General features: G+C 43.5%; 1 protein-coding gene and 1 non-coding gene across 2 annotated transcripts; both read right to left on the bottom strand.

The window, feature by feature from the left end:
- Positions 1-34,140: 34,140 nt before the first annotated feature.
- On the bottom strand, positions 34,141-34,212 carry TRNAA-UGC. The gene has a single exon. It is a non-coding gene; the product is annotated as a tRNA-Ala (tRNA).
- Positions 34,213-49,972: 15,760 nt separating this feature from the next.
- On the bottom strand, positions 49,973-81,142 carry TACR3 (tachykinin receptor 3). Its single transcript, XM_033160957.1, is given in 9 exon segments — positions 49,973-50,172; positions 50,319-50,470; positions 50,473-50,520; positions 50,523-50,633; positions 50,636-50,673; positions 54,115-54,311; positions 69,238-69,388; positions 70,563-70,751; positions 80,262-81,142. Coding segments are annotated over 8 exon segments (1,326 nt in total). The 5' UTR covers positions 80,744-81,142; the 3' UTR covers positions 49,973-50,172; positions 50,319-50,360.
- Positions 81,143-139,862: the final 58,720 nt, after the last annotated feature.

Here is a 139,862-nt window from a genome sequence, read left to right as displayed (position 1 = left end):
CCTCTAGCATTTATCCAATGGAAATAGGGACATCCTAAGGAAAAGTTGGACATTCCGGGATCAAATCAGAAACTGGGACATCAGGGATGTCCCTAGAAAATAGGGACACTTGGAGGGTCTGCAAGCAGGCCTCCTATTTGTTGAGAGGTGACATTGGGGGGAAGACTGCCAAGGAAGAAACAGATCCAGCTTCCAAGGAGTGCACTGCAGCTGTTGATACCACTGCAGAAGCAGCAGTTGGTGAGGCATTCCTTGGAATCGAGATCTGCTGTTCCTGTGGATCCTGCCACCTGAGGCAGTCACCTCACCTTGCCTCATGGGTGGTCCTGCCCTGGTGCGATGACCCTCAACATAAGGACCATGCACTGTCTGACAGAGGGCTCAGAGATGGATGAGGCCCTTGGGCAGGCATAGGCAAACTCGGCCCTCCAGATGTTTTGGAACTACAACTCCCATCATCCCTAGCTAAAAGAACCAGTGGTCAGGGATGATGGGAATTGTAGTCCCAAAACATCTGGAGGGCCAAGTTTGCCTATGCCTGCCCTTGGGGAAAGAGTTGCCAGGACCAGGGTAGCCTTCCAGCAGCCACATGACAGAGGCGGGTGGGGCCAGAGGCAAAAGTGGGTGGAACAATGAATGTCAAATTTACCTTTGTACAGTAGGCTAGTTTCTGCACACCTTAACACCCCACTTTCTATCCTCCATCCAGACAAGCGTTGTCAGAGTTCAATGCCACACTTCAGTCAGGCAAAAACACTTTGGGTGTGAAGCAGGGCCAATGAAGTGTATGGCCTGGGAAGAATCCAAAGGACCAGATATAGAGACCTGGATGCCCTCATTTAGCTGCTGGGCCTGAGTTTTCCCACCTTTGCACTAAACAGAACTTCTGAAATGCAACTTCTGGAATTGCTGATGTGTATCAAAGGCTAATGTCACAGGATAGCTTGATTTTGGTACTGTGGATAATACTTCACCCTTTGCTAAAGAATGAACTTTGTTCATTCATTTCAAGATGAGGGAGGAGGGAGGAAAATTCACACAGTTGGAGGGAGAGGGAGCACACATACATTCCTCAGGCTGACTCCTGATTTGCAAATGGTATGTTTGGACCTCTAGCACAGCTAGCCCTGTCAGTTCCTAAAAATGGATAAACTGTCCAGAGAACAAAGGTGTGCTTGGGAGTCCAAGACAGTCTTTGCATAGGTCAAAGATTCCAAGAAGACACCAAGCCAAACACCAACACCGAAGCTCTGCTGGCACAATAGACTTCTGTGCACACAGCAGAACTTCGTTTCCCGCCCTGGGCACCTTCAGACCTCTGCATACCCTCAAAATCAGCTCCAGAGGGTTAGGGGATGCTCCTGTGAAGATTTTGGGGGGTGTATAGAGGGATGAGACCAAACACAAGTTCCATTATGCCATGGAACTTCACACAAACAGATTGGATACAACCCACAGGCGTCCCCTCCATTTTAGAAGCTTCCATTGAGTTTTGGAGGGGGGAAATTAGACCATACCGCTGTCAGAGCACCTCACGGTGGAGCTTATTTATTTTCTCATGTTAAGCTTGCTGGTTTCCCCACAGAGTTCTGATTGGGCATTGTGAAAGCAGGATGCTGGACTAGATGGGTTATTGGCCTGATCCAGTAGGCTATTGTTATGTTGTTATGTTCTTATGCTGGGGAGGTTTCGCATGTCAGAATATTTGCAGAGAAAATGTGCTGATTTTGGTGTTAATGATATCAAATGTCATGCTGTCACTGAAATAACTGAGCTCCCTGAAGGCTTCAGACAGCTGTCTCTTTATGAATTGCAGTGCTCTTTAAAAGTCCCTAAAATTACAAATTTTAATGCGGCTCTGTTCTTTTTTCTTTTTAAAAAAATTGTAACATCCTTTGGCAGGTTAATTAAAGGTCTGTTCTCGTATTCAGAGACATACTGCTGTATAATCCACAATATACATATACATATTGATGAACAGAACATCAGTTCCTGCTTGCTCCATTCTAATTTATTTATTTTCAAAGGCCCTAATCACTGGCAGCTTAATTACATTTGAGCTGAATTGGAAATAAATGGTTCCGTTCTGTAGGAGAGAGATGTCATTCATAGACAGGGAATGGAGCAACTCCCTTTATGAGGAAAGGCTGCAGCGTTTGGGACTTCCAAGTTTAAAGGAAAGGCAAGTCAAAGGAGGTATGATAGAAATGTCTGAAATTAGGCAGGGCAAGGAGAAATTGGATAGATGAAAATCTGCTTCTCTCATAACACTAGAACTCATGAGCATCCAATGAAGTGGATGTTAAACTATGGAACTTCCTTCCACAGGAGGAAGTTCAGAGGTCAGGTAAGTGCCTCTGCCTCGCCATGCTACTCGCATTTTCAGAGTAGTTCCCTTTATATGTCTTTGCTGCTGGGGTTTCCCTGTGGGAAGCAGCAGCTACAATGATGCCATTTAATGGGAAACAAGTATCACAGATAAGTATCACCCATGGCTCGCTCTTTCAGTGAAAGACATCATAGAAAAGTCATCAATGGCAAAGGAATATATTTCCCTAGGAAATGATATACAATGAAATGAAAAGGATGTTTAAAACAACATTTTTTAAAAAGACAAACAAACCCCAGAAGCCTTTCTCTTGGGAACTATAGGGATAGTGTTGTAACCCGGAATAGATATATAATCTCACCTTTGCTTTATTCTGTATGCTTATATCTGATCAATGCTTGCAATATATTTGAGTAACATTTATGGATTAAGACTGTGCCTTGTAAGGAATGCTTCTTACAAAGAGTTTGTGGGTTACCGCTGAGCCAAGCAGAAATATCTAGCTAGGCAGATTGACCGCAGAAGAGATAAATTATGTCATGGGTCCTATGTCCCCAAGTGAGTCAGGATGTTGGAGGAAACAGGATGTCTGCAGAATGTTCTGGGTGCCTGAGATACATATATAGAGTTTTACCAAATGACATAATGAGATCTATATGCTTACCAAGCTGAAAGAATGACCCAACGAAAGGAGAGTTCACAGGGGCAGAAGGTTGTTACAAGAAAGCAGAAGTGAATCTCCTTGTCTCAGCTAACTAGGGTGAAGTTCAGAGAGTCTTCTGGGGACAAGAGGGTTGGATTTCTGGGTTGCTGTCATACACTCATTGGCTTGATGCTTAATGCAAGGCATGAATATGTAACGTTTGAAGGATCTATAAAAACCTTTGGATACCTGTGATTGATGTCCAGTCTTTTGGACTGGACCCTATTGCTCAGCAATAAAAACGCTTACTCTTGATTTCTCCTGAATCCAGTGTTTGGCATTTATTTTAAGAACTAAGGTTCCCGGAACGATATAACAATAGAACTACCTAAATTGTATAGAAACTATTCATGTTTAGCGACTACAGCGACAAGAATGCTACTTGCCCAGAAATGGAAAGAAGAAGTCCTGCCAAAGGAAGAATGGGTACAAAAACTTATGGAATATGCAGAAATGGAGAAACTTACCGGGAGAATAAGAAATCAAGATAACAAACTTTTTTTAAAAAAAAAGAAAAGAATGGAAATTGTTTATTGAATATTTACAGATAAATTGGAAACAGATAAAAGCACTGGCAGGATTAATTGGGGTAACCTGCAGTTACATAAGAGTATATATTTAAAGAAGATAAATAAATGAGTAAGTTAAGTTAATTTGGACATGCAGAAGATATTAAAAATAAATTTAAGGAACCGCAGAAAGAGGGGGAAGGAAGTCAAGTTTTGAAATGTCAAAATGATTGTAAAATCAGTGAAATGTATATATCTGAAAAGTATAATTTGAAAAAAAATGGCAAAGGAATTTAACACTGCGCCATTTGTATACGTGGGTCAGTTGCCTATGGACCTCCTGCTTTGTGAAGCTAGGCTGGCTCCCTCTATGATTCAACAACATTTCAAATTTCACAATGGTCAGTCAGCCTAGGACTTCCCTGTCATCCCTCCATAGTTTCCCCAAAATTCCAACTCTTGGTTTATATTATAATTACTCTGTGCTTTCACACCTTCTTTTGGGAGGTTTCACACAGGCTTTTGGGAACTGGCTGCTTTTAATCAAAGGGCTGGTGGCTGTGCTGTTTTTTTAAAAATTGTAATTATGGGTATGTTTTAAACAGATTTTTATATGCACATAGTTTTAATGTTTACTTGTTTTTTAATGGATGGTTCCCCCCCCCATGTTTTTAGCGATTCTCATTTTTATCCGTAAGCTGCCTTGAGTCCTGTTAGGCAAAAAGATGGGAAACTAATACTACCATAATACTAAATTAACTTACAGAGCTTATTTCCAGACAAGGGCAGGCAGTTTTCACATAAGCCTGAGCCTTGGCACATCATCATTTTTAAAAAAGCAATTAACCTGTTCCATTATATGCCTACCTACCTACCTATCTCCAGAGTCTGACATACACATTCAGTTATCCCTATTCATCAGTCCCAAAAGCATGTATGGCTAAAATAAAAAGGAAAGCATACATATTTTGTTTCCAGAGGCTTTGGTTTTTGCTCTTTGTTTGAATAAAGGCATATTCCTAACATGGAGTGGTATTATGGTTCTCTAAAACATGGTGTACTCTTAATCCAGTTCAAGTTTATCCATTGTTGGAGAATGCTTTGCTCTGGAAATTGGATTTGAGAAACAAAGAAATCCAGCCCATGAGTGCTATATTTAGTATGATCTAATTAAATCGCAATATATGAAGGTCAGGTTGTCCCCCCCATTTTTTATTTGCAGACGAGTAAACTAGTGCTCCAATTTAATGAAAGTTTTCTGCAAAAAGAAGCTTCCATCTTTCTGTCCCTTTCTCAGGGCATGTTACAATTTCTTTCTGATATTAGTTACAGGTAGGTAGCCATGTTGGTCTGCCGTAGTTGAAACAAAATAAAAAGTTCCTTCCAGTAGCACCTTAGAGACCAACTCTATCATCCAATCACCCATTCCCACCACTCTTCTGAGTAATACCCCTCCCCACCCTCTCACTATATTTAAGGATCTGGTGACTTCTGTTTCAGTGTATGTGAAGAAGTGTGCATGCACACAAAAGCTCATACCAAGAACAAACTTAGTTGGTCTCTAAGGTGCTACTGGAAGGAATTTTTTTTTGTTTTTGTTTCTAATATTGGTGGAGGTTGGGTTGAACTTACCTTGTCATTGCAGGGTGGTCACATCACGGGGGATAGGTCTACTCACAGTTTTTGAATACAAATTCTTTTCTCATAAACTGATGGAGAAGGGTTGGCAAGGGGAAGGAGAATGTTTTGGCACAGCAACAAATAAAAGTAAGCTTGTGTAGGAGAGATAAGGAAAAGAGATTCATGGAAGGTTCCCCCAACTCCCAGAGCAGATTTTGGGAGGGTATGAGGGTCACATGGGGGTGATGAGGAGAAGTTTCATGGTGCAAGTGTAAATCTTTGTGCTGATGGAATGAGTTAGCTGGGTATTGGCTTCAATTAACTATTTTGATGTAATATTTTGCAAATGTTGGGATTACTCTGAGCCAGCTAATACCCCTTTCTTGTTTTTTTCAGTGGGCTCATTTTGGTTACAATTCTGTTGACACTCACTACTTGCATTTATGATTAGATGGAGTGTTAGATATATATCTTTTATAAGGATAAATTAGCACGGCGGATCGAGATGCCCAAGTACAGGAGCTGCTCACATTACTGTGGTTATTCTCAATTTCCACACCAAGAGACAGGGAATGTATTTTAATTAAAAGTGACGCAGATATTGAACCTTGTATAATATGAAAAATTGACCCTTGCACAGTACGAAACTTATCACCAGGAGAATATGACTGAGCATGAGAGTGCATCATGATTTCATATCTCAAATTACACGGTTATTCCCTCTGGGGACAAAATGGCTCCCCACCCCCACCCCAAATCTGTAGCAAGGCTAGCATACTTGATAACCGGCATTGATCGCCGAGATAATGGAAATGGGGCATGCATGAAATACACTACCGATGCATTCATCTAAATTCATAAACAGTCTTCAAATGCCAATAGCCAGTTTCTAAAGAACAACCTCATTAGCTTAGTAAAACTAAGGAGACACAACAATTTCCTGCCACTCGCTTGCTATGCTGCAAATTGCATTCAAAACACAGTATTTGTGGATGGAACAAAGTTTGTTTTTTTAAAAAATCCCACTAAGCAAAAGATCAAGGTTAGCCAAAATTGTGAGGATAAATGTGACTTTAGCTTTAAGGGCACTACCCATATCTAGTTTAGGAGGTTGGGCGCAAGCAGGAGTCAAGCAGAGTGGAAAGAAGTTTGTTTTTTTTAAATTAAAAAACCCAGACACAAACACACCAATGACAGCTGCACAATTTCTGCAGGTGTAGACAGTCTATTGCAGGGGTCAGCAAACTTTTTCAGCAGGGGTCCGGTCCACTGTCCCTTAGACCTTGTGGGTGGCCGGACTATATTTTTTTTTTTGGGGGGGGGAAATGAACGAATTCCTATGTCCCACAAGTAACCCAGAGATGCATTTTAAATAAAAGGACACATTCTACTCATGTAAAAACACGCTGATTCTTGGACCATCCATGGGCCGGATTTAGAAGTCGATTGGGCGATTTGCCTACCCGTGGTCTATTGTACACTGCCTTTTAAGCTGCTTGAAGCTAACCAGGGTTTCCAACTTGACCAAGGCTTGAAACTGCCTAAGATGGAATGTGGCTGGTTTCAACCAGCTTAGAGTCAGCACAGATGTAACTCTTAGCCATGGTTAAAGGCACTAAGATGGGAGAATTTGCTTGTTGGAAAAAAGGGCTGTAGGAAGGGAGCATTCAGTCCCACAATCTATTACTAACATGAATTAGAGACCAGGGTTGAAATATCTGCAATATTTTAATAGTAACCCTAGTAGGAATGGGAAAACCTGTCTGCTTTGGTCTCTCTAAGTTTCTCATTTTCCCAATCTTAAATTTGGTTTTCTGTCAGCTTGTGATTTCTGTTATGTATTGAAGTTCTCACCCTAGGCCACTAGGGGTGCTGTGTATATAGTTTCACTCTGCCCAGTGGCTGCAGTTCTCACTCAGGTCCACAACATGCAAATGAAGGATTGAGAGTGCCGTTCACGGATTGGGTAGCTAGAGAGAGTTGTTACTGTTGCATGTTACTGAGGACTGTATAATCAGGCTGGCTGAGCCCTTCAGTTCAGTTCTGTTCCAGCCTGAGAATAAAGAGAGCTGCTTGGAGAATCACTGTGTCGTCTGCTATGTCCACCCACTACTTAATAATTTCTTTTAAAAAAAATAAAAAAGTGCTCATGAAAATTCATCATCGTTTTAGTACGCATGTCTAATACACCGACTTTTATGAAGCTTCCCCTAATATAATGCATTCTTGCATATTATTCTTATGAAGGTATACAATTTTACGAACACTTCCACGTAATATACACATCTTTGTACACATCGGTTGCAGAACTGCGTCACGAAATGTGGGGAAGAATATTCATGTTTTGTTTCAGGAAGTGCAAATTAGGGAGTTTTGCATGAAAACGCGAAGCAAAGCAAACTCCTCCTCGGAAGGGAGGGAACAATATGTGGTTCCAGTGCCTTACTCTAGATTAGCTCGATTGACATTAAGCTTCCTAAACAATTATGTGTTCTACCTTCCCTGTGAATTTTAATTCTGGCAGCTCTGCTGGGTGCTAATAATCTTGAAAGATGCCATAAATAACACTGTCATTCATCAGCTCGTCCCATCATTCCACTTCAAGCTTACTTGCTGTGAACTATACCCATCAATTTAATTTGCCACATAGGCACAGTCATTGAACAGCCACAGAGAACCACCTCTTGGCTTCCATTTGCAAGCAGGAGGTATTTTCATACTGTTGTTAAAACTTACTTCCATATACATTAACCTCTGGGCAGGAAATTTATTTGAGACATCTCTTGTTTGTTTCTAAATCTTATTAGGTATATCAGCAAAGCATGCCAATTAGACTCTTAGTGGCAATACGGACATACATATATATTGGACAATTGCATTATATAATTTAGAATACTGCAACCGAAGTAATGAGATATTTTGCCTGTTAATGCTGGCAATTCTTATGTAGCATGCGATTATGTCTGTGACATGCGCAGAGAGAATCACATTTTTTCTTCTTCTTCTTCTTCTTCTTCTTCTTCTTCTTCTTCTTCTTCTTCTTCTTCTTCTTCTTCTTCTTCTTCTTCTTCATTACTGTTTTCAGAATTTGTATACTGCCCTTCATCCAAAGATCACAGCATAGAAATACAAAATGAGAACACAAAATACATAATAAAACACAACCAAGAAACAAACCATTTTAACCCACAAACACATTTTAAAGGCCATAGAATGCTAATATGTGGTTGATTCGGCCTTTTACTTTAGTTTGAGGCTGAAGCAATAAAACTTTTATCCAAGGTATCGCAATAATACACAGTCATGGCAGATACACAAAGGGCTGGAGATGTTTTCAGGGTCTGGCTGCAGAAAAAACCACCCGGCAGAATAGAAGAGTGGCTTTTCCATTATGAAAATGCCTGAAATTATTATGTGCAATACAAACATTAGAAGCGCCACAAGTCTCTGTCCTAAGCTGTACAGGGTGACAGGAACCTCAGGCCCAGAAGCGAAATATGGCCCTCAGAACTCTCATCAGGCAACCCTCCTCTCACTAGGCAACGCCCCTTACTGACGCTGCCCCATGCTTGCAGGGGCGGAGGAAGGAGGGTGGTGGGGGCAGTCTGCCCTGGGTGTCATCACTGAGGGGGGTGACATTCGGCGTGCCGCCCGCCCGTGACTCCCAAGCCCACCCTGAGCCGGTGGGGGAAGGGGCGGAGCTGCGCCACCTTCCCGGCGGCCTTCCCCCCTTCGTTTTGACAGCTCAGGGGAGGCTTGGGAGTCACGGGTGGGTGGCGCGCTGTCGCCCCCTGCTCCCAGGCTGTTTCCTGGGGTGGGGAACCTCCCCTGAGCTGTCAAAAGGAAGAGGGAAGGGAGGAAGGCTGCTGGCAAAGCGGCATGGCTCCCTCCCCCACCCACCCAGGAAGCAGCCCGCCATGGGTTGCTCACCCCCTGGGATGCTCACCCCGCTCCCATGGCCTTGCCCCCTGGGTGCACAGCATGTACGCCGCTCTGGGTGCTGGAGCAGCTAGCTCCGCCTCTGCATGCTTGAGTGCTATTGCTTGGCTGAAATGTGCTCTTGAACTGTGATAATGGCTCTTACTTGCTTTGATGAAGAGCTGTTTGAGTGTGTGTGTGTATATATATGTGTGCATAGACAGGAACCTTTCGCACCTGCATGCCTGGAATGCGTTTGTACAAAGGTCAGTTTCACATTTCCTGCTTTGCCTACTTTTGTTTCTGGCCCCATCCACTTTACTTGCAAGGTTGCCCACAAGGGAATATGAGTGGAAAAAAAGGTTCCCCATTCCTGCTATGCTGGCTGCAAGATAAATGAGCAGCACCTGCACCTAGTCTGCTTAAACTAGGATTATCTCACCAAGCATTCCACTGAATCAACATTGACCTTATTGTATATATATATATATATATATATATATATATATATATATATATATATATATATATTTAAAAAGTGCAAAGAAGTGAATAAGCAGCACTACTGCATGGTTCTGTGGTCCTAGCAAACGATTACCCTCTGTGCCATCTGGAGATGTTCCTGCCAAGAACGATCAGCCTAACAGTGTTCCAGTCTGAATAAAAGATAGCAGATGAATCAAATCTTGAAAGTCTGATGCATTGGGCATCTGCTTCATTCCAGTGCCACAGGCTCAGTTAGGGAGCCTAGCTCACTCCTCTGTTCAGCCTTAGTTGTCCACTAAAGAACACTCTTCTTTCCCATCATAGAGTTTTCTAGGAAATGAAAGGTTTCCCTATGTGCAGCTGTAAATCAGGCTCATTTATCTGGCTGCAAAATTCTGGCCCAGTGTCTCTGCACCACAATTGCCAAAGCTGGCCTTGGTACTGCACAATGACGATCAATCATAGCAGCTCAGAGAGGAAAAACAGGATTAATTATAGGACAGATATTCTGTTATTATAATTCCAGTTCAAACGGCCTGGTTCGATCAATTCCCCATTCATCAGAAAGCCAACAGCTGCAGGGAATTTGTGCCATCTTCCTTCCAGGAGGAGCTGCATTACAAAATGCCTGCTGTTCTATAGGTGGCTGGCAAAGGTGGCTGCTACCGTCTATTTTTGGAGTTATTTATAGAATATTTGGGGGAAGCTAAATACTCCCTCGGCCAGTAACACGAGATGAGCGCCGCAACCCCAGAGTCAGACACGACTGGACCTAATGGCCAGGGGTCCCTTTACCTTTACCTTAAATTACCTTTAACAAGTAAATAGAGACCTCTAGGATCAGAGACTTGAAAGGGACATGTTTTGTAGATGATGACAGCGATTCCACGTGATTTAGAATTGCCTGGGGCACATAGGTATTCTTCAATCCATTTCCACTTGCATCTGTTAGATGCCTGTGACTTTCTATAATAAAACCACATTAGGAGTGTATCTCTTAAGGAGCGCTGCCACACGAGCCCATTTAACAGCAGGTCCCAATCCTTAAACATTGAAAGAGAAAGCTGACCCTATCTCTAGAGTCTCATTTGCAGTTACTGCTACATCCAACCATTTTGTAGCCAGCTTCTTCAAGGTAGGGTCAAGGGGCTTCGGAACATTGGCCCTATTGGTTATTAAAACTTGTCTGAGCTGTCACAGTTGCTGAGCTAGATCATCAGTGCCAGACGCTTCTAATTGATCCCTGCCATTTCCCCCCTTTAGTTTTAGCAGACTGTACATTATGATGACCTTGTCAGCTTATTCAGAGCTGTCAGATAGATTATTGCTTTCATACAGATAAGAAAATGACTTACGCTTCAGATCTCACTGCAAGATGTCCCACATGATGTGAACTGTTTTAATGTAGAATTATACGCATTTAGCAACCCTGCAGTGCTATAAAAGTCCCTTGGATCACAGCTGACCAGGAAAGAGCAGCCATTTTGGTTGCCAGAGAGCCACACCACCCTTGTCTTCCCTTTTAATGTGACTGATGCGCCTCCGAGGCTCTTTGGAATTAGGTGAATCTTTTTTAGAAGTGGGAGATAGCAGACTCAGCCATGGAGCTCACTGGGTGACCTTTGGTTAGCCATTGCCTTCTTGCCTAAACTACCTCATAGAGTTTTAGTGGGGATGAATTGGCAAAGGGGAAAGCCAATATGCCAGTATGGCATATTGAGCTCATTGGAGAAAAATGGTGGGATATGAATGCACTAAAAACAAACAAACAAACAAACTCTGTATTATGAAACTCATAATATGTTACTTTATCTGATAAGCTGTCCCTGGTCATAACAAACAAATCGTCATTGTAAGAAAAAGGTTGATCAAGTGCAGGGCAAAGTAATAATAGTCCTGACTGTCCCACTGCCTTTCTGTGGACCACCTGAAGGAAGCTTGCAGGCCACTTTTGGGAACCTCTGCTGTGTATCAGTAGGTCCGTTCACCCCTCCTCAGATGGGCGGCTTTGCGGGCAGCTTTGCGGGTGGGCCTAGGGCCTCCTCTGTGAACCGCCCTATTGCAGGCCAGATCATCCTCCTGCCACCAAATTGGCCAACAGTGGCAGGAAGTTAAGGGCTTTCCACTGGGCACAGGGCCAACTAACCAATAGCGGCACTTAGCCACTATTGTTATTTGCACCTTAGGGACCCACCTAAAGGTGGTTACGGGGCCTCGACATGCAATTCACAGTGAGTCTGGCTTCATGTCTGAACAGCCAGGGGATCTACTATTGTGTACTGAAAACCTCTGATGGATTGATGCCATCAGATTGGTGACACAATAGTAATTTTGTATTGTGAAGAGCTTGTTATTTTAATAGGTTTTTTGTGTTTCTTTTTGTTTTAAAAAAACAACTCTTTTTCCTTATTGTTGCTTGTAATAAAAGTTTTTTGTGGGTGATAAAGATGAGCCTCATTATATAAAATGACATGCTTGGGTCCAAAGTAATCATGCATCCAGTGAGTGATGAATAATAGCACAGCTCCATCTTCGGCTTAACATGTGCTGCATTTGAGTTGATACAGCAGCCACAAAATTACTCATGTGCAAAATTAATCTGTGGAAAAGATGGCAAATGCTGGCATTCTTAAAAGCGATAGCCTAAGTTTTATAACTTGTTTACTGGGCTGCTGTGATTTAGTGCCCATAGCATGTGACTTATCATTGTGCTTAACATTAATTAACCATTGTGTTTTTTGGAGGAATAAACTATTCAGTATACAGCAACTTTCGCAGTTTTCTATTACTTGTCCCCCCAGTTCCACTTATTCATTTGTGAAGTCAGTTATTGGCTCTATCTGCTTCCCTCCAGAAAGATAAATACGTTCTTTTTACAGCATTGTGTAAGTGTGGGTATGCTCACCTGCCACCCATGAGCTGATTTGCTTGTTATTTATGTAATGTTACAAAATATATGCCAGGCTAACCCCCCAAGAAAGCATTGCAAGATGTATTTTTTCCAATCATAAACTTAGAAAAACAGATAACAAAGCTGTGCAAAAATTCCTCTAGTTTACAAAGATGACAATCTGTTATTTTAGGGGAAGATCTCTTTTGCATACAGAAGGTACCAGGTTCCTCCAGTTACAGCCTGGAAAGACTCCTATCTGAAAACTCTGCAAAACATAGGAAGCTGCCTTATCCTGAGTCAGGGCTACCTTTGAAGGTGACCTGGAAACTACAACTAATCCAGAATGCGGCAGCTAGACTGGAGACTGGGAGCGGCCGCCAAGACCATATAACACCGGTCCTGGCTCCCAGTATGTTTCTGAGCACAATTCAAAGTGTTGGTGCTGATCTTTAAAGCTCTAAATGGCCTTAGCCCAGTATAGCTGAAGGAGCGTCTCCACCCCCATCGTTCAGCCTGGATGCTGAGGTCCATCTCCGAGGGCCTTCTGGCGGTTCCCTCTGTTATGTCGTGGGTTCTGGTAGCAATAAGTCCAGCAACACTTCTTAGTGAACAGCTCTTTATTGTAAGGATAGGACAAGACTGGGGGTATAGGGGGTAGGGAAAGCTCTATTTATAGACACATTGGGACAGAGGGAAAAGATACATTTTAGCGGGAACCAATAATATTCAAACTTTCCGGCGGGACCCAATCAGGCTGTGGATTGTGATTGTACTCTTTAAATTGACCAATAACATTACTTTACCCGGCTGACAGAATATCTTATTTAATACACAACACCCTCACAGCAAGAAGTGAAGCTACAGGGAACCAGGCAGAGGGCCTTCTCGGTAGTGGCGCCCGCCCTGTGGAATGCCGCCCCCATCACATGTCAAGGAAATAAACAACTATCTGGCTTTTAGAAGACATCTGAAGGCAGCCCTGTTTAGGGAAGTTTTTAATGTTTGATGTTTTATTGTGTTTTTAATATCCTGTGGGAAGCCTCCCAGAGTGGCTGGGGAAACCCAGCCAGATAGGCGGGGTATAAACAAACAAACAAACAAACAAACAAACAAACAAATAAATATTATTATTATTATTATTACCACCACTAGTCAACCTAGCTTAATATTGTCTATACTGACTGGCAGCAGCTCTCCAGGGTTCCTCTCTCAGCCTTACCTGAATATGGCAGGGATTGAACTCAGGAGCTTTTGTATGCAAGGCAAATGGTCTACCACTGAGCTCTAGCCCTTCCTGCTACTTGTCAGTGTAAGATGTAAGGCGAGCCTGCTGGATCAGGCCAATGGCCCATCTAATCCAGCACCCTGTTCTCACGGTGGCATGAACAGATAATAATAATAATAATAATAATAATAATAATAATAATAAGAATAGTAATATTTTATTTATACCCTGCCCTTCCCGGCCAGGGAAGGGCTGAGGGCGGCTAACACCGAATATAAATTGCAATAAAACGTAATAGGAAAAAAAACCCACCAGTTAATTAAAACACGGCTTAAAAAGCAGCTTAAAATGCAGCCTCGTTTTAGTAGTAGCCCATAAATCAAGACCATAAAGGGAGGAAACACCAGATATTCACCCGAGCCAGCTATCCATGCTGGTCCTACATGGGCCAGCAAAACAGCCAAGGGAAAATTTATATACCAAATCCCATATAAGGGGGCAGAGTGAGTCCAAGCCAAAGGCCAGGCGGAACAGCTCCATCTTGCAGGCCCTGTGGAAAGAAGTCAAATCCTGCAGGGCCCTGGTCTCTTGTGACAGAGTGTTCCACCAAGTCGGGGCCAGTGCTGAAAAGACGCTGGCCCTAGTTGAGACCAATCTAACCTCCTTGAGGCTCGGGGCCTCCAAAGCGTTGTTATTTATGGACCTTAAGGGTCCATTATGGACCGTAAGCAAGCAGAATCTGAGGACAAGATCACTCTCCCCTCCTGCGGTTTCCAACTGTAGCAATACTGTAGCTGGACCAAGGTATAAGGTCACTTTCTATATCTGCTCCCATCCCTCACATCATGCCCCATTTGACATGTTTTGTATCATAGTACCATGAGGATGCAGCGGTTAGGGAACAGACTTCTCAAGCCACTGATTCTTATGTTGCGGAGCTCAAAACATCTCATGGCTCAAGGGACTTTTCGTTCAGCCTTGTGCATAAGAACCATCCAAAAAATAAATGTTAAGAATTAGGTTTAATCAAAGAATTGGCAAACATACAGCAGTAAATATATACAGGCTCAGTAATCACACTTGATATTTGCTTTTGAGTTTAAGCCCAAAACACTCCTTTACTCACTGGCTGCAGTTTAGTCCTGGCCTATGCACCTGATTTTTAAAATTCACCTTTTATTCATTTTGTTTTTAATAGTACTTTCATAGTGCTTCTACAGCTCAGTTCTGTAATTGTTTACTCACAAGCAAGACTCACAAGCTAAATGGGACTGACCTGCTAATGCATGATACTTTGACTGCAGCTGTAGGGACAATTTTATGGCATTTAAAATGTTCCCAGTGCTTTGTATTAAGTAGGCTAGTGGGTGGACATAGCAGACGACACAGTGATTCTCCAAGCAGCTCTCTTTATTCTCAGACTGGAACAGAACTGGACTGAAGGTCTCAGCCAGCCTGCTTATATAGTACTCAGTAACATGCAACAGTAACAACTCTCTAGCTACCCAATCCGTGAACGGCACTCTCAATCCTTCATTTGCATGTTGTGGACCTGAGTGAGAACTGCAGTCACGGTGGGCAGAGTGAAACAACACCCCTAGTGGCTTAGGGTGAGAACTTCAATACATAACACCTTGCATATACCGTCCTAGAACAATTGTGTAAAGTAATGCAGTAGCATTATCTCCATTTTGCAGACAGAAAACTAAGGGCACAGAGACAATAATGGTTCAACTGAGGCTACCTAGTGAGTACATGGTATATTTCAGGCTTTCTCAAACTCGGCCCTCCAGATGTTTTGGGCCTACAACTCCCATGTTTCCTAGCTAGCAGGACCAGTGGTCAGGGATGATGGGAATTGTAGTCTCAAAACATTTGGAGGGCTGAGTTTGAGGAAGCTTGGTATATTTGAATGGGGGAGGGGTTGCCTAAGGTCACAATATTAGCAACAGTTCTCATATATCAGGCATGGCCAAACTTGGCCCTCCAGCTGTTTTGGGACTACAATTCCCATCATCCCTGACTACTGGTCCTGTAAGCTAGGGATGATGGGAGTTGTAGTCCCAAAACAGCTGGAAGGCCAAGTTTGGCCATGCCTGTCATATATCTTAAGAAGGGTCATATTTCTGTGGTATTGCATCTGCTTTGCATGCAGAAGGTCCAATAATGAGAATAGATAATTGCCAGATATCAAGTAGCAATAAGTGTTAAATACAAAATAATGTCAGATGCAAAATACTGAGAGATATTTGCCCTCAGGAATCTCACCAGGCCACACCTAGTGAGGTGTGTGTGTGTGTGTGTGGGGTCACTCTGGATTATATCCCAGGTCCCTTCCAATTCTTGGGATCCCTGTATCTTTGAGGGTAGAATGCATTGTCAAACCAGTTTATTTGGCTTGCTAGTTAAGTACCACAATTTAGCATAACCAAATAAGTTGCTCTTGAATGAGCTGGAAAGAAGGCTGCACACTGGAGACACAGACACATGTCCTGCTTTGTGCTTCTCTGTCCTGGACTATGTTCAGCGTGTATATATTCGTAAATAAAACCATATTTCCTAAAGACACCACAGTCTCCACTCTCATGCTAAGAAAACCAAACCTTGGAACCCCTGGAGGAGATTGGGTGGCATGTAATAATATCCCATAACTGAGTCTGTGAACTGCTATCAAATAGAAGAGATAAAAACATAAAGTATCACTGGAAAAAAACTGTAAGAGCTGCTGTTTCGCATCAGACCAAAGGCCTATTCCGTTTACTAGGCTGTTTCAAAGAGTGCCTAGCTTTGTGTTGGATACTGACACTGAAGAGATTTGATAGATATTTAACCTATTTACTGATAACAGAGGATTTAGAGAGGCAAATTAAGATAATTTGTTGAAAACAAAACATAGCCATCAGCTTAATGGCACATTTCTAGATGTCCCAATTTTCAACACACTGGTAGTTTTATGTTTGCAAAGAACAGATAATGGTATTCTGATTTTTGAAACAACAAAGGGTTCTATGATGGAAACATAAATAATAATAGTAATAAACTGAACATGGGCAAGAAATGAGATTCCCATCAGATAAGCGAACATTATTTAGGAAAGAAAATCCTCAAAGAATACTCACACCAAGATCAATGTGGTGTCAACATTACAATTGCACCGTGTTAGCCTGATAGACATAGTGACTGATGTTTTTAATTTTAAACATAAAAATCTGAAGTTCTTTGTCGTTTTTCCACACGGATACTGTATGTGTGTGTGCACTTGACATTTATTTTCCATTGGCCAACTTGAAAACATGACTACAATGTGGAATTTGGTGAGATTAATTTCTTCAACTGATTTTTATCAGTACACCATGACTTACCTAGTTGTCTTGTAATATTAATTAGCAAATGGCCATAGAAGACCGAGGAATGCCACTCTTTTAAAAGAAAGGGAGGGAGGGAAGTGTAGATTTACCTAACTGCAGTGTCAGTTTAAGTAATTAAAACGTCTTTCTTGCTTCCTCTGTACAAATTATCCTAATTTGACTTCTCCCACTGCAATGTTCTTTCTTTTGAATTTTAAGTTGGGGTATCATGAAAGACAGATGAACAGTGAGGGCAAAATTATTGCTGACAAAGTTTCAGCTTGCTACACTTTTAAGTGATCGCTTATCCATGGCTATTTGATGTACCTTTGGGGACAATTACCGGTAATTTGCTGATGAAGAATTATTCATTGAAACAGTTCATTATCCCGGAAATACTGTTCTGTCTGCTGCTGTACTCGGAGCACCCTATTGCAACGTCCGGAGCACCCATCATCTCACGTTTGTAGGATATTGACTGTGGAAAAGCATTTTGCCTCAATTTCAATGATCTTTGACAGTGACTTACCACGCCTACCATTCCTATTCATGGAACATTTATTTGATTCTTATTAATTTGTGACTCCATGCACATATTATACGTCTTCTGTTTATGAATTTTGAAACAGTATAGTGTTATAAAAATATTGTCAGTATATTATTAGCCAACGTGTTGCTTGTTGCTGTTCAAAGTTTCATTTCAGCCAAGGGTCAGACAAGAGGCCTGCAGCATCAAGCCAAAGGCCCCTTTAGTCCAGCCAGCATCCTTTTCTCACAGTGGCCAGCCAGATGCCTATGGGAAGTCTGTAAGCAGGACCAGAAAGCAATAGCACCAGGGAACAGGAAGCGCCACCTTGTCCTGCCACCACCATACCTGTTGCCAGCACTGTTTTATCACCTGCCCTGCTGCCTCTGCCACTGGCAGAGAAGTGGTGCCGGTATCATCCATTTTGGGTGAGAAATTGTGCAATGTCTTTCATGCTCTGCAAGATCTTCTGTGATTTGGGCTGAAATTGGCACTGATACAGGCGCTGCTTCTGTGCCATTGGTGTTGGCGCAGGTGGGGTGCCCATGTGGCTGCTGCCTTGGGGGCTTCTGCTGCCCAAGGCAGCCGCCTCAGTCTGCCTAATAGCAGAGCTGGCTCTGAATAGCACTCTCCATCACTTGCCATTCCCAGCAAACTGATATTGTTACCATTTACCTTTATTCATCTCTTACTACCTTAAATATCTCAAAGCAACATACAAATACAAAGATTTAAAACAACATCAACAGAATAAAACAATGTTATTTACTAAAAGTGTTCATTATTATAAAAAGATGAATTTACCCCACCTCTGATAGTGGTGGTAAAAAGGTAAAGGGACCCCTGACCATTAGGTCCAGTCGCGTCCGACTCTGGGGTTGTGGTGCTCACCTTGTGTTACTGGCCGAGGGAACCAGCGTACAGCTTCCCAGTCATGTGGCCAGCATGACTAAGCTGCTTCTGGCGAACCAGAGCAGTGCACGGAAATGCCGTTTACCTTCCTGCCAGAGCGGTACCTATTTATCTACATGCACTTTGACGTGCTTTCGAACTGCTAGGTGGGCAGGAGCTGGGACCGAGCAACGGGAGCTCACCCCGTCATGGGGATTCGAACCGCCGACCTTCTGATCGGCAAGCCCTAGGCTCTGTGGTTTAACCCACAGCGCCACCCGCATCCCTGATAGTGGTGGTAGAACTGGTTAGTAGCTCTTGATAGCCGTATCTTCCAGGAATGTTTCCAACCTTGCTTTAAAGCCATTTTGTACTTGGATACATTACATTCTTTGATTTGAACTGTTTGTCATTTGCATCTGGCACTGGTTGGTAGGTCTTGAAGTTTTAGTCAACAACAACAACAACAACAACAACAACAACAACAACAACAACAACAACGTAGATCCAACAAGGCTGAAGTCTGCTGGCCCTGAACCTTACTGCACTCATGGAACATAAAAGTCCAAAGAATTACCACTGAGTACTTCTTCACATGCAGAGATTACACTGCGTTGGACTCTGTATTGTGAGAAAAGGTGGTAGAAAAATACAGGGAAGAGACAGGACAGCACTGATTTCATTGTTGTGTCACATGTGAGTTCTCTGCAGAAAATGAGATAAAGGATGGCGATGCCATTCTAAACATCTGGTGCGGAAAGAGCCTTCATGTTCTCCAACAATAACCCAGCAGATCTAAATTAATTTTGTATCGTATCAGACAGGGACTGCCCATTCCTATTCTTAATTCCTGGGATGGGCAACAAATTTATTGCCCACATGAGGTCTGCATCATTTGCTCCAGAGAATAACCTCCGTTAAACTTCCATCTATATCTACCTGATGCCCAGAGAGAACACAATGTATTTACTTTCTCGCTCATTTCAGTTTTATTACGTTATCGATTCTACCCAGCTCATTCCTCCAGGTTATTTCACACCTGGAGAAACCAATGGTGAATTTCGACGTATCCGCCTCCTTTTCATTTTCTGCTTATTGTATTGTGTAAATGTATGACAGACCCCCCCCCCCCTAATCCTGGTGCTTTCCAAATGTTTTGGCTCACAGCTTCCAGCAGCCTGGACGAGCCTGGCTATGCTGGCTGGGGTGATGGGTATTGTAGTTCAAAACTCTTGCCGTGCATCAAGTTGGAGAAAGCTAATCTAGGAATGCAGCCTCTGCTGTTCTTAGAAAGGGATTGAAGCACAGCTAGTTTTAAAAAAGTCCTTTTCTGCAGAGGGGGAAAGGGGACAAGTTTGGTTTGATTGTTTGTACAGAATAAGATTATTTTTCTCAGAGCAGTTCCGCCCAAACTTGCAGTTGGGAAGAAAGTTCCTATGTTTCTGGTAATCTCCACCCCATCCCCCAATGACAGCCAGTGTGGTGGAGTAGATAGAGTGCCAGACTTGCACTTGGGAGACTAGGGTTCAAATCCCTAGTGGTCCACGAAGGGGAAAATAGCAAATCCCCACTTGGGCCTTGAAGCAAGTTACTGCCTCTCAGGAGAGAGCCATGAGATCCTTGGAGGGGAAAAAAGTGGGATGTAAATGCAATAAATAAGCAATAAATAATATCTGGCATTAGAGAAAATGTTGGCTGCAATCAATCTAGACCAGAGCTGGGGAACTGGGTATCCCCTCACCCATGAAAAAATAAACAACTGTATGCCTAGCGGTTGCTATGTGTGTGTACAGGCCCCCCAAGTGTCCCTATTTTCCAGGGACACTCCCTGATTTACAGAAGCCATCCCGGTTTCTGATTTGGTCCTGGAATGTCCTGCTTTTCCTTAGGATGTCCCTATATTCATTGAAAGTTTTCCAATGTTTCAAGTTTCATTATGTTTTTATATATGAAGCCACCCAGAGTGGCTTTGGCAATCCAGGTATCGGAACTCTCCATGAACACCTCCCTTGTTCTCTTATAATTCTGATGGCACCCACCTGAGAGGTGCTGGAAGTGAGTTCCAGTGAGTTCTGGCTGGGAAAAAAGCCATGATTGGTGTTATGTACTGAGCTGAATCCTAGAACAATAGGATCCAGAATGCAGCAGTCTGATTGGTCTGCAGGAGCCACCCAATCCAGCTCCAGGTGGAAGTGAATCAGTGACCTGATTGGCCTGCAAGAGCAGCCAATCAGGCTCTTGGAGGAAGTGAAACCACAACCTGATTGGCCTACAGGACTCAGCCCTGATTTAGCCAATCACATGGGGCTCATTGTGTAAATAATGTATATAGAGCAGACATTTTGGGGAAAGATTCATTCATTGCTACTATGAGATGAATAAAGAGCATGATATTCACACTTGACTCCAAGTATATTTCAATTATTATAATGGAAACGGATGTCCCTATTTTTGCTGGAGAAATGTTGGAGGGTTTGCACCCAATGCCATTATCCACTCCTAGAAGCTGAGAGTTGCAATGTGTTGAGCAACTTTGATATATACATTACTTTGTATATATCAAAGCTGGAGCAACTTCAGCCTGTTTATTTATTTATTTACTCAATTAATACTCAGCCTTCAACCCAAAAGAGTTTCAATGCAGCTCATGATGCTGTTTTGATTTATGGTACCTTTCTAAATAATAAAAAAACCAGTTCAATTGAAAAACCAAGGCTGAGAGCAAACACCAGAATCCAGTAATAAAACAGCAGCAAAACAACAATGAACCCCCTTCCCAAAACAAGTAGCCAGCTACTAAAAGCAGATAGGAGCAAATGTGTTTTTTAAATCTCCATGCAGGGCTCAAGAAGGAAAGAAATCATATGAGCTACCCATGGAAGAGCCTAAATGAGATAAGCCAGTTTTAGTAATTTACCAAATGCATGTATGCAAACAACAGTGACAGCAAAAACCTTGGGTGGTCTCTGACAAAGTCATACTCAGAGCAAATCCATTGAAATAAATGGGTTCCATGACTATTAACTTAAGCCCATGGATTTCAGTGGGTCTACTCTGAGTATGACTAGCATCGGATTCTCCTGCATGTCTACAGAGCCACAAGGGGAAACTACAGAACCACAAGGGTAGTGCTGTTCTATTAATTGGACTTATCCCTATTACTCCAGTGGAAAAATTGAGTAATGAGGGGACATGTATATCATCTGAAGTTCCCAGGGAAGTTCACACCACCCACCACCCAAAGAGATCTACTAGCACCAGAAGTTGGGCAATGGCACTTCTTCACTCTCTCCTATTTCTGTAGACCTGCCACACACCCTAAATCAGTTCTGGGTTCCACTCTCCAGCCCTCCAGAGCAGATTTATGGGATGCACAGGAGGTATGTGGGGAGAGGAGAGCGTGGGGAAGTTCTGCTGTGTAGTGAAAACTCCTTGTGGTAGCGAAGCTGGACATTGCCCAGACTTGTTTTTCCTGGGTTATACACACATGAAAATGATAACCAAAACTTGAGTTTAATGCAAACTTTGGTCACCCAGATGAATTCTAATTGTTTTCCGTGTTGGGCTGTAAGAATCCAAACCAAGAACTGAACTTAGCTCTCTTTTCTCAGTCTCTTTATCAGTCTGCTTGTGTGTGAAATAAAGTAGCTAGACAATTTAGAATTAGTGTATTAGAAGACAAATTGTAGTTTGGGAAATGAACTGAGAGGAACCACACGGCTTGACATTTCTGATGGGAACACCATCCAGCCCATTGTGGAACAGGCCCCTGGAAGCATCCACCATTGACAAGTCCAATTAAACTGATGTTGGGAGTCACTTAAGCATTTCAAGAAGATCCCTTATGGTCGCCTCTACATTTGGAAGGGCTATTTGCAGAAAAATAGGAAGTCCATTAGCTTGTGACACCAGACTGATAGAAAATGGAAAGGTGGAGAAATTGCTTCAGTGACACTTTGATTGCTTCATGAGAAAACTTTTACCCAAGGTGGTGTGAAACCCAGCCATTGGAACCCATTGCCAGTAATTATTTCCCTGTGCAACTGAAGTGAGGTTTTAATATTCACATTCCAATATTTCTCATTTGCCATAGTAGTTACAGTACACTACTAACTCCACCCACTCAACAAGACGAATTGCAGCCGTAAGGAATAGATGACAAACCAAGAAATAAGATTGTTTTTCTATCTGTTCGGCATAACAATGCACTCTAAAAACAATAACTTGGAGTTCTTCAAGGAATTGTCTAAAATGTATACAAGCATTAAATCTCCAGAAATTAAACTTCCAGAAGCTGGCAGCAAACCTATTTCATGAAGCAACGTTTGCTGCTGCTTTACTGCAGAGAATTAGGGGTGCAACCCTATACCCAGTTACCTGGGAGTTCCATTGAATCCAATGGGACTTGGTCCTCAGTAGACCATATAGATAGGATTGCACCACTGGGGGTTGCATTTGAAACATGGAGATAGGTATTAGTCAGCGTGGATATACAGCGCTGGTCGCCGGCACATAGTCTTACACAGAAGTAGTGCTCAGAAGAAGTTCTGTGTGCACCCTACCTCTTGAATTAAGCCCTATAGCCAGGCATGGATTGATTCTGGAAAATATTATTTCTGTGAACACAGTATAGGTTCTCCCGAGGTGCTTGGGATTAGATTGGATTGTCACAATTTCTCCATATTGGATACTATACTGTACATTGCTGCCAATGAGAGGGTTTTTGTTGTTGTTGTTGTAATGATAGCTATTTTTTGAATTCCTCCTCTCTGTATTTTATGTTTTTCAGAGCAGCTGTGGGGAGAAAAGAAGGGTCACTCCTGATATTGGATCAAGTGCCACATAGAGCTGCACATGGGTCTTGTGATCTACCCTGTGGCCCCAGGATTGGGCTGATTCACCCTGTGCTGCCACGGGGTCCAGCCCCCGCCCCTGGAGATGTCCCTGAATCAAGGGTTGAGGGTTTTTTAAGGGTTTTCAAAAACACCGTTTTAACATAACAGTTAAAATAGGGTTTAAAAATATGGTTGGTCGGGGGTGCACCATCACTGTGCAGGATTCGATCCTCCTGCTTAACAGGGCACTGGTGTGTATACACCGGGGGAAGAGGAGCTGGAGTCTGACTTGGGAGAGGGGCTCAGTGATTTGTGGGGAGCTATTCCAGCCAGGAGGCGAGAGTCAGAGGCAAGGAAAGCTCCAGAGCTGGAGGGTGGAGCACAGGATGGGTTGGAAGAAGAGGAGGAGGAGGCAAGTCAGGCAAGTGAAGGGCCAGGTGCTTCCCCTACCCTCTCCTGCACTACTGTCTCACAAAACCAGGAGGAAATTGAAAAGGGATGAGCAAAGGAAGTTGCCATGCAGCCGATGTCTCTGGCTGTGTTGTGCAGCCCATTGGGGGGAGGGGGCATGAGGAAGTGATCCCCCTGCCCTGTTGCTGCAACTGCTTCTTAGAGTGTGGACCTTGGAATAGCTACCCAGACGCCACATTGGTGCATGTAGCTATCCAGAGCTGTAGAATTGACTGTAATTATTATCTTTGACAATAAAGAGTTGCCATGCGCATTTCTTTGGCTGGGAATCACCCTTGACAGCACCCCTCACTTTATCCTGTGAAGATGAATCATAGAATCATAGAGTTGGAAGAGACCACAAGGGCCATCCAGTCCAACCCCCTGCCAAGCAGGAAACACCATCAAAGCATACCTGACAGGTGGCTGTCAAGCCTCCGCTTAAAGACCTCCAAAGAAGGAGACTCCACCACACTCCTTGGTAGTAAATTCCACTGTCGAACAGCTCTTACTGTCAGGAAGTTCTTCCTAATGTTTAGGTGGAATCTTCTTTCTTGTAGTTTGAATCCATTGCCCCGTGTCTGCTTCTCTGGAGCAGCAGAAAACAACCTTTCGCCCTCCTCTATATGACATCCTTTTATATATTTGAACATGGCTATCATATCACCCCTTAACCTTCTCTTCTCCAGGCTAAACATACCCAGCTCCCTAAGCCATTACTCATAAGGCATCGTTTCCAGGCCTTTGACCATTTTGGTTGCCCTCCTCTGGACACGTTCCAGCTTGTCAGTATCCTTCTTGAACTGTGGTGCCCAGAGCTGGACTCAGTATTCCAGGTGAGGTCTCAGTAGGTTTTTCCTTTTTTGTGCTTTCACCTTTTTCTTGCTTATGCTTGCCTCTCCTTCCCGCCTGTTGTCCCACAGCCTGACAGCCCCAGTTGGATCTGGCCCACAGCGATCTGACCCACAGCGATGCAGGGCTGTCTCAACCCAACTTGAACAAGGCCTGGATCCCACCGAATAGGCCCAATCGGGCTTGGAATTCAGGTCTCAGTCAAATCTGGTGCATAGCCCTGTTTAAGGCCCTTACTGACTCCTGAATCTTCCCGTATCAAGTGTTTTATTAGCATAAAATAAAATCAGCATCCAATTCATGACAGTATATATTGTTGTAGATGAAAGCTTAGGTGAAATATGAATCAGTTTTAGGTGTGTGGCAGATGTAGATGGTTCCTAACTGCAGAGAACTTCATAGGAATGCTTATACAGTAATGACCTTTCCCTACTGAGTAACCTCTACTTCAGTGAAACAAACTTCAATGTCTTTGACTTTGCATGAGTTTCAAATAAAGGGGATTAAAGTTTACCCAGCTGAATTCTCAAGTAGGCATTGCTTCTCATTAATGATTCTATATCCCACAGGAGTGTGTGTGTTTGTGCAGAGGGAGGGTTTGCTGAGGAAAGCTTCCCAGTGGATTGTGTCCCATCTCTTTAGGGTATGAAGGGCTGTTAACCAATGGAAAAATTAAATGGGGTGGGGCATAGCTAATGGTGGGTGGAGCTAGAGCCAATTGTAGGCGGAGCAAAGTCAGTGCTGGTGTTTGTAACACTAAAAAATTGTGTAGGGTTTTCTCTTTCTGTGCCACCCTGTACCATTTTCTCCCCTACCCCCAGCACCCACCATCTCTGCAGGCCACAGGAAATTAGTCTGAGGTTCCCAACCTGAGCTTTAGGGTATGTGTTTAGCACCGCAGGCTTGGAACTCAAACAATGTTTTCACTTTTGGTTGTGTAGCAAGGCACTGATAAAGAATTGTCCAGCCAAGTAGCCTGCAAACAATACAGGGCTTTAGAAGTTGAATCACACAGAGAAACAACCCTGTGTTATTAATGAAGATTTGTATCAAATGATAATCATTTTCACCTGGGGGGGCACTTTTGCAATATGTGGAAAGATGCAATTATTGAACTGGTACCCAGAGATGGGGGAGGAGGAAGGAGTGGAAGGAGAATGAGAGAACAGATAGATTGGAAAACAGTAATTTCAGCTGCACTTGGAGTTAAAGGCAAGGAAACAAAGCAAACTTTCTCAAACTGCTTGATGCAATTCATTTCCTCTTTGCCAGGAATGGAAACCTAATGTTTGTTTGCAATAGTCACTTCAGAACGAGGCTAGACAGTAATTTCTTTCAGGTGTGTGTGTGTGTGTGTGTTTATGTTTTTTATGCTCATTTCTTGGATCAGGTCCAATTAAATTTCAGAGAAAAAAATGTGGGTTCGGTATGGTTGTCTGTAATCCATATCAACATTTAAATCCCATACTGGTTTTTTTTTTTTAATGTTGAAAAGAAATTTTTCGAAAGATGCACTATGAAATAACCTGTGCTCTCCAGATGCTGTGGGACTCTAATTCCCATTTGCCTCAACCAAGATGGCCAATGGTGAAGGATGATGGGAACTGTAGTTCAGCAACATCTGAAGGCCGTGGTCTATCCACCCCTGATACAGAATAATAGTTATGAGGTTGTGGGACAGGTAGAATTCCAAAGGAGCAGAGGCATAGTAGACTGTTACTTTGTTTTATTCAGAATAGATCCATTGAAATTAAGGGACCTAAGTTAGCAATGTCCATTAATTTCAGTGGGTCTCTTCTGAGTATGAATGATGCTGGATACAACTTGATCTCCCTCACCTCTTCTGATATGGGTTGGGGTAGGGAGATTGAGTGCTTGCCAAGAAAAGGGTGTGTTGTGTTTTATGGTATTTTCAAACAGCTGGAGGACTTTATAGCATTAGAAGTAGAAATGGTGTGTGTGTGTGATTCCATTTGCAATGTGCAATTTTTGAAAGATGATGTATGCCAAAACACAGCCATGCTTTGAAATTTGCACTACTCTGAATTTTCCAATGCCATTCTCCAGCCAAGTAAAGTGTTCAAAAATGCACATATTAAGGTAAAGTGTGCATAAATAAGAATGCATTAGCGAAAACAGTATTAGGAATGCATGATATTTGGAGAAATGTAAATATTAGGGGAAATATGCTTTGCAAAAATGTGTATATTAGGATAAATTTGCACTAAAATGCTGATGTATTTTCATGAAGATGTTTGTGTGTGCATGTTTATCTCAAACTGATGGAAAATATGGAGAACTGAACTTAAGATTGGAAAAACAAGGAACAGAAAAACTGACAAATTCACCTATCCCTATCTTCATGCTAGCAATTCTCTGGTTGGTCATGTCACTGCTACTTACTGTGAGAACCAATGGTCTGACTCAGTATAAGGCATCTTCCAATGTTCCTATAAGGCAATATGTTAGTTGAGAAGCAGCAGTGAGGTTGGTGTGGTCCAAACATATCAACAGAGTCAATACGGCTGTCAGGTTCGGTAGTCTCTCCCACACAAGACGCGACCTCTGACAGTTTTATTACTTAGATTTATTCAGTAATTATCGGGCTCAGCAGTCTGAGCTTCATTAACTCATTCGTCACTCTCTGAGTCAGTTGCCAGATCTAGCTTCTTCTGGTGGAAACACGACACCTTCCACCCTCTCCCCCTCCCTTTCCTTCTTTGGTGCTTTTCTGCTAACTGACTTAAACACCTGCTTTTTGGGGAGTCAGGTCCCGCTCCCTCTTCTTCTACATCTTGTTCTCTCTGTTCTGTGTAACTTTCAGAACTGCTAGGCTGCATTCCTGAGCAAGATAAGTCCCTCTCACTCTCACTGTGTGAAGGCACCAGATTTCCTTTGCTCTCTGGTTCTTCTCCCTCCCCTTCGCATTCTTCGCTGCCTATCAGCTCTGGTTCTTCCCCCTCCCTTTCAGAATCCCCGCAGCCTGTCAGAAAGGGGACGCCTCTGACATCACCACTCCTGTTGGCGTGTTTGCACCATGCCAGCCTCCCCAGTGCCTCCTCCCCCTAACTCCCGTAAACAGCAGTGATGTGACCAACTGGAGGTCAGGTGAGGGGCACCATCACACCATGCCACCAGCTACTGAAGATGTACCCCCTCTTTTAGAAATGTGTTCATTTAACCGTTATTATAATTGGTCAACGAAGCTCTAAAGAAAATTCACTTCGTATCATAATATTACACAAACAAATGTAAAGGAACGTAAAATTACAGTGGGTGGAATTCACAATACAGTGGTACCTCGGGTTAAGAACTTAATTTGTTCTGGAGGTCCGTTCTTAACCTGAAACTGTTCTTAACCTGAAGCACCACTTTAGCTAATGGGACCTCCTGCCGCCACTGCACGCCAGAGCACAATTTCTGTTCTTATCCTAAAGCAAAGTTTCTGGGTTAGTGGAGTATGTAACCTGAAGCGTATGTAACCTGAGGTACCACTGTAGTGCTTAGGAGAGTGTTCCATTAGCATTTCTGCTCGCCTGGCAGAATGACCCCCCTTTCTTCCCTCTCATGCACTGTTCTCATGGTTCTCCCAACCCCACAGAGTGGATTTAGGGGAGGCACTTGGCAGGGAAGCAGGGTGGGGGTGGGGGAAAGCCCCACTGCATTATTGGGAGTCCTTGTGTCTCCACGGACGGAACTAGGTGGGTGAATTTGGCCCCATATTTCTTCTAAAAAAAATACGCAAACCCTACTTGAATTTGTGTTTGTTGGAGGGTAACTATTTTCCTGACAATATATGTTTTATAAAGGGCAATTAATTTTCCTACAATTTGTTTCCATAGTCATTTGCTATTCTTGCTCTTAAATAAGATTTTTTTTTTTTTGGCCATTATTGCCAAATCCCAAACTTTATTTCCAGCCACCTCTGCTGGAAGTTCTCTACACAGAAGGCAGGGGCAGGTTGAGTAGAGGCTCTGGCGAAGCTTTGTCAGAGAATCATTGCTGAAGCAGGAAGCGCTTGATCACCTTTGTCTCAAAACATTGACTCAGACTGTATTTTACCAAAATAACCTTCCAGGTGTGAAAAAAATATTTTCTGTTCTGCCCTTGCACAGGCATTAAGATTGCCTTATTGGCCAACCCGTGAAGGATTATTTGGGGTCCCGACCTCTGATTAGTCATTCCTCATTTTCATTTTATTTCCACGAAGTTCTCATGAAAGCCATTGTTAAGTTCATTAAAAACAGAGTTCCGTTTATACAGGTTAACTTTTAAGAGGGCTGTTCATGGAAGAGGCCTAATGGGATCAATCCAGAGATTATAAAATTACATTTATCCACCTGCTTGTATAGTTAATGAGATGCCCTTCCACGTTCCCCTTTCCCAGAACCAGTCCTGGCCCAAGGTATTCCCCACAAAGACCTTATCAACTCCTTTCCGCTTCCTCTGAAGAGACTGACAATTAAGATAATAGCGTAATCAAAGCAAGGTAAAGAAAATTGCTGTAAAACTAGATGCCAGCAGTTTTTTTTTTGGGAGGAGAAAGAAGGATTTGCTTTAATAAAAGATAAGGGACATTCCAGGGCAGGTCTTGGGGTGAAAGGGCAGTGCATTAGTGATTTAATAGAAAGGAATATAAATATTGATAAAAAAATTAAATGGCTATTGTAGAGACAGAGGCAAGTTCAAGCAGACCGTTCAGATTTAATTCAAGCCAAGCAGTAAAACTGCTTAGATTTCAACAAGCTGATCTGAGCAGAATATTAATATTTCATGTTAAGCTGAATGAGGCAACCTTTGCCTATTGAATTTTTCACTTTCAGGCAGATAGTCAAAGTCAGAGAAAGCCTGCCATAAGAAAGAAAAGGTTATCCCTGGGTTGTAAATTATGCTAGAGCTCACCAAGGGGTCCAGTCTGGTTCATGAGACCAAAGGCGCACCCACCTGTCAATCAGTTGGTGGCAACAGCTGATGGGCAGGGGCTAGGATTCAATTCTGTGTTGGCTGCACCCGCCAGTTTCCCACATGACTTAGGCCACATGACATGCTCAGCTCCCCCTTCCAACACCTCACTTGTGCTCCCTGCCTCATAAGAGCACAAGAAACACCTATCTGGATAAGGCCAAAGGTGTCTCCAGCACAGCACCCTGTTCTCACAGTGGCCAACGTCCAGTGCCGGTGCCAGGCTATTTTGCACCCTAGGCAAGGCTAGCTACTTGCACCTCCTGCGAAAAATGGCTTACTTCAATGTTCAAATGCAGATGTTTTGTAAAAAAAAAGAAAGAAAGAAAAGCGCAAAACATGAAACTTTTAGATCCGTTTTAAATTTCAAGAATAAGTAACACAACCATCTTTGATTATCTTTCTCAAATACAAAAGAAGCTGCTTTAGCACACAAATCATTACGAATAATCTTATGGATGGTGAGGTTAAAATTTAAGTCTCTTAAATTTTCAATTTTGGCCATGTCAAGATCTCACTTTGTGTGCCTTTTCCTTTGCAAATATACTAAACTTATACTAATGCCTCTCCAAGGTTGGTACTGTGTCCATCTAAGGTCTGCACCCCAGGCAGCTGCCTAGTTGGCCTAATGATAGCATTGGGAAGACAAGCAGGTGGTGGAATGAGGAGGGCAGACTAGGATTGGTGGGTCAGTGCCCTGCCCCATTTGCTCCAATAGACCAGCCTCCACTGCCTAAGTTAGTCAACATCTCCAATTAGCTGAATCATTTTGGAATCTTTTGGTTTACTACCAGCATGGCAACTGTTCTTGTGACTAACCAGGCCAAAGAATGGCTGGCTAGAAGGACAAGTGTGCCACAAACCAGGCAGGTCCTCATGAATGTTCCACTGCAAACGTCCACAGCATTCATCCCTGACTGTCCTCCAGGCAATTCAATGTGGTTTTCTTCAGTTTAGCACTATGTGTTGTTTTTTTTTTTTTCAAAGTCCAAAATGTCAAAGCTTGTTCTTAGTGCAAGGTTTTCCTCAGGCTAACACCACCCTTTCAGCTATCACAGGGTCAAAGCATAACAGTCTCTCACTGGTTCCCCCTCTCCCAAGTCCACCATTCACAGGAAACATGCATCAGATTCACATTCCACTTGTGGCGTCTCTTTCCGCACATTTCCAGTGGCTGAATGAGAACAAAGAAGAGAAACTCTTGTTTTATTTTGCTTCAGTAAGATCCTGAGAACTGATTGGCACTGATGGGAAATAAGGAAACCAGGACTGCTTCTCTAAATCAGGGACACCCCTGGGAAATAGGGACACTTGGAAGGTCTGCTGGTGTGGGGTCTCAGAGGATTTATGGGCACCAAGGAGAGTCCCCAAAGGCCCCACTGATCCTATGGGTGTCACAGGGTCTAGACTATTTTGGAGGTCACTTCCAATTCCATGATTATATGAATGCGAAAACTAGCAGTGTCTTGAAGAGGTGGTAAAGAAGAATGTTGATTCTTACAGAGAGGTGTAGCTGACTCCATCCTGTGGCACTCCCCCAGTCTTGCCACCCTGCTTAATTTTGAAATGAAACCGTTTCTTTAATCTCCAGAATTGTTCCAAGGGAATCATCCCCGCATTTCATCCTTCCAATGATTAGAAACCAATGCCTGATCTCTAACCCTTAATGAATTCATGGACTGTTTCTACTCCATTCTTCTCTTTTAATGTAAATAGTAGTGCAGTGAAAGCCACACAGCAGACGTCAAGGGCTGCTTATTATTTGTGCCTGTCTGCATTGCCTTTAGGTCTGTCTCCTGTTTAATGAGTTTGACTTGTTGAGCTCTGGGCAAGATTGTCAGTGGTTGTGAGTCGGGATAAACAGGCAGAAAATGAAAAATTTGAAGGATTCATTTTTCAAGCTCTTTAAAAAAAAAATTGGCGGGGGGAGGGGAGAGATAATCCAGTCTCCCAGATCTGGCTGCATTAAGAGCTTTAAGCCTCTTAGACTCATTCATGATTCATGAGCCTGAACTTCTGATGTGATAAGTTGGTGCCATTTCAAACTCTCTTCTGCATCTGTCTATTTTCAGGGCAGCCCTGCCTAATAGGAGCCACCTTATCAGAAATGGAGCTATGTGTCGCACGTACCTATATTTTTCCCCAGGGAAAAACATTTTCTCTGCCTGAGGCTGAGAAGCTGACCAGGCTGACTGTTGAATCTTGTTTTGACAGTACAACACCCTCCACTGCACCTGAGATAGCAGGTTAGCCTAGAGCAGGCATGGCCAAACTTGGCCCTCCAGCTGTTTTGGGACTAGAACTCCCATCATCCCTAGCTAACAGGACCAGTGGTCAGGGATGATGGGAATTGTAGTCCCAAAACAGCTGGAGGGCCAAGTTTGGCCATGCTTGGCCTAGAGGAAGCAGAGCAGCTCACATGACACACACACAACTCTGCCCTCCAACAGCTTGTGATGGCTTCCCATTCCCCAGCATCTGCTGTCCAAAGTGGAAGCTTCAGTCCACCAAAGGGTAGGACCGGCCCCAGTTCTTCTCTCTGTCGGTGTTTAATAGCTCCACGCAGGGGTGGCTTGTCCCATTTTTCTGCCTGAGGCCAAAATGGAAAGGTTCTGCCCCGGTGCCACCACTCCACTGAAGGTTCTGAGGTTGTGTGGTGGCAGAAACTAGTGAGATCTTGCAAGAGTTCGCCAGACGTTGCTGCAGCATGACAACGGCGGTGATGGCAGGGGTGGGTGGGGTGGCTGTGGGGTGCTGGCCTGTGGGATTCTGCTGTCCATGACAGTCCACCTCATGGAATGACCCTGGCTTCACTTGTTCTTTTTGAGACACCCTGGGCTTCTGTAGATCCTTGAAACCTATTTGTTTATTATTTGTTATACCTATTTATTGAATTTATAACCAGGGCAGCACATATAAACACACTTTCTCTAATCCAGTGATTTTTAGAGTTGTCAGGATCTTAGGGGTAACTCTGACAAGTGGAGTTATTTTCGCAAGAGCAGTATCATTATTGACCAGCTTCTTGGCTGGTGTCCTCTAAGCCTTCTGTGACCGTCTACGTGGAGCCATAGGCATGGTGAGAACCAGCTCAACGGAGTCAGTTCAGGAAAAGGTCACTGAGAGTTAATTGAAGACTTCCATACACACTGCCCAGACTTGCTCCCTGGGGAGGTCACTTCAGGAGCTGTGATTCTTCAGTGGAGGTGCACTGCATTGTCTTCCTCTTCCTCTTCCTCTTCTTCTTCTTCTTCTTCCTCTTCCTCCTCCGCCTCTTCTTTAAAAAAAATATTTATGATTTTCAGTTATATGCATTTCAATAGTTTTACAATCATTCTAACATTTCAAAGTTCAACTTCCTTCCCCCTCTTTCTGTGGTTCCTTAAATTTATTTTTTATATTTCCTGCATATTCCAAATTAATTTAACTTATTCATTTATTCATCTACATTAAATATATACAGTCGTACCTCGTGTTACAAACGCTGCGTGTTGCGTTTGTTATGGGTGACGAATGCGCCGAACCTGGAAGTACCGGAACGGGTTACTTCCAGGTTTGGTGGTTCGCGCATGCGGAATTGTGCAAAATAATGTCATGTGCATGCGCAGAAGTGCCAAATTGTGTCGTGCACATGCGCAGACCCGGCGCTTCAAGTTGCGGACCTTTCAGGTTACGAACGGGGCTCCGGGACGGATCCCGTTCGTAACCAGAGGTACCACTGTACTCTTATAAAACTGCAGGTTATTCCTGCCAATGTTCTTATCTGTTTATAGTCTGTTTGTAAATATTCAATAAACCATTTCCATTCTTTTATTTAAAAGTTTGTTATCTTGATTTCTTATTTTTTCCGGTAAGTTTTCCCATTTCTGCATATTCCATAAGTTTTTGCTATCCATTTTTCTTTTGTCGGGACTTCTTCTTCTTCTTTCCATTTTTTGGGGCAAATAGCATTCTTGCCGCTGTAGTCGCATACATGAATAAATTTCTATACAGTTTGGGTAGCTCTGGCCCTATAATTCCCGAAAGGGACTGCGCATTGTCTTCTGAGACAGATGGATGCTAACAAAATTTATATGAAGTAGTCTTTTAAACATTGTGGCAAGTATGTTGAGAAGGAGCACAGCCTTGCTGTTCCATCCGATGTTTAGTGGATGCTGTTTGCTCTGTATGCAAGGTTATAGACTTTTATTCTGAAGTAAATATATTTAGGACTGGAATGCAATACTTTCTGTTCCACTCAGATCTGGAGCCTTCTCTTACCATCATCACCACTATATTGCCTGGTATGCAAGGAATGAGAATGCATATGCCACTTCCAAACTCACAGTAAGATCAACAAGCCCATCAACTGTTCCTGCCTCAGCCATACTTGCACGTATTTGCTTGGGGACAAAGAACTGCGAGCAGAAGGGAAGGTTATTACTAGAGTTGTTCTGGAAAAAGTGTCAGAGTTCATGGAAAAGGGTGTTGACAAGCTTATGTGTGTATCACAGGAACTTACAAAGCTGCCTCACACATTGGTCCATCTAGCTCAGAACTACCTACACTGACTGGTAGCAGCTTTCCAGGGCTTCAGATTTCTCCCAGCCCTACCTGGAGTTGCCAGGGATTGAACCTGGGACCTTCTGCATGCAAAGCAGATGCTCTACCACTGAGCTACAGCCCTTCCCCAAAGTCGTATTTTACAGTAAGCTTGGCAATAGCCTCAGTGACAGCAAGCAAAGTTAATCTGCTTCATTTCAGTTCAGGCTGTTTGTCCCAGTATTATCTGTTCCTGAAGTGGCTCCCTAAGACTTGGGCAAATGTCTTTTCCATTGCGTGCCAAGATCCCCTGACCCCTCAGTTCCCAGAGAGCAATTAACCAGGCAGGACAACAGCATATATTTTTAGAGTAAAAGAGACCACAACTTTTATTGGTTACAGATGTGAACGGTTTAGCATAGGCATTGGGGGAAGCCACATTATTCCATTCCAGCCTGCCTTCTGGGAGTGCATCTAAGGGCAAACTCAACTTGAGATCCCCTCTGAGGGATCCCTGCCAGAGGAGTGCTATGTTCCTGGGCATTGGATAGAAGCCACTCCTCCCGGATTCTTTTAACATGATACCCTTACCCAAGGAGGGGCAGGCACATGGGCATACTCAGGGGGGGCAGGGGGGCAGCTGCCCCCCGAAGCAAAAAAAAATTAAATGGTTATCGGCAGCCGAAAAGGAAAAAAAAAGCTCAAGACTGGTCTTTCTCCCCTTTCCAAAATCTCAATAACAATTGAGCTCTTCCGCTCTTGCCAAGGAACAGTTGGCCTCTCTCTCTCTCTCTCTCTCTCTCTCTCTCTGTGTGTGTGTGTGTGTGTGTGTTGCGACGGCTGTTTCCCCCTCCTTCTGACAAAGAGCTGGTGTGCCTATCAGAGACCGGATCCTAGTCTGCACCCTGCTTGGTCAAATGGGGATGCAGGCTGAGACTTGGGCAGTGTCAGGGGGCGAATTCATCGTTGCCGGGATTCATCGTTGCAAGGGAGCTTGGCAGACTGAGTTCCCTTGCATGGTGAGTAGTTCCTTTGCAAGGACTGAGGATCCTAGGAAACTGAGTTTTTCAGCCATTTGGGGCTTTCTGTTTGGGGGGGAAAGTTTTTCTGTTTTTTGAAGCTGTTTTTTTTAAAGCTGTTTTTGTTTTTGAACCTGAACGACCATGGCTCCCCCCCCCCCGTTTTGATCCTGGGTACGCCCCTGGGCAGGCAGAGGCTACAACCTCCTTTTCAGCCCAGCCAAGGCTTACCCAATGCCTAACCTCACAAAGTTGTGATGCTTGCTATGAGGTAGGTGAAAACCAAATGGCTGGTGTCAGTTTGCCAAGTGGAAATATTCCTGCCCGGCCCTGAATACAGCAGCCAAAAATGTCCATAGTCGTAGCATAAGTAAAAGCAATTAATTTAAGGGAGTGAGGGAGATCTGGTGAAAAAATGGGTGGTTGAGGGGGAGAGCCATGTGGGGCCACAATTTATTCCCCTGGAAGTGGGCCTGGCTGGTGCTCATTGGCCAGCCAGGTCCACCCCCTAGCTAATGCCCCTGCGTTACCTGCCGGTGCTGGCCAATCACCAGCAAGCAGCCCCACCCTGACCCAGCCAGCTGCCAGATCACATGGTTATGGCTATCATCTGGCCACAACGCTACTCATCTTTGAATGTGACTGGACTTAGCTTTTAACTGCAGATGCCAAGGATTGAAACCTGCCTCTTTTGCATTGCAAATCTTGTGATCTACTGCTAAGCAAAGGTCCTTCCTCAAACCTGCTATACTTCATACATAAACATATACCAAATGACTTGGTGTCTGCATGATATTTTGCATACTAACAATGGCTCATTGATTGATTCAACTCTCTCTGAAATTACGGAAGAGAAAGGGGGAAAAATACTAGTCAACAATAGCCACAAATGCAAAGCTTATTATTAGGAGGGCATGATTCATTCACTTCTACATACTTAGGCAAACTTTGAAGTTTCCAAGTTCTAAAGGTAAGCTAAAAATAGACACAATGCATATTGAGACAACATAAAGGAATTTGATGGTACATTCTGTGCAAGATGTTGTGCTTCATGTTCATGAAGTACAGATATGTTCTTGTTCTTTGGAAATAGTTGTTTTTACATTCGTACTCCACCCAAGGAGCTCAGTGTGGTGTAAACACTTCCTCTCCCCTCTGTTTATCCTCACAACAACCCAATGTAGCAGATGAGAGGCATTGTAAACCTGATTTGGTGAGCTGATGGAGTGGGTGTAGGTGATTTGGAGGAGAGACGCAGGATATGGGCAAAGGATGAAACATCTTCTTGGTTCTCTCTTCTGATCGCTCAACCCCAAAGCTGCTTCCCCTTGGGTATAGCAGGCTTGGGTGGTTTGTTACACAGGCTTATGTGTAGTAGAAGCATTCAACATTTCCCAATTCCCATTCCCCAAATGCTGGAGGGCGTTTGCATGAGGTGGAGGTATCCTTCTGAAATGCACAGTTCAGTTCTGCTGCCAGCAGGAGAGCTCATCCATCACAAGAGGAGCCCCGCTGGTGAGGAGCATTGCAGTGCACCGTCCCACACAGTAGGAGGGCAGATCAGTGGAGACGCTGAAAATTGAGTCTTCTGAAGCTGTGGGAGGGACAGAGCTGGGCCAGCATTCTGAATCCTGAGCCAGACTTGCTGCCCTCAAAAGACAGCATCGGGTCCCATCTGGGCCTCTTTGCTGCACCATCTTGGTACATTTTCTCCTGCTCCCTGGACAGAAAGAGCAGTGGCTAAATTGCTCCATCAAGTCCCCTTGTTGCCAGACAAGCATTTGCAGCCTTGGTCCTTATGCTTCTGGCTGTTTTAAATTAGGTGAGATTAATGTCACGGAGAACCTGTTTTTGAGATTCCGCCACTGGGATCTCCTGTGCTGTGATATTATTTCCCTCTATGTACTTTTCTTGGTTCTTATCAGCACCTAAGATGTAGGTCAGCTTATGTTGGACTAGATCTCCCACGGATGGCAGCCAACAGATTGAGATTGAATCATGACAAGAAAGAAGTACTGTTTTTTGGGGACAGGAGGCGGGCAGGTGTGGGGGACTTCCTGGTCCTGAATAGGGTAACTGTGCCTCTGAAGGACCAGGTGCGCAGCCTGGGAGTCATTTTGGACTCACAGCTGTCCATGGAGGCGCAGGTTAATTCTGTATCCAGAGCAGCTGTCTACCAGCTCTATCTGGTACGCAGGCTGAGACCCTACCTGCCCGTGGACTATCTTGCCAGAGTGGTGCATGCCCTGGTTATCTCCCACTTGGACTACTGCAATGCGCTCTACTTGGGGCTACCTTTGAAGGTGACCTGGAAACTGCAACTAATCCAGAATGCGGCAGCTAGACTGGGAGTGGCTGCCGAGACCACATAACACTGGTCTTGAAAAGACCTACATTGGCTCCCAGTACGTTTCCGGGCACAATTCAAAGTGTTGGTGCTGACCTTTAAAGCCCTAAATGGCCTCAGCCCAGTATACCTGAAGGAGCGTCTCAACCCCCATCATTCTGCCCGGACACTGAGGTCCAGCTCTGAGGGCCTTCTGGCGGTTCCCTCACTGTAAGAAGTGAGGTTACAGGGAACCAGGCAGAGGGCTTCTCGGTAGTGGCGCCTGCCCTGTGGAACGCCCTCTCATCAGATGTCAAAGAAATAAACAACTATCAGACTTTTAGAAGACACCTGAAGGCAGCCCTGTTTAGGGAAGCTTTTAATATTTGATGAATCATTGTATTTTAATATTCTGCTGGAAGCCGCCCAGAGCAGCTGGGGAAACCCAGCCAGATGGGCAGGGTATAAATAAATTATATAAATAATAATAATAATAATAATAATAATAATAATAATAATAATTACAACTCCACAGGTGCAACAGCTTACTTAATGGCCAGCTTTCCTGGATCACTGCAGACCAAGGTCTGTGGCTGTAAGTTGTGAGGTAAACTTGTTTGTGGCTGCTTCTGTTGTGACAAATCACACAATTCCCTTAAAAAGAACAAAACAGAACCAATTTTAAAATCAATCCCCATTGTTGTTCTTTAAGGCTTGGTTTGCTGCTGGTTTTGTTTTGAAAGGTGTCTAAATCATCCACTCTGCCCACCGGATCTTGTTTTTATGGCTTACAGGTCAGCTGAAATGTCAAGCAATCAAGCTGTTTGAGAAGAGAGGGATTGAGAGCAGATATTAAGGATTTATTTATTTTCCCAGCCTCCTTTCAGTCATTTCCAGGCTGTTTCTCTGTTAAGAAGCCAGCTGTGGTCATGTTTGGTGAAACGGAGAAACCGTTCATCTATATTAGAGTTTCCGATACCAAACGTCCCTTAAAATAACAACAACACAAACCTCCACCGCCAGTGATGGGGCAGAGTTAGCAGGGTCAACCCCTCCCATGGGGAATTTCCACATTATGATAATGACTGAACAGGGTATTTGCATCTATGGAATATGGTAGTGTGCTTTGCACTAATATTTCAGAATATTGATATGTATTTAAATCATTTTGAATGGGTTCCTTGCTTTTTTAACACTAGATTCAAGCAGATAAGTAATAAACATACAAAGAGTGAATGGGTCCCCACCCCCCCCCCTTTTTTTTTTTTACTTTAGCTACAGAAATCTCTCATAAATCAAGTAGGCAAGTCTCAGGATGCAGTGTTATTGTTTTCCCTCACTCGCAAGGACTTAATGTGCTGGTGCAAGCACTTTGAAAGATCAGGATGTGGGAATTATCCTGCCTGATGCCCTGAGATTTCACATTCTCTCCCCCACTCTCCTTTCTCTCACTTCCCCTAGAGAAAGCATTTGCTAGGGAGGAATCTAATGCAATAACCTCCAAGGATAATAATGTTCTTCTTCTTCTTCTTCATAATTGATAACAAAATATTACCTGTTTATTTAATGTATTCTTCACATTGCTGGCAATATTAATTTGTATATGTATAATTTAGCTAAAAACAGTGGCATCTAGTGAGATTAATTATTGGCCATTTTAAAGTCTATAAACTTTTGATTATTCTGTATAGATGGTATATGAAGAAATGGGTGGAAAATTGGGAGCCTGGAGGGACTGACTGGAGTAGAGTAGTTAAGCCCTTGGAGTTGTTCAGAGCCTCATACGCTGTCCTTTATTGTGTCCTTAATTGTGCCCTGTGGCCACAGTTGTGTTCCCTAAAAAGCCAGTGTGATACATACATACATACATACATCATATAACAATTTATGTGTATGCCGCCTTTCCATAGTTAAAACGATGCCCAAGGCAGCTTACAAAAAACAACACATAACTACAAACATAAAAATTAGTCTTGAGCAATAAATAAAACATCAAAAAGTACTTGAAAAAATTGAACAATTTCCAATAAATCATAATAAGTACTAAAAGCAAAGAAACAAAAATAATAATATCAGTAACAGCACACATAAAAACCCCAGTAAAATCTCCTAAACAATATCCCAGCCCAAGTGTCTCAGCTTTTGTAGCTGAAGTCATTCGGGGTGCCAGCCTCACAGGCCAGGTGGGAAATGTCTGCAAGGCAGGGAGCAGGTATAGTGGTCTGCGCATCAGACAAGGACCTGGGAGGTCAGAGGTTCTTGTGTCCACTTCGCAATGAAACTCACTACAAGACCTTGGACCAGTCACTGCCTCTCAGCTTAATCTACCTCACAGGGTTGTTGTGGGGAGGGGGAGAGCTGTTTACGCCACCTTGAGGTCCTTGGAGGAAAAGGATGGATTTAACTGCAACAATAAATCAAAATAAAATAAAAATGTTCTGTTGTGCAAAAGGAATCTATCCACATTTCTGTTGCTGCTCAAGGGGAATGTAAACCTCTTTCTATTTCTTTCACACCGTTTCTGGAGAAGCGGGATTTGTCATTTCCACACCGATGGTTCACTGAGCTTTTAACAGGGACTGCTCACACTAAAATGAATACATATGCTAAACTTAGCCTTTAAACAGAACATTTCTTAATGTGCTGCTGCTAGATAACACCAAGTCAACATGGTTCCCCTTCTAGTTGACATTAGAGATTGACGAATCCGTCAACTTTGGCTTCTCTCGGCTTCTCATATTTCCAGTCTTAAATTCAGTTCTACAAATTACTCCATCAGTGAGTGAATCTGTTTTAAGTCCTCATGAAGAGCCATTCTTGAACAAAGGAGCTTATCGGGAAGATGGCAATGTTAAGCTACTGAATTAGAATTCATTATGTGGCTGCTGTTCACAATCCCTGCGCTTATGTGTATACACACCTCTGCAACCCAGGATAAGACTTCATGCATCTGCTTGCAGTCTACAAAAAAACTTATGCCATATAAGTGTGCTGGTCTTTAAGATGCCACAAGATTCTTTGTTGTTCTGTGTACAAGAGGGGAATTTAGTCAAAGGCAGTTACATTTGAAATCGGCATCTGCCAAGGAAAGCATAACAGAATTACTCTTGAGAAATGATGACTTAGCTGAAGGTACCCAGTAAGCCTTCTGACAGAACTGGGATTTGAACCTGTGCTTCCCAACTCCATGGCTGGATTTAGGAGTGGGGAACTGAAATTGTCTAGGGTACCAGGCAGTGGGGTGGGATGGGGTGGGGTATGGAGATGCTTGTTGCAGGCTGGGCTGCTTACTCTAAAATCCACTGAGCAGCTGAAGCAAATTGTACCAACAGTTCAATTCTCCACACGTGCACATCAGTTTTCCTTTTTTTTTAAAGATAGCCCTTATGGAAATTCACAGGTATTGTTTGTGTAGATTATCCTAATTACTTTTTCCCTCCCTCCCTTCTTTCTTTCTTATTTGGTGTTAGGGGAAGGTAGCATCTCTGGTGTGGGACACATCATGCTCCTTCTGGCATAAGTTGTCCACCTTTGGTTCCTCCGCCGCCCCACCACTCAGCTCTCACCTGTGGCTCCTAGAAGCTGCCAGCATGCGATATGGCCACACCCTAGGAGTGGATTCAACTGGCTGCTAAACCAGGTAAGGGTAGCCGATGGATCTCAAACCCTTGGTGACTTAGGGACTTTCCTTGCATTGAAGACAGGCTCCAGTAGATTGAGTGGACGAGACCAATGTTCAAGAAGGCAGTTTCTGCATGTGCAGAAGCCCATCAACCTGGGAAGGTAGCCCATCTAGGAGAAGGAAAACTCTGACCCGAAGCTCAGCTGCCTTGTGGGATATCTTCGGGAGAAGAAAAGGCAAAGGAGTAAGACCTACACAAATCCAAAGTCCCTAAGACGGTTGGATGGAGCCTTGTATGCCTTCCTCTCCGGCACTCCTGCAGCCAAGCTGGTGCCAAATGGATTGCTTTCGTTTCCTTTGGACCACATCAGCGACCTCCAAACAAACTGTCCGGCCTTGTGCCCCAGGGAAGTCACTTCATTGACTTCACCCGCACAGATGCACTCCATTCTCTCTTGAGACAGATGGATACCAGCAACAACCTTTTTCCCTAGACTCAAGTCAGCTTGCATAAATTTTAAAAAGATGGATAAAATACAGAAAGCTAAAAGTATATAAAAGAGAATCATTTAAAAAATAACCAGACTTTAATTAAAACAATATGAAAAACAGATCTATTAAAGTACAGATAATTAAAACCATAAGATACATTTGGATGTGATTTTGCTTGAAGCACACATTTCTGCAAAGCACATTTACTCTAATATAATATATTTTAATGCATTTTCACTGATAAATGCATTTTTGTGCTAGGGTTGCCATATTTCAAAAAAGTGAAAATCCAAACACAAAATTTGTTGAGCTATTTTTAAGGAAATTCACAAAGATTTGAAGGATAGCTGCATTTTGTTTTCATGGTTTTCTTTAATTATTATTAAAGGAATTGCAAATCAGGGCAGGTTTGCCTTTAAGTGCGAAGTGAATGAAACTTCTCCTCCATCCATGCCTGCAAGTCTATGCGCCTCTTACTTGGGACTAAGCTTCACTGAGCTTAATATTCCATGATCAGTCACAGGCTGGTGCGGTATGTGAAACAATAAACACTCTACAATTATATTGATTACACAAGTCAGCATGGAAATGTCATGGAATTACCCTGAAATCAGAGTGCAAGTGAAGAGCCCAGGTCCCCAGAGGGAAGATTTCCAGATGAAGATATTCCTGATTCTGTGCCTAATGAATGTCGGCAAAATGGATATGGTTTCGTATACTAGGAGGCGAGAGGCCGTGAGAGGAAAGTCTGCCTGTATCCTTTATAGTCTCTTTTTATTTTTAAAGGGTGTTTTCTCAGCTGCCTTTCACATTTAGAAAAGCAGACCTAGAGGAGGCAATCCCTGAGCAACCCCTGGATGCAGATGAATAATTCACGGTCTAAATAAATGCATAAATAATATATTTCTATCACCTAGCTATGCAATAATCAAATACTAACTGCACCACAGCAGTGGAATACAAAGCATGATTGCTCCAAACCTTGAAATCCAGAACATGAAGACTATGTACAGATGTATTTCAGAAACATGCCAGATGCGTTTGGACTTATAAAGTCTTCTTCAGTGGCGCATAGTTCAAGGACGTTCTCTTGTGTGTGGTCTCACAGAATCAAGTCATATAATATGTTACTTCAGATTCACCGTTGAGAAAAATGGCATTCTGCTTTGTAGACAATATCCAAGCCCAATGTCTCTTAGTCTTCACTTTTCTCAAAGGAGGGATGCTCCGTGCCACTCTCATATTTGGAACAGCAAATCCTGTTTGCCCACTGATGTAGCTCACTGCATATTGTCCAAAGAGATTAGCTGCTCTACCTTGCGAAAAACCCCAGACCACAAGAAGTTATATTTAGGAGGCCTCAACAATCGAGCCAGCCTGATTTTAGCCAGCCAGCTGCACACAGTCTTCAGGCAATTTCAGCTTCTTCAGCCACCTCTCCTGCAAAAAAATAACACCATCCAGATATATTCGACACACAGCTTGCTGTATCGTTATGCTGCGAAGGGTACCAAAGGGTGCTATGATGCATTTATATCAAAAGTCCAGGACTGACAGATTTTTGTCAAGGAAGCAAAGGTTACCTGCTGAGGTCTGACCCTTAGGCAAGCCCAAATAATCAAGATGAAGCTCAGCTTGACAACCTAACTGCAGAAAGTGCACGTTGGGTAAATTTCTTGCAGCATAAAATTTACTGAATGTGAACATGCTATGGGGAAATAATGATATTTCCAGATACAAAACCATGTTCCTTTCAGTACACAGATAACATAATATTCTTATCAGAAATGTTCTGCCTCTAAGGAAGAAGAAAACTCCTTGGCAAAGCATTGATCATCTGGAGGAGTCATTAACCTGCCCCTTGGGATCATCAGATCATAGGGCACCTCTGCATCCACCAATGTATTCTATGGTTTTTTTTGTGTTTTTTTTTTTTGGTAGTTTTGTCGCCAATCCTGTGCAAAATTCATGAAGGATCCCATGCCTTGAATCAATGTTTTTGTGGTGCTCACAAGTACTGAAGCTATTATTTTCATTGTGTGGTCTACCATCGCAAGCTTTAATTTGATGATATTTCCTCCCAGGGAGGACTCCATATAAAATCAGGGCTTTTTTCCAGCGGGAACTAACCGTAATTCAGTTCTGGCACCTCTCATGTAAGTTCCAGCACCTCTCAGTGGGCACCATTGCCATTCTAATAGAACGAGGGAGGGTGTTTATGATGAATTCTGGCACCACTTTTTCTAGAAAAATAGCACTGTGTAAATCATGCAGATTCAGAGGATCCCCCTTTCAATTTATTGTGTCCAAATCCTTTGGAAGAGCAAAGTGTACCAGCTCAGCCTGCTCTTCAAGTGCTAAAGGTGGATGGGCATCTTCAAGCATCTGCTCTCCTTTCTTGTTGTTGTTGTTGTTGTTCAGTCGTTCAGTCATGTCCAACTCTTCGTGACCCCATGGACCGAGCACGCCAGCACCCCACCTCCACTTGCCCTCCCGCAGTTTGGCCAAAACTCATGCCAGTCACTTCAAGAACACTGTCCAAGACACCAAAAGGAGAACACTCTCCTTTCCTTACAGTTTTGCTATCTTTAACTGTATAACCAAAGTTCCCGTAGTTGATTTTTGGGCTTGTTTCAACATGTTGATGCTTACCCATGTAGCCTTGTGCAGTCCCAGAAAACACTTTAGGATCCCTCCTGCCCCTTTAACATAATCAGTTCCATCTGCTACAGAAGTAACATCACTAGCGGGATAGAGCAGGGCATGACAGTACTGGCTTCTATTCATGGGTTGTATATGTCTCAAAGAAACCTGTGTCAATCAGAGACTGCCAGTTCTTTAGAAGATAATATTAGACTTTCCCATTCAGAAAAGGATTTGGATTGGAGTACAGTAGCTGGATCTGTAGTTGGATTGGAGTTCATACACACCGTACAAAGAATGCTGGGAGCTGTAGTTTTATCCCTTACAGAGCTAGCAGTTCCTAGCTCTCTTAACAAACTACAGTTCCCAGTCATGGTGCCTTCAGTGCGCTTTAAATGTATGATGTATACACAGCCAAGATGTTAAATGTTCTTGTCTGAGCACATCACTGGCAGCTGTGCCTTTTCTGTGGGCTTTCCTGTGGTGCTCACCTCCTCAGAAGTGTGGATCCTGCCTGGGGATTGTGCAAAAAGTAATTCCTGCTCAGTGGTGTGTTCTCACCAGGCCACCTCCATCAGAGCATCCTTGCTGTGTGAACCTATATGTACCCCAGAGACACTGTTTCATTCTTACTGTAAAAATATTTTCCGGAAAGCTTCAAATAGAAATTGATCGCTCTCCTTTCTCGTGTTGCAAACCTGGTTTTTTTTGTTTTTGTTTTAAATCAGACTATCCCTACACGGGCTTCACAGTGGCAAGGACTTCATTTCCTAGTGTGCAGATTGATGATTCTACAGTATTGTGACATTTCATTGAGTCAGTAATTATGGAAATTACTCCTAATGAAGTGTAAAAAGAAGCTGACAATTGCCATGGGGGTGGAGGAAATATACCTCCAAAGTCTATCTTTGATTTGTTGAACAAAGCAGCAGAGAGTGGCCTTTGAAGTAAAAGGCAGGGCTGATTTGAGTTCCCCTGTAACCTTTCCAACCTGTGTTATGAGTAACTTGAATTGACCTATGAATTCCCTGCTCTTCAGGTACATTCAAGCTGCTTTACTGTTTGTTTCTCAGTGCTAAATGGATTCTCCAGGGTCATAAAAGGACGCAAGCTCTGACCATTAACTACCTAAGGATGATGGCCTAGGATCAGGAGTGTGGAATTTTTTGGACTCTGGGGGCCAAATCTTTATCTGGCCCCCAGCTGACTGTCAGGGTCTTGGGAACTGCAGAGCAAAGGGCACTGCACAGTCTTACATAACCTGGCAATTTTCCACATGTTGCCCGGATCTCAGCTCCCATCATCCTTGACCATTGGCCATGCTATCTTGGGATGATGGGAATTGGAGTCCAAAACTCTGGGAGGGCACAAGCCGGGTTGGAGGAAATGTGTACTACACATTCATAGTGTTTAAATAAAATGTACTAGGACACCACCACCCTTTCATGTTTTGGGGAAATGGGCTGTTCTAGCTGTTCTTAGACAAGTGGTATAAATAATGGACTGGATCCAAAGCAAATTAGTCATTACTTGTATCCTATTAAGATCAATGTGAAAAGTTAGTCATGACTAACAGAGGCCCTTGAAATCAAAGAAACATGCTTGTGACTACTTGCCCTTTGATCCAACCCAATATTCTTGTGATGCAAAAAGCATAGTTTGCTTCTCAGTGACTACAGTATTAGCACCAGGCATGAAGAGCTACCACATTTGGAAAACCTTGGCACAATCCAAATTGAGTTTAACCCCTTTTCTCACTTTTAAGTCTACTCACAGCCTTGCCTCTTCTTATCTATTTTCTCTGCTTTCACTCTAATCTTAAAAACTTAATCTCCTACTAGACTCCACTGCTGTATTCTATGGTGATGTCAGGGGTAAGGGGTTGGTGGGGTTGGTTGGTGTTGTGGAACTGGCCTCATGACAGCAGCATCTGTGCCTCTTACCAGGATGGTCTGGGGTGGGTGGGGCAAAGAGCAGGCACATTGGCATAGCCAACCCACTGCCCCATCAGCTAATCCTGCTGTCTTCGCGCTCCTTCATGGGCTCTTATAGAAGAAGAAGAAGAAGAGTTTGGATTTGATATCCCGCTTTATCACTACCCGAAGGAGGCTCAAAGCAGCTAACATTCTCCTTTCCCCTTCCTCCCCACAACAAACACTCTGTGGGGTGAGTGGGGCTGAGAGACTTCAAAGAATGTGGACTAGCCCAAGGTCACCCAGCAGCTGCATGTGGAGGCGCGGATACGCAACCCGTTCCCCAGATTACGAGTCTACCGCTCATAGACTACCCCTCTGTGAGTTCTTCTTGATATTCATTGTTGACTAACTTGATACTTTTACCAATTCGTGGTGATGATTATGGTTCTCATTTTTAACTTTTCCGTTTCCGTTTCTGTAAGCTGAAGCCACAAAAGTGTCTGCTTTCTTCCCCTGCATCCCTGTTCTTGGTCAGGTGGGCCTTCCAGAATCACATGGGATTTGACACCCGGAGGCTTCAGAGAAGGGCAAGATTGGTAGAAATCAGTGCTTCTATCTGGGGACCCCACGCTTCACACTTTGCCCTTGCATAGCTAGTGACAATCTTTTCCCTTTCCACTTTTATTTGACCTTTTTTTTTTTAAGAGTGTGAGCTTATGAACAGGGATGAATTCATTTCATTCCCGCACAGAGTTTAATATATTTTAGGCACTTCAATAAACCATGGCAATGAATCCAGGTAAAGTAATACCATTTAAATTCCCAGTGATTTCTGGAGCAGAGTTTTAAACTTGTCAGTGGGACCTAACACGTCCTTAAAGTTGGCTGAATGGTGTCCCGAGGCCCTCCCCATCTTAACTGTGCATCTCTATAGCAATTAGCAACTGAACAGCAGAACACTGGTAAGTGACTTTCATGGTTACCATGACATCTAGCATTACAGATCTCTCCAAAGCAAAGCAGGGACATTCTTCTAATAAATTCCAGCATGCAGCAGAAACACAAGGTGTTGATTCTGTAATATTTCAGCAGCAAGAAAATATTTTCAAACACAGGTTTCGTTTTCTCTCCCTACTTTTTTACATTTGATCACGTGCCATTGCACATTTGTAAAGACATATACTTTACAAAATATTACAATATTAAACCTGTACAGACAAAACTGGTTTGAACTGAGTGAAGAAAAAAAATGTCCTTGCAATGTACTGTACATTCCATTTTTTTGTACAATCTTCACAGTTCCTTCTAATGTAGTGTTCCTTGGACACTGAGCACTGTTATGGGACTGTTTCCATCAACCTCCATGTTCTGTTCAGGAGTGAACCAAAGATGGGCTGGGCTGAAATGAAGGACTCTTTCTTGATTTTGTACAGTCCTGTGGTTGATTCTCTATGCTTGGCCTTCTTGCCAGGTCTTGAGGTCATGAGGATCCCAAAAGCTTATTGATTGGCTCTCCAGGGAGCTAGGTTGCAATAACAGTAGAAAGGTGAAATGATTGTTTAAACAAAGGATACCAGATGATATTTTTTTTCCACCTAAAAACCCCTGCATTGAACTCTGGAGACAAGCTTCCTCCATCACCAGAAATTGTATAGACCAGGTGGAACAATAGCATCTGCAGGCAAGGCAGCATGACTCAATATTCGACTTCCATTTCACTAGTCCCCTCATTTTGAGAAGGTTCCTCCTTTGAGGTCAACTATGACTGCATTTCATTTCCTTAGCAATTGTCCCTTTACATGTCACATATTATACAATCTCAAAATCAACCTGAGCATTTGGGTAATCATTTATCTCCGGTATGAAAACTCTTGGAAAAAGGTTTCTGTGACATTAAATTATGAGGTATGGAATTGAGGTGAATTATTCATTTTCTTGCATCATCCTGGCTTGGATGGGGCTATGAAGTTACCGACTGATAAATCCTGGATTTTTTTCAGCAAAAGTCACAGCCTAATAATAATAATAATAACAGCTTATTATTTCTAGCCCACCCATCTGGCTGGGTTTCCCCAGCCACTCTTAGCTGTCATACAACACATTAATTGCATGCAGAACATTGCATCTTCAATTTACAATAACTCCAAGAAGGTTGGATAAGACCACTGCCTGAAGTTCTGGAGAACCACTGCCAGCCAGTGTAATTCAGAGGTGGGAAACCCAGGGGTTAATGTGGCCCTACAGGCATCTCTGCCTTGCCTTCAGGACTCACTCTAGGCCATGAAAGCTCCCCTAGAAACATCCCCCTTTTTAGGCCATGCCCCTCAGCAACTCTGTCCTGCACCCTTCTTTGGCAGGCGCCTTCTGTGCAACTTTTAAACACCTGCTGAATACTCTTCTGTTCCACTGGGCCTATGCAGGCAATTAAGAGTGTACCCCCCCACTTAATGTATATTATGGGTAAGATTAAGTAATATAGCATACCCTCCAACATTTCTCTGATGAAAATAGGGACACCCCATTCCATAATGATAATTTTTACTATTTATGACCCACACATCTTACTGAGTTGCCTCAGCCATTCTGGGCAGATTCCAAATATATAAATAACGTAATAAAATATTAAACATTAAAAAACCTTCCCTATATGGGATTGCCTTCAGATGGCTCAAGGGTCAGATAACTCCATTCCCTCCAACATCCTCCAATGAAAATAGGGACACCCTAAGGAAAAGTGGGATATTCCAGGATCAAATCAGAAACCGGGACGGCTTCTCTAAATCAGGGACATCCCTGGAAATAGGGACACTTGGAGGGTTTTGATATAGTAGCTTTCTACGATTAAAAAACCTCACAAACCACCATGGAAGGGTGGCTGGGAAGTCAATGGATATGAGTGTTGTTTAAAAGAATTCGTAAATTCTGAAACTTAATAAAAAGGTTCACTTTTAATGGTTTTATTGTTTGATTTATGTTTTTATATTGTTGTAAACACTGTGATATATCCTTATGATACAGTGGCATCTAAATATTAAATAAATAAATAAATAATAAATAAATAAATAAATAAATACTGTAGTGCTTTTGCCCAGCTGGAATTATCTTGCTTGTCTGGTTAGAGAGATATGCATATGTAAATGTGCATGTAGAAGCCTCTGACTTCTGTATGAAATGAAGCTTGGTCCGTCCTTCCACCCTTCCTTCCTTCCACTGTAGCAAATGGGACTGATGTAGGATGTCATTATTTTAGTTGTGCTTTTTATTTTGAATCACATCGTACAGTTGCTGGACTTGTTACACTGTTCCCCACTCTGTCAAGAGGAATGGTGGCATAGAAATAAAATTAATCAGCATTGGCATCAATGTCATTATCTGAAGTAGGGAGTAGGTGATGAGGTAGGAACCCGCTAGCCCTATACAGAAGCCCTTCTCTTGAAAGGTTAGCTGTCTCCCAGCTACATAGTGAAGTCTAGATCCATCCAACAATGCTAGGTGGAAGATTAGCAAAATCTGCTTCTCGAACAATTTTAACCATTTTTTTTTAAAAAAAGTTCTCGCCCATCAAATTGAATAGTAAAACTGAACCAAATGCTGGTAGAGGTTTTGTGCCATTGTAAATGGTAGCATTTACAAGTCAGCAAGTTAGAGAAGAGCCACCTGTTGCCTTAATTGCAAATTAAATATCTGCATGTCACACGGATTGGAACCAGATGAACTGGATTGGAACCAAAACAAGGTAGTTGCACTTTTAGCTCTCATTGAAATCAGTGGGACTTAAGTTAGCTATGACTAACTTCTCACATGGATTTCAGTGGAATCCAATTTGCTCCGGATTCAGCCCATATTTTTTTTTTTAAAAAAAAACCAAACGTTCCATTTTACATTTTACAATATGGCACTGTGCCATTAGACTGATGTAAACAGGTATCATGTCAGCATTGTATTTTCCAAAGCACAGAGACAAGTTGAGCTCAAGAAGGCTTATGATGACAACATATTTATGCACACACACATGCAATCAGTGCTCGGGATCTGTAGCTTAGTTGCCTTCCAGAAGTTTGGATGTTTAGTTCTAAGGCAGGCATGGCCAACTTGGCCCTCCAGAAGTTTTGGGACTACAATTCCCATCATCCCTGACCACTGGTCCTGTTAGCTAGGGATGATGGGAATTGTAGTCCCAAAACATCTGGAGGGCCAAGTTTGGCCATGCCTGTTCTAAGTAACATAGCATTGTCCTATGAGCAATACTCCTTTCTCCCACATCCACCTAAGACTTTAGGAGTACTCGTCCACCGATGTATATGGGGAGTTGATGTAACTCGATGCTGTTGACATGGCTTTGGAGCTCCTATGTGAGCAACCATTGAAGCTGGGTTCCTGTGAAGAGCTCTTTTCTTGCGGCTAGACTTGGTGGTTTCTCCATCGCTGGGGTCAACACCACCGACATGCTGGATTCCATTCTGGAAACTGTGTACAGGCTACTTTGCCTGGTAGGGTGGAACCTGGTCGTCTTGAGTTCCAGTTCATCATAACTAGATACTTCGATGAAGGACACCACTGGAAAGCTCTCTTGAAACCAGCTCTGAACCTGAAAGCAAAGAAACCCAGTCACCCCGCCATGTATTTGCACTGCAGGAGATATCAAACAGCATAATGTTGCAAGCTTAGGCGCCTAAATCGTGGGGAGAGGTGGAGGCATTTCAACATGTAGTACAGTTACTATGGCGGAAAATGTGATCAGGCTTGTGGGACGAAGGGGGAATGGAAAAAGGGGAACAAGCAGCACAAAGGGACGTATTAGGGAACAAGGAAGTGTTTAACTGAGAAGGCACTCTTCAATGGATGGTGTTTACATGTCACATGCACACTCATAAATGGGAGTTAAACATCTAGGGACCTGTTAGCATATTTGAGAAATGAACATGACATGCGCAGGACATCTGGGGTGTACTTGTGGAAGACATCTAGAGTGCCAGACACTAAGGAAAAGATGGAAATTAGGTGAACCAATTAGATACTGAAGTGTCTATCATTAGCTTTTAAGGAACCCCAGTGTCTTAAGAACTGTATAAATATGAGGTACGTGTGATCTCTTGGACTTGGTCTCCTGCCCTTGTGCTGGACAGGAGAGCATAGGATCCCTGGCTGGCAGTCACCTCCACAGGTCAACTGTTTTTGATTAGTCTGTCACCACAGAAAAGTCTTCAAGAAACAATTCTGTGAAGCTAACCAATGAGTTTCTTAGCTTCAAGCTTTTAACTTGATTATTCAATTTACTTCTAAATTGCCTGTTTCCTGGTATAAACTTGCAATAAGCTTTAATAAATTCAATTTCTTTGGATGCATGCCAGGGCTCCAGGTGTCTGTCTGCCTAGTTATGTGACCTGGACCCTGTGATCATCATCTGAGACCCTTCTTCGCGTACCTCCTCCACAGGAGGTCTAGAAAGTGGCAAAACAAGGACAGGCCTTTTCTGTGGTGGCTTTCCACTTGTGGAATGCTCTTCCTAGGGAAGCTCGCCTGGATCTTCATTATATATCTTTAAGTGCCAGGCAAAAACATTATTTTCCTTCCAAGCTAATTAAACAATCTATAGCCTTTTAAGCGGAGGTATTGTTTTTGTTTGTTGTTACGGTATGCTTTTGGTGCTTTTATATTGTAAACCACCCTGTGATTTTTGCATGAAGTCCAGCTACAATCAGGTTAGCTTCTCCCCTGCAATAAAGGCTTAAGTCAGTTATCTGTAAAGACGTGCTGATAAAAGTCAAAGGATTATAAACTGTGTATGTTTGATTCTATGTTTACAGATGTAGGCAATAACAGAAGCTCTGGGCAGGGACAAACGCATTATTTTCTGTATTAATAATGCCATTCATATGTTTTGAGACTGAAACAAGTTGAGAAATATAGTTTAGCTGAAGTGTTCCTATAGCCACCAGAGGCAAAATGCTTTGTTTGAGTTCAAGCAGGTGAATCAAAGTCAGATGAGAATTAAAAAGCAGACCAGTGGCTAACAGATGAATCGAAAAGCATAGTTCACATTTAAGGTTGAAGGGAGCAGAAAGTAAATTATGTTTTCTGCTACTTCATTTTGCATTCCAAGTTCAACATCTACATATCTTGCGATCCATTGCATCTTGCATAATATCGCAGGGGTGAGGGAAGCCGTGTTAGTCTGCTACAGTAAACACAAGGCGGAATCTTGTAGCACCATATTGATGAACAGATTATTGTGGCATATGCTTGTAAATCTGTTAGTCTTTAAGGTGTAATCAGGCTCAGTCATGAAGGGTTGCTAATTAAAAAAACAATTCAATCCATTCCTCATTGGCATTTAACAGTATGACTAAAGCAAAATGTGCTATCATGCCATTAAAAACTCATGGCAGGCAGGAAGTCAACTGGTGAAGTCAATTTGTTTGTAACATTTATATATTCTACGTCAAAGGAGCATTTCAGCTTCATAACAAGCCTATGAAGTAGATCAGAGTAGAAGATACATTTCACAGTTGAAGACAAATTTGAATTTTGATTTCTCAAGTTAATACCCATCACTCCCTGCCGCACTGCAGTGGATAGATAGCATTTTAGGTGTCATGTTGAGCAAATCTGCTGAATTTCCAAGTGTCAGATGTGCAGGTTCCCCCCAAAAAGATGGCAATGCCACTCCATGTCTGAGGATTCAGCTATACAGCTGCAAATAAAATGTTTTAAGTGTGTTTTAAGTGCAATATGCAATGTGACGCTAGACGGCAATGGTGAGCTGTATGGAAAATTCAATGTATTTTAAAAAATGCTTACAAAAAGCATTTTCAGAACAGTTTTTATATGTGTGTAGATTCCACCTGAGTTCTATGAAATACAGGTGAAACTCGAAAAATTAGAATATCGTGGAAAAGTCCATTTATGTAAGCATTTGTTTTCATTAGCTACTGGAGTTTAATATATGAGATAGACTCATGACATGCAAAGTGAGATATGTCAATCCTTTGTTTGTTATAATTGTGATGATTATGGCATACAGCTGATGAAAACCCCAAAGTTGAAATTGTTAATTTGGGGTTCTCATCAGCTGTACGCCATAATCATCACAATTATAACAAATAAAGGCTCGACATATCTCACTTTGCATGTCATGAGTATATCTCATATATTAGTTTCACCTTTTAAGTTGAATTACTGAAATAAATGACCCTTTCCACAATATTCTAATTTTTCGAGTTTCACCTGTAGGCATGCAGTTCCTACTCATTATGTAGACAGAAGGGAAGTGGTGATAGTGTGAAACAACATGAATCAGATTCTGTCTAGCAAATTCAAAGCTACTTTATCATTCAGTGGGCTCTAGTGGAATCTCCTCCCTAGAATGTACTGTATCAGGCAGAAAGAAGACTCAAGAAACCAAGGTCATCATGTGCTCTACTTTGCAGAGGCCTGCCCTCTGTTTGAAGGAGTCTTATGCTTGAAATATAAAGTACCGCAAGATTCAAGGAAAAGTAGGAGGATATCTTGATTTGAAAATGTGAATAAGTGAAATGAAAATTCCCACAATTGTCCAACAGGTTATTCCTAAATTACAGCCTCAAACGTCAAAGGCCTGGAAACAATGCCTTATGAGGAACAGCTTAGGGAGCTGGGTATGTTTAGCCTGGAGAAGAGAAGGTTAAGGGGTGATATGATAGCCATGTTCAAATATATAAAAGGATGTCATATAGAGGAGGGTGAAAGGTTGTTTTCTGCTGCTCCAGAGAAGTGGACATGGAGCAATGGATTCAAACTACAGTACAAGAAAGAAGATTCCACCTAAACATTAGGAAGAACTTCCTGACAGTGAGAGCTGTTCGGCAGTGGAATTTGCTACCAAGGAGTGTGGTGGAGTCTCCTTCTTTGGAGGTCTTTAAGCAGAGGCTTGACAGCCATCTGTCAGGAATGCTTTGATGGTGTTTCCTGCTTAGCAGGGGGTTGGACTGGATGGCCCTTGTGGTCTCTTCCAACTCTATGATTCTATGGAATTCTGAAGCATTCTTACCGTTTATTGAGGCAACAGTAGATGATCGGGTTGTACATGGTGGAGCTCATAGCAAGCCAGAAGGTGGCTAAGTAGACTTGCTGAATGTATTTCCAGCGGCCCAAGTTCTCATAGATGCCAGTAGCTATAAAATAAATGTGGTATGGCAACCAGCAGACTGCAAATGTCAGGACGACAACAATCATCATTTTAACCACCTGCAGAAAAGGAGAGGAGTTTTGGAAAATTGTACGGACGTGAATGTCTTTTAATCATGGAATTTTATTTTTTAAATAGAACTAAAATACAGGGAACACACACAGACACACACACGATACAAGAACACTAAAACAAAAAAAGAAACTCACTAATAATAGAATAATCCTGCCCATCTGACTGGGTTGCCCATAGTATATCATGTTTGTGGGATAACAACACACAAATGATAGCATATATGTCTTATTATATGACATGTGCATCATATTCAGAGATAGATAGATAGATAGGTAGAGAGATAGGCACCTGTACTAAATTGGAATTTGATCAGAAACTTCCATGTAGGAAATAGGCAGAAACCACAATGTAATAATCTCTTTGACATAAAAGCTCCTGAACGTCTTTTATTCTATGCAATACCAGATTATTAATGTTGGCCATTTGCAGCTGTTAGAATGTGAGATAAATCTATCAACATTCTGGACATATGGATGATAATGGGAAGAGGCAAAGCAGAGTACTAAGCAGGGACAAACATGTGCCAACATCACCCCCCTCCCCGCCAGCACAGAGCCTTCCAGTAGGGAACCAGGCCAAAGGATAGAGACTGAATTAGTTTTCATCAAGTTACTGTCCCTGCAAGGCTTAGTGTGAGCACAGCTGTTTTTCTGCAGGGCACCTTCTCCCTGGTGTGGCAAACATTGTTTTTTGAGAAGGGAGTTGCCCACACAGAACTTACATCTGAATCTCAAGGTGCTTGATTTAGTGACCTCTGTGATTTAGAAAAAGCAACTATCTGTATTTGGGTTTGCTGAAGAGTTTGGATTTGATATCCCGCTTTTCACTACCCGAAGGAGTCTCAAAGCGGCTAACATTCTCCTTTCCCTTCCTCCCCCACAACAAACACTCTGTGAGGTGAGTGGGGCTGAGAGACTTCAGAGAAGTGTGACTAGCCCAAGGTCACCCAGCAGCTGCATGTGGAGGAGTGGAGACACGAACCCAGTTCCCCAGATTACGAGTCTACTGCTCTTAACCACTACACCACACTGGCTCTGCTGAATGGCTTGTGACGCTTCTATGATTCACGGACCACAAATACATAATGAATACCACCTTCCACTTCCCCCATTACTTGATCTTCATTGTGCTGTTGTGTGTGGTTTAGTTTTATTTTTTATTTTTAAGTGTGTTGTCTAGCCACTTTAGGGGTCAGCAGGTCAAAAAGCCAGCGACTGTATGAACGGATAAAACAGAGGACTTGACACATGAAGCGATGAAGTGGACCCTCTTGAGAATGGTCAGATAGGGAACACTTAACTTCATTCATTTCCCTCTACTTCAAAGTAATAACCGTAAACAGAATATGGAATTCCTTGCCCAGAGGCTCTCAGTAGAGCACAAAGGGTAGAACAGAAAGAAAAAGTCTAGGTTGTGCATTAAACAAGAATGAAAGATTAAATACTCTTTGAATGAAGAGAAAACCACAAATGCAGAGATTTAGCAATGGGCATCCTCAGGAAAGAACAGCGACCTTTTCCTTTTTGCCTTTGGCGGAATTGCGGAATTGGTGAAGCTGACCGGAAAAATCTGAAACCAGCGCGATCAAGCATTCCAAAAAGACTGGAGTAAATTTATACAATATTTGACGGAACATTGCAAGCAATTAACAACACTAGAAGGGTTGTAAGAAGACTTGTAAAGACAATTGGAAATACCTTTTTATATTTATTCTAAAAAATTATGACATTTGGAATGACTGTAATGTAAATTGGAAAATGTATAAATGCTTTGATATAATATTAACTTTGAAAACCATGAGGTAGGAGGGAGGGGAGTACTTAGCTCTTAAGAGCAAAAGAGATAAAGTGAAAATGAAGATGTGTTTAAATATTATAAAATGGAAATTTAATTAAAAAAATATTATTAAAAAAAGTTATGACTGTAGCTCCACGGTAAGAGCATCTGCCTTGGGGTGGAAGGTCCCAGGCTTAATCCACAGCATATCCAGGTAAGACTGGGTATGTGCTTTATGTGGGACCCCAAAAGTTGCTGCCAGTCAGTGTAGACAATACTTAGCTAAATAGAGCAACCTTTTGATTTGGTATAAGGCAGCTCCCTATTTCAGTGTTAATTTGTTTTGCTGCCCCAGCTTCTCTCTGTTTCTGTTTGGATGATGCCTGAAAGCAAAGAAGCCACAATGCCATGGTACACAACATCAAAAGTGGGTTTGTTCATGTCTTGTTGTTCCCATGGGTCATGTCTTCTGGCAGCTTGTGGATGATGGAAGCCTTCTTATAACTGTTAACTGAATGCTTTCCCCAGTGTTGTAACCCGCCTGTCCTGTGCCACTGCAAACTCAGAGATCTGCTTCTGTTATATGCAGAACTGACAAAACAAAGATACTCCCTGCCCCCACCATTGAAATTGGTAGTGCTAGTCATCCAAGAATTTATACTGCATTTATTTAGATACCTCCATGCATTCATTAATTTTTACATTCTTTTTGATCATCTAAAGCAGTGTTTCCCAACCTTGGGTTTCCAGCTGTTTTTCGACGACCGACAACTTCCACCATCCCTAGCTAGCAAGACCAGTGGTCAGGGTTGTAGTCAAAAACCAGCTGGAGAACCAAGGTTGGGAAACACTGAAGTTGGGCACCAGCAACTGAAGGCCACTGGGCCAAATGTGTCCGCCCTCTGTGATGCCATCAACACATACTCCACCCAATTTTCAACTGCAGCAGGGAAAGAGAGATACAGATGAGTATTATTTTTGTCAAAAAAAATTGGCAGTAGGCAATTTTGGGGGTGGGGCAACGGGGAGCTTTGGCTCAGCAATTTCCAAAGGGTAAAAAAATAGTTGTTCCCATCAATGAAGACATGAAAAATTAGTTATAGTGGGACAGTTTGGTTTTGAGGGCTTACTATGTGTCAGCCATGTAAACATTCATGCTTAAATATTTATCTGGAAGTGCAGTTGCACATCTTAAGCAGTAATATTTACATGCTGCTCAGCAACACATGCTCTCCAGGTAGTTTGCAGTAAATAACAACAACAACAACAACAACAACAACAGCACATAGCTGTCAACTTCCCCCTTTTTTGTGGGAAATTCCCTTATTCCAGGACCGTTTCCCATTGCAAAAAAAGGGAAAGTTGACAGCTATGGCCGTTTCCCAATGCAAAAAAGGAAGGTTGACAGCTCTGCAACAGCAGCAGCAGCAGCAGCAGCAGCAACAACAAATCGTTTAAAGCAATTTAAGCACCTCCATGAAATTAGAACAAAACAAAATCAGCAACAGCATGAAACAGACTAAAAGCAGCAATGTCAAACAACATCAGTACAAAGATGAAAATAGTACTTCTAGATTTTAACATTTTAAATGATTCTATGGTTACAAGACATGGTAAAATAAATAAATGTGTTGAAAGGACTGCAGTCAGGGGTGGAACCACTGAAAAGAGTCTCTATTGTTTTGATTGCTCCTGCAATTGCAATGATTAATGTATTTCCACACAATAAGTTTGAAGGCAAGCTAAATCATTGCCTCACCGCTATGAATTTGGAGAATTTGGAAAACAGCATCTTAGAACGATAGAATCATAGAATTGTTAGAAGGGACCCCGAGGGTCATCTAGTCTAAGCCCCTGCAAGACAGGAATCTCAACACACAGTCCCCCATCCAATTTGAAACCATACCAGATCCTGCTTAAGCTTTGCAAATATGCTAGCTGTTTTATTAATGCACTCTGGGAGGAATAAAACTAGTGCTTTTCCTCAGTGCTACTTTAGCCCCATGAATATAGAAAATTATAGTCCAGCTCTCCTCTTACTGCAATAACTACCACCTACATTTTAACAGTATGCATTTATTTATTGCATTTTCTCCCAACACAAGAACATTTCCTTGTAAATGGTAGGCAGCATATACTTAAAGAGAAAATATTTTGCTTTTGTTCATGGACGGCTTCTTTCCCTATCATTGAAGTCCATTTCAGATTGAAGCTGCTAAAATGGAATAGGAAAACCTGTACCTCTCTAGATGTTGTTAAGACTCCCTCTTTCATCATCCCTGACCATGTTGGCTGGGTCTGAAGGGAGCTGGGGTCCAAAAAAAACCTAGAGTGACATAGGTTCCCCATTCCTACTGCTAGTCATAAAAGAGATGAAGGAAACATGAGCTCAGTACTTACAAACTGAAAACAAATTATTTGTTTAGGCCCAAAACAGGCATTACAGTTGACGGATGGCTGCTCCCCAAAGCAAGTGCCTCCATGTCATTTCCTCCTCTTTGCTTTGCTCACATGTTTTGCATTACTAAACATTTATGGGATTGCATTATGAGTTTTCCCACCCTTCCTGCCCCTTGAGGAAAGCGGGGTCTTCCAACACAATGATGTCACATCACCCTTTTTTGCACCACTAGCGGTGCAATCTGAGGCTACTTCAAGGTCAGTGGGTATAGGACAGCACCTAAATGCAATGGCTGCAGGAGCTGGTGGATTATAACTGAAAGGAAATACCATGCAAGTAAAGAAAAATGGAAGGCAAAGATGTCTATGGCAATATCTCCAAGAGCCAACTTTGTGTGGTGACAGCAACATAGAAGAGGTTGGGATGAAAGAAGGAAGAAAGTGCGTGGCTATGCAACACTAGGGGTGTTCTGTGAGGGTATAATTTGTGTACCTGTGTGTCCGTTAGCTGAGCTCTACAAATCAGCATGTGTGTGCATCAATAGAGATAGATTGTGCTTATGTTCAAAGTAACACGTGAACGAGCCTTCTGTTATACATAAAAACATATGGAAATGTTGAATTAAGGGTGAAATCCTATGGACCGCCAAAGTGTGTGAGAGAGGTCTGTTGCTGTCCAATGCTAGATCCCACAGGGAAAGCAGCAAGGCTGATCAGGACCATGGATAGCTCCAAGTGAGCAACTTGCTCCAACTTTTGTTCAGAGCAGACTGGGAGCTTTTAAGTCACTGTTTCCTGACTACCTGTATCTCCTCCAGACTCTATCTGCTAATGGAGAACTTCAGAGCTTTAAAGCGCCAACCCACTGTACTGAAGACAGGAATGCTTCCTCTATTCCATAGCCTTCTGCTGGTGCGAGGCATCTGGTTCCTCAGGTTGAAATATTTGCATAAGCAATAAATTTCTACCAGTCTCCTGCAAACATTTCTCTGCATTTACTTCCTCTAGCTATGTAAGTTTTTCTACTAGGGTTATCTGCCAGATCCTTTTATACAATGCTGTTAAATTAGCTCCATTAAGATCCTTCCAAAAGCTGGCAATAGTCAGCTACAAAATTAGCCAAGCAGGGATTTATTAAGTCTGTATTATCATCTGTAAATGAATTCTGTGGCACAGGCTCTGGGGTCTTCCTAATAGATTGGTGGGTGATCTTACCCACGCTGCACCTTGACTTGGACAAGCCTAGCAGGGCTTAGGAAGTGGTGACTCCTCTGCTAAAGATTCCACTCCTTTGTAACTCCAAAGTGGGGAAGACTGGGATCAGGTGGACTGTGCGCCTGCTCAGTCTGCAGTCCAGCTGCTGGTTTTGGGTTCTTTATCTTTAAATTAGACCTGAAGTGGACAGCTCTTAAAAGAGAAGTCTGCCTTCTGCAGAGTAGGACACACGACCACACCAGGTAACAAACAGCCTCTTCAAACTTTGTTCTAAGCTCAGCTCTGATGCCACTGTCCCATTTTCAACCTTTTATCCATCTTATGTTCCAGAAATGCTGACTTGTCTATAGTATGACATCATTAGTGGACTGAAAAACAGCACCCAGTACTGCAGGCAACATTATTATATTGTCATAAATCATCCAGTAATTTTCACAGCAAATTGCATTTTTCCACTCTATTACTTCTGTTCCCAGTGGGTTAGGTTGTTCCTTGCATTGAGCTGGCAGGCATATGGCTTCAATCAATCAATATGATCAAGCACTTGGTGATCAGTCTGGCTGTTTCTTACCAGCTTCTCCAAAGTTCTGCTTTATCCTAAGGAATCAGCAGATAATTTATTTAATTTGATCCAGCAACCTGATGTGTCACTTTGAAAATCTGAAGTGTATAAATGTGTGCACCTTTCCATCAATATTTACCCTTCCTGGAAACTGTAGGTTGTTAGAGGTGCCAAGAATTGCGAGGAGCTAAAATTCCTAGAGTGGTTGAACACTCAAGTCCTCTTCCCAGAGAAGTCTGGGAATTGTAGCCCAGGGAGCCCTCTATCAACTCAGCTCCATTAACAAAGGTGCTTTGGGTGAAGCCATGATCATTTAAAGTGCCATGATATTGTTTAAAATGCTTAGTGCAGACACAACATGCATCTTGGCAGAGGTGAGAGACCTTCTTTTCTATTGAGTGTCACATTCCCTTGGAGGTCATTCCCATGGCAAGAAAGGGCAGATCCAGAACCAAAAGGATGCCCCCTTTCTCTCTCTTTCTGCCACTCCCTCCCTCCCTCCCTTTCTCCCTGACACCCCTCTTCCTTAGATGAAATTAGACCAAGTACCACATATTGCCCACCTTCCAGCTCCATGACGTCCAGTTTCTAATTTGCGGGGAATGAGGAGGTAGAGGAAGAGGAGCCTACACACAATGCCAGTGATTGGCAAGTAGTTCCCTTTGTCCTAGTAAGGGCATTGTGTTACATAGATCCCTGAAGAATACCCAAGGCTTCTTCATTTGCCTGGAATATAGATGGGATGCATGCTTTGCATTGGAGAACGTTGTTTGACACCCCTGACATGGCATTCTTGTGGAAGAATAAAACAGGAGCACATATGGGGAAATATATTTCAGTGGCTACTAGCCATGACGGCTATGTCCTGCCTCCACTGTCAGGGGCAGTATATGCACCTGAATCGCAGTTACTGGGAATCACAGGTGGGGTTGCCCTCATGTCCTGCTTGCAGGCTTCCCACGGGCAACTGTGAGAACAGGATGCTGGACTAAATAGGCCATTGGTTTGATCCAGCAGCCTCTTTTTATGTTCTTATGTCACAGAACACAATTCTCTGTTCTTAGCATAATAATGGGCAAAGCTAAGAGCAACCACCACAAACCCTCCCACTATCCTTATTAAAGGGGTCTTGGTCTCAAGCAGGGCCAGATTTAGGTTTGATGAGGCCCTAAGCTACTGAAGGTAATGGGGCCCTTTATATGTCCAGCTGTCCTTTGTCAACAACAAATTGTCACTGTTTTTTGTGTTGAATATATGCTATATGGTAATTTATGGACTTAATAGGTATCTAAAGCCATTTGCACATGCAGAATGTAGGCACCCTATATATAGAAACGAGCAAACTAGTGATATTTTAGGGAGCAGGCTAGCAGGCAGGGCCCTTTACTTACATCATAGGAGCCTACACAACACAAAACACTTTTGCTGTATGTAGGTTTTATTTTATTTGTTTTTTTATCTTTTATTTTGGAAACGTACATCCAGTTTTTCCCCCTTTACATTTTTTTGGGCCCCTCCAAGAGAGTGGGGCCCTAAGCTACAGCTTGTTTAGCTTATATATAAATCTGGCACTGGTCTCAAGAGGATTACCGGTACAACAAAATTGCAATGCTATCAAGTTTTTCAAGCACCTCAGCAACAAACTATTTCTTTGTCCTTTGGAGTTGCCTTTTAACAACTGCAGTAAACTTTGCATGGAAACTGGAATTGATGGCCCAGAATGAAATACTGGATGCTTGCAAAGGCTAATGGCAGAGGAACACCTATCTTTTTCTATTTGAAAATAAGATGGATGCAGGGATACTTGAGACTCAGCTCCCACAGCCTAATTAATATTCTGCCCACTATCAATTGCACGAATGATGCCACCTCTAGTTTGGTTCTGAGCTGCATGAAGCAATTGTCAATATTGATAAGAGAACCCCATTAAAAATAATAATAAAATACTGTTTATTTGAAAGAGGCCTCTGTTCTTTGAGAGAAGTCATTTGGTTTGAATGAATCACAGGGAAAGTCAAGGTGTGGGAGCATATCTGCATTGCTATGCATCTAATCCATTTATTACCAAGTTTGATATTATCAGACCTTTTGACCCCCCAATTTTAATGTTAAATTAAGAGCTGGAAATTGAATTAATTGCTATTCTGTTAGCAGAGTGCAAGGAAATGTGTTTCATTGCCTTTAGTAGTAGGATGGCTAAATAAATAATATGCAGTGGCAGGAAAGTTGGCGTTAACAGGCTTAATTCAAATTAGAGATGCCTGTGAGAATATAGATGAGATTTCTGGGGGGAAATGCTCTTTCTTTCCAGATGTTTGGAACAAGAAATGGAGAGGCAGGTGATTATTATAAATCCAAGCTCTGATCTGGACAGAAGAATCTGTGAGCAAAAGCAAGTCCTGTGTTGGGGTCTCCTCTATTGCCAGTGCTAGGCTACTGAAAGGAGGAAAAACTCATTGCATCCAGAATTCTAGAATCTGCTCAACTAGAGGTGCAGAAAACACTCCCAATAATAATAATAAATTTTTATTTATACCCCGCCCTTCCCAGCATATGTGATGACTGTTGGCAGCACTGCTGATCACCGGAGCCAGCCAAAAGAGATTTTGCTGCCTGAGGTAAATATGGGTTTATGGTTTGTCTCGCTCCACACAAACCATGAGTAGTAACCAAAGCTTTGTTCATGGATTTACAGCTTGTGGTTTTTCTGGAGGAGACAAACTGTGAGCCCGAATTTGGATGACATGCTAAGCCAAACTATGGCTTCTCTTCAGAGTAGCATAGCAGCAGCAGCAGAACCAGAGGGGGAACAAAGCAGCCACAATATCTTCTCTGGGAACCCACCGGCTTGCGGTAAACCATGGTTTGGCTCTATGATCTGAACCAGTGGTTTGCTCAAGGCAAGCCAATGAACTTTATAAGTCTTCTTCAGACAACTATGAAGGGGCAACTAGAGTAGAAAAGCACTCTTGGTCTGCACTTTTAGCTTGTCTCTGTCATCACATGACTTGTGCCAGCTTCCTTGTTTTCTGGTGGGACTTCTAAAGCAGGGGAGCAAGCAATGAAGCCCTCCACCTGTTTGCTTCCCTGCCCTGGCTGGCTAAATCAGTGAGATCAGGGTAGGGTGTTTGGACCTTGGAGGTGATTCATGCCTCCTTGAAGGAAGGAGTGATTCTTAAAAGCCTTAAGGTGGTGCTCCAGTTCATTCTTAAATCCATCTCAGTCTGGCTTTAGGTGCAGCTATGGAATGGCAATAGTCTTGGTGAGTGATTTGGGCAATGGAAGTGCTCCCCTGATCATTCTCCCACACCTTACAGGAGCTTTTGAAACCATCCACCATGTTATTCTGCATCACATATCAGGATTGGGCTTAGCACAAAGTGCATTACGATGTGTTCAACAGGACATACATATGCAGGATTGCATGCTTAGAGATTTCTTTGTTCCGAGTATCGCTTTCAAATAAATTTTCTTCTACACTTGTTCTTTACAGTGTCTGGCACAGCAAGTGATTTCTCACTTTATCACCACCACCAGACCTTTGTCAGATCCTTAGCAGCAGAAGGTCTTTTGCTAACAGAAAAGGAGATGGTGGCACAAACCTAGAAAATTGCCTTGTAAAGAATTTGGTTGTTGTTTCATTATAGCATTTATCCTATAAGCTGAAGTTAATGGGAAGCTTTTTAATGGATGACATGGTACATGGTGTTCCCATTCTCACTCTTTACAGACCATGCTAATGACCTAAACGTAGCATTCCAGAATGGTACTTTCAGCATATATTTAGCCAGTTTTGATTTCTCTCTCTCTCTCTCTCTCTCTCTCTCTCTCTCTCTCTCTCTCTCTCTCTCTCTCTCTCTCTCATTCCTTGTGATTCAGTATTAAGCATAGTGATCTGCTCTTTTGGACAAATGAGTGTTGATTTACTGCATAGGTTTCCAACCATTCTGAGTCCAGGGGCACATATAGGCAACCTCTTGGCATCACAAGAGAGACACTGATGATGCTAAAAACCCACCCACCCACTGCAAAACAAGCAACACATTATAAATACCCCCCAAACAAATAAAAGACCAAAAACATGAACAGAGAAAACAAGTCTTGCTGGGGGAGAAGGACCATAATTGAGTGGTAGAGCACCTGCTTTGCATACAGAAGGTCCTTGGTTTAATCTCTGATACCTGCAGATAGGACTGGGGAAGTCTCCTTGTCTGAAAACTTGGAGACCCACTGCCAGTCAGTGTAGACTATATTGAGCTAGATGAACCAATGTTCTAGTTTGGTATAAGGCAGCTTTTATGTCCTTATTGCTCCAACCCCTACTCCCCAAATGAAAAGTGAGAGCAAAAAGTCACATTTTATTTTAGCAGGTACAATGTCTGTGGGCAATGTGTTGGGGATCACACATCTAATGTGTTGGGGATCCCACATCAGTAATCTGAGAAATGTGTAATTTCATTGAAAAATTCTAACTTGTATGTGGGTAACTACAAGAGAATTTTGGTATCAAAATGGTTTTCAAATTGTATATCTGAATTTGAGCTTTTGGGTCAAGCTTAAACTTTTGAAGATGTGCTCCAAATGTTTTGTATCAATGCAATATGGATAGCTTTGACATTCAGTTACCAAAGTAGGTTTCTGCCTCTCAGATATGACATTTGCCCACTCTTAAACAGCAGAAGGTTGCAGCTAAATTTTGCACGCAATTAAGCTGGCATCAAACATCAGAAAAACTTCTGCTGAAATAGTTCTAGGATGAAGGAGTGAGCATCTGTTTTGCACAAGGTGCTCGATGCTCCAGCAATCTCAGTTACTAGAGCAGAAATTAATTTGGCACATAAAAATGAGTCCATCAAACGCTGCCCACCGGCAACCCTTCATCAGCACTGCAGCCACCACTGCAATGGGAGGAGCAGAGATGTGAATTCTAGGTAAGCTGTCACTCATGGCTTGAATTGCTATAGTGGCAGCTAAACTCACAGACTGAGGGGTGCTTGGGGAGGGGAGTAGGACAGCCCTTTGCTCACCTCTCTCCTTGAGAGGCCTTAGTTCAAACTGCCACTGCTGTTGGAAGAGGTGGTGCCTGACCCGGAGAAATGTGCTCGTTGTGCTCAGAAGCCAGGAGACAATGTGATGTAGTGGTTAGAGTGTCAGATTAAGGGCTTATCCACACATACATCTTGCCCAATTTTTTCCAGGCACAGGTCTGAGCTCTGAAGCTCCATGTCTAAGTGCTTTCCCCTCCCTGCCCCAAAGCATTTCCTGCAAAAATAAACCTGCTCTTTAAAGCTGAAGTGCAAAACTGGTAATTTGGGTTTTCTATGGATTCCTGTTTGCTCCAATTCAGCTTTAAAGAGTAGATCTTCATGGGGAAAGCTCTGGAGCAAAAGAAAAAGTGCTCAGACGCAGAGATTTGAAGCGTGGACCATGCCTGGGAAGCACAGAGAAAAGGCAAGTGTAGATAAACCCCAGGACCTGGGAGACCAGGGTTCAAATTCCCACTTGGCTATAAAGCTCACTGGGTGACCTTGGGTCAGTCAAATTCTCTCAGCCTAACTTACCTCACAGGGTTGTTGTGAGGACAAAATGAGGAGGATGAAAATTATGTGTACTACCTTGGACTCCTTGGAGGAAAGGCAGGATAAAAATGCAATCAGAAAAACAGTAAGTAATCCATCTGACTGGGATTCTGAAGTAGGGAATGGGTGAATATGTCAATATCACTCTAAAATGCTACTGAATTTTCACGAGGGTTTAAGAACTGGACTTAAGACTGGAGAAGCTGGAATTTACAGGTTCTCCCATGTCTTGTCTTGCAGTTAATCCTATACTCTGCATTCTCAACCCTCTTAGTTTCACTGACAAAATGAAAAGGAGGTAGTAAAATGGCTCATCCAGTCCCCTCCCAATAGGCGCTAGGCACAGGAATACTGGTGTGACCCAATTCCTCTTTGCACACCCTGTATTATTATTATTATTATTATTATTATTATTATTATTATTATTACTATTACAGTGGTACCTCAGGTTACATACGCTTCAGGTTACATACGCTTCAGGTTACATACACCGCTAACCCAGAAATAACGCTTCAGGTTAAGAACTTTGCCTGGCACGTAAAGGTGTATAATGAAGGCGCCAGGTGAACTTCCCTGGGGAGAGCATTCCACAGACAGGGAACCACAGATGTGGAGCCATCCTCCTGACCTCTTGAGGAGAAGGTACACAAAGAAGGGCCTCAGAAGATGATCTCAGGGTCTGGGTAGGTTCATATGGGAAAAGGTGGTCCTTGAGGTATTGTGGTCCTGAGCCGTTTAAGGCTTTATAGGTCAAAACCAACACTTTAAATTGGGCCTGGAAACTAATTGGTAGCCAGTGCAGTTGGACCAGGATTGGTGTAATACGCTCAAACCGTCTTGCTCTGGTGAGCAACCTGGCCACTGAATTCTGCAACAGCTGAAGTTTCTGAAACATCTTCAAAGGCTGCCCTACGTATAACGCATTGCATCTGGTAACCTTGAGGTTACCAGAGCATAGACAACAGTAGTTAGGCTATCCCTGTCCATATAGGGGTGTAGCTGGGCCATCAGCTGAAGCTGCTGGAAGGCACTCCAGGCCACTGAGGCCACCTGAGCCTCAGGTAACAGCATGGGATCCAAGAGTACCCCCAAGCTATGAAACTGCTCCTTCAGGGGCAGCATAACCCCATCCAGAGCAGGTGACCTCCCAGCCATCTGGCCTGAGGAACCACCCACTAACCCACCCTCAGTCTTATCTGGATTGAGCTTCAGTTTGTTGGCTCTCATACTGGTCCAGCACTTCCACTGCCTCACCTGTAGAACAGATGTAAAGGAGAAATACAGCTGAGTGTCATTGGCATACCGCTGACAACATACTCCAAACCTCCGGATAACCCTGCCCAGCAGTTTCATGTAGATATTAAACAACATAGGGGGTAGGATTGAGCCCCGCAGAACCCCACATTGAAGGTTCCACAGAGCTGAAAAGCACTCCCCAAGTAACACCCTCTGGGAGTGACCATCCAAGTAGGACTAGAACCACTGCAAAGCAGAGCCACCCACTCCTAGTTGATGGTATCAAAAGCTGCTGAGAGGTTGAAAAGAATTAACAGGGACATGTTTCCCTTGTCTCTCTCTTGACAGAGGTAGTCATACAGGGTGACCAAGGCAGTTTCTGTGCCAAAACCAGGCCTAAACCCCAATTGAAATGGATCTAGAAAGCCAGCTTCTTCCAAGAGCATCTAGATCTGGTCTGCGACCACTTGCTCCAGAACCTTTTGTAGAGATGCCAGGAACTTAGATACAGCCAATGCAGGCCACACATTTATTTTAGATTGTATTCTCCCTCATCTCAGATGTTGACAGCTGGTAAGAATATTTTTATTAAAACAACAAGATGGAGAGGCAGATACTGTACGTTTTAACAGCTTCCCCCTGAAAACAGGCACACACTGTCCTCTAGCCGGTCCTCAAATGCCTGTGCAATCAGAAAAGATGCTAACAGTCACACCTGAAATTGAAAGTGCCATGGTTCCTTCCAGTGTGACCAAAAAATAAATAAAAAGGAGGTGGGAAACCCATCAGCCAAACATTGAAGGCCATACATTATGCAAAAGGCAGCACCTGCTTAATCAGGGAGAAGCAGGACTTCATTAATGTCATGGATGATAATGTCAGGTTGATAATGGCATCATCATTTTAACCAAGGCCATTGGGAGCTCTTTCATTAGTGCTTAGAACATTTATTTTTTAAGCCATAGCAAAGTCAGAATCAACAGCAGAGAAGATGGGATACTGACATTCTGTTATCATAGTGGATTTATTAGAGCTAGGCTGTTCAGTTTAGCTATTAGTATAAACACACACACACACACACACACACACACACACACACACCATCTATCTGTCTGTCTATCATCTATCTATCTATCTATCTATCTATCATCTATCTATCTATCATCTATCATCTCCTACTTTCCCACTTACCAGCGTAGGGCTTAAGATGCCTAAAAATGTGACACACCAACTGCAGCAGTTACTGGACAGAGACCATTTATCTACAATGATCCTGCACTGATAATACTAAGGGCGGGTTACTGCAGTTTGTTTTATGTAGGGCTGCCTTGGAGGTTGGTCCAGAAACTGTGGCTAGTGCAGAATGCTGTGGCACAGCTGTTGGGCTTTAAAAGGTGCTTTTAAATGCATGGCATGTACACAGCCTTCCTCTCTATGTTCCCCATTCCTTCAAGCAGCAGCCAACACAGAGCAGCAGAAAGAAGGAAATAGGAAACCCACAGCATGGAGCCATCCCATCACACGTTTTGCATTATTAAATATCCCAAGGGATAAAGGACAAGGCAGTGCAAAAGCCATGCATTCTCTATCACTGGAGAGCCAGTGTGGTGTAGTGGTTAAAAGTGGTAGACTCGTAATCTGGGGGACCGGGTTCGTGTCTCCACTCCTCCACATGCACCTTGGGCTAGTAACACTTCTCTGAAGTCTCTCAGCCCCACTCACCTCACAGAGTGTTTGTTGTGGGGGAGGAAGGGAAAGGAGAATGTTAGCCGCTTTGAGACTCCTTCGGGTAGTGAAAAGCGGGATATCAAATCCAAACTCTTCTTCTTCTTCACTGTCCTGTGCTGGTCCTTGGAGCAGCAAGGCAGCGATACCTTTTCACATCGGTGGTCACACCAAGGAGAGCTGGGAGTTTCTGGGCCTCAGTGTCCTGACCACCTCTTCTATGTTCCCACTTCCTTTGGGGAGAAGGAGAGTTTCAGCCCTCTGGCCTGAAGATGGATGCTTCTCCTGCACCCCATGACCTCACGCCTACTGTGCTGTCTGCACCATTGGAGTGCGCATTACAAAACAGGCAATCAGAACCATAAAGCTACAGGAATTAATCCTGTAGTAACCAAGCAAGAATTAGTGGTACATTACCTTCCTCTTGGCTTTCAGCTGCTCGTGATATTTGTCAGATGTATCGCCAGGGATCTCTCCGCCCCAAAGGGTAATTCCAACGATTGTGTAAGTGATACCCATGACAAGCAGTGGAAAACAATAGACAAGGGCGATGACAATGACGTGGTACCTGCAAGAGAGCAGCACTGAGCTGATGCATTCTTGGAGAAGGACCTTTCAGAAGTTAAGCATCTGGTTGTATTGGTAAAAAACAACCAGGCTTCATTTGAAGGATGGGGAAACATGGGCAGTGTGCCCATTCAACATTAGGAATAGTATACTAATTTCTTTTTCACACACAGAATCCCTTCATCTTGTGTGAAGGGAACAAGAAAGGGAAAAGAACTTCCATCCAAGATAGGGGAGGTTGGTCCATTTGGGTGAATGGGGCACTGCACCACCAACCTTGGTCTGCCCTCAGCCATACCTACTCACCTGCCTTCCCAGGGAGTGACCCTGGCTGTTAGCTTCCTTTTCCTTGGTCAGAGGTAAAAGTAAATAAGGGGAAGCAAATAAGGGGAAACAGGAGGAAGTCCGTAAAAGATGATAAGAGAATGGAGTTATTTTTAGTACGATGATGTATTTTTCTTTTTGTGTTTATTTTTTGATGTTTTTCTTGTTTTTTTTATTGTGTTAAGTTGTTTGTTCTTGTTAGTGTGTATTTGTAGATGTCTATTTTTCTTTTTCTTTTTTTGAAAATACAATAAATATTATTTGAAAAAAAAAAAAACAGAGGTAAAAGTAAAGGTTAAGGGACCCCTGACCATTAGGTCCAGTCGTGTCCGACTCTGGGATTGCGGTGCTCATCTCATGTTACTGGCCAAGGAAGCTGGCGTGCACCTTTAAAGCACATCTGAAGCATTTTCTCCCCACCTTCCCACAAGGCTGCCAGGGACAGATTACTCTTGTCAGCGGTCTGAGCTTCCAGAGCTGTTGAAAGGTGGCTAAGGGTTGCCTAGGGTTGGGTATGGACCTAGGGCAACTGTTTGCCCACCTATGATCTATGGACATGTTTGATCCTATAGGAGCTCCTTCTTGACACCCGAGATCTTCTGATGAAGGCCTGTGGTTGCTGGAGCCAACTTCCCAGCTGACATTGCATCCATGGCAACAGAAATGTTGAAGGAAGGCCACTCGTTTTCCTCCTTTACCCCCACCTCTGCACTAAGGACTTTCACTATTAATTCAAGCTATAAGCTACGCAATCTTTGGTTTGGTCCAGCACAATAGGCTATTCTCTTAGGAGGCCCACACAACAACAGCAAAGCATGCAAAAGTGCATTGCCATTTAAAGCGTGACTTACGTAAATCGCTGTTTCATGCCGCCTGGCCACGAAACGTAGCACAGAGTCCTTGCGGGCATCACATTCGTCTTGGAAAAGAGGCACTGTGGCAAGGCAAGCAGGAATGCCAGAATCCATATGCTTGCAATTACCACTTTCGTAGCTGTGGCGGACAGTCTAGGTTTCAAGGGGTCAATGATGGCCATATATCTGTGGAAACAAAATCGGTAGAAAACGTTACAAAATCAGGAATGGTGCGACTGCTTTCTCTTTCATACAACACAATGCAGGAAATGAAAATGACTCCCTTGCGATGTCTCTCGCCACTCCTCAATGGTTGGGCAATAGGATGGCTACAGTGCCGCAAGGCAGAAGATAAATAACTGAAGGCTTCCATAAGCCTAAAGTAATAACCCACAGAGGAACTTCCCAGTAAGTCGCCAATTTGATTCATTGTTATGGCCTTTCCTCTTTCCATTTCCTCTGCAGAGGAGTGATTATGTCTTGCCTTGACATTGCCTGGGACTGGATCCTCTTGACTCAGCAGAAGCCCCAGCATGCTCCCTACAGACATGTCCATAGGGTCATGCGTGACACAGCTGCTCCATTCATTGGAATGTATGTGTATATGCCTGACTCATGTAATCATCCCTCTCTCACAAAAAAAGAAATGGAGGTGGAAGATGGCTCAAATCACACCCACCAATGTACAGTGGGTGTACCAATGCCCATACGATTGCTAGAGGTCCCTGGGAAGAGGGAACTTCTTTTCTTAACATTCTTTTCTTTCTTTTCTTTTGGCATCACACGGTAACTTCCCCGTTTCCTATTTCAAGATCAAGATGCCTTTCTTCCTTTTTTTTTTCATTACCTCTGAACATTTGCGCAACAGGCAGATTTTTATTCCAGTTCGTTTTTAGTGTTTTTATGTATCATTTTTTATGATGTTCATAAAGCACCAAGGCCCTTTTGTGCATTCGCTCTTGTCTACGTTGCTGTTGACAGCAGAACTGGTGTTGGTGGGGCACTAAATCTAAGCGATGGAACAAGCTGTATTATTCTCCATATTACCTTGTAAATATATATGGGGTAGATCATGATAGTTCAAAGGATGGTAACTGGTTCTGTGTTTGTAATCACAAGTACCCGCCTATCTGGCTAGACTTGCCAGAGCACATAGAACCGCCTGTTGTAGGATTGTATAATAAACAGCTGTTACCCTAATCAAACTCTAACAGAGCTGAATGTCTATTCAATGTCCATTCTAGAATCTACTGGGACATTTTTTTAAAAAAAAGATGAGGTGAGCAAAATTTCAGATTTTTATACAGTTAAATTAAGGGAAACCTATCAGTTTGCAATGCTGGTGCAGTTGGGACTGGGACCAAGGCTTGCCCATTCATTGGAAATTTGTCCAATTGGTCCAAAGAATCAGTCCTGGAAAAGATGTTGAACAGCTTCTAATGGGGTCTGTGTTTCTCCAGAGGAGGGAATGTAGCCCAGGCTTTGCAGGTGGAGAGTTGCCAGTTCAGTTCCTAGCATCTCCAGTTAAAAGGGGTTCAGGTGATGGGTCCATTTCCATCACCTCTGCCCAAGACCCTGAAAAACAGCTGTCACTCAGGATGGACAAGATTGGGCTAGATAGACCAATTGTCTCTCACCTGGTGTAAGGAAGCTACTTGCAATCCTATGGGAAGCCTTTTCCTATCTTGTTTCACCCCACCCCACCCCATTGCTAGGCACGATGCACCCACCTCATAAGTGTGTGCAAATGAGAACCTGGTGTGGGTTGCTGATTCTCTCTTTCCCTGCCCAGGAGATGGAAGTAGCAATGAATGAGAGGGTGCTGACCTCTAGCAACTCTAGCTCATCACAGGGCACTAGGCAAATAGCAATTTTTTAAAAAAAATATTTTATTTTATTTATTTTTTTGCAATGCAGCCCCTCTGTTTTCTTACCCTAGGGAATATTATCACTTTTGTACATTCCTGTTTGTGAAGTAACCTTGCATTGCAAACTGTGCTATAAGACAGGTAACAAAGAAAGATTTCAGCCCTGATTACTTCACGAGTGAGTTATTTGAGACACATGGGTGAACAAGCATTTCGTTTGGATGAGATGATACACATTTGGGACTTGTGCTTTAATTGGATAGATGGTTATTTCAACATTCTGTTGCTGATGCATCAAGGAAGTTGTTCTGTGTACTTAAGGAGCGGTCGGAAACACACATGCCCCAAGCACACACAATCTCTGTTTGCCTCTACCAGTCAGTGACTTAAACTGGCAAATTAAGATTCCTATTCTTATTAGGTAGCAGAAAACAAAAGTTCCACAGACTCATTACTGTAAAGAGTGGCAGGGGAGAACTTTGTTGTGAGTTGCAGTGTGTACGCGAGAGAGAAATAAAACAAATAGTCCATAAAATGGTGTTTGTAAAAAAAACAGAAAAATATTTTAAGAAGGCATATTTGAGAAAGAGAATCTTTTAGTACCCATCTCTTTGGAAATAACATTTGCAGAAAACACTGTAAGACAATGACTTTCTATGGAAACCCAGGAGAAATAATCAGCTCAGGTATCCCACAGTTTTAGCAATATAAACATCAAGAACATCTGTGAAATTATATTGTTTCAGTCCCAGCATACCCACAGGACATAAAACTGTGCAAGTGTATGAGGCTTGGATGTCATTTCAGAAAAAAGTACATTAACTTAGGTATAGGAAGTAGAAAAATCTGGAAGAAAAACGCATGGGCAACCCTCTCCACCCAGCAAGTAGCCTGTAGCAGAACACATGGTCTGCATGCAACACATCCCATGTTCAATCTTTGGCATCTTAGGATAGGACTGGGAAGGTCTTCTGCATGCTATCCTGGAGAGCTGCTGCTTGTCAATGTAGGGCTGATGCAGCTTCATTTGCCCTGCAGCCTTTTCCCTGGAAAAACCTGTGCTTTACTGCTAAATCAGACCAAAGGTTACAGTGCCTGCTGTGGCTGTAGAGACTGATATGGGAGAGACATGTTTTGTTGCAGCTGCGGCAGATGAAGGCACCCTGTTTTGCTGCTGCAGTTGCACCATGGCATTTCTTCTCTCTGCGCTCCTCCCAGCAGTTATTCCTCCTCTGGTCACTGTACAGGTGCACAAACTGACTGTCTGTCTCCAGGTGCTGTGGTCGTCTGCAAGGGATTCTCACGCAGTGGGGATTATCTTGCTAGCCATCATGTCATGTTTGCAGACCTCTCTGCAGTGCAGAGTTGGTGCGCCAATGAGCCCGGTGCCTGAAGCCAGGTCCCCATAGAGCATGTCCTTGGAGATCCTCCCATCTTTCATTTTGTGGACATGACCAAGCCAGCATAGATGTTGCCGAGACAAGAGTGTGAGCATGCTGGGGATGTTTGTTTGGGAGACAACATCTTTATTTGAGACTCTGTCCTGCCATGTGATGCCCAAAAGCTTCCTGACACAGCACATGTGGAAAGTGTTGAGGCATTGCTCCTGGCAGTTATAAGTGTCAGGATGTCCTACACACAAGTAGAACCTTGGCAGAGACACATGCCCGACTGGCATGTTCCCTTCCTCCTGGGCGATTGTTCAGGAGCTTCAAAAGCATCACAGCGACTAATGCCAGAAGACATCAGCACACTTAGAGGTTTGCGCAGTTGCGTAACAGAACTCGGCAACTCAGCATTTTGGCTAATCTACTTTATTTACTTATAAAAAAACACGGAGCACTTCAACATGACTCCCTCTCTCTCTAGCATCGGACAGCAAAGAGAAAGAACAAAGGACAATAGTCCCACTTCACAGAACACAGTAAGACAAAACATCTTGTCTTCCGTCACTTCCCATTCTGTGGAATCAACACACATACCCAGTCATGTGATAGACAATAAACCCATGACTGCACACGGGGAATGAATCTCCAACAATAAGTTGCCCCATGACCCACTTCCATAAAGCAGCGTGCTCAACATGCAAGCCTGGTAGATCTTCACCGTGATATTGCATGTTAGCATCACATTCTCCCATACTGTTTTGGAGAGGCTAGCCATTGCTGTAGCTGCCTTGCCAATACAGTGGTACCTCAGTTTACATACGCTTCAGGTTACATACGCTTCAGGTTAAGAACTCCGCTAACCCAGAAATAACGCTTCAGGTTAACAACTTTGCTTCAGGATAAGAACAGAAATCGTGCTCTGGCGGTGCAGTGGCAGCGGGAGATCCCATTAGCTAAAGTGGTGCTTCAGGTTAAGAACGGACCTCCAGAATGAATTAATTACTTAACCAGAGGTACCACTGTACACTTGTCCAGGTCACTGTTGATGGAAGGGATGCTGGTTATGGTGGAACCCAGGTAGACAAAATTGTCTACCACCTCAAGCATGTGGCCACCAGTGCTGATGCATGGAGTCTTGACCCTCCAACCCCACCTCCTGGATGTCCTACAGATTCAGGAATGAGTCTAGTAGGAGGATACCCCTTCAAACCTGCAGCTGGCATTGCACAAAGTGACACATATCCACCTTCCATTTCAATGGATCTCGCTCAAGACCTTTTCCTGATCCATTTTGGCCATGGTGATCCACATGGCTCATTGCTTTTAGCCTTGTTCTCTTTGCTTTAATGCCAGAAACATTAAGCTCCCACTCATATGGAAATTAGATTTATTTGCAGAAGAATTTTGATACCCTGTGCACCATGTCCTCATATTTGCTATTAGTACATGGACGAACTGCCAATGGAATCCTTCATAACATTTTGCTCCTTTCAGTGGCTTGGGGGGGGGGGAAGTAAGTGGCAATTATTGCTGATAAATATTAATGCCATACTCCAAGCTTCGTGGATGTCCAGGATATGGGGAAATGATCCGCTTGCAAAATAACAGCAGTAATAATAATAAAAAATACTTAGCATTCTTCATAGTGATCACAGTGCGCTATTGTCTCCAACTCAATTAAGCTTCTCGGGCTTTTTGTGAAGTAGGAAAAATAGAAAGATTGGTTCATTTGCTACTTTAATGAAAAGAAGATCTTGCTTAACAACACATAGCATTTGAAAAGCTAGTTTGAACCTATGGTTTCATCTAGTCAAGGTTAGGTGGTGGGAAGGGATGGTGGGGGGGGGGGGTTTGCTGATTCTATCTCCTAGATAGGAGAAGCAGGCAGTGTAGTTTGGAACACCATTAAGGCAGAGGCCACCAACCTTTGGGGGCACATTGCAAATGGGAGAAACTGTTGTGAAGCCACACACACACACCACAACATAAGCAAACAGCCATCTGTTCTGTGGGTTCCAATAAATGCTATGGCTTTGCAATCAATTCAACCAAATCAGTTGTGGATTGCTCTGGAGCAAGTCAGGCCCACCCAGAATGATTTGGAGCACCCCAGAGTGCTCTAGAGCTGAAAAACGCTCTGTGAGAAAGCCCTAGTAGCCTGTCTCCAAAGTGTTGTAATTAGTAATCATTAATTAATTGTAATTAATTATTAATTACAACACCATTTAACATGAATGTCAGTGTGAGGAGAAAAGGAGGACTTTGCTCACGTACAACTCTAGCTTCCAACCCATAGCTAGAATCTTACCAAACATTCTGCAATCACAGTGCCTGAGGGGGTGGGGAATCAAACATTAACGGTGGCTATCACAATAAAACGTTGGTGCTATGCTACCTGTCTGAAAGTTGGCATGGTTTCTCTCCTCTTGGGAGACTGCCACTTCTTCAAATTTCATGCACTTATGACCAAAAACAACAAAGCTACAGCTGTTTTGGTTTCCTAATGCAAATGAACCATCAAAAGACAGAGGATCACATTTAGATGCTTTGCAAATCACATATGAGCTTGGTAGATGACAAATCACAGAGGGGAGATATATAGCACAGATTTTCTCAGTCTCTTGCAGTTGTGGAATTTAGTGAGATCTGGCAAACACCACCCCTCACTCCTTTTAAACAGACCCCCCCCCAACATTTTTAAAAAATGAAATCTTGGATTATCAGGATTCTAATCCATCTGTGCTAGTGGCTAAGATTTACAGAATGAGTTAGCACTCATTCACACTTTCACTTGATCTGCATTTTGATTGTACTGTGTACTAATTAATTCCCTTAGGTCTGAGAGCTTTTCTTGTTCTGTCGCTGTGCCTTGAGAAAACCCAATCTGACCCGCTGAACTGAAACTCGGTTCAGCAAAATCTCTCTTCAGATTTCCTGTGCATCTGATCAGATCTGATTCAGCAGGTGAGATCCACCTTTTGCAAGGCACAGCAGCAGAACACCAAGAAAAGCTACCAGACCCGTGGGAGTTAATCAGTACACAATACAATAAAAATAGAGATCAAGTGAAAGTGTGGATGTGCCTTTAGATTGTATGCCAGGGATCAGCAAACTTTTTCAGCAGGGGGCCGGTCCGCTGTCCCTCAGACCTTGTGGGGGGCCAGACTATATTTTGAAAAATATATATGCAGAATTCCTATGCCCCACAAATAACCCAGAGATGCATTTTAAATAAAAGCGCACATTCTACTCATGTAAAAACACGCTGATTTCCGGACTGTCTGCGGGCCAGATTTAGAAGGCGATTGGGCTGCATCAGGCCCCCAGGCCTTAGTTTGGGGACCCCTGTCATATGCCTTGGTTGCTGTACCAAGGAGTGACTAGTATATGCAGTTCAAGGAAGAAGCAATCTGTTAGACATGTGAGAACCAACCCAGGACAACTCCTTCTCACCTTTAGAAGAGTATTTATTTATTTCCAACCATTTACAGTCTACTCAATTACAATCGTCTTTAAGCAGTGTGCAATATGTGGACTGATAGCAACCTAACCTGTGCCACAAAATCCACCCAAATTGCCTGTGGGAACCATGTTAGCCAGTTACAGTCAAATCAGCAAAGAGCCCTGTGGTTTTATGATGCTTTCATGGGCAACAGAACGTTTCATCAGATGCATTAAGTTAGTTGGCAGAATGTGTACACACATTATATAGTTAGACACACACACGTTCATACACATATGGAAGGAAACGTGTAAACAGTGAGCTTCAAAGGCCACAGAATGCGAGAGAAAAACTATGGACATTTATATTCATATATTGTGTGTTTGCAAGTCTCCGTCTGGGCATCACAAACAATAAGAAGTTATTTGGGACCTCCAATGAAAGGTTGCAGTGTGGAGTGTTCCTGTTCATGGCCCCATTTTCCCATGCCCTGTCCCTGGATACTCCATTATGTCCCACTTTTCTGGGCCCACTGAGCATGCCCAGTCCACATTGGGCTGAGCATTTTTTACTCTCTTTCTCCTTAGGATATTTCCCACACTCCTAAATTTATTTTGTCCTTCCCCAAGCTTCCTGATATGTGGATGGCACTGTTCTGGCTAAATAAGGACTCACACTCATCCCTGTCCTTCAGAAAGAAAAGGAAGTTATTATGATTAAGACCACTAGCCATGATGGCTATACTCTCCCTCCACTGTGGATGTATGTCTCTGAATACCAGTTGCTTCAAATCACGAGTGGAGAACATGCTGCTACATTGCTTGCAGGGCTTCCCATAGGCATCTATGTAGCTGGTCACAATGAGAAGATGTTGGACTAGATGGGCTCTGCATTGCAGGACGTTGGACTAGATGACTCTTGGTACCCTTCTATGATTCTTCTTATGTTGTAACTACAACATCCCTCACCATTAGTCATTCTGGTTGAGGCTGACTGAAGTTGTAGTCCAGAATATCTTGAGGGCACTGTGTTGAAGAAGGCTGCCCTATGCTATAGTGAACCAAAGTTTACTGCCATGTTGTTGGATTGGGCCCAATGCAACAATGTCATGTGCCAAATGGAGCTGAGAGCTGCCTTGCTGAGGTCTCACACCAACTATGTCTCCTGCTTGGTCTCTTTTATGTTCAGCTGCTCGGGACAAGTCCTGCGGGGAGCCAGCCAAGCAATTATCTGAAGAGCTATTATTGCACTTCGTCCAAGTGTACCATTGCTGATCCCACGCAGAGAAGGTTTTCTGAGCTTTTGTTTGGACTGGAGATAATAGCTCCTTGAGGAGGAGAGAAAAGTTTTCACTATGGTAAACCTTAGCCTGATCTCGGCAGGCTCAGCAATGACTCATTGGCCAAAGAAGAATAGCACCCAAGTGACTGGCCTTTTATGGAGCACTAGCAAAATAAATAAATAAATAAATAAATAAATAAATAAATAAATGCATGAAAAAAGAAACTTACTGAATACTGAAAATATATCAAGGATCTGCTATTTTTTTATTTTAATTGGATACTGACCAATAAAAATAGTTTTCCTCTGAGCATGTGTATACACAGAATGCATGCCCTCATTAGTGAATGATCACAGCCTGTTTTTGCTTGCATCAGATAATGAATTAATTCTAACACCCATCCGTGGGACATTCTTGGAGTAATCAGGAGATCCCGCCTCTGAGCATGCACAGAATGCACCCCTCATTGCCCAATAAACAGGCTCGTTTCCCAAGCATTTCGCCATCTTTGGAAGTAGAGTAGCTCTCCAGAACTCATTTGATTTTTCAAAACTCTCATTTACAAAAAAGAAAAAGAAATCAAGCAATAAAACAAGGGATCGGTGCCCTGCTGCTTCGGACTCTCTGAGAAACCGAGGTTTGTGTCCTTTACGCAGTAAATGGCAGCAACTCTGAACCCACAACAGCACAAAATGAAAGACAAGCGGTGATGGCTCTCTCAAGCACGCTCCCATCCACCCAAGCAAAGCTCATTCATGAGCGGAACCCTCCGAACGTATCCAAAGGAGACTCGCGCGCTTGTTAGAACGTTCCACGGCCGCCCTAGACACTCCCACTAGCCCGCCCAGAGCCACAAGTAGCTCATTGACAAAAAAAGGGAGAAAAATAGCAGGAAGCGATCAATTAACCTCAACAGTTGCAATGACGGAGGCAACAGAAAACACAATTTCTAAAATGCAGCTTTCTAAAATGCAGGGCAAAAACAACTCCTCCCACTGTCTCTGAAGAGATGGTTCTTCCCTTATGACTGCTGCTAAAATAGTTATAATCGTAAGAATACAGAGAAGAGGGAGATTTGAACGGCTTGCGCAGATTGGATCGCCTGGCCGCGAGGCTAATGAAAAGGGCCGGGAAAGGGAGGGGATAATCAGGCTTAAGAAAGAAAACGCGAAAATAAATACACTTTTACTACAGGATTATAGCTGACCTAGTACTGTTCACAAGCTTGATAGGAGTGTGTACTGCGGCGGAGGGGAGCCGGGAATGGACAAAAGGGTAAGTGATGGACGTAGGTAGTAGCGATGACTAAAAGCCGAGATAAAGTGGAGTGGAGCCTCCATGGACAGGCGTAGTAAACCTCCGAATATCAGATCCTGGGAGGGAAAAAAAGACCCAGTAGTTCCCCGCTTAGGAGAGCCTAGAAACACGTGGCCAGGCGCACTTACAACACCGGACTTTTGGTCCACCAATTGTTATGTTAACTTTCAAAGATGCTGGTAAGATATAGGCTACACCACAATCGCTTTACCGTGCAGAAAAAGAGAAAAAAGGGCGGGGGGAGGGAAGGGAAGGGAGGGGGGAGAACAAGATTTTCGCGGGGACTCGAGCTGAGCAGTGACACCCAAACCAAGCGAGCGAAGGAGGTTCCGAAGGGGCGCGCCCACCTCTCCCACCTGCCTTCTCCTCGCTTCTCCCGCCCGCCCGCCCCTTCCTCACCTGTCCACCGCGATGACGGTCATGGAGTAGATGCTGGCGAAGACGGCGGTGATAGGGAAGAAGTTCTGGAAGCGGCAATAGGCCTCTCCGAAGTACCAGTCTCCATGGAGCGCGTAGATGAAATTGACGAGCGTGTTGAAAGCGGCCACGGAGGCGTCGGAGAAAGCCAAGTTGACCAGGAAGTAGTTGGTGACCGTCCTCATGCGCTTGTGCGCCAGGATGATCCAGATCACCACCACGTTGCCGAACACGGCTACGGCCACCACGGCGCCGTAAGCCAAGGACCACAGCGCGATGCACCACGACGGCTGCACGAAGCGGTTGGAGAAGTTGGCCGCGGGCGCCAGCGGGAACGAAGCCGCCGACCAGTTCCCAGCCGTCGGGGACGCACTCTCATTCCAGATGCCCAGCTCCGCGCCAGCGCCAGCGCCAGCGCCAGCGCCGCCGCCACCGCTCCAGTTGGCCGCGGGGACCGAAGTCATCTCACCCCTCAGCGCCTTCCCTGGCAGAGAAACCGCGCGCCTTGCGCCCCTCCACTCTGGAGAGCCCGGGAAGGAAGGCGCAAGGAAGGAGAGGGGATGGGGCGCGCGCCTGGAAGCAACAGCCCCGCGGCTGTGGGGGCAAAGCCGCTTGAGGATCCGCGACGTCTCCAAGTGCGCTCCTCAGCGCGCTTCTCTGGGTTGCTCAGGAATGCTGTTTGGAAAGGGGGAGCGCTCCGCTGCCGGCGCCACTTTTATAGGCGTCTGTGAATCCGGTGTCGAAGCTGCTCGGCTTCATAGGCTAGGGAGAGCTCTCTCACTCCCCCTCCCCACCTTTCCATCCGCCGCGCGATCCCTCCCCTTGGCGAGCTTTGGCCAACGGCTTGCGCTTCAAGCGGTCGTCGACGATGAAGTGGCTACGGATCAGATCTACTATGGACTGAACGGCGGCAGAAACGGAGTCTGCGCTTAGGTAATGGGAGGCTCCGGAGTTATACGGAGGAGAAGGTGCATGACCTCAGACCGCGATACTTCCAGCTCAGCCGCGTTTAGGAAACATAGGAAGCTGCCTTATACCAAGTCAGACCTGTTATGAAAACTTCCCGCGGGGGCAGGTTGAAAGACTGACCCCCAAGGCGGACGAAGCTTCCGTGCCCTCTGGCTTCTAGAGTCCAGGGGCACAAAGTAATATGCGGTTGTTCCCAGCTTGAAAACAACACACACAAGCCTTTTAGGCTAAGATCTACTATATTGTAGATAAAGAGCAGAATTTCTCTGCGTAGACAGCTCATTATTTCAGAGCTGTCTGTTAAAGCATCTGCATCTCCTGATGCAAAACAGAAAGTAAAGTACATTTGTAAATTACAATGACATCACATGTGTGGGAGCTGGTATGCCCAGTGTAATTCCCACAGAGATGAAACATGACTCTTGAGTCTTGTGACCTTGCTGCAGCGTTCGCAGCTCGTCATGTCATAATATCACAACAAGACCATGGGTCCATTTGGCTCAGTTTTGTCTGCACTGACCGGCAGCGGCTTTCCAGGGTTTCAGGAAGACATTCCCAGTCCCACCCTGAGAAACCAGGGATTGAGCCTGGGTCCTGGGACCTTCTCCAGGGGCTCTCCTGCTGCATGGGGCCTCTGGCTTCTGCCTTACTCTTCTGTCGACGGCACCACTGCTGAGTTCTTTCGTTCTATATCCACTGTACATTAGCAGATATTCTCCAATATTCACCCAGCTTCCACTGAAGTCCATTGTACGCCCCGACTTTTCCTAACACGGCCTGGCCATGCTGTGATTTCATGAACGCTTTAAATAGATCTCCTGGATGAGAGCAGGGGTCCTTTAAAAAACAGACACCAAATAAACAAATTCCTTCTGCGTTTCATCAAGGATTCTCTATAATAGCCTACTTTGAGGCTGCAGTCCTATTCTCACTTTACACAGGTGTAGTTTCAATGATATCAATGGGACTTATTTCTGAGCTGAGATCTATACTACTGTATTGCAGAAAATCAGATTAAGCCATCCAGTTGCTTCTGTGCTGATCATCATAGTGATGAATTTTGGGAACCATTAGTTAAAGCATTTCCCATTCCCTGCCATCATTCATTATGCTGAGAAGCACATAATTCATCAGATGCTTGAAAGAACATGATGGCTGTGCTCTGTTTCCATGGTCAGAGGCAGTAATGCTTCTGAATACCAGTTGCCTGAAATCACAGGAGGGAATAGAATAGAATAGAATAGAATAGAATAGAATAGAATAGAATAGAATAGAACTGCAGAGCTGGTAGGAACCACAAGGGCCATCAAGTCCAACCCCCTGCAATGCAGGAATATTTTGCCCAAAGTGGGAGACAGTCAACTTTATTGTATATAGCCAAAGACCTTTAGAATATACAGAATATAATAATTTCAAAGCAATACATGAATTAAAGGAGAAATTCGTTATGGAAAGTCACAAGGCCACTGTGAATAGCCATGCTCCAGGGGTAACATAGCATTAGATTAAAATGTATAAACGTAAAGGTAAAGGACCCCGACAGTTAAGTCCAGTCACGAACGACTCTGGGGTTGCGGCGCTCATCTTGCTTTACTGGCCAAGGGAGCCGACGTTTGTCCGCAGACAGTTTTCCCAGGTCATGTGGCCAGCATGACTAAGCTGTTTCTGGCGAAACCAGAGCAGTGCTAGGAAACACCATTTACCTTCCTGCTGGAGTGGTACCTATTTATCTACAGGTACTTGCACTTTGACGTGCTTTTGAACTGCTAGGTTGGCAGGAACTGGGACCGAGCAATGGGAGCTCACCTCATCTTGGGGATTCGAACCACAGACCTTCTGATTGGCAAACCCTAGGCTCAGTGGTTTGGACCACAGTGCCACCCACATCCAAATTAAAATGCATAATTCATTATAATTCTTTATACGGTGAGAATGCAGCCCCTTGACTGTCAGTGCAAAAATATTATTTATATTTCATTTATTTCATTTATATCCCACCTTTCTCTCTAGGGAGCTCAAAGTGGCACACATGGCTCTTTCCCTCCTCATTTAATTTAGCTACCAAATGCATACCGTACAAAGGCTTACCAACTAGAAGTTTGATTGCCCCTTCCTGAGGTGACTGATCCATGTACAACTGAAGAGTAGAACTCAAGACAGAACAGAAAATAGTGCACAATATTGTTAAGAGTTTGTGGGTGCCAGAGCTTGTGGGCTCCAGACACTCATAATTTCTGGATTTAGTAAGTGTTAGAATTTAATCAATGCTTGGAGAGTTAAACTGGCAGCCAGACTCTTAAGAGCTGGATTCAGCTTCCTGTGTTCAGGAGATCACCTGAGAGATGGGGCATTAAAAGAGAAAAAGATAGCGAGGTGGGCCATCAGGAAAGGAAAGACTCTTGAGCTCTGAGATAATTAGCAGAGACAAAGCAGAGTGGGGAATTTGGGGTTGCTGCTGGGGACAGTGTGGGCTGGAGGGAAATAATTGCAGTCTGTAAAACATGGCCAATTGGAGAGAGGCCGAGTCATGCCTGGTGTCTTTTTGAATCCAAGGCTGCTGTGGAGAAGCAAGAACCTCTTGGGGTGTCAATGCTGTAAGTCCCTCCATCGTAGGCTCAGGTTGTATATATGTGTAAATAAACCATATATCATAAAGACACCACAGACTCCACTGTGCCTCATTTCCAATGGAAACATGAACCCTGGGTAAGTGCCTGGAACCCTTGGAATCTCACATCACTTGGAGACTGGGGTGGCATGTAACAATGTCTTCAGTCTGATTATAGCCAGGGGAGAGACTGCTCTTGTGCTCAAGTCCTGTTTGAGGGTTTCCCACAGCATCTGGGTGGCCACTTTGAGAACAGGATGCTGGGCTAAATGCCCTGTGGACCTGCTCCAATAGGGCTCTTCCCCTGTTGTTAAATTTGCACCGTAAAAAGTATTTAAAACCCTGATGTTACTTAGTTTCTAGTAAACATGTATAGTTCTCAATTAGTGCAATGGTGCTTTACTCCCAAGTAAGTGTACATAGGATTGCAGCCCTGCAGCCAATTCAATGGTCTGTACACCAAAGTATATGTGTTTATGACATACAGCTCTACTTGTTTTGGTTGTTTTTGCTGCACACAAGACTTAGCAGAATCACTCATCTTGATTTAAAGATTCCTCTCTCCTTCTACACTGCTTGAATCTATATCTCAATGAAAAACACCCCACTAAAATCAATGGGGAAAATCCCATTGATTTTTTTAATAGGATTCACTTGCTCCCTACTGTGATGTTATTAGGGATGGGAATGGAAGGTAGCAGTGACATCCTTCTGAGACAAATTAAATAAGGCTGCCATTTCCCATTGCTGCCTCTCAACCTCAACCACCACAGCTTCCCTGGAAAGGAAGGTTAATTTCTTTAAAATGATTCTGGAAAAAGAAGGGTTGGGGTGTCTGTCACCTCAGCTCTCCCTTATTAGAAAGCAAACACGGTCAATACATAGTTTAAAGGTGTGCCATTTGTTGCTACCATTCATCATGATTTGGGAGAGCAGTAAAGTTTTGGCTCAATGACTTTCTCTGGTTTGTATTGTCCACGAAGATGGCATGTTAGAACATATCATAGTAGACGGGTAAAAGAGACGTGGGTAGCACTGTGGTCTAAACCACTGAGCCTCTTGGGCTTTCCGATCAGAAGGTCGGCAGTTTGAATCCCCGCAACGGGGTGAGCTCCCGTTGTTCTGTCCCAGCTCCTGTCAACCTATCAGTTCGAAAGCACACCATAAATAGGTACCACTGCGGTGGGAAGGTAAACGACATTTCCATGTGCTCTGGCACTCATCAAGGTGTCCCATTGTGTCAGAAGCGGTTTTGTCAGAAAGCTGTCTGTAGACAAATGCCGGCTCCCTCAGCCTGAAAAGCAAGATGAGCGCTGAACCCCATAGTTGCCTTTGACTGGACTTAACCATCCAGGGGTCCTTTACCTTTTATCTTTGGTAGACAGGTGATGGCACTATGGTTGCTAACTAACCAATGACCTGCCTAAGGGCTTTGCAAATAGGCCCAGGCCAGATTGAGAATGTACCATATATACTTGAGTATAAGCCTAGTTTTTCAGCACATTTTTTGTGCTGAAAAAGTTGCCCTCGGCTTATACTCGAGTGAGGCGGGTGGTGGGGGTGGCGAGAAATAAGCCCTTTCTCTCCGCTCGTGCCGCCACCCGCTCTCACCAGTCAACCATTCCTTAAGAAGTGTACAAGAACGGCAGTTCTTTACTCTCCCCAGGCAGCTTGTTCCATTCCTGAACTGCTCACATAAATGCAAACTTGGCAAAGGAAGAAGAGGAAGGAGCAGCCCAAAGGGTTGCTTTCGGGCTGCTCGTTCCTCCTCCTCCACAGCGGCAAAGGTGAACCGGCTTATACTCGAGTCAATAAGCTTTCCCAGGTTTTTGTAGGAAAATTAGGTGCCTCGGTTTATATTCGGGTCGGCTTATACTCGGGTATATACGGTAGGTCCCATTTCAATAATCTTGACCCCCTCAAAATTGTAGGCCCTTGCCAATTGGTCTACCTGCCCCCGCCCTCTGTTCTGGCCTGACCTCCTCCAGTGCATTGCAGCTGCTTGCTGTGAAGGTAATCAGCAGGTGAAGCATTTCACAGCATGGAGATAGGGTGAGCATTGCAAGAACCTGTCTCATGGGTGTAGCTAGGATTTATGTTGGGGGCAGGGCAGGACACCCCCCCTGTCATCACTCTCTGTCTAGCAGATTCCGAATGAAATGTCTCATCAATGGTTGTTTTAAATTTCTTTTGACCCTAAGTGCTCAGAAAAACCTGTCGAAATCTTTCTACAATTTCTACTTTTAGTTAAGTATTTTTTATTTATTTGCTTGATTTACTTTACACATGTGCAGTCCCAGTATCATAAGGAAACATAGTGGCCAGCCACAACAAGCAGTAAAAAAATAATAATCAAGGTAACCACTCTGGGCAGTGACTGCAGGAGAGACACCATGCCATAGATCAGGGTCCCTCTCCCCAGTGCCACATGGAAGATCAGAGAGTCATAGACCCTTGACTTGCCCAGGTTAAGTAAAGATCTGCTCCCCAGGGATGAAAACACCTTGTGCCACTCGGCTGCAGCAGTCTAGAGGAGCGATGTTTCTTCCGTTAGCATCAATAGCTCAGTGATGTCAGGATTCATTTTGAAGTGTACAATGTCATCACAACAGGTCCCATAGCCAATAGCCGTGCTCAAGGACCATCTGAAAATGCAGGCAGCCGAGTTATGTTGATAATATATTAATATAACTAACAAAGCAGATATTAAATTCCTATGGCAAAACGTTTCAGCTGTTGCCTTCTTCAGCTGCTCTGATGTGAATCAAAGGATCCCAGCACCCTTTGATTCATAGAAGAGTAGCTCAGGAATGGGGAAGCGGAAACGTTTTGCCATAAGAATTAAACACCTCTGTTTTGTTACTCACTGTAATAGGTGCATGGTTTCAGTCATTAACCATATCCTCTGAAGATTCAGAGCAATTTTTCTGTAGCTCACTCTCACCCTCTCACACACAGGTGACATAGCCTAATTCCCCATTTATTAGGATAAGCAAGAATGCAATCCTATACAAGTTTCCTGGTAAAGCCCATTGAGTTCAGTGGGGCTTGCTTCTGATTGCATAGGATGACCTTGTAAAACATACTGAGATTTAACAATATCCTCCTGAACTGCAACTTTTAGCATTTAATTAGAAATGCAAACAGTCTTGCAAAGAAGTGTTTCTCTTTAAGCTGCTAGTGTGAAGTAGCAATCGCATCAAAGGAAAGGATAGAAGCACACAGCCACTGCCTGATATATTTTTTTCATTCTTAGGCTTCCTCTAGTCTAGGCTAATCGGTCACAAAAACTTGAAAGCCTTATTATCACCTCACTCACTCACCGGAGCAAGGAGGGGCCACCAGCTACTCCAACACTCTGGTGGATGATGTCATCGTTCCTGCTGTGAAAAAACAACTACCATGGAGCTGTGCTTCCTGAATTTCCACTCCACTGCACCACTGACCGCTGCAAAACCTTTAAAGAGCAGCAGTTGGAGCTGTAGAAGCTGTAACATCTAGCACCAGTCACCTCTGCCTTTTTTATAGAAGAATTTTACAGGTTTTTTGTGTCTTAGTTTTCTTTTGTCAGCAGCTGCCTTGGAGGCCTGTTGTCAAGTAGAACGGCTTAAAAGTTTGATTCAACACCTGCATAGCATGCTGCTGTTAAAAGTGGTTGAAACACTGGCTGCCTTCGTTGGCATCTGAGAGGTTTAAAGAAATTCAGGGACGCAGCACAATTAATCACGTTAATCAGAAGGACCTTCCAGCTAATCAGTAATAGTTGTAGTTCTCAGGATGGAGAGATGTTTGACAAAGAAAGCCTGTCACCTGGAATGCAGAATCGTGTGTATATGAATGTGTGACTGGGATTTATTTATTCATTCAACTCTTCATAATCCACACTTCTCAAGTATATATTTATCAAGGCAGTTTTCTAATATACTGTATAAAAAAGCAATAAATTAAGTCTAAACACCTATAAAACATAATCAAAACATTGGTAGATTCTGGTGGGTTAAAACAAAACACTTCTTTTGAATGTCTGTCTAAGCAGTATAATAATAATAATAATAATAATAATAATAATAATAATAATAATAATAATAATAATAATACTTTATTTATACCCCATCCATCTGGCTGGGTTTCCTCAGAAGATGTCTGAAAGAAGGCAGGGACGATTCCTGACAAACCTCTATTGGCAGGGAGTTCCACAGGGCAGGCCCTGCCACAACAAAGACTCAGTCTCTGGTGTAGGCCAATCGAACCTCAGGAGCATGGGGAACCCTAGGGAATTCTGCCCTATCAGAATTTTTCAGTGATCAAAGTGCAGTATAAGGCAACAACTGTTCCTTAAGAGATGTATGTATGTTGTACTTCACAATATTCGGTTAAATTGTGGAGCAGGGCCAGTGGTGGGCAGGGCTGGAAGTCAGTGTGGGTGGAGCAGCAAATGTAAACTTTGCCTTTGTACAATAGGCTAGTTTCTACACACATTCCTCGCTGTCCTAGGCAAGCAAGAGGCATTACTAGAGTTCAAGGTCGAATCCCAGCCAGGCAAAAACACTCCAAGAGGATACAGAGCATAGCCAGTGAGGGTTGTGGCTTGGGTATTGTCCCAAGGAACATTACCATCAGCATTACAACTGGGACTATGTCTGTGATTTAGCAGGTATACCAGGATCCTCAGCACTTGATCATCGCCAGCAGTGGTGCACTATCAGATGATCAACTCCACCCTAGTCAAAACCCCTTTGGACGGCATATTGATGAATACAGTTGCTTTCTTTTAAATACTGTTTTGTTATTTTTTTGGGCACTTGCATTTTGTGTTGTTATAGAAATGTTTATGTCAACCACTCTGGGATCTTTTATTATTATTAAAGATTTTCTTGGTTTACAAAGTGTGTGTAATGTCTCTCGTATTTTTCCATAAAACATTTTTACAGATCAATTTTAGTTGTTGAGACATTAGGGAGGGGGGGGGAAGGGAGTGGGTGGGATGGGTGGGAGGGTGGGGTGGGGAGATGATGTTTCTATTTTCCTTAATATATGTAGGATTTGGTATCAGCGTCGCTTGTGTTGGTTCTCTGTTGTTTGCTTGTGTTTCTTTGGCAGTGAGAGGTCGCGATCGGCGTAGGGTTTGATTGTTCATTTGTGGTTGGCTGTGGTAATCCTTGGTTTCCTGTGGCTCTACTAAACATCTTCCAAGACAATAATGCCCACTTACAACACAAGGAACTCATAATCCATCTACTCTCAGCAACCAGAAACATCATAACCAGACACTGGAAAGACCTGTCAGGAGTCAACATGGACCAATGGTACCAAGTAGTATGGGAAACAGCCCTACTAGAAAAATTAACCAGCAACCTAAAACTAGCACGGGGACAAACAGAAGAAGACACCTTCACCCCCATATGGTCCCCCTTCATCACACACGCAGCCCAACAAAACAATGACAAAAATCTACCGACAGCATACAAATCAATATGGCTAACCTGATCCAAAACACCCACTCTGGGATCTTTTGTGCTGAAGGCTGAGATGATTCTCTAAAATGAGCTGTATACGCAAACAAACTAACAATACTGTGTGCATATTTCACCAGACAGTGTATGGAGATATAAGGACATTCACACATGCTGCTCATTCATTTAATGCAGGGCTCCCTTTCCTTGGGCAGGAAGCGAATGGGAAGATGATGATTCCTTCTTTGGTTTCGGGGATCCATTCATGAACTAAAATCCCTCGTCTGACTTGCCAATGTGAGCTAGCTCTGCCTCGCTTGATCTCCCGAGGCTTTATCTCACTGCACCAGCTCTTTGTGGTTCAATTTTCTATCATAGGCACTTTGAATTCCCTTGCCACCCCCCACCCACCCCCATTCTTCAGCTGAATCGCAGGTTAGAGAGCTTGAAGGACTGTCTTTCTTGGCAGGTGTTTTGACAGATGAAAAAATTCTTGCACACTAGGGGTGCTTTCTGCCTGCTCCAGATTCGCAGTTTGCTCATCTATTTCATTCACAAATGTCCCGGTGATACCTTGTTTGCTGTGACAGCTTATTTGTGCCAAGCTATTCTCCTGGGCTTGCCAGCCCTACCTGGCTTCCGAGTCGAGATAATTTTCATTGTATTTATTTATGGAGTGTTATTTATTTATTGTTTTCTATTATATACTACATTGTTATTCTACCTTGGCTCCCAATGAAGTCCAGGGTGGCAAACAGCAAGTGATAAAACAAGCACTTCTTTAAAAAAAAAATCCATTACAGGTGAGACTAGGAAGGGTCTCAGATTTAAAGGGTTGTTGAAACAGCTGTGAGAGAGAGAAGAGAAACTGCCACTCATTGGTGGGAATTATTCTCTTAGGGCACATCAGAAATATGGCCAATATCTTGCCTAATAATGGAAACAAACTGACCTGTTTGCCTGAGATGAGGAGGTTAGCTTTGGATTCTCAGCCAAATTCTCTTTTAATCTTGGATGTTGCTGTAGTGTGTGTATGAGAGAGAGAGAGAGAGAGAGAGAGAGAGAGAGAGAGAGAGAGAGAGAGAGGAGGGGAAGAACCTGTTTCCCTTAAGATGAAGCATCTCTATATCACCTCTGACCATTGGTTCTGCTGGATGGGTTTGGTGGAAGATGGAGTCCAAAACAGGTCAACACTGCTGCTCTAGAGACCATAAAACCCCTTTGGATTGCATCACAATATGGCTGCTGTTCCTTTGGCCTCAGAGGTTTTGCAAATTTCTCCTTCCCACTGCTGGCTTAATGTCCTCCCCAGGGAACAGAAGTTCTGAGAGGGGCACTAGAAGCAGCAAACTGAAGATCCACAGCCCCAGTCTCCACACAAGACTCTAATTCCCAGGTGTCTTTGGAGAAAGCTATGATTATTACACTGGTGCAAGGCAGATATGTTTGTAGTGTAGGAATGCCCTAAGTAGAGAGGCATGATTAAATAAAAATGCCTTATGTTTCTTCTGTCATTTCCAGACATCCCTTAATAAGATATATTTGGTCTGCAAGACCAACTAGATGGACATTTTGGCGGGAGAAAAGTTTATCTACGTATCTTATATATACAAATGAAGGAACGAAACGTTATTCCAGTAAGGAGAAGTCTTACGTATGCAGTGATTCTTAAAAAAATATTTTTATTAGCTTTTGTATAATAACATAACATCCTTAATCTCTCCCCACCATAACAAATATTAAGTTATACTTTAACATGAGGGTTTCTTATCAGTCCATTCATATTATCCCAAAGTCCAGAATATAAAGTCCTGGACACAGCACACACACAAAAATCTTATCTGTCACAGACCTGCATTCCAAGAAAAGAGTGTAGAACAGATTATACTGTCCATGGTAGCCACATCTGCAACAATGCCTTGGAGAGTTTAAGACCAGCATAATTTGTACATTGAATAAATGGCCACCAGACCCTGCATAAAAATTCAGTTTTTCTCTTTTTAAAATAACATTTAAATTATGAGTCATTTTCTCAGCAATGGCCAGTCGCATGTGTTGATTCTTAATCATGGAATCTACACGCCAGCAACAGAACCTGCCACTTAATTTCTGCTTGTCCTAGTCAGAAAGAAGCTTGGCAAGCCTTGGTCTTCAATTATGAAGATTTCCAAATGCTGCAGCCATTGCCCTTTAACATTCAAGTGGGGGTAGCAATGGAGGAGGCTCTCTCTTTGTCAGAGCAGTAATGGTTACAAATTGCACACATTTGTGTATGCGTGTGTAGCTCTTTCATGGCAAAATATAAATCCGGCAATAACTGTTATTAAAAGATTTTTGGTTACAGCTGTAACTACCGGGTTTATTACAGGGAATAGGAGGTTTCTGAAATAATAAAAAGGGGGATTAGAACAATATTTTTGGCTTTGTTCATCTGCCTTGGCTATATTACTGCTTTCAGTCCTCTTGACTATGCAGAGAGAGAGAAATGATGCGCTTCATCCCTTAGGCAGCAAGTCAGGAAAACCATCTTATTGCATCTGTGCATCATCCTTGTGTTGAGTTTGGGGAATGATTAGTACTGTTCGAGGCATCTGTTTTCTGTCCTGCCATGAGTTAGTCTTCATTTACTGAATATTACTTATAGAAGGCAATTGGATTTCTCAGTGGAGCCGTTCAGCACATCGTATGTCTCCTCCAAAGCTACTTAGTCAGTGGGAGGTTTGTTCCTTGCAACAGGCTGTTGGTTAGAGGCCTCTGTTCCAAACTTATTGATTGGCATACCAGGGATTTCCCCCCCCCAAACTGGAACTCATTGGAACTCATTTCTGGCATCTCTCAGGTGGGCACCATTGTCATTATAAGAGAACAAGGTTTGTGGTGAGTTCCAGCACCTCTTTTTCTAGAAAAATAGCACTGGTCATACCAATCAGTTACTGGAGTTGAATTAGCCACTGATCAGGCCAGCCAAGACATTTTGCTCCTGTGCTGCAGGGCAGAACAGCACTCTCCTCCATTCTGGGACAAGAATTAGACCAGGCTGGCAAATCAATATTTGCTTAACACTGGAGATGGGGTATCATCAGTAGTATAGGGGCAAATTCAGAAGAACAGGCTCCCTTCATGATACTCATATTCCCTTCTAACATTACACAACTTTATATGATTATGCAACCATCTAATAATAATAATAATAATAATAATAATAATAATAATAATAGATGCATTGCAATGATCAGTGTAGCACTTCATGTGCTGCTTTTCAGATTGGTCTACCATTTTCTGTGCACATACTTGGCCAGATGATTTGGTGTGCTCCAATACCTTCTTTCAGAGTGACTTAAGTGGTGCTTTTCCTGACCTGAAGTTCCACTATATGTAACCGAACTCGCACACCATTCTCTTGAAATTTAAGCATCTGCATTTTCAGTCTGTTCCAGGACATGGGAGAGGGGCCCCGCAGGAACCCCGCTGCAGAAAGAGAAGCGGGTCTTTGACCACCACCCCCACGACCCCGGACCACTACACCATCATACACCAAACCTGATGGCAGCAACTACCTTGGGAGGTGAGGAACAGGTTAACTTAGGGTACACAGAGGGAATGGTGTGGAGGACTGCAGCCACCCCCCAGCACCTGCCACCTGAGGCAGCTGCCTCACTTTGTCTAACAGTAGGACCAGAGCTGCCTCTGATGAGGCAGACCAACTTGTTCTCACATGGCTGAGCCTATGGGGGGTTTAAAAACCAGGAGAATGTATTTAATCATTTCATGCAGCTATAAATTCCTGCTAGAGAGAATCTGGAGGTATAAAAAGCACCTTTAAATTATTTTCACCAAGGGCTCCTTACTTCATGCGGCTTTGTTCAGAAATGAGGCTGTTTTCTAAAAGGAAGGGATCCTGTTATGAGAATCTTTACCCAGCAGGAATAGCTTCCTTGAATCAAGTTCAGTTTCTCAGTGCATTTGCTATGAATCACTTACTTTGCAGGTTTTAGTGGAAGGAAGAGAGACTGTCCCTGAGTACTTTGTGCCTGTAGAGAAATATATTCAGGTCAGTGTGAATGCCAGGCTGTCAAATTTTGCATCAAGAAAGGTAGGTTTTGCAATCTGTCTAAATAATGTAGACAGTGTCAACCAGCGTATTGTTTTTTTATTTTGTATGATTTATTCTATTCACTGTAAGTTATAGGAAAGGGCAAAAACGTTTCTGTAGAGCACTGAAGCCTCATTTCTGATAACTGGAAAGCTTATTAAGTCACCCATGTGACTTTTAAGATTTCAATAGACATTGCTCACACCTTCGAGTGTATCTTTTTGCATGTCAATGACCCGACCCCTCCCATGGCAAAATCAAGACACAAGACACGATAAGTAAGGTTAAATGGGTGAATAAAGGCCACAACTTTATTGGTTATGGATGTTGAGTGGTATTGGCTTAGGCATTGGAGCTAACCAACTATATCCGACTCCAGTACGTCATGCTGGCAGTCCGGGAAGGGTTAATCACTGATGGGAGAACCCCTGCTGCTGCACATCAGCTAGGGACTCACCCTGTGATCACCGGTATGGGGCGTGCCTTAGGCCCTCACCTTCCACGGTTCCGGACAGTGCCACGTCCCCCGGACTCATTTAACGAAGTACCCTTCAGCATTTTGGGGGAGGTGATGGCCCAACCTTCCCCCCACCTTTCATCCTTCCCGAGATAATCCAATGCCTAACTGCCAAATCAAAGTTGTGACAAATTGCTACGAGGTAGGGGAAAACCACCAGGCCGAAGCCAATTTGCCAAGTGGGAAAAATTCCTATCAGGCCCCTCAACGGTGACCAACCGTAGTCTATAGCAAGGTCCAGAAAAACACTGCCTAAAGGGGGGTGGGTGGGTGGGAAAACCGCATTCGCTGGGAGCAGGAAAGGAAGAGACCGAGCCCTGGCTGTGCACCCACTTAAATGCAGCGGGCATGCCTCTGCCGGCCGTGCCAGTTGGTCAGCTGGCCAGGAACAGCACCCAGGGCTCAGCCAATGCCAGGGGATGAGCCAGCCCATCCCCTGAACACGTGCAGGGCTCGTGGTGCCTGCAACCCCCCCCCCCTTCCTATGGGTGGAAGGGGCTATATCAGCAAGGACTAGCAACCTTTTTAAAAACATAAATTGAGATTCTCAGTGAATCTGAAATCTGCACCCATTATTACATTGTGAATTTCTTCTGCACTTCTGAGTAATACACACCACCTTGGTCATCATATTTTATATCTGGGATATGTTGCTAGTGTTTTCTTTCTTTTTTTGCATGAAATGAAGACTTCAATTTTTTTATTTTTTTTAAAAAAATCTAATTTCACATACACTACCATACCAGCATGCTGATTTCATGGTGGTTGCTCCAGAAGAAGTAGAGAGGAGAGCTATCTTATTAGTTTGGTTCTGGCAAATTAAGTGAAAAAGTATTGAGGCATCAGTGCCCATCGATGCTGAAAAGACTATTGTCACTATTCATTTTATGCGTTTTGAGAATACAGGATTTCTTTTGGTTTTAAGCAATGAAATGTGAGATTTGTTTTATTGTAAGAAATCTGAAAGATGGTAGAGCCATTAACATTCTTGGGCTATCACTACGCAGCAGAATTTTTATGTTAGCAGAGGGTGACAAGTCATCAACCTCAGCACAATGCATTGTTTCATCATCAATCAGTTGCTCTTTAAAAAAGGTAAAGGGACCCCTGACCATCAGGTCCAGTCGTGTCCGACTCTGGGGTTGCGGCGCTCATCTCGCTCTATAGGCCAGCGTTTGTCCACAGACAGCTTCTGGGTCATGTGGCCAGCATGACTAAGCTGCTTCTGGCGAACCAGAGCAGTGCACGGAAACGCCGTTTACCTTCTCGCTGGAGCGGTCCCTATTTATCTACTTGCACTTTGATGTGCTCTCGAACTGCTAGGTGGGCAGGAGCTGGGACCAAGCAACGGGAGCTCACCCCATGGCAGGGATTCGAACTGCCGACCTTCTGATCAGGAAGTCCTAGACTGTGGTTTAACCCACAGCACCACCTGGGTCCCCTGTTTACTTGCTTAGTTGCTCTTTACTTGCTGCCAATTATTTTAAAGCTTACTTAATCCTATGTAGTTCAACAGCTCAAATCACAGTCAAGTCAATCACATGGACCAAGGACCAATCAAGGAGATCTAAGCAGCTTATTCAGAACGATCATACAGAATAGATGCATATTTTATCTGCACTGCGGTGCTCATTTGGGCCCACTGAAATGGCTGCACATGTCTTCTGATGCCCATCTATGAGGATGTTTGTTCTGATAGGAAGCTGCCTTGAACTGATTCAGATCATTGGTTCATCTAGCTCAGTGCTGTGTACACCAGCAGTGGCTCTCCAGAGTTTCAGGCAAGGTTCTCTCCCAGCCATACCTGGAGATGCTGGGGATTGAACCAGGAACCTTCTGCTCAATTTCACAAACAGCGCAGGAAAACTAGGCAGTGTGTATAAAAAGTACTTACTTTCCATAGTAACACTTCACTGTCGGGGAAATTGCTGGCTTGTGAGAGTGAAGTTTGGTAGGTTAGTTCTTATAGGAGCAGAGAAACTAGTGAATTCATGGTAGATATATGGAACCTGGATGGGTTCAAGGTTTGCTGTAGCTAAAGGATCAGAAATGTTTCATGGATAAGGAAGGGCAAGAAGAGAAGAAAATAGGTAGGTCCAAGGATAACGCATGTATGATGCATAATAAGGTCTTGATATTCTTTCTCTACTGATGAAGTTTTAAATATTATAAATTGGACTAGATTCTCCAAACTGCCTTGGGAAAGGTGTCTCTTTAATTTATGGTGACCTTTAAGAAATGGCTTGACCATACATGGATTATGATCAGAAATTTGAAACTCGAGAGCATTTTGAGAGCATGACTGCTGCATTCATTTTACTAGTGTGGTGTGAATTATGATGCAGAGGGCCAAAATGATGATCCTGTAAAATTTTATTTGTGAGTTAATCACTCAGTTCTCTTGTGGAATGAAGTTAATGGTGGGTGGAGGGACATGAATACAAAAGACAGCGAGATTTAGGTAAAATTTATTCTCTTATGCATCAGAATCTTTAGTGGTCACTTGTGGTCTCTTGTGGACGGTGTGGCGTTCGTACAGAGCCCCCGGTCGTTTCATGGACCATTGACCTGTACACCACTATTTTACTCTTCTGCTGCCACCAATTTGGTGGGAAAACCCAGGGTTCCCCGGTGAAGTATTGAGTCTCAGTCAGGTAAAGTTAACAATGAAGATTAAAGTTTATTTCAAACACAAACAAGTTCTAAAATATATTTGAAATGCTGCCACTCTATTCCCTCTCAGTCTTGTCCCTGTCTCTAACTCCCTGACACCTCTATCCCCCCCCCCAAAGAACCAACTGAACTACAGGTAACTGTGAAAACCTCTGGGCTGAGCCTCTGGGCTTTCTTATCAGTCAACCTATTAACCCTTTCTCTCCCCCAATACAAAGGTATCCCCAAAGAATGGGCAAACGCCACAGATTGCTTTAAAAGAGGATCAGCAGACCTTGTTATTAATATATGCCCTGCTTCTTCCAGCCAGGTCTGTAGTGTCTTATTTTATGGTGTGTGTGTGTGTGTGCGCACACACACACACACACACACGTCTCATCAGTTACAATACCTTGTTATTGATGTAGACATTGATGTAGCTGCATGACTTATTTTATTTATTTATTATATTTATAGCCCACCATTCCTCCCAAAAGAGCTCAGGGAAGTAACATATCTGTATAGAAATACAATTTAAAATAAAATAAAAACTATTCTTCCTTAAGGATGCTGACAGTTGTTAGGCGATCCGTATCTCCACCACAGAGCCACAATTCCCAGAGTTCCCTGGGAAGGGGGATTGAGTGTTAAATCATTCTGGGAATAGGGGTCTCCTTACAATTCTCAGCACCCTTAAGAAACTACAGCTCCCAGGACTCTTTGGGGAAGCAATGACTGTTTTAAAGTGGCATGATACCACTTTAAATAGTGCAGATGGGGTCTATGCCTCGGCTTCAGTTTGGGGTTAGAGGGAACAGAGGGGAAGTGAGCTGGTCTACCCAGACTGGCAGTCAGTCAGGAGAGGAGTAAAGTTTTCTCCTTTTTGATGACATCTTTTGCAGTGGTTCTGTTGAAAATAATATGATACAGAAATATTATTTGTCTCTCTGAGAGAGCAGGCTATACATTTGACAGAAAACAAATGACTTAATTTCCACCAACTTAATTAATGTTTGAAGAAACCAATAAATAGCACTTACAAGGCACAACAACGTGTTTATCTTTCCATGTTATTTACTCTAAGTAAAACACGATTCTAGGGAGCAGAATGAAATTAGGAAGAGGAGGGTTGAGAATTAAGATCTGCAAAACCTTTTTCCTGTTTTGCTTCAGGTTCCTGACAGATATCCCAATCATTTCAATTTGTTCTCCTAATCCCAACTAACAATGCTATACATGTCTCCTCAGACGTGCCCCATTGAGTTCAATGGGAATTACTCCCATGTAAGTGTGTGCAGCTAGGATGGGGAACCTGATGCCATCCAGAAGTTGTTAGGCTCCAACTCCCACCATGCCAGACCATTGACCATGCAAGTTGGGAGTGATGGGTGTTGGAATTCCAACAACATCTAAAGGGCTACAGGTTCCCCATCCTTGCTGCACAGCGGCCATGTGGAAACTGTGGCCCTCCAAATGATGTTGAACTCCAGTTCCCATCAGTCCTAGCCAACATAACCAATGGCGAAGGATGATGGGAGCTTGACTCCAACAACATCTGGTATTATAAGATACATACTCTAAATCTGACATGGAGGGAAAGTCTCTGAGATAAACTGCCTTTCCTTGGAAGATGAACTACTCACTTTTCTCAAACTCTGGAATGCCGAGCAGCTAGGCTTCAGAGACAATGATTCTCTTAGGTATAGCTGGCTATCTTTATATTATTTAGCTTGATCTAGAAGCAAATTAAGGGGTAGTGAGGGAAGACAAGGCAATCCATTTTTCTCAGCGAAGTGATTTAATCTGTTTTCTTTTCCCTTTGAGCTTCCCATATGTCTCTGAATCACTGTTTCTAGTCAGCAGGGAAGCAAATTAACAAAAATAACAACAACACCCCCCACTAAAGTAATATAGAAATGTGGACAGACATTGCCTCTTGTGTCTTTTGTTCCATTTCTGAATGCAGCGTTGATTTGTTTGGTTGCCCAAGGCAATCAGGAAGAAAAAAAAGATGTGTTTTATTTAGTGCTGAGAGTATGGTGTTGTTCTAATGTGGTGTTTTTCTTCCATAAATAAATTAGGGGTTGGATGGAGATCAACCATCCTCCTTTGAATTTACAAATGGCAAGGGCTTGAATCAGAAAGTCACTTGCAAGACCCATAGGCATTCCTGCAGATCTTTCCCACAAAGGGTTTTAAATTCTGGCATAATTTTGCACATGCATTCCTCCGTGGCTATTGACTGGCACTTGGGTATAAAGGGTGGAGCAAGCAACCAGATAACTTCAAGACCCATTGCTATTTTGTGGTACAGTGCCATGGTATATTAGCAAATTTATGTTGTGCAACTAAATCATATTTTGTGCTCTTGGAGCCCCTCCTCAAACTACCAAACTGGATTTTTTTGTGGTCAGAAAAGTGATGGGAAAATGCATTGGAAAGTGTGGGATAATTACGACTCTGGGTGATGATTTATAACCTCCTTGCAATCAAGTCAGAATAAATGCTCAGTAAACAGTGGCATTGCATATTGACAGCCTGCCAGACATTGTTTTCCCTGGCAATCAACAGGGAGGAGAAGGGAAGGAGAGAGAGATAGAGAGATAGAGATAGATAGATAGATAGATAGATAGAGAGAGAGAGAGACCCAGCTGTGAAAAGGATGAAGTCCATCTTAGGGATCATTAGGAAAGGAATTGAAAGCAAAGCTGCTGGTGTCATAAAGCCATTATACAAATGTGACTACATTTGAAACCCTGTGTACAGTGCTAGTCACTTCATCTCAAAAAGTGTGTTGCAGATCTGGAAGAGGTTCAGAGAAGACCAACCAAAGTGATCAAGGGGATTGGAGCAACTCTGTTATAAGGAAAAGTTTCAGTGTTCGAAGCTTTTTAATTTAGAAAAAAAAGGTGAGCAAGAAGAGACATGATAGAAGTACAGTATATAAATTTATGCATGGTATAGAGAAAGGGCACAGGGAGAAGTTTTAGTCCCTCTCTCCTAATGCTACAATTCATGGACAACCAATGAAGCTGAATGTTGGAAGATTCAGGCAAACTGCTTCACGGAGCACATAGTTAAACTATGGAATTTGCTGCTATGGGAATGAGTAATAGCCACCAAATTGGATAGCTTTAAAAGAGGATTAGACAAATTCCAGGAGGATAAGGCTAGAAGGGAAATAGAACGAACATGTTGGCTTTGAATCAGGCTCTACACATTTTCCTGGCTTTGACTGCACCCAACACCACCATAATTTGACCTCTAACAGATCACCCACAAGGGAATGCTGCCATCCATAGAAAAAGGTTGCTGCTCCCTGCTGTACAGTGAGACCACTAGCAGACTTGAAATCCAAAGTGCTTTTGTGAGTTTTATTCTAAGCACTCGTCAAGTTTGTCCCTTGTAAACAGCCTCCCTAGAAGCTTCCTTGCCTCTTTAAAAATGTAGCGATGTTATCGGAATGCCAAAGAAGCAAGGTTTGTTTCTTGTAAATAAGTGTTCCGGTTTCTAATGCGGGAGTTCTCTGGTTTCTGATTGCTTTTCTAATGAAACAGAACACCTGTCAAGCCTTCTTGAATCAAAGTGCTTTTCAGTATCGCAAACATAGCAGTGAAAATACCTATTGTGGAGACTGATAATTGCCCAGTTCAGCAGATTTATAGAGAAAGTAGCCCAGAATACATAATGGCATGAGATTAGTGAGAGTGTGGAGTCTGGCATCTAAGAAGAAGGTATTGAAAGCCTTCTTACCTAAAGCTTCTTTTTTGCAGGTAAAAGAGCAATGATGTGTCATAAAATCCATATAAACTATGAACACAGGACAAAATGCAAAGACAAATCTGTGTGTTGGTACATCAGTTAAGCAAAAGCAAAACAAAAGCAATGAAATGCATCCATACAAGTTAGTTGACCTGAAGCCCCATTGATAATGATGCGACATAAGCCCATTTATTTCAACAGGAACTGTGTTGAACTTAACTTGGATCCAAGTCAAGGTTTTATTCTGTACAGTTCAGCACTGAGCAGCTTCTGCGAGCTGATTGGAGTCAATTTTACCCTGCTTCTATGAGCTATTCAACATTAAATTGGGGGAGCTATTCAAATAGCTTATAACAAAGAGAGAGAGAGGAAGAAACTGAATCCCATTCTGTACTCCTACCCCTGAGAACTGCAGATGAATTTGGGGGTTGCAATGCTCACCTCATATTCAGAGTTGGCATTCTAAGCCACTGAAAGCCATAATTCCAAGCTTGGAAATACAAATCTCAGCAACGCCATTACAAAGAACACTACTCAGAATCTTCTGCAACACACTGAATATATGTGGCAAATGTATGAGTTGTTCCTGATCAGATAAGTCAGTGTGGAAAGTAGGGGTGTTTCGAGAATTTGAACAGGGTGGTCACATGGGTTGGGAACAGGTTGTGGCTACTTTTATTGTGGTTGAATCTCTCTTTCACCAGTCCCCCCCAAGGGCAGGGTAAGGCAGTAAATCTGGGGGCTTTCTCCCTGGTCAAAATGACATGTGAGACATCCCCCCTTTTTTACTGGGAATGCTGGGAATTGCAGTCCTAGCAACAAAAGACACATCTACAGGGATTGGGAGTGCCTGCCATCAGTCTCCCTGTACTAAAATAGCTCAGTAATGAAAAGCACTGGCGGAGGAAGGGGGCGACGGCTTGCCCCGGGTGTCATCCCTGATGGGGGGGGGGTGACATTGCTGCCCCGCCCCCTGGGATGCTCGCCGCTCAGCACGGGCTGCATCCCCCAGGATGCTCACTGTTCGCTGCTGGTGGCACCCCCCAGGACGCTAGCCACTTGCTGTGGACGACACCCCCCCCCCCGGATGCTCGCCACAGGCGGCACCCCCTGGGATGTTCATTGTGGGCGGCTAGCCCCACCCCCACAGGCAGCTAGCCCTGTGGGTGCACAGTGTGTGCGCCGCTCCGGGTGCCAGAGCAGCTAGCTTCGCCTCTGGTTAGAAGCACATGTTTTGCATGCAAGAAGTCCCTAGGTTCAATTCTTGGCATCTCAAGGGTGGGAAAGATTCCTGTCTGAAGCCCCCAGAGAACTGCTGCCAGTTGGTGGCAAGGATAACTAATGTAATGCCTTCCAGATACTGATGGACTCCTGCTCCCATCAGCTCCAGCCAACATGGCCAAAGGTTGAGCATAATGGGTGTTGTAGTCCAATAGCAGGTGAAGGGCACCACATTGACTACTCTGATATACACGATACTGACATAGATGGACTCATGGCCTGATTTAGTATAAGGCAACTTACTATGATCCTAAAGTAATCCCTGAACACAGACCATGCCGGTTGGGTGTGTTGGAATCCATTAATATCTGGAGGTCCACAGGTTGCCCATCTCTACCCTAAAGTAAATTTTGGGCTAAGAGGAAGCTGCAAATGCAACAGAAAATCTTTGGAATGATCCATCAAATACTGGGAAAGCCTCAAGGTTTTTTGAGTGTTTCCCAAACAACAACAACAACAACAACAACAACAAAAACCCTTAAAGAAGCACCAGCTTTGATTACTTTCAGGACAGGAAAAATTGGAGAACTATCACTTGTACCTTGTGGACAAGATTTTCTAAAAGTAGAAAATATGAAAACACCCAGATACATGTTCCTTTCTGCCTTTCTCATAATTCATTTGTGAATCACTTTCTATGAAACATCACAAAGTGATTTAACAACACGTATAAAGCAATTTTATATATAAAAGCAGTAAAATCAATTTTGTATAACAGCTTCAGCAGGTATTCTTTAAGGTAACAGGAATTTATGCTTCTAATACATTGTGCATTCTTTTATTTGATTTTTTTTTTAGTGTTCTCATGTACCAAGGAATTTGGTTTGTTTATGCGCTGTAATTTTTCTGCTCACAAAATTAGATTTCCCTTTTAATAAAAGTACATTTTATGAACACTCACTAATCCTTTCTCAGCCATGAGCTAGCACTTTATAACCCAGCATCCCTCATGGAACTATAACAAGATGGATGGAAGCTGGCCCAGCCTGCTCTGAACCATCATCAGCACCAACAATTACAGCCTCATTTTGAAAAAAAATGTCATCATTATTAAGATAATTAAGCACTGACTATTTCTGTGGTCCATCAGACGGTGTCTATCACACCCATTCCATTTTATTTCTTCATTTCTTGATCCCTGCGACAGGGCTTGCTGAAGAATGGCATTTTGCCATTATATTAGAAGCAGTAAGTTATTCATCTTGGATTCCCTCCTGGGTTGGATTATTTTTAAAAGCGTCCTGTGATCCAACTCTGCTCAGTGTGCCTGATGGAACTTTAATGATTCAGTGGTAAAAGTCAGTAATAATAATTGTCTGAGTTTTATTTCCCCTTGGAACAATTTCCCCCTTCATTCTGTCTTGCATGCCTCCGGTGGAAGGCAGGAAATGTAATAGAAGGGCTAGTGTCTACTTCTCTCGCTCTTTTTTTTGCAAATATATTTTTATTTTTCAACAAGCAAAATACAAACATATTAGACATATAATGTTTTGCAATATTACATAAACTCCGCCGAGTTTTCTGACTTCCTTCCTTCCCTTCTCTGGTTTTCTAATTTTTCACCATTCCCTCGCTTTTTCTTATTTTCCACATGTTTTCACTGCTTGATGAAAAATGGGAATGGCTGCCTTGTGTGGGAATATGTTTTTAAAGGTGCTACTGCACCTGTTTGTTTGTATTTACTTTAGGTGTCGTTCTGCGTTAGTAAGGAAGGGCAAAGGATCCAGCAGGGAGTTTTGCTGCATGGATCCCTCCGCGTTTGGGCGAAGCGCGCCAATTTGGCCAATGTAACGGTCAGTAGTTAGTTTCCCGCCCAAAAGCTAGCATAGAGATAAGGTTGTGATTGGTTCACGTAAATGTTATGACGATGTTTGATTCTTCAATAAATAGCCTCCACTCTCTGTAGCGTGTGTGGAGAACGCGTGAGACAAGCCAGAGAGAACATCAGTGCGAGACAAGCCAGAGAGATACTGAAAGCGAAACCAAGCCACACAGAGCAGCTGAGAGCTTCTTCACCATTGACTGCAGTCTCTTAGTATTTATTTCATTTTATTTTATTTAAAAAGCTTTTATTTGGCCTCCTAAGTTTTGGCCGCTACCTAGTTTAGTTTATCTTCTTCTCCGGAGACCTCCGGAATCTTCGGAACTTCCAGACACCTGCAGAAAACCTTCAGAAACTTCAGCAACCTTCAGAACTCACGACAAATACCTTCAGATCATAGCCAGCGGACCCTTTCACGGCGCAGTGGGAGCAGGAACTCCAGAATTACTGGTCGTCCCATCTGCTGGCTATCCCCACAGCCTTGTCCTGATGCTGCTGCTGTTCCCACCACAATCTATCTGCTCCTGCCACCATCTGCTTTGCTGCCGCTGCCATGTGTTCTGCTGCATCCACTGCTGGGGAAGAAGTGCCACTGCCATTGGCCTGATTTTGGGCAATATCTCACCCAAAATGGAAATGACCTTGTCCAAAATTGGTGCTGCTTCTCTGCTGCAAGCAGAGACGGTAGGACAGACGGGGCACTCAAGTGTGTGGGCTTGCTCTGCGCATTGAACACAGCGGGGAATACTTCCAAGTAAAAATGCCTAAGCTTGTTCTCTGAATCTGTTTCTTCAACACCCACGATAAATCAAGTTGGCTTGCATTCCCAAAATAACAGAAAGGAAAGGAATTGTCTGGACAAGTCCTCTGCGATGGTTTGCCATGTTTGAAACCGCTACCAGAAATCATAACCCTGGACAAAGGTGCCATATCACCTCTGATGCAACATGTAATTGAATTCACACATTTGCTTACAAATCATGAAGTGAAGTCTTTGAGCGATGAGCCGTCGGGTGACCAGTGTGCACAGCAGCAGCGAGGTCATAAATCACGGAGTCATCCTTAGCCTTTCACAGCCCGACATGACAGGAGCCAAAACGTCAAGGAGTAGGATTTCTTAGGCAAGCCAACATTGCAGTACCAGGGACTGCACCCTCCTCCTCTAGATACCACACACACACACACACACATCACCAATCCAAGGGGCCATGCTGTGTGGCCTTTATTATAGTGCATTCACATGCTGTGCAGCCTTTCATAATAACCTGATTGATTTTTCTTGTGTCTAGCCCTTTGTCAAGGACTGGCAGGGTGCATGCAAAGTTCCCCTGGCTGACAGAAAGCATGTGTGAGGGGCGGAGGGCGTTGTTCCAGGCTTGGTGGGAGCTGACCTTCAAGCCAGGTGGTGGATCTCCAGCCATCAATCAATCAATCAATCAGCACAGAAAACTGAATTAAGTCTCCTAGGGTGCCTGACCACCAGTCTGGGCCACTCATTCAATATCTCTTCACTCAGCCCAAACTGCCATGTCAGTGACTAGCAGGACAACTGGATATCCCTCCTCCCTCTGGCAGAGTTTGCATACAACAACATGCTATCCAAATCTTTTACATCTCCATTGTGTGTCCAGAATTCACCCTTAAACTACAAGTGGTATTTCAATCCTACTAATGACTTTAACTGTTTACAATTGTCTTTAAGATAAATGATAAATTTTCCCCATTCCTTATTAAAAATTTGGTCTTCCTGATTTCTGATTCTTCCGGTAATTTTAGCTATTTCGGCATAGTCCATCAACTTCATCTGCCATTCTTCTCTGGTAGGGACTTTATGTTCTTTCCATCTCTGGGACTATAACATCTGTGCAGCCGTGGTCCTAGTCACATCTTTTATCAAACAGCTCCCTTCTTGGTGGTGCTGGCTATGGTGGACTTTGTAGAGGTGCTGAAGTGGTGCAACAGTTGCTGTAGGAGCAGCTTGACTTTCAGAAATGAGCCATCTCCAAGTGGAACTTTACTGCCAGCTGCAGAACACAGGCAGGAATAGCGAGGTTTAGACTTGACGCAGGCTGAGCAGAGGCCAGAGCTGCCAGCGTCAACTCCCCCTGACTTTGGACGGGTGGTTGCCAATGGAACAACTGAGAGTGGGCTGGAACACAGCCAAAGCTCTCAAGAAGCTCAAACAGGTGTGAACAGACACAGAGACAGTCTTTTGGAACAGGAAGAGGTTGGAGCTGATCCAATAAGTCCGAAGAGTTGGTGAATGGGAGGGCTGCTAAAAAGGAAGGAAAACAAGATACGTAAGGGACGAAGGTTCAGTGTCTTCTGTAGGAACCAGAACGAGTCTTCAGAAGGCTCATCTTGAGTGATAATGCCGGCGGCTTTGTTAGAGCTGCCCGGAGCTATCTGTTTGTTTTTGCAACAAATCCTCCTTTTTAATGACCTATGCTTACTGTGTTATCAAGCTGGGAACCTGGACTCCTGACATTGACTATGCCAGGCATAGGCAACCTTCGGCTCTCCAGATGTTTTGGACTACAATTCCCATCATCCCTGACAACTGGTCCTGTTAGCTAGGGATCATGGGAGTTGTAGGCCAAAACATCTGGAGAGCCGAAGGTTGCCTATGCCTGGACTATGCCAAAGTGGCATACAAGAGGACAGTGGGCACCCACAGGCAAGCAGGGACCATGATCTAAGTGGGGGAGCATGTGTGGCTCTTGATCCATGATCTGAATTGGAAGAGGCAGTGTAAGCAGTGGACCCAAAGTGTACCAGTCCCTTTGAGGTGGATGAACTGATCAACCTGGTGGTGTTCCGCTTAGGTCTCTCCATGAAGGTCCACCCAGTGTCCCACAGGCCATTACTTTCACCTAAGATCCCGGAACACCACTACCACTGTGCTGTGCCCGAAGTGCAGGAGGAGGTAGAATATGAGATGGGGCAGATCCTGGACTCCTGTTGCCAGGAGACTTTTCGAGGTATGGAGGTGATGTCAAGGATTGGCAGGGCTCTGATGTGTGTGAGAGACGTAGGCGGCTGAGGAGGGGGCAGAGGCAGTCCCAGGAGAGGCGGCTAGTGATTTGAGAAGTTTGGTGCCACTGGCGAGGGGCAAGCAGTCAGAGATGGAAGTGTCAGTTTGCATTTCTTGGTGCAGAAAGTATTGATCTGATGTGTAGAGATCTTCCCTATTCTACTTAATTCAAGACGGTTCTGGAAGCTTCTCTGTCTGAAAGAAACAAGCAGAAGGTTCATGGTGTTTGGGTTATACCTTCAGAGAAGCTGAGTACAGCTGGTTTGAACTAGTTCTCTCATCTCTTTTGTCAAGGTCATGCTGACTATAAAAGTAAGACCAGGAGCAGCCTGGGTTTCACTTTCTTGTTCTATCTATTTTCCTTCTGGTGTGGTGTTCTGTACATAGTAGGCTATAGCGCTAAGGTTTAGACTTATTATAAGTTTAAGTCTGCTGCAACTTGATTTCTTATGGTCAGTGCCAATTCTGAATGCATTGGATTGGTAACCATTATGCTAATTTGCCACTTCCGGCGAGGACGCCATTGCCGACGGCCGAGGGTCGTTTCGGCAGCGAGGCGACCCTGGCCTTCCCGGGGGTTAGGAGCTCCGCTACCGCACAGCGGGCTCCGTCAAACCGTGGGTCGAGCGTCCCCATATTCCGCTGAACCCTTCTCCCGTTCCCCTTGTAAAAGGGGCGCGGGAGTGAAGGGACAACGGCGCGGGGCTGTGGAGGCTATGCTCCAGCCGGGAAGGTGAAGTGGCGGCTGCCGCCGGCAATGAGCGTGTCGTTCTTACCTAACTTGAAGCAAAAGAAGAAGAACCCCGTAAGCCGTAAGTACAGAGGTTAATTGGACTTAAAATTCTTTAATTGGCTCTCCGGGAGGAACGTTAAAAGGAAGCCCGTTCCTCTCCTTGCCGAATGGAAGAAAATAACAATGTTTCTAGCTGCTGCTGCATTAGCGGATACAATGTTTCTACGGAACTCTTTTTTTGACAAGTACGATTGGCTGAATCCCCGTCAGGGGAGGATTAAGATGTTGGAAGTATTTCTTCTTTAAAGTTGTTGGATTGAAATCTTTGCACCCTGATTTGGGGGGAAATGGCGGCTGAAACTTGTGGCTCAAAGATGGAAAAGTACTGAAATTTGATATCCCCTGCCTACTTCTACCATGCTTGGTTTTGCTTTTAAACTGGCTCTAGATCCGGGTATGACCCATGGACAAAGGATAATTCTTTTGAAGTTAAAACTTTTAAATCAGAAATTAGAATTGTTGAATCAGAATGTCGATGAAAAGTTTTTGGGAACGGGAAATGTTTTTGAGAACTTTGTTAAACTGGAAGAAAACCTTGCTAGGGAACTTGAGGAAATATTTGAGGAACAATATACAGTGACTACGCAACTCCAAGATGAGGGAAAATCCTGCTGGTGTGAGAGGCCCAGGGTTGAAAGACATATTATATCCGATTTCTGGGGTGGGAGCCCAGAAATGAAGGGAAAACCATTTTGGAAATTACAATTAGAAGATGACTGGAAGTTCGAAACGGAGATGCTGGATGGTGACGTATCGTGTTTCCTGAAGTGCTCTGCAAGGATGTTTGTGGACAGTGTTTTGACCTTTGGTTACAAAGAAAAAGAGGACATTCTGGACAATGATGTTGGAAGGGGGTGGAGAGAAATTTGGTGGGTGATCCCGAGATGGCGAGGGAAAATGGTCAGAAGAGGGATAGGGTGAAAAATCTTTAAAATGTAACCAGGACGGCTCATCATGGTACCCTGAAGTCAGTGTGTTAAGAATTTTTGATTTGACTTAGTGAAGAGATACTTGGATTGTTTATTAGCAGCAGTTTTAGTAAAATAAGGTGTTAAGATTTGTTTTAAGAAGTAGTATTTTGTATTATGAAGCTACATTATGTACTAAGAAGTTATATTTGGATATTTTTGATGGTAATGGATTTAAATTTCAGAGACGAGAAGTTATTAAAGTAAATTGGAACAGGAAGCACAGGAGAGAAAACGGGGGAAGTCCCCCAATTAGATTTGAAACAAGATTTTTAATCAGTGAAAGGAGTGTTGGTGTTCCAGTGTGGGTTTGTATTTTTTTTTATTTCTGTTTTGTTTGTTGTATTTGTTGTTGTTGTATTTGTCTTACTGTATTTGTATCTGTTTTGTTGTGGAAAACCAATAAAAAATTTTGTAAATAAAAACATTATGCTAATTTGCCTTCAGCAGCAGTAAAGCTCTGCTGGATGAAATATTAATTGCCTCTGGTGTATTTTTTTTTGGGGGGGGAATCCTGCAACTTGTTTAAGTTTTTACTCTGCTAACTAGTTCTGCTCTGGATCAATATTATGTAGAATTTCATGACAGGAGGTGGGGGTGCAGTTTGGAAACAGATGAAGAGGTGGCTCAGGTGAGGGGTGGACCAGCCAATTCTCCACTGTCTCCTAGGACCAGGAGGGGCTTGAAGAGGGAAGTGCAGTGAGGACTTCTGTGCAGGTTGCATTTTCACTCTTTGTCAGACGAGGGTACATAAGCCCTGTGTGTGTGTGTGGTCCCACTATTGCTTCAGCTGCTCCACTGGTCTTGAACCTGGAATACAGCTAAATAGACACTAGAAGTTTGTGTGTGTGTGCATCCAGTGCACCTTAGGAGCTGCTGTAAGTGTGTGCTTTTGTCAATAAATAATTTACAATCTGCCGCTTGCTTTCCTTGGCTCCTGCGCACACCCTCGCTGTAAACAATGAACTCAAAATCAATGAATACAGTCACTTCAGGGGCCTATAGGAGGAATTATAGATCAATTTTGTCTTCACAGTCTTTATAATTTTAAATCCTCAGCTTCTCAATAACAGAAAACCAGCCTTTTTGTTTTTTTCTTGAATGAGGCAAAACAAATACCAGTTGACTCAGTAGAAAAAGGATAATCATATGCTTCAGCAGGCAAATTTGGTTTTTTTGGGAATACAATCAGTAGAGCACAGATCTGTATTTGCATTTCTTTGCCTTATATTGTGAAACTTATGCATAGTCAGATCAGCGGCAGAGCAAGCCAATTGGGTGCCTGGGGCGGCGCATGTGCCCTGCGCCCAGGGGTGGGGCCAGCCACCTATGGGGCTGGGGCCAGCCGCCCGCGGGGTAGGACGAGCTGGAGCAGGATGCTCCGCGGGGCCTCCGAGGAGTCTGCCTACCTCTTCCCACTCAGCTGCCCTACAGCTGAGGGGGGGGGCGTGGGTGGACAGTTTGGGGCAGCGAGGAGCCTGCGCCACCGCGTCACTCCAGGAGAGAAGCGTGGCTTGGGTGTGCTGCAGGCCCCGCGGTGAGTGCTGCCCGGCATTTTGTCACCCCCCCCCCAAGTGGTGACACCCGGGATGGTCCGCTCCCACTATGCCCCCCTTCCTCTGCCCCTGAGTCAGATCACTGATCATTTATCCCATTTTAAAAAGAGGAATAGGCAAATTCATGAAGGTTAAAGCTAGCCACAATGGTTATATTCCACCACTACTGCCGGAGGCAATGTGCTTTTGAATACTATATACTGGAAACTGCAGGTTGGGGAGAAACTGTTGCACTCAGGTCCTGTTGTCAGGCTTCCCCGGGACAACTGGCTGACTACTCCACTAGCAAAGTGCTGGGCTAGATGCATGTTTAGCCTGACCCATCAGCGCTCTTCTTATGTTCCATTTCTGCCACACACACACACACACACACACACACACACACACACCCCAACTTCTCTCGTACATTTCCAGCAAAGTTCGGAGTAGTTATTATCTATTCCAACTGAAAGTTAGATACCATTGATACATAACTTGAAAACAGTTTTCTCTTATGTTTGCATTTAATGAGAATTTATGGGCCTTCCTCCAAATATTTCCCCAAGTTTCCATGGGAATATAAAACACCCAATATCTTTTTGCCCACTTTGTCATGTACTCTTTAGCTTGCTTTCGTTCACAGCTGTAATTCAACACTGGGTGATATATTTTGGGGAAGCCTAACACATGACAATTTCTTATGCGATCGCTGTATCTGAATAGGTTATTTTTTCTCTCCCAATCTTTACAGATGTAATCTGATAGTGATATTATATCATAGAATCATAGAGTTGGAAGAGACCACAAGGGCCATCCAGTCCAACCCCCTGCCAAGCAGGAAACACCATCAAAGCATTCCTGACAGATGGCTGTCAAGCCTCTGCTTAAAGACCTCCAAAGAAGGAGACTCCACCACACTCCTTGGCAGCAAATTCCACTGTCGAACAGCTCTCACTGTCAGGAAGTTCTTCCTAATGTTTAGGTGAAATCTTCTTTCTTGTAGTTTGAATCGATTTCCCCGTGTCCGCTTCTCTGGAGCAGCAGAAAACAACCTTTCTGCCTCCTCTATATGACATCCTTTTATATATTTGAACATGGCTATCATATTTGATATCTAAAGCCTGTGTTGACTTGAATCCTCAGATTTTGACCCAAAGCCAGACATTTCTTTGATGAAAGTGAGGATGTAACCAGTGGCAGAGGGAAGGGGGGGGGGTATGTGGTCTGCCCTGGGTGTCATCACTGAGGCTGTGTGTGTTTTAAAAAATGAGGTTTTTAAATTTTTATTGGGCTCACGAATTTTTTTTAGGAGTGACGTGGTGGCTTAGGCGCCTGCAGGTTCTGTGCTGCTTGAATCGGCAGCGTCGGACATGCGTCTGCCTACTGCCTCTCCCTCAGCATCCTACAGCTGAGGGGGAGGTGGCGGAGAGGCTCCAAGCTTCGGAGAGGCTCCCTCCACCCCCATGGGCGAATCACCCCGCCCCCACCTGCAGGACACACCCCTGCACCAGGCACCCGAGCGGCTAGCTACGCCGCTGGATGTAACTAATAACAGCAAGTTATTGGCATGTTATAGGGTGGGGGGAAGTGAAAGAAGAAGAAGCCTCCTGTGGGATACCGTAGCCAACACAACACTGAAGATTTTTGGAATACTTTAGTTCAAACTATATGTTTCATGGCTTCCACAAACTTTTTAATACTTTGTTCTATGGACATTTTTCAAAATTTGGTATAGAAATGTTTATTCCCAACAGGACAATGTTCAGGCATAGTCTGTATTATTACCTCCCCCCTACACATATAAGATACACTTGCAATATTTCTCGCTGCTATGCAGAGCAAGAAAATAGGTTTTTGCCTGCAATTATAGCTACTCTCAAGAATATGTTGCTACAGGTGAAGCGATACCTGCAATAAAATGTTGCCTCCAATCTGACCCCATCTGCGCTATACTTTACAACAGTGACATACCTCTTTAAAATGTTATGGTTTCACCCAATGAATCCTGGGAGCTGTAGTTTGTTAAGGGGGCTGAGAGTTGTTAGGAGACTCCTATTCTCCTCACAGAGATACAATCCTCAGAGTGTTTTAACAATCTTCCCAGGGTATTCTGGAAATTGAAACCCAGATAATTCCTATCTTACTTGGACCTGTGAAGTCCAACCACTCAAAAAATCACAAAGTTGCCACAAAATCAGGCCCTTCAGACCCATTTGAATGGACATTGTTCTCCCATTGTGGAAGGCATCATGGTGTGATCTCTTCTTGTTGCAGATTAATTCATTTTGAATTATAATTCATACTAAGAGTGAACTTTGGTGACTCTGTGCTGATAGCTTTGGAAGCAAAACTGGTCTGGGGAAACTCTAAGCTGTGTAGATGGATGAATATGTAACTTGTAAAAATTATCTCCCAAGTCCCATTGATTTCAATGGGTCTACTCTAATCCAGAGTGGGTAAGGATGGTAGCTGTAAAAACAGTAGGAACATATAAAGGGAAGTTGGGGGCAGAAGAAAAGTCAAAGGACATGTGCACATGTCTGAATGTGGCTTGGAGAACTTCACCAGAGGATATACTTTGACATTTTTTTGGTGCATACTCATCATGCAATGACTTTCATATCCAGTGATATGGCCTTGCGTGCAGGAATGGTCCGTCACAGATCAGCCCCTTCAGAGAGCCTTTCAGATTGCTTCAGATACAATGCTTTCCAGTGGAAACAGTTCACACATTCCATGGGAACAGTTGAGTAATCAAGGCAATGTTTGTCAGTCCTGGGGATTAGGGAAGTACTGTAGCTGAGTGGTACAACATATGTGTGCATGCAGCAGGCTCCAGGCTCAATTCCCAGCATCTCTGGGGAAGTCTCTCTGTCTGAAAGCCTGGAGATCTGCTGTTGGTCAATGTAGAACAGGGGTGGAACCCTTGTTGGTGATTATGTGGCTCCACCTCCAATGAGGCCAACTTTGACAGGTGGATTTATTATTATTATTATTATTATTATTATTATTATTATTATTATTATTATTATTACCCCACCCATCTGTCTGGGTTGCCCCGGCCACTCTGGGTGGCTTCCAGTAAAAGATTAAACCTTTAAAAGCTTCCCTATACAGGGCTGCCTTCAGATGTTTCCTAAATGTTATATAATTACTCATCTCCTTAACATGTGATGAGAGGGCACTCCACAGGGTGGGCACCACTACCAAGAAGGCCCTCTGCCTGGTTCCCTGTAGCTTCACTTCTCACAGTGTGGGAACTGCCTGGAGGCCCTCGGTGCTGGATTCCAGTGTATGTACTGGGAGCCAATGTAGGTCTTTCAGCACTGGTGTTATATAGTCTCGGTGGCTGCTCCCAGTCACCAGTCTAGCTGCCACATTCTGGATTAATTGCAGTTTCCAGGTCACCTTCAAAGGTAGCCCCACATAGAGTGCATTGCAGCAGTCCAAGTGGGAGATAACTCTGTTGAGAAAGTGCGCAGGCAGGTAGGGTCTCAGCCGGTGTACCAGATGGAGCTGGTAGACAGGTTACCTGGACACAGAATTGACCTGCACCTCCATGGACAGCTTTGAGTCCAAAATGACTCCCAGGCTGCACACTTGGTCCTTCAGGGGCACAGTTACCCCATTCAGAACCAGGGAGTCCCCCACACCTGCCCACACCCTGTCCCTCGGAAACAATACTTCTGTCTTGTCGGGATTCAACTTCAATCCATTAGCCGCCATACAACCACCTCCAGACGCTCATACAGGACTTTCACCACCTTCACTGGTTCCGATTTAAATGAGAGGTATGAAGCAACCTGCCTGCCAATCACCTGACAGCAGATGATTGACGGACATCCCAGCCACCTAGCAATGTCCCTTGCCTAGCACTTTCCAAGCTGAGTGCACAATCTAGCCATGTCTCTACCTGCCCTACATATTAGGTGTGGGGCAGGTGGGCGTGATTTGAGGAAAACAGCTTTGTTTGCCAAATTTGGCCCGTGGACTAGAGGTCTTGGTGTAAAGTCTACACTGTAGACATTATTGAGCTAGACGGACCAGTACTCAAATGTTGCATAAGACAGCTTCTTATGGGTTGTTGGAGAAAATATCCTTTCAGGGGGAAACTTTATTTACTTTAGCAGACCGACAACTCCTTCCTCAGCTTCTCTCATGGCAATACCAAATTTCTGTTTCTTGAAGTATAATCTGCTTGGAAATAAAAAGCCAAAGTGATAAAGATGCCTGCAGTATTTCACGAAGAGTAGATTTAAAAAAAGAAAACCCTATTCCTTTGCTCATGGTGCTACTTGACTCTTAAATAATGATAGATTGTTCCTATTCCCTGCTATGTGACACAGATATTGACTGTTGGATTTTTTTCTTTGATTTTTATTTATTTATTTGTTAAAAGTTCATTACTGTCTGAGCTGGATTATCCATTAGGCTAAGCACACTATAGAATTGGGCAAGAGTGGAACCCGTTGAGTGTAATTATGAAGATTGATTCTGCCTTGAGAACAGAGAAAAACTACAGAAGGGGCTAAGAAAGGACAAAATTGATCTGTGAAAAAAGCGCTAACAATATGGTGTGCACAAGCAATTGTTCATTCAGCAGCTATAATTCTACCCTAGTCTGTGCAACAGGGCTGCCAACTGGTTTGTGGAGGCTCTGAGCAATTTTTCCTCTGTTGGGTAGGGATGGGCATATCGGTCCATTTCGGTTTCTCTCAGTTTCTCTCTCCCCCACCCCCATCTGAAGTTCAGTTCTCTGCATTTCCATATCAGTTTGTGTGAATCTGCTTAGCAAAACTTCTTGCCTGCCTGACAATAGAAGAAACTTACAGCCCTGCCGCTTTCCAGAGCAGCAAAAGCCAACAGGGCACTTTCAAAAGAGACAGGAAAATACAGTGGTACCTCGGGTTACATACACTTCAGGTTACATACGCTTCAGGTTACATACTCCACTAACCCAGAAATAATGTTTCAGGTTAAGAACTTTGCTTCAGGATAAGAACAGAAATCGTGCTCTGGAGGCGCAGTGGCAGCAGGAGGCCCCATTAGCTAAAGTGGTGCTTCAGGTTAAGAACAGTTTCAGGTTAAGAACGGACCTCTGGAACGAATTAAGTACGTAACCAGAGGTACCACTGTACTGGTCGACATGAAAACTGGACTCCAAAAAGTAATTGTTCTACCTTGGGATCATATAAGCCATTTCAAATAAAAATGTGCCATGAACTTTAAAACCAGAAGGCTTCCTTAAGTGCACCTGCAGCAGGAAGGAACAAATGAACAAACAAGAGCTTGCTATCATACGAGGTGCATTCCTCTCTTTTTATTGCTGCTTCTAGTCATTGTTCTTTTGATTAAAGCTGCCCAATCTCTTCCTCACTATTGTGTGCAAGGAAAGCCTTGGGTTTCTGACACCTAAGGATGGCATATTGTTGGGATGCAAGCTACCATCTCAATGGCTGACCACAGCCAAATTGACTGAGATGGAGCAAGCTGACGATGCCTGTGGTTACCACCTCACATAGCCAGATTCAGGCATTAATCACAAGAGTAGGTGGGAAGAGTGGGGATGAGCATGTATAGGGAAGGCTTTTAATGTGTAATGTTGCCCAGAGTGGCTGGTACAACCCAGTCAGATGGGTGGGGTACACTAATAATACTAATACTAATACTAGGTTCCCATAATCCAATTATCACATTTTGACTAAGATCTGGCAGGCAGGACTTCCAGGAGACAGATGAATCTATCTCCAGATCCAGATCTGACCCCTAGGTTGTCACCTGGCCAACGCTAAGTTGAAGGAGTTAAATTTTTCTGACTATAACGGTCAGCTTAATACATTTCTCTGTTGATCAGGAATCATACAGGCTGAATCCAGCATCCCTGCCATTGGGACCAGTGTAAGGCTGGATGTCCACAGGATGAGCACGTGGCCCATTAGAAACAACTATGTGTGCACATCCTTGGTGATGCTGATAAGCTGAAGTAGAACTAAAGGCTGGCTTTTTACGACCGACTCTAACCTGATGGGGTGGGGTGAATGCTGTTGCCATTAATGTGGCGACAGAACTCTTTATCAGTTTAACAACAGGGCATACATTTTCTTTCCTGGTTGACAGCGATTGAGCCGCCAATTTGCCGCCTTCTGCCACTTCCGCCAGTGCCCCTGTGAATTGCTGCTGATTCCCAAAGGCATGCCAGTGTTAAGTGACAGCTTCCAGAAAGCTTTATCGAAGGCATGGGGGGGGGGATGTGTTACCAAAAACATTACTTTTTTGAGCCACAATGGCTTTCAAGAGCAATGGCTTTGGCAGCTCGGAATCAGAAGGAGGCTTCTGAATGGAGAGCCTGCAAAAGTATCAGTGATCGAGAAGGGGGAATGAAAAGGAAAGGAGAGAAGTGAAAAAGAAGGCAATACAGCCACAAACAAAGGAGACACAAGGCTTGCATTGAAAAAAATAAGAGGAAGAATAGTGCAGAGCCCTGCATAAAGCATTGCATTTAAAAAACATATATAATATGGGATAGGGGCCTTTTCCATGGTTGCACCTCTGGCTAGGGTGCAAGGGTCCCAGAGAAGTATGTGGTTTTCTATCAAATATGTTATATCTGATTGCAATATCAGTCATTCATATCTGCATCAAAATGCTGTTGGCACTAACAATCCAACCCATAGCAACTAAATATTATTAAGCTCAACTCAGCCTCATATTGCAAAGCAGAAAGTACAGCCTGGCCACCTAGAAACCAGCAATACCCTCATTGCTGGCAACAGATACATTCTCCCTGACACAGTGAGCCTCTGCATGCTCGGCAATCTCACACGTGAGTGCACCTTGCCCCATCTTTAAAAGCTGGGTGGGTGGGTGTGCCATCCTGTTGGGACAGCTCCATTGCTTCTGGGCAGTCCTTGTGCTGATCTTGAACTCCTTAAACTTGGACTGCTCCTTGCAGCCCTGCTAGCCTTTCCTTTCTTGCCATCTAACCTGAGTATAGCAGCTGCTGGAGCTCATTGCCTATTTTTGAGCTTGTTATCTCCTCTCTGCTTCACAAAAGATTTATTTCTTTCCCTCAAGCAAAAGCTTCTGCCATCGTGGGCTGAATGGGAGCCTGGACAGTGGCAAGCAAGCAGGTGGTACCAAGGTACCAAGGAGAAGGATGAGAAGCAGCTGGTGATTATGGTGATGAAAAGGTAGACTTACTGGGGGAGGGGGCCCCATGGAGAGTGTATTGCCTAGGGCCCTCCAAAACCTGGAGCCACCACTAGATGGTTGGTCTTGTCCAAAATGTTTGGAAGGCCCCAGATTACAGAAAGCTGGCATAAACACAAGGAACCAGTGTATTTACAAAACCGAAATGCCTTATGGGTAGAGAATCTCCTCCCAATTCCTCCCAGTAATATTGTCAAAGAGAAATGTGGTTGTGTGCAACTTACAAAGCAGCCTGAACGTTGAGACAGCACGCACATTTAATCTATTGGTAACAATCAAGCTGAGTCACTTGATTAACGTGATTTGCTTCAGTTGTCTCTCGTCTGACAAACAAAAGCATAACTCGAACCATCTTTGATTGCATAATTGAATAGCATTGTCTCTTGAGATATTTTTTTTTTAAAAGAGAGCGATTCAAAGTTTTGGTGCAACGACAGAATGCAATGTGAGTGGCAGAAGGGAGAAGGGGGAAAAACAAACAAACAAACAAACAGGGTTATTTGCCTGAGGAATTAATGGAGCTGTTTGCCCAGGGTTAATTTCTGACTCTTGAAAGTTCGTAAAACAACAGAGACTTGGAGGAGAACTATCAGGCCATGTTGCAATGAGGCAGCAGCCAGCAGAAAAAAGTGTTTGTGACATCTCCTCACTTTTTCAAATGTGTGGATACAGATAATAATTTACAGGTGCTTCACATGTGAACTTTGATGCATGGCAACATGATACAGGCAGCAGGTTTACCCAGTGGTTAATTGCACAATATGGTAAATTTTACCATGCACCAGAAACTATCCCTGCCACAAATATGCAAAAGTAAGCATCTGGCACTTGGCTGGAATTCAGCTTGCTACCAACCATGAAGTTCACTGAGTGATCTTGGGCCAGTCACTGTCTCTCTCTGCCTTACATGCCTCATGACGGTGTTGTCAGGATAAAATGGAGTAGGCGAGAAATGTACACACCACCTTTGGAGCTCTTTGGAGAAAATATGGGATATAAATGTAGTAATAGACACATAATACATGCCTTCTGGGTCCACAACTTTGCAGGTAAACCATAGAGAAGTGACAATGGGGAATTGGGTACAATCAGAACTCTCTTTTGGTCCATTCTTTCTTCCAGGCCAGATGAAGTAGATCCAGAACTGAGATCAAGTCAATGTGCTTGTTGAATCCATATTTTGCTATCTATTAAAAACCCCAAATCCAGTAGGGTTGACATTCTGCTCAAATCAAGACCTATATAGTTTTACGCAAAGATAGATAGAAACTGCACAATTATTAAAACCATCATAAAAGTGCTTAGAGGACATGAGAAATCATGGCAGTTTACACCAATTGGTAATAAAACTTGACTATTTTTTTTAACTGCACCTGCTCACATAACAGGAAGGCAATGAAATGTGCAACAGGGATAAACTAGTTATGTGGTCCAGGCTTTTTGGTTATTCATCCCTTGTATAACCTAAAGACCTTCCACCATCGTATGTTACACTGACTATCCCAGTATTCTGGTTTTATTGTATGTTATTGCTTCTCCAGTGAGAAAACACAGCATTATTTCCCCATAAACATTTTTAGAAGGTTTGCACAAGAACGTCCTGGCTGAAGAATAAAGAGTGGCTTGGGCAGCCTGTTGTGCAGGCCTTAATTGATAGCATAGAAGCAATTTCCATTCCTGTTCCACCTCCAGAAACTAGTGCTAAAAATGGGAAGGTGAGAAAAATGCCAAGTCCCTCTCATGCCTGGCTCAGGCAGGTAACTTTGAATGCATTCTCCAGCAGAAAGATTCTTAAACTTTGCCAAAGGAAGCTTTCCTAAACCGAAATAAACAAGACACACAGTCTTCACCCACAATGAACTGTCTTACTGTTTTCATAACTTTTTTTTTAAATAAATTTTTATTATTTTTCAAAATACATCAAATTTACAGCCAATTTAAAATCTAACATAAAATACATTAACCATTGCTCTGCTGAGCTACAACTCCCCTCCATCACGTCAGCAGGTTTTCTAGTCCATTCTCAACACGCAGTTATTATTACTCATATTAAACTATGTCAAAGGTTTATTCCAATCCTACTAGTGTTTTTAAACTTCCACGATTCAATCTTAAGTATTCCACAAATTTACTCCAGTCTCTCCGAAACCTCGAGTCATCCTGGTTTCTGACCCTACCGGTCAGTTTCGCAAGTTCTGCATATTCCGCCATCTTCGTCTGCCACTCATCAATCGTTGGTAACTGTTTTCATAACTTTTAAGGCACATAAAAAGGCAACTGGGGGAAATGGTTTGATGTGCATTCAGAGAGACACCCCACCACTCACAGCATGTTTTGTGTGGCCAGGTGGAGTCCCCCAAACCCCATGCAGCCCCTGAGCAGAATAATGACACAAGACAATGTGCTATGGGATTAAAATTGGTCACAACTTTATTAAGATTCAGATTTAGGAAGACCTTGGCTCAGGCACTGGACGTTTATCTTTCCCAGCCCCCCAGCCGGGGGTCTGGGTAACTTCAGGGTTATCCAGCATGTGTGGGGATTGGGCTAAGTCTGGAGAACATGTGTTCAAGCAGATAGCCTGCCCCCAGTTCGCCGCCGCTGGAGGGGAAGGGCAATGACAACCTCTGGGCGTATGGCCAATGCCTCCCCCAAGCTCCTTTAACGGGACCCTGTTATCGCTGCCACACTGGGGGTGTGGAGTCACCGCCCCATGCCCCCCCCCCCATTTAGGAAGTTGACTAAAGGATTCTGCCCAAGGCCTGAAACCGCCAAGTTGTGACGAATTGCTACAGGAAAGGCGAAACCTGCCAAAGCAGGGAAATTCCTTTCCGGCCCTTCAACAGCGGCCTTGACATAGCAGCGCCTGTGTGCCTGTGGAAAAGAGGTTAACCTGCAAAGTAAGCGTTAATTGAGGGAGTGGGGGGTGGGAGAAGCTCTGGAGCTGACTGCTGCTTCTCAGGTAAACTACAGCCTCTATTGTGTACTGTGTGGTCCCTCCTCCCACCTGGCCAATCCCCCTGGCAACACCTCCCCAGGTGGGATAGGTGGCTGACTGGGGTAGGCGGAGACCACAAGTATCTTGCCCGGGAAGGTGGTGCCAGTCTGAACTGCCAGGTGCTGCTCTGGGGTCTAAGGGGGCTGTGTGCAACCACGCAAAATGCACACCCCATTTGATGTGGGGAATGGTCATTGCAAGCACAAGGTTCTGATTTCAGCCCCTAGCTCCAGTGGTTTGCTTCAATGAATATGTTACTACTTCTCATTGTTGACGATCTGCCCCTCAAAAGACTCCTGTATTATTCCCCTTCTGCAATTATATCTTCATGTTGCTGCCTGCCTGTACCTAGGATCTAAAGCCTACTTTTAAAAACAGCCTTCAAATCATTTCTTCCTCAGCTGCTTTTCTTCATTTTTTGGTTTCCCTTTCTGACGTTTGTGAAATGTCTTTCCACGATGGTGGCTCAAATGGTGTGGTAGTGCTAATTTTGTAGGATGGATGAACAGGTGATTAGCCTTTGTTTTCCCTGGCTGATCATCTGATTTTAACATCTGCCATTCGTCCTGCATTTCAGGCGGTAGCATGTTTATTTCGTTTGTTTAGATGGTGCTTCTTTCTCAGTGATTCTGGCTGTGTCTTCTTCTGCCTGTTCTTGTAAAGTCATTACATTCTCAATTGGATCTTTTGGAAAAAAAACCTCAGTGTTACCAATGGTCAATTTATCTGTGTGTGGATTCAGAATTCTGAAAGCTTTGGCATGCTCACTGAAGCCAACAAGAATATCTTCCACTGCTCTGTTTCCCGCCCCCCCCCCCCCGTTTTATTGCTGCATTTTTCTTCTTGAACTTTTATGGCTGTCTTGCAGCCAAATACTTTGATATGAGTGATACTGGAGTTTTTCCCATGTCATATTTTGTACGGAGTTTCCTCAACTGTCCTGGAATACAGCCAATTTTATATGTAAGTAGCTGTGATTACTGACTGTCACCAGTATTTTTTTCTGGTAGTTTGGAGTCTTATCTTATCATTTCTGTAAAGACTCTCTCTCTCTTTTCCTTACAGGAACCCCATTTTGCTTAGCTTTGTATGGTACTGTCTTTTGATGCTCTATTCCACAGGTTCTCAAGAAGTCCTCAGCTTTATTCCCTATGAACTTTTCTTCATTGTCAGTTTGGATTGCAAGATTATTGGTTGTCAAAACCACATAATCCTGTACATTATCAAGCACTTCATCCTTCCCTTTCATGACATACATGACTGTACCTTGAGCAGCCATTACATCATTGTGCATGCAGTTAAGAGCTTTCGTGGCTCTGGTCAGTGGCTTGACCTGGTTGCCAGTGAGTCTCTTGTAGCCATGGCTCTTATGTTGCAATCACATCTCATGATCATGGGACATGCGGATATCTTAAAGTCCTGTATCAATAGGAGCCTCTGAAGTTCTTTTATGCTTTTCGGGTGTCTGTGTCCCAGGTGGTGATGATCAAGGCTGTTGCTTAAAGAATCAGGTGGCCTAGTTTTTGCTGAGGTGGTAAACTTGTGTCAGAGCTGAGCTGCTTAATATACCTACACCCATGTGCAAATTAATTGAAACAAAGCATGTTTTCTATCTTACTCGTAATCCTGTACTCAAAACAAACACGAAAAATTAGTTGATCATTATTGTGTTGGAAGCCTGCAGCCAATAGAAAGAATGATGTGCTTGCCACAATATATTGAGGTTCTACGAAAGTGAGTTATTCCAGAACTGGAAAAGAGGTATCCTGACAGTACTGGGATATTGCAGCAGGACCTAGCCCACTGTCACACATCAAAAGTGGTGAAGAAATTCATGACAGAGCAGCAAATACAGGTACTTGATTGGCCAGGGAATTCCCTGGGTGTAAATCCCATTGAGAATTTGTGGGCTATATGCAAAAGTCGCCTCCGTGCTGTAGACTGTACGACTATGGAGAAGCTCATTCAGGCGCTGATTCAAGTGTGGTACAGGGATCCGAAAACCAAGAGTGACTGTTCAAAACAAGTAGACTCCATGCCAAACTGTGTTCAAATGCTGCTTAAAAATAGCAGAAGTCATATCTGTTACTAATGTACATATATATGAGTTTTGTACATGTATTTGTGAGTTTTGTACAATAAACTACATTGCTTGTTTCAATTAATTTGCACAAGAGTGTACAGAATGGCTGATCAGACATCTATGGGAAGCCCACCAGGGGACATGAGTGCAAGAGTCCTCTCCTGCTGTTGTTCTCCAGCAACTGGTATTCAGAGACAAATTGCCTCTGATATGAGATTTAATATCCAGCTATCCTAACACTTTTCCAGCTCTGCAATGTCCTTTTAGGGGCAGGAGCAACCAGAGCTGCATTCCCAATGTGGTTGCACCTTGTAATACTGTACAATATCACAACACTGGCAGTTTCATTTTTGATCCTTTCCCTAACCATCGCCAACATGCCAGTTTTGTTGACGTTGTCAGTTAGACACCCAAAGGACACGCGTCTGAAGTCTTAAATATTTATGCATTTCTGCCATCCTTTAATGTTTGTTTTAAAATCAAGGATGCCGTGCAGCCAATTAGTCTTTTTTTATTTCACAAATGAGATCCTTTGCATAACAATAATAAAGAAAACCCAGTCTTGTGACTCCAATAACTGCACAGGGGAGAGAAACAGATATCCAACACTCGGAACATCAAATGAGCCAAGGCATGCGGCTTTGTTGCTGCTGTTATTTCTCCCTCTATATAAAAAAGGAGAAAACCTGCAGTAATTTTGGAAATGAATAAATAAATAAATAAATAAAGGATCAGAATATGTATAAAGTGGAGAGGCCAGGTGCCCGCATAAAAAGATGAAATGCACAGCCATCATCTATATAGAAGTCATTCACTGAAGGTTTAGCAATGCCTGCAGTTTATGAGAAGGAAAATTGGAAGCTAGGGTCGTAAAAGAAACACCACATGGGCTCCAGTTCTGCACATTTGCTTATCTTTCTTAGAATGGGTTTGAGACTTTGATGCTGACAGCTGTTGCGAAAAAATCAAATGAGGGGCAGCCAGTGAATTACAGTGTACTACTGGTGAAATGGCTGTTAAGAGTCTTTTAAGGCCTGACATAAAAAAACACCCGTGAAGAATATGATTACTGATCGTCTTCACACAAATTAGAGATCCCTGAAAAACATCTGCTATGAAACTTCCTCCACTGATTCATAGTTTTTTTTTCCTAGGGGATATACGAGGTGTTACTGTAAAAATCAATAATTTTAACATGTGTACTGTTATAAAAGCTGTTGTAAAATGCCTCGTGACGGGTGGAACTCTAAAAAGCAGGTTAGAAATCTGTTAAATAAATGCTCCTTAAATCAAGTCTGTGGATCCAGAATAAGTGTCCATGTTGGTAATATGTGAGTTTAAAGGCGCAGTTCTTGTCAATGGATATCAGATGGCAGGGTGGGGAATGCAGGGGTCAAAATCCACATACAGTACAGTGTACTGGGTTCAGGAAGTCCTGTTGGCACCCCTGGAGTCGATCAACACCTGGAGGTTCACAAGTTAGCCATTGCTGCCATAAATTTAAATGATGGGCAAACTCCCACCCCCAAATAAATCTGTAATGGGGTTCATCAAATGCACTATTTGAGACTACGGTATGTGCAGAGCTCCTTGCAGCTCATTTGCTGAAACCAATTGCAGATTCAGGAGAGGCTGGTTGCGTGTACTCCAGTGTCCCGATTTTTATCTGAAGTCTCACTGGCACTCTGCTGCAGCAGTTACACCTGCTCTGCAATATTACTCCAGCCTGGTCATAGCTCAGTTGTTTTATCGATTGTTTACTTCATTGTTTTAGCCTTGATTTGCTCCGTTGTTTCATCCCTCATTGACTTTCAGTGGACTGCTGATCTCTTCAGTAGACAGCTGCATTAGCACTTTGAAGCAAGTACCATCTTGAGGTTATATACTGCCTCAGGTTCCCCCCCTTTTATTTTTATTTTTGCAGCTCTGCACACTCCAGTGTGATTGACATCTAGTGGCTAGAGCAGGGGAAGTTCATATGGGAGTCATCTTGGACTGACAGCTCCATGGAGGCGCAGGTCAATTCTGTGTCCAGATCAGCTATCTACCAGCTCCATCTGGTATGTAGGCTGAGAACCTACCTGCCTGCAGACTATTTCTCCAGAGTGGTGCATGCTTTAGTTATCTCCCGCTTGGACTACTGCAATGCACTCTACGTGGGACTACCTTCAAAGGTGACCCAGAAACTATAATTAATCCAGAATGCGGCTGCCGCTGAGACCATATTACACCGGTCCTGGAAGACCTACATTGGCTCCCAGTATGTTTCCGAGCACAATTCAAAGTGTTGGTGCTGACCTTTAAAGCCCTAAATGGCCTCAGCCCAGTATACCTGAAGGAGTGTCTCCACCCACATCGTTCTGCCTGGACATTGAGGTCAGCTCTGAGGGCCTTCTGGCGGTTCCCTCACAGCGAGAAGTGAACCAGGCAGAGGGCCTTCTTGGTAGTGGAACCTGCCCTGTGGAACGCCCTCCCACCAGATGTCAAGGAAATAAACAACTATCTGACTTTTAGATGACATCTGAAGGCAGCCCTGTTTAGGGAAGTCTTTAATGTTTATTGTGCATTTAAAATTATGTTGGAAGCCTCCTGGAATGGCTGGGGAGGGCCAGCCAGATGGGCGGGGTATAAATATATTATTATTATTATTATTATTATTATTATTATTATTATTATTATTATTATTACCTATGTGAACAATGTGATAAATCCATTGGGGATCACTGCTGATCACGGGCAGAGTCAGAACCACCAGAGGTACTCCCCCTCCCCTAACACCCCAAACAGCCCTTGTGCAGTGTTGAGGCTGTAACAATAACAGGTAGCTTGCCTCTCAGGTGTTATTAAAATGCTGTGCAGAAGACTAGGTAAATCCCCCAGGTATCGTTGCATATTCCAGTAGGCTAAGGCTTTCCCCCCCCTCACTGAGGTAGTTAAATTATGTCAGGACTACACTGCTTAAAAATGCAAATGGGTACATATATGACGCAGTGCACAATTTAAAAATTTGGATCACATTTCTGGTCCTTAGTTTCCTCTTTCACAGGTAGCAAATCACATTCCAGCAAACGCTTGTTGCAGGGGAAGAAGTGAGTCATTGACATTGGAATATAATGACTCATTAAAGCCCATTTTCACTATAAATAGCGGGCTGTAATGCTCGTCCCTCCCTTATTAGCCATATCTCCATTTATCTGTCTATTCTGGCAGTGGAGAAAAAGTGCATATAAAATACTGAATTGGCTGGGAAATAAATGCCAAATGCTGCTCCCATGAGAACGGTGCAAATGGAGCAGTCTAGATCACTGATGGTCGAGACAAGCCTTGCCTGTGTCCTAACATGTTGATCTAAGCATAACAGGCAAATCTCAAGCCCTTGAGTGTTTTATATTCAGAAATTAGACAATGGAGGCCCATTGTACATTGCAATGTTGCTTGCCACAGAAAAGGAAAGCCAGATGGATGCCTGGAACCTCTGTATAAGAAGCTCCCACATGGCTTCTACCAGAGTCCAGAGGTGAGGAATCTTTCTCAGCCTGATGCCTGCATCCCCTTGTGGGGAACTTCCAATGGATCACATGGGAGAGAGGAAGAGTAGGAGGCCAAGAAAAGCACTGCCCCTTCATCCCACCATCTGCTACACTGGAGAAAGCCCAGTTCAGCCTTCTTCAACCTTGGGTCCACAGATGTCATTGGACTACAAATCCCACCATCCCTGATCACTGGCAAAGCTGCCTAGGGATGATGGGAGTTGTAGTCCAACAACATCTGGGGCCCCAAGGAGGTTAAAGAACTGTGGTCTAGTTCAGGGGTCAGCAACCTTCGGCTCTCCAGATGTTTCGGACTACAATTCCCATCATCCCTGACCACTGGTCCTGTTAGCTAGGGATCATGGGAGTTGTAGGCCAAAACATCTGGAGAGCCGAAGGTTGCCTATGCCTGGTCTAGTTCATAACCTGTTGGGAAAGTGCTTTTCTTTAGGCTGTAATTGTATGCTGACTTTTCTGTGTATACTTTTCTGGGAATAAATTGATGGGATTTACTTTTGAATAAACATGTATAGGATTGTGCTGTCGACCTCTTTCTGTTCTTTACTCCCAATGCCTACAATGACTTACCTGTCACTGTTAACTAAGCATTTGGTAGTGTACTAATATTGATTAAAAAAAAAGAATTGTTCCGCTTTGGTCAACTGGTTTTAACAACAAGCTATTATAAATGTGGTATCTGTATTTCCCTGCTACATTTTTAATGCTCCTCGCATTTAATGACATCGATCCACAAGAAATCTCCTGGTGGCAACTGCTTCTAAGTATCTGTGGAGTAAAGAATTTCTCACCATGCTCCTCAGCAATAACAAACAAAGTGTATTAAAACGCTACATCAAGATTTAAACATTGGCATTTCTTGCCTGATAAAGAATTTTTCCCATTCTCAGTTAAACACATTAAGTGCAAATGTATTTATTGTTCTTAACAGGCTAGAGGCTTTTTTCACTGCATTGGTTCTTTAGTGGTTTGTTTGTGCCCTACAACACGTCCTTGAATTTTGCAATGGCAGAGGGTGGGCCAGAGGAGAATTCTCCTCCAATGGAAATTTCCTAGCCCAGTGACAGCCCCTGGCCTTGTGTGCATCGCACATCATCCAAATGGATTGGATGGAAAACAAGGTCACACATGGAACAAAGCTTCTACGAGACAGTTCCCAGCGCAGGCAGAGACGCAAAGGAAGGAAAGTATTGGGTCAGGAAAACAAACAAAAGTAAAATAATAATAATAATAATAATAATAATAATAATAATAATAATAATAATAATTAATTTATATGCAGCCCATCTGATTGGGTTGCCCCAGCTACTCTGGGCGGTCTCCAGCAAATTAAAACATCACAAAAAGCACAATGAGCACACATTTGAAACACATACTGTATATACTTGAGTATAAGCCTAGTTCTTCAGCACATTTTTTGTGCTGAAAAAAGCTGCCCTCGGCTTATACTCGAGTGAGGCGGGCGGTGGGGGCGGCGAGAAATAAGCCCTTTCTCTCCGCTCGTGCCACCACCTGCTCTCCCCAGTCAACCATTCCTTAAGAAGCATACAAGAACGGCGGTTCTTTACACTCCCCAGGCAGCTTGTTCCATTCCTGAACTGCTTGCATAAATGCAAACTTGGCAAAGGAGGAAGAGGAAGGAGCAGCTCAAAGGGCTGCTTTCGGGCTGCTCGTTCCTCCTCCTCCTCCACAGCGGCAAAGGTGAACCGGCTTATACTCGAGTCAATAAGCTTTCCCAGGTTTTTGTAGGAAAATTAGGTGCCTCGGTTTATATTCGGGTCGGCTTATACTCGGGTATATACGGTACCTTCCACCCTTGAAATGGTACTTTACCCACCATAGAGCTACAGTTCCCAGCACCCTTAACAAAATATAGTTTGCATGATTTCTAGCGTAAGCCATGTGCTTCAAATGTGAGTTAAATGTGCTTCAAACACATGGTGTGGACTATGACCGCCCCTTTCTTGGAGGTTTGTCAGAAATGAATGAGCAGTATATTGCCGCATCTCTGCGCCAGTGCTGAACTTCACCTTCTGCTATTCACTATGCTAGACCCAGCACCAAAGCTGTTTGGGTTTTCGACAGTGTTTCTGCATTTAACATGCTGCAGGTGACTTGCAAGCTCATTCAGTAATGTGGCAGCTGGAAGCTCTCCGACCCACATGGGAGTTGCTCCCATAATTAATACAGCAATGAAGGCAGAAGTGAATGAGGCATGCTAAAAGGCAGCTTTCAAGAGGCCATTAAGACGCACAGATAAACCAGGCAGAGATTCAAAAAGCAAATGCACTTTGGGATGGAAAGAGAACCTCATCAAAACACATAACACACACAGCAAATGGGAGTACGGTAGTTGCACACAAAATCACAAAAATGTGCGCCATCGAGGTAACTGGGGCACAGCTTTATTTCACTTCAACAGAACGTTTGCAACAGTCCTACCACTGTGCAGATGGAACGGCTGCTTTGTTTTTTTGTTGCTCACAGGACTTCTCCCTGCCCTGTTTCTGACCATCCTGAGATGCATCAAGGCTGTTGGTAGACATCAAGAGAGCCAGAGACTAACATCAATGGCTATGTTTTTAGGCTAAAGTAAAACAACAACAAAAGAGGGCAGGTGGCTCCATGAAGAACTTCTCCTAGCGTGGACTCCCCTGTCCAAACCCTAGGCGACCCCCGAGCAGTATAATGACACAAGACAACGTGCTATGGGATTAAAATTGGCCACAACTTTATTAAGATTCAGCTGTAGGGAGACCTTGGCTCAGGCATTGGGCGTCTATCCTTCCCAGCCCCCAGCCGGGGATTTGGGGAAACGTCAGTGTTATCCAGAATGTGTGGGGATTGGGCTGGCTCTGGAGAACATATGTTCAAGCAGAGAGCCAGCCCCCATTTTGCCGCCACTGGTGGGGGAGAGCAATGACAACCTCTCGGCATATGGACAATGCCTGCCCCCAATACCCCTTTAATGGGGAACCCTGTTATCGCTCCCCCACGCCCCCCCCCCCATTTAGGAAGATGACTTAAGGATTCCGCCCAAGGCCTGAAACTGCCAAAGTTGTGACGAATTGCTACGGGAAAGGCGAAACCTGCCAATGCAGGGAAATTCCTTTCTGGCCCTTCAACAGCGGCCTTGGCATAGCAGTGCCTGGATGCCTGTGGAAAAGAGGTTAACCTGCAAAGTAAGTGTTAATTGAGGGAGTGCAGGGTGGGAGCAGCTCTGGAGCTGGCTGCTTCTTCTCAGGTAAGCTACATACTCTGTTGTGTGGGCTGGGTAGTCCCTCTCCTTACCTGGCCAATCCCTTGGCAACGCCTCCTCCAGGCGGGATTGGACGGTTAACTGGGCAGGCGGAGACCCCAGGTATCCTTTCTGGGGGAGGGCGCAGCCAGCCGAACAACCAGGTGTCGCCCAGGAATTCAGGGGGCTGCACGCGACCACGCAAACGTTGCCCCCCATTTGATGTGGGGAGCGGTCATTCTTTGCCTCTTTTCTCAAAGCAATAGCTCTTGATTGAAATGGTATGGCATCACTATATGGATTGGTCTATCTACAGCAAATCAAGTAACAAGGCAAGAGAAAAATCTATACGAGAGTCATGAGTCTACTCACCATTTTCAGATCAAGATTCCTCCTTAATTATCTTTTTGTTTTGTTTTGTTTTGTTTTGTGTCCAAGAGATTTTTCCCAGAATATTCTAATTTCCCCCCGAGTCTTCAGACAAGCCAATTTTAAGGAAACACCTAAAAGCTGGTCTTCTTCATTTTAAGCAGTTTGGAAGCCTCTGTGGAAATGCTGTAAATTTGACATTAGAAGAAATGTACGACGAAGAAGCTGAATTTTTAAAACTATTGTCTGAAAAGGAACTTTCAAAAGGTCATTATATCTTCACCAAAAACTAATGCCATGCTAATCATCTGCAAAGGTTTTTGTGACATTTGATTAACTTGAAAGAAGATAAAGATTTTCACTTCTGACAGTTCACAAACTCTGTATTATTTCTATAATTAATTACTTGATAGGCAGTCATTTTAAATTATTAATTAATATGCCTTGTTATAATTAATATGAATGTGCTCTGTAAGATGGACCCTTTTGATGCACATTTATCCTATTATTTCTTTTGGAGCAGGTTTTATAAAGTTCACAGTGGGTCTTCAAATTCTCTTTGTTAGTTAAGTTCATTCAGGTGCCCCAAAGCCTTTGAAAAATATAATTAACATGGCATTCAGGAATAGGTGAATGGTCTTCCAGGTCCTAGCCCATCATGCTAACTATTACATTCATTCAATTACATTTGCTCATTTTAAATAAATTTTAATTTAGAATATATTATCAAGTTGTCCAAATGTGTCTTCTCTTCCCCCTTCCTTTCCTTTTTTTTACTTTAGCTCATTGCATGGTTGATGGTTGACACTGGGGGACATCAGCACTCTCGTGCCTTTAGCAGCTGTGTGGTAAAATTACTACAAATGAAAAGTGCACAAAACTGAATTATTTTGTTGTTTTTAATATGAAATAATAATAATAATAATAATAATAATAATAATAATAATAATAATAATAATAATAATTTATACCCCACCCATCTGGCTAAGTTTCCCCAGCCACTCTGGGCCGCTCCCAATCAAGTGTTAAAAACAATACAGCATTAAATATTAAAAACTTCCCTAAACAGGGGTGCCTTCAGATGTCTTTTAAAAATAGGATAGCTGCTTATTTCCTTGACATCTGATGGGAGGGGGTTCCACAGGGTGGGTGCCACTACCAAGAAGGCCCTCTGCCTGGTTCCCTGTAACCTCACTTCTCGCAATGAGGAAACTGCCAGAAGGCCCTCAGCGCTGGATCTCAGTTTCCAGGCAGAACGATAGAGGTGGAGACACTCCTTCAGGTATATAGGACCAAGATCGTTTAGGGCTTTAATAACACTTTGAATTGTGCTCGGAAATGTACTGGGAGCCAATGCAGATCTCTCAGGACCGGTGTTATATGATCCCGGCGGCCACTCCCAGTCACCAGTCTAGCTGCAGCATTCTGGATTAGTTGTAGTTTCCGGGTCACCTTCAAAGGTAGCCCCACATAGAGCGCATTGCAGTAATCCAAGCGAGAGATAACTAGAGCATGCACCACTTTGGTGAGACAGTCCGCAGGCAGGTAGGGTCTCAACCTGCGTACCAGATGGAGCTGGTAGACAGCTGCCCTGGACACAGAATTAACCGGTGCCTCCATGGACAGCTGTGAGTCCCAAATGACTCCCAGGCTGCGCACTTGGTCCTTCAGGGGCACAGTTACCCCATTCAAGACCAGGGAATCCTCTACACTTGCCTGCCTCCTGTCCCTCAAGAACAGTACTTCTGTCTTGTCAGGATTCAACCTCACTCTGTTAGCCGCCATCCATCCTCCAACCGCCTCCAGACACTCACACAGGACCTTCACCGCCTTCACTGGTTCTGATTTAAATGAGAGGTAGAGCTGGGTATCATCCGCATACTGATGAACACCCACCCCAAACCCCCTGATGATCTCTCCCAGCGGCTGCATGTAGATGTTGAAAAGTGTGGGGGAGAGGACAGAACCCTGAGGCACCCCACAAGTGAGAGCACAGGGGTCTGAACACTCATCCCCCCCCCACCACTTTCTGAACATGGCCCAGGAGGAAGGAGCGGAACCATTGTATAACAGTGCCCCCAGCTCCAAACCCCTCTAGACGGTCCAGAAGGATGTTATGGTCGATGGTGTCAAAAGCCGCTGAGAGATCCAGCAGAACTAGGAAACAGCTCTCACGTTTGTCCCTAGCCCACCAGAGATTATGCTGGCTGATGGGGGTTGGTTTTCAACAATGTCTGGAGGGTCACAGCTGTGATGCAATGCAGAGAATGGATGCAATGCAGAGAAATGCTGGACTGGCCTGTTTGGTATGTTTCAGGTCCAGAGCATCTTATCTTGGAGATTGGACTAGATTGTCCTCCCTCCCCCCCCCACAAGCTCTAGCCTAATCATGCACTTTTTCTGGGAAATGATGGTGGCTACCACAGGGGTGGTAGATTGCGACACAGTTGCTTTGCCTAAATGTTGCTGATTTAAATATGATCACATGAATTGCACAAAGCATTAGTAGGTGCGAAGATGGCTGTTGAGAGGCTATGGAATAGGCTGGAGTCTGCTACTAAATCACTGTGATATTCCATCTTTCCCAGCGATGAGTAAGTTACTAGTTTATTTCTGCCTCCAAGTAATGAGATTTCCAGGGCAAGGCCATATGATTAAGTGGTGTTTTGTTACTGATGGCTTTTGGTTCTCAATATATGTTCTCTTCTGTTCATTTTCTTGTTTACCATTAGAAAATCCTGCCATGTATAGCAAATATAAAGCATTTCTCAGTGACAGCTGGTGCCCACAAAACCTGGTGGGGCTGCAAGGATGTCACGGAAGCATGGCCAATGAGGTCAACTTCTTGCTTGCTCCCATCTTTCTCTGTTGCAAACATACTGTGGATATTTAAGTGCTGCAGTTTTACAAGCAACACTAACAAAACTGTAAAGCAGGCACCCCCAAACTCGGCCCTCCAGATGTTTTGGGACTACAACTCCCATCACCCCTAGCTAACAGGACCAGTGGTCAGGGATGATGGGAATTGTAGTGCCAAAACATCTGGAGGGCCGAGTTTGGGGGTGCCTGCTGTAAAGCATCTAACTTTAGTTCAGAAGGAGTCGCTGCTGTCAACAGGGCTTTTTTTCAGCCAGAGCACATGGGAGCTCAGCTCTGGCACCTTTCAGGTGAGCACCATTGCCAGTCTAAGAGAACAAGGGAGAAGTTCCTGGTGAGCTCCAGCATCTCTTTTTTCTAGGAAAACAGCACTGGCTGTCACAGTTGCTTCTCAGATGGAAGAAGAATTGCTGTGTTTACTTCTAAATAAAATAAATAGGATTGTTCTTGGAAAGGTTAATTCTGTGTCCAGGGCGGCTGTCTACCAGCTCCATCTGGTACATAGGCTGAGACCCTACCTGACTGTCTCGCCAGAGTGGTACATGCTCTCATTATCTATCAGGGATGGTGAGAGTTGCAGTCCAATGACATCTGGAGGCACACAGCTTCCCCAGCCCTGTTATACATAGAACTGTAGCAGGACAGATGTATTTTACTGTCAAAAATGAGAGAATACAGCATTGATTCATGCAGCAATGCCAAGACAGAAATATTTAATAAAAAGTGTCAATATTTTTTATAACTTGCCAGCATTTCTCATCGGCCCAACAGAAGCTGTGTGTGATATTTGCCAATGTGTCAGTCATTTTTCTGTGGGTGATGGTAATTTTTAAAACCAGATGAGGGCAAGACATTGTGCTCTATTTATATTGTGGTGAAGCTCACGGCAATTTCAGTAGAAATAAAAAAAAAATTAAAAATGGGCCGCTTTGCTGATACTTGAAAGAACGTTTCCCTAATGGAAAGCAATTGCTGGTAATATAAATCAGCAGCTTTCACTTATGGTAATTGAGAATGTCAGCCATGTAGATTATTACTTTTTTTTTCTGGAGGAATGCAACTGTATTGTTAACTCTGTGGAAATTAGGGTTGTTTATCAAAAACTGCCTGGCAGACACCTGTGAAGGTGGTATGGAATCTTTTCAGTCATTTGGGGGCAGCCTAAATATAGCCCCCTTTCTCAGACTGTTTGAAACACTAACCAAATTGCCTCTTCCAAGATGACATGTCCTCCTATGTCTCCTGTAGAACTGGGTCATCTCCCTCATAAAGCAATAGTACAGGAAGGGTCATGGAGCAGTAGCAGAGTATCTGCTTTGCACACAGAAGCTCCTAGGTTCAATCCTTGGCAACTCTAGGCAAGGCTGTAAAAGAACTTTGCCTGAAATCCTGGAGAACTGCTACTAGTCAGTGTAAAGACAATGCTAAGCCAGAAGGAACAATGGTCTGGCTCAGCAGAAAGCAGCACATCTATGAAGCGGGGTTTTTAGACATCCCAGCTGCTACATCCTAGTTCTCGATAAAACCCATATTCTGTGCCAAGAAATTACTAATTCTGTGCTATGAATACATTATGCAAATAAAGCAGGCTTGCATGCCATTGTTTGGCATACTACTGCTACCACTGATGGTGGATAGGCAGATGTTAGAACACTAACTGATGATGGACTCTCAATACCAGAGGCAAGTAAGTGCTGGTATTAGCTGATGATCCTCATTTCAGCTGAATTAGTCTATAACAGCTACCATTCACCCACTCATTTACCTTTTTTTGTATCCCAGTCCCCACAACTGGATAAGTGAATGAATGGGCTAGTGGTGTTTAAAAGATTGTCTCATCTGTTTCCTACCCAACCTATCACTGCACTCTTTAGGAGATGAGACAATTGATTCAAATCTGTGTCTTCTTTCATTTGCTTTCTTTTTTTGGGGTGGTACATTTTCTCATTCTTTTTAAAAATATGTTTTAATTGGTTTTACATAATTTTATACATTTTAACATTTTAACAATTTCAAAACATTAAAATATAAGCTTCTTTCAAACCTTCAGACCTCCCCTCCTTCCATGGGTTCCATATTCAAATAAAATATATTATTTTTTCTTTTTCTACATCTTTTACCGTTATCTAACTGTTATATATCCATAGTTAGCAAAGTTCATTTCACATTACAAGTGTCATTGTATCCCTGCCAATGATTTTAACTGTTTACAGTGGTCTTTTAAGCATATTAAAAATTTATTCCAGTCTTTTAAAAATACTTGATCGTCCTGGTTTCTGATGTTTCCCATCAGTCTCGCCATCTCTGCATCCTCCATCAACTTAGTCTGCCATTCTTCTCTGATCAGCATTTCTCCCATCTCTAGGCTAGAAGCATTCTCGCTGCCATCATTGGGTACATGAATAGTTTTTTGTCTTTTTTTGGTATCTCTTCACCTATTATACCTAACAAAAAGGTTTCTGGTTTTTTAACAAAAGTTATCTTAAACATTTTCTTTAACTCATTATATATCATTTCCCAGAAAGCTTTTACCACTCCACAAGACCACCACATATGGTAGAAGGTACCCTCCTTCTCTTTACATTTCCAACACAGATTTGAACTAGTTCTATACATTTTTGCAATTTTACTTGGTGTTAGATACCAATGGTACATCATTTTCCTATAGTTTTCCTTCAATGAACAGCTTGCAGTAAATTTTACATCCTCTTTCCATAACTTTTCCCGTAATGAAAATTGGATATTGTATCAAAAGTCTCTTGCCCAGTGAATCATCACTGCCTTAACTTCTTCATCTTTTGTATACCATACATTTTCTCATTCTTAGCAATATGGGCATTTAGTGTAAGTGGACATTTTGTCTCTCCTTCGAGGCAAGTGAGAAACGGGGAGCTAACTGTAAAGAAGAGGGCACTAACCGTACTGACGGTAACCAACCAAACTGATTTCTGGTGCCAGCCCTGTTTGTCCAGTGATATCTGGAAGCCAAGGGGTCAGTCTCAGGACATGCCATGAAAGGCTATCATTACTCAGGCAAAATCCCAAACTGAGCAAAAGCACTTCCTGTTGTGGAAAGTCAATGGTCAGCCTTGGTGAACTGATTTAGTCCAGGGTCTGGGAATCCTTTACTGACCAGGGTAGCCTTCCCCAACCTGGTGTCCTCCCCTTCAGACGTTTTGGACCACAAGTCCCATCAGGTGGCTGGGAGAGATAGGTGTTGTAGTCCAAAACAGCTGGAGGGCTCCATGGCAGTCTGGGGATATGTTAAAATCTGTAGCTGCAGTGATCTCTAGTGCAATTCTCAGCACCTTCCTCAAGCTACAATTACTAGGATTGGGGGGCAGGGTAAGCAGGGGCGCAGCAAGGTAAATTGGTACCCAGGGGCAAAAAAAAAATATTGTCAAACCCCCCCCCCCCCCGAGGTGTAGGAAGGTCAGGTGGTACCCTGTGTGGAAAATTTATTGTCACCCCCCATTGATTTCCCCCTCCCCTGCAAAAATGGTTTTACGTTATTTCATATTTTCTTACAAAGGAATAATAACAAGTAATAATAATAAAAAAAACTTTTATTTATATCCCGCCCTCCCCAGCCGAAATGGGGCTCAGGGTGGCTAACATCAGATACATAACATTGGCATAAAATCAAACAATAATTAAATTACCTCCTAAAAACATCTCAAAATCAAATTAAAGTCTAATTAGATGGCTTTCCACAGGGTTAGGGTTGGGAACAGTAAGTGCTCCACTGAACTGAAATTTCAGCCTTCACGACATAGGAAAACAGCCAAGTAAACAGCTATTTTGGTGGAGGAGGGTCAAGATATTAACCGATATGCATGAAATTTCATATATAGCTATATAATCCCTAGTATAGTAAGATAAGACCTTTGGAGCAGGCATTTTTTAAAAAAAGTTTTTTATGAACCGCCCTAGTAGGGCAGTAATTGTTCCTTGATAATTTCTCAACCACTCCATTATGGAATCTGGGGCAGTCCACCCCCTATGCCTCCCCTTGCTACGCCCCTGAGGGTAAGCCAAGATAGTGTGTGTATTTGCACACCCGCACACCCACCACAAATCTGTAGTATTGATTTGCCAATTCTCTCTTTGCTTCCTTCTTTCTATGTGGTGAACTCCTTGAAGCAAATCCTTCGGCACATTGCAGTTTCTCCCTTTTAAAAAAGTACACTTTGATATTCAGAGAAGCAAAAAGTAGCTTGCCAGGAATATGACATATGTGCTGTGGGATTTGAAGAAGTGAACAAAAAAGCAATGGGTTTCTCAAGCAAGTGTCTAACAGCCAGGAACAACAACATTGTACCATATGGTTCTCTTGACATATGTCAGGCTCCATGGGCCTGATCCTAGCTTTCAAGTGAGATATGTCACTTTCTTATGCATAGCTAACTGCCAAACAATATACCTTTCAGGGTTTTTTGGGGTTTTTTTTTCTTTTGCAAATGAGACTCCCAAAGATGGGCATGCAATACCAACACTGAATTGAAAATGAAGACAAATGTGTGAAAGGAATTAAGAAATGAGAGGCAATGAGAGTATTTCACTTGATAGCCATAATGGAAATTAAATATTGAAATCACAGTTGACTTCCTGTTGAGCATAACGGAATCTGTTCATAGACTGCAGGGGTCTCATTGGATGCCTTGATACTTCCAAATATTCCATTTTATAATGTTGCCATTTCTGTAATTTCCTCTCATTCCCCTTTAACTGGAATTGCCATTGCTTTGTCTGGAAGGCGAAGGCAAGCTTGATTTTTTTTTTTTAAGATGTCTTGGGAATATAGGAACACCGTGTCAAACTTCAGTTGCTTCCTTTTCAGTCTCTGCCTGCCAAAGAAAATCAAGGACATGTTACAGCGCAAGCCATGTATTTCTACTCAGAGGTAAGCAGCGGGTGGGGATGTGGGGAGATGGAATGGTGTAGCCATTACTGGAGCTACCATAGCAATTGGTCTTGGATTTATACTTCAACCTGTTGTTCTGCCTCAGGCAGTACAATGGCTTGGGCCAGGCAAGCTCCAGGCTGGCATGTGAATTAGAATGCAGCTATCCATTGGTTTTTATATTGTTCTAACTAGCATGATACACTTCTTCGTCCCCCCCAAATACTGAAATATCAATAAAGTGGCATTACAAAAATATATACAAACATGTATATTAGAGGGCAAAATATTTTGCAGTTCAGGCATGCTCCTGGACTCAGGCTTCTGTGATAGCCAGGAATGCATTTGCACAATTAAAGCTTGGGCACCAACTGCACCCATTCCTTGAGATGTCCTATTTGGCCACAGTGACACACGCCTCATTTACATCCTATTTCAATTACTGTATCATGCTCTGTGTGGGGCTGCCTTTGAAAAGCGCTCAGAAACTGCAGCCAAATTGTTGACCGGAGCTGGTTACAGGGGACAGTCCCACTGGCTACCTGCCTGTTTCTGGGCACAATTCAAGGTGTTGGTTATAACCTATAAAGCCCTACATGGCTTAGGTCTGAGTTATCTGAGAGCCAGCGTGGTGTAGTGGTTAAGAGCGGTGGACTTGTAATCTGGGGAACTGGGTTTGATTCCCCGCTCCTCCACATGCAGCTGCTGGGTGACCTTGGGCTAGTCACACTTCTCTGAAGTCTCTCAGCCTCACTCAGCTCACAGAGTGTTTGTTGTGGGGGAGGAAGGGAAAGGAGATTGTTAGCTGCTTTGAGACTCTTTAAGGGGAGTGAAAGGCGGGATATCAAGTCCAAACTCCTCCTCCTCCTCCTCCTCCTCCTCCTCCTCCTCCTCCTCCTCCTCCTCCTCCTCTTCTTCTTCTTCTTCCTCCAGTATTCCCTTATAAAAACCTGCCTGGGTTTTGAAATCTTCAAGGCGGGCCCTTCTCTTGGTTCAGACACCCTCACAGGCAGGGTTGGCGAAGATGTAGAAAAGGGCTGTCTCAGGGGATGCCCCCCAAGTTCTGGAAATCTCTCCCTGGAGAAGCTAGACTGTCTCCCTCCTTCTTGTTCCCTGACTGCTTTCAATGAATGGGCTGGTGCTTTTATTATAATTCATTTTTATGTATATAGTTTTAGTTCTATTAATGTTTATTCCCCCCCCTATGTTTTTTAGTCAGTCTTGTTTTTATCTGTCAGCTGCCTTGAGCCCCATAAGGGAAAAATGTGGGCTATAAATAAATATATAATGATGATGATATCTAAAATAATGCAATTTTAATGATTTTTTAAAATAAAAAAATGCAGATTAATATGGAAATGGGATGGAATGGACTTATGAATAAACATAAGTGAATCTGAAATAGACCAGAAATACATCAATTTGCCCATCTGTACCTTAGAGTAAGTTCTATTGCATAAAAATGCAGCTTACTTCAGAGCAGATAGTTAGAGGATTGCACAGCACGTCCCTGTTTAATATTTCATATTCCAAATACTGAGAAGGCATATGAACAGAGCAATCATGCACTGAAATGAGCCCAAAACAACTTTTGCAATCACAACCTCAACTTTTAGAGCCATTGCTGATCCAAGAACAGCTAAGCAAGCAGCAGGTGAAAGTGAGTGACAGTCACACGATTAGTTTTCAGCTTGTGGCAGTATAGATGAGAATACTTTTGAGGCTAAATGACTGTTTCAAGGCAAGGGTGCATCGTAGCAGTTTCCTCCTACAGAAACCAGTAATTAAAATGGAATGGAATGCACACAGTCATAAGCCAATGTGCTATCCAGGATAAAGTGACATGGGTACATCATGCTGAGCTTTGGTAGACAATTACAATCTATGCTGACTGGTTTCAGCTTTCTAGGGCCTCATTCTTTCCCCAGCACCTGCTGAGTTCTTTACTTTGAAATGCCAAGGGTTGAACATGGGAGCTTTGGCTTACAAACCAAGCACTCTTCCACTGAACTTTGGCCCTTCCGCTTGTGAGGTCTGAATCTCTGCTCACTGCAAAGCTCATTGGATTGTCCTAGTCAAATTGCAATTGTTCAGTCCATCACGTTCTCCTTCATAAGGTTAAGTGTTGCTTTCAAAAGTGCTGTGATTTGCATGTTTAGACCTTTTACCTTTCCCCGAAATAAATTCACACAGGAGTCAGATATTTGGTTTGGTGTTTGGCAGAAATTTAGGCCACAGCTTTATTGATTACTATCAAGTGAGTGGTTGCATAGGTTCATTTTCGACTATCTCCCTGCACCCATGCAGGCAGCGCTGTCCCAGAGCCATGTTCGTAGGACAGCCAAGGATGAACACCAGGGACAGCTCTTGGAGGTAACACCAAATAGCCTCCCTTATGTCCCCTGGACTCGGGCCGAACCCCTTCTGGGGAATGCCAAACCAGTGAGTCCTTGGATTCCTTTACCGGAATATCCTGCATTTGCATAGGCATGGCCATATCACGTGCCATGCCTATCACCTGAACCAGAGCCTATCCGCAACCTTAGAAGTTGTGACGATTTACTACGCGGCAGGCAAAACCCAAATGGCACCAGCCAATCAGCCAAGTGGGGAAAATTCCTACCGTGCCCCTGCCCCCAAAGCAGGTGACACACGACGGCATAGCAAGGTCAAGTGCAAGCCCTAAATATAGGGAGAGGTGGGCGGGTGTTCCGATGCTATAGCCCCAAAGAGGAAGCGCGTAAGCCCCGCATGGGTTTATATAGGTCCCGCGTTGCTGCTTCTTCAAGGCACCCCATTGGCCAGATTGCACTCAAACAACGTGGGACCCACCTATCAGGGGCTGTGGCTTTTCCAGGATTACACACCCAC

Source organism: Lacerta agilis, chromosome 9 (assembly GCF_009819535.1).
Source record: "Lacerta agilis isolate rLacAgi1 chromosome 9, rLacAgi1.pri, whole genome shotgun sequence".
Classification (NCBI taxonomy): domain Eukaryota; kingdom Metazoa; phylum Chordata; class Lepidosauria; order Squamata; family Lacertidae; genus Lacerta; species Lacerta agilis.
This window is presented reverse-complemented; position numbering and strand designations above follow the sequence as displayed.